Genomic DNA, 108755 nt, shown 5'->3' on the forward strand with positions numbered 1-108755 from the left:
CCCGGCGCGCCGTCTGGGCGGCTGGCGCACGGCACTGTCTGCGGTGCCCGGCGCAGACAGGATGTTCCCTCGGCCCCACCCCCGCCGCCCTCCTTCCTTCCTCGAGTCGCCCAGCCGGCTGTCTGGGGCCGCCCCCGCCACGCCCGCCGCCGTGTGGTGACGGGCCAGACCTGGGGGCGCCCTGGCCGCTGGGCCGCCGCGCGGCAAGGCGGGGGTGAGAAGGCGGAGAGGGGGTAGGGCGCGGCGGGCTGCACTGTGCGCGACCCCGGCAGCTGGCCGCGCCCGAGGTCAGACTCGGCCAACAGCCCCCCACCCCCGCGGCCGCAGCTGGCCGCCTGGCCCCGCCCCGGAGGTAGCCTGCGGGTGGCTCCCCGCCGCGACCCCCGGGCTGAGCCCGCCGCGCAGACGCCCCCGCGCTGCCACCCTCCCCGTTCAGCGCTGCCACCTGCCCCCGTGCTCCCCCCGCGCTCCCTCCCCCAGCTCTCCCCCCCCCCGCCGGCGCGCAGACGTCGCGGGGCCTCTCGCCCCCGTGGGGCCTCCCGCCGCGGCCGCCCTGCCAGCTGCTGGCGATCAGCCCCGCCTGGCCGCGCTGGGGTGGCCTCACCCGGTCGCCTCCCGGGCCGCCATCGCCCGGGAGGCGGAGGTTTCAGCACCGCCGGGGCAGACCTTGCTGCCCCAGCTGCTCTCGTCCTCCATAAAGTGACCGGTTCTAATTCACTAAGCACTTTGGTTGGGGTTTTCGGGCTTTTCCTTTTTTTTTTTTTTTTTTCTTTTTTCTTTTTCTTTTTTTTTTTCCAGAGACGGTAAGAGGTGGGGGAAGATAACCACTTTCGGCTGCCACCTCGAACCGCCGGCGGGGGTGGATGAGGGGACTTCCTAGCCAACGTACCCAGGATAGCTCGAATATTCAACTCTGTGAAGCTAGCCCGTCATATTTCGAAACACCAAGAAATCCCCTTTTCTCCACCCCACCGCAGGATCAGGAACTGAAATAGCGCAGCGAGTAGCACTGCGCAGACTTAGGGAACTCAAGCTTCGGCGACGGCGGTGCTCCCCGCCCCCACTCCACCCCTCCTTTTTATTTTCTTTTTTTTTTTCTCGCCCAGTTTATTTTACCGCTTCGGGGTTACTCATGTTTGGGTCCACATTTGCAGCTATCCAATTGGGAGTACTTTTGTGCTTGAAGAATTTTCGTCCTTTTTCACCCCACAATAGGTCTAACAAATGTCACCTCTCATCACCGCCCCCGCCCCAGCTCCTGTCGGCCCCCATCTCCGTGCTCCCAGGTCATGCCCCTCTCCCACCTCCTACTCGCCCGTTTCTTGACTGCCTGTGTGAACATGAATAATTCCACAGCACTTCCCATCTGTTATTGCCATAGAGACAGAAGCTCAGCAAAGATAATGATGTTCTGTGCAGAGCCAGTGTGGGGAGAGCAGCATCTGCGAGTCTCGGGGAATAGATGTTCTAACCGCCAGGATATTCAGAAGGCTGGCTGGAAAACTGAGGCGCAAAGCCAGGACAGTCCTGAGACTGAGCGCCTGGTCACCTCGCACCTGGCTCTGGATCTAACCAGAAGAAACAAACTTAGAAACCAAGATAACTGAGGGTGTGTGTGTGTGTGTGTGTGTGTGTGTGTGTGTGTGTCTTAAGCAAGTCTGAGACTGCAATTAATGGTAAGTATTTAGTAGTCCTCTTACCAGCCATGAAAGTAATTACTTGCTAGCATGGCCAAGGCCTGAGAAACAGAATTAATTAGACAATAGATAGTCTTTTTTAGAAAAACCAAATACATTATCTCTCTGTTCTTTTGTCCTCTCCAGGAATCTGTTTTTGAGAAAAGAGTCTTTTGTGTCTGTGATTTTTATGTATAACAGTTGAGACACTAGACACAGCCATGCGGCTAGAATCAATCAAAACCAAGCTTTGGGTATTTTTTTTTACCACTATTCTTCAATTACGAAATAAAATTCACTTTGCCCTCGAATTCCCTGGGTCTTAGCCTAAAGGTAAAGGTAGGATGTGAGTGGAACTAAGCGAGGTCGGTCTGCATAGCACCGCTGCAAATGGGTAGGCTTTTTCCGAACCACACTTTTAAAGACTGTTTAAGGGTTTTCAGAATCACCGATAAGATGTATAATGTAATATAATGTAACATTAATGCTTCGGATGTAGCCTCATTGGTAAAGTGCTTGCCTGGCCTACATCAAACCTTGGGTTAAACCCTAGAACTGCATAAGCAGTCCTAGTATTCAGGAGGTAGAGGCAAGAGGATCCGAAGTCCAAAGTCATCCTCTTCTACAGAGTAAGAGGCTAGCCTGGGCTACAAGAGATGCCATCTCAAGAGAATAGTAAGAATTAAAGACACTGAAAGCAAATGACAATAATCCTTTATTCCAGAAACAGATCTTAAACAGACACAGATCTTAAACAGGCCTTAGGAAAAAATCATGGGGGTTACAGAGATGGTACATTGGTAAAGAAAGCATCCACTATAGAAGCATGAGGTCCTGCATTTCATTTCCCCAAGACCGACATAAAACCGAGTCACAGTGATGCCCACCGTAACCCCAGCACGGAAGGGAGCTGAGAAAGGCAGAGCCCCCAAGCTCACTGGCCTTCCAGCATCACTAGATCCGTAAGCTCCAGGCTCCATAGGAGAGCCTGTCTCAAAAAGTAAGGTGCGAGGCTGATAACTCATGGGAGATATCTCGTTCGTGCAAGGGACACAAATTTAATTCCTAGCGCCCACACAGGGGCTCACTGTGATCTGTAACTCCAGGTGACCTCCTGGAACACCTAATGTAAATGTGATACACATGTATATATGCAGGGGAAACTGTCCTAAAATAAAAACTAAAGTAAGGTGGAAAATCAGTAAAGAGATCACATGGTGGAGGCAACTCTTAGAGCGTTTAATCAGGGCTGGCTTACAGTTTCAGGGGCTTAGTCTAATATCATTATGGCAGGAAGCATGATAGCAGGCATGGTGACGAAGAGATAGCTGAAAGCTACATCCTGATCTTCAGGCAAAGAGAGAAATATTGGGCTTCACATTGGCTTTTGAAATATCAAAGCCCACTCCGTGACGCCCTTCCTCAAACAAGGCTACAACTGCTCCAACAAGGCCACACCTTCTTCGCCTCTATCTGGAGCTCTGAGCAAGAGCACTGTGAGAGCATGCCAGTGTTTTAAGAATCCCAAATGGTAGAGTGGGACCAGTGTTTGGTCCTCTCACTGGGACTAGATACCTTAAAATCCCTTCATTAGTAGGTGTAGCTGTCTGGGAATCGTAGAAACCAAGAATCTGCAAATGGGAAAGCAAATTCTGTCCTGCTCTTACGGCAAAAAACAGAGATTAGGGTTACAAGGGTGAGGTTGGGAAGACTGAGGAGTAAATACAAGGCTTACAGCTAGAGAGGAGATACCCAAATCAACAGGTAACAGGAAAAGACAGGGCTCTAAGCAAGTGCTGGCAGGCTGGCTGGCTCCCTCCGCTTCCAACGAAAAGAGGACAAGGAGTTGAGGTGAGGGAACCAGTGAAATTTATAGCCACATCTTGGTAACTGTGGTAAGTGTTAACTATCCACAGACCGTAGTGGGAAAAGGTCCATGATGAACTGCAATCCGGTCATGTAAGTAAGAGGAGAAAGAGGACAGTCTAATATTTTTTTTTTTTGGTTCTTTTTTTCAGAGCTGGGGACCGAACCCAGGGCCTTGCGCTTCCTAGGCAAGCGCTCTACCACTGAGCTAAATCCCCAACCCCGACAGTCTAATATTAAAGCATCTAGCAGAACCCATCAAGGTCTAGCACCAGCAACACCTGCAGCATCAGACTAGCAATTAGTCAGAACTAACAGCAATAGCTATTAAAGCAAGGCAGAGGTGGGCAGAGAGGGCTTCAGATTGTGGCCCCGCCCCTAATTGAACAGATAGAGTGAAGAATATTCAGTCATCTCCCTGGCTAGGTCAGGGGCTCAGCGTGTATTATGCTCAGAGAATCAGCCAATCCGAATAGGAATTTTTTTTTGGGGGGGGGGGGGGGATCTGGTCTCTGCCATGAGTCTTAAATTCAAAAAAGGAAGAAAGGGCCCTTAGATAAACATCTTAATGTGTCCCCTCCAGAGCTCATCTAACAAACCTTTCTTGTGTCCCCTCTGGAGCTGTTCTTGCTACCAAAGCCCTGCTTGATGTCTGACATCTTTCTTCTTTAGGCTTTTCTCTGTAATAAAAAGTGCTTTTTAAACTCACTCGCCTTAATCTCTGAATTTCATTCTTTGACTTGGGGAGTCAAGAACTCTAACCACTGACTCAAAGGAAGTTTTGTCTGACCCTGAGTGCAGAACTCTAAACCCTGAGTAATGCACACCTGAGAAAGCAAGTCTCACGGAGACTCAAGGACAGCCCTTCTCCCTGCTTCACTGTGACTCGTTCAGTAGTTTGGGGCCAAGGCTTTCCTTTGTCATCATTAGTTCATCTATTGTCACTTTTCTTGGCCTTTCAGCTGAAGTCAAGCCTGCTGATCCATCAGTGCTGTAGATGAGGAACTGAGCCCAAAGGGGCACTCACTGAAACTCCCAGAATTTCGTATTCAAGAACAAAAATTTGGATCAGGGACTCACATGGGTATTGGCAGAAACCATATTAAATAAGAGAAAAGTTTTCCCCAAAATGGAAGTGAGCTAGAGAGGAAGGAAAGGTCCTTTTAGATCATTTGCATGGCACCTCCTCCTCCAGATGCCAAGGGCTCTAGATTACCCTGAGACATATAACCAGAGGGCTGTGGTTTCCAGTTGTCTGTCGGTCTGTCATAACTCTTGATGCCTCCCTCTACCTGCACTGCCCCACCACTTTAATATCCGCCTAGTAATGTTAGTTACCAGGAATAGGAAGTTGAGAAAGGACAGGGACGTGTGACATAAATCATTTTTATAATTGGGGGGGGGGGGATTTAGCTCAGTGGTAGAGCGCTTGCCTAGCAAGTGCAAGGCCCTGGGTTCGGTCCTCAGCTCTGAAAAAAAAAATAAGAAAAGAAAGGAAAAAGAAAGTGACAGTGTACTCACATACATAAATAAATCTTTAAAAAATGAATGAATAATGGTGGGGGAAGAGAAGTAAATATTCACAACATAAACATTAATGAAGGTATATTTAAAAACATACCTTCTGCTCTTTTCCAAAAGAGAAGTCTGTTGAGGTTTGGTGTGTTGCTGTGTATTGTAATGCTAAGTTCTGTACCCAAAGTTCTAGGGGCCTACGAGTGAATTCTCACATTTACCAACTTCTGTTGTGCAAACCTTGTTCCTTAATTGAAAGCTATTGGTTACAACCAAGTACTGGAGGATTAGAGGTAGGTGGGTTTTGAGTTACCTGGTTGGAGGTGGAGAAGAGAGAGGGAGGAGTGAGGAGAGACCAGCAGGAGAAGGGGAGATGGACCATGAGCACATGGCCAGGAGAAGCAGCAATTATCTGGGGTACACCGGTGGTGAGGTACCTGCGCCGACAATTAGAAGAGTAGATTAGGGGTGACCCCCCAGTAATCATCAAAGCCAAATAAAATAAGCATAGTCTGAGTCTCATTTATTTGCAAGCTAGTCAGAGACAAGTTTAAATTGTTTCTACTACAGAAGTCAGCTGTAGCCTTGAATCCTCTTCCTCTTTCCTTGCTCCCCAAGGACAGCAGAACCCATTTGAAAGACTTGTTGGCAACAGGACATACCTGGGAGGTCCTCCATCATGGCCTTTGCCATCAACTTGATTTTCCTGTATCTTTTCCCTGATGACTTCCTTAGAAGAAAGAAGGAGGAGGGGGAGGGGAAGGAGAGGAGGGAGAGGGAGAAGAGGAGGAGGGGGGAGGGGAATGGGAGAAGGGGGAGGGGAAGGCAAGGGGAGGAGGGGGAGGATGGAGAGGAAGATAAGGAGAGAAGGAGGGGGAGGGGGAGGAAGAAGAGGGGGATGTGCTCTGCCTCCTTTGCACATCCCCCACCCTTTTCCTTGCACGATCTTCTCTCCCATATTTGTACAGTGCTGCAATCCTCAGCAGCAAGAGATTCCCTCCTGTACCTGCCCAGGCTTTCTTCCCTTCATGGCCTCTCCCTCTGACCTGCCAAGTCAGTACTGGATTAACAAGCTCCCAGTCCTTACTTTCACGCCTTAAAAACAAGCAAATGATTGAAAAGTTAACCTCCTCCCCTGGATAGTGCCACAACGTGCTTTTTACTTTTTTGTTTCCAGGTTTTAACTAGACCTTATAAAACTGTATCGGAAAGAGAAGAAAACAAAGAAGGGATAGCCAAAAAGCAAAAAAGTCTTATTAGGCATTACTTCCCATTATTTTTTTTAAAAAGAAAAATTATTTTATGCGTATAAGTGTTTTGCCTGCATGTGTATCTGTGCATGCCACGCAAGCCCAGTGCCTGGGGAAGTCAGAAGAGGGTATCAGTTCCCTGGGACTGAATTAACACATGGTTGCAAGTGGTTTTGTTGGTGCCAGGACTCAAACTCCCCTTCCTCTAGAGTGAGCAGCCAGTGCTCTTGACTACTGAGCCATTTCTCCAGCCTCCAAGTTCTCAGTTTTTAAATTGAAGGGGGAAAAAAATCTAAAAGTGGTGTCATAGTCACATTAAACATATGTCAATTATAGGAGTTGCAAAAGAGATTAAGAAATTCGGCAAGGTGTACGTGCCTGTGTGCAGGCACATATGTGTGTGCCTGTGTGTAGAAGCCTGAGGTCAGCTTATTTATTTATTTTTTGAAGCAGGGATTCTCCATTGGCCTAGAGTTCACACATCACCACACCAGTGTTTGTCGTTGTACATTCAAGTCTTTCTGTTTGTAAGGAAAGCACTTCACCGACCTAACATGTAAATCAAACACATATCCCTGACTTGTGTTATCTGAAAAAGAGGGGGAGGGGTTGGGGATTTAGCTCAGTGGTAGAGCGCTTGCCTAGCAAGCGCAAGGCCCTGGGTTCGGTCCCCAGCTCCGAAAAAAAGAACCAAAAAAAAAAAAAAAAAGAGGAGGAATCACACTGAGCCCTATGCCAGTGCCGCATCTTACCATGCCACCTGCAGGCTGGGCAACGCCTTCTAGTTAATGGAGCAGGGCTCATAGCTCAAAATGCCGCACACATTGGTTTACTCCTCACACCACGAGGAAGGTGAGGGCGAGGTTAGGTCTTCTGCTGAGCCTCATTACTCCATGCTGGTGGCAAAGCAGGAGTTAGAGCCATGGGCTCTCAACCAACAGCAGGGCCGGCTCTGTTTCTCCTCCCTGTCCTCTTGGTGAGTGTTCAAATATGTGATAAGGACTGAGTCGGATTCGGCAAAAAGGCAAACACTGAAACTCCTGGGTCGCGCTCAGGTTTCATCGCCGTGGAGAGATGTACCCTTATTGTGTATTATGTATCAGCATTGCACTTTTTTTGTTTGAGCTCCTTTTTGCATTTTTTTTCCTCCCTGTATAGCTGGATGCTCACCAGGATGTGTAGACCCTGGGTGTGAGTGCTTGTTTGAAGAACCAGGTTAATCTACTGTGATAGTTTAGTCGCGATTATTTTACAATAAAAAAAATAGATTAAAAACAGTAGATTAAAAAGTTAAAATGAAAGACAGTTTCTCACTGTGGTGCCCCAGCTGGAAGGTGAGTTGCTGTGTAGACGAGGGTGGCCTTGAAATAATCCTCCTGCCTCTAACTCCCTAAGATCTGGAGTTACTGCAGGCCACTCGGAATGCTGCTCCGATCCATGCTTTGCGGCTGTGTTCGTCGTTTTAGTCTGCCTCTTTGTGTTTCATTGCATCACCACTTGAAACTTAAGAAAGCACACACCGAAAACTGATACTCATTAACGTTTATATGGTGTGCACTCCTGCTAGGCTGTATCCTAAGCATGTTACATTTAGGAACAAATCTAACTGCCATGACAACCCCACGAAGTAGTCGCTATTATTATCCCATTTTACAGGTCAGGAAAGTGGCAGAGTTGTAATCAAGATTGTAGAGTTTGGGGGTTGGGGATTTAGCTCAGTGGTAGAGCACTTGCCTAGCAAGCGCAAGGCCCTGGGTTCGGTCGCCAGCTTGGGGGAAAAAAAAAAAAAGATTGTAGAGTTTGGTAAATTTTTACCCTTGAAGTACAAAAATGGTTGAACCTTGCTTTTCCTTCTCTTGTTTTTAAGAACTACTGGTTTATTTATTATATATATTTATATAAATATGTTTATTTATTTACTTATTATTTATAAGTACACTGTAGCTGTCTTCAGACACACCCGAAGAGGGCATCAGATCTCACTACAGTGGTCATGAGCCACCATGTAATTGCTGGGATTTGAACTCAGGACCTCTGAAAGAGCAGTCAGTGATCTTAACCACTGAGCCACCTCTCCAGCCTGACCCTTTTCAAATATGGCTTCTAGGCAAGATAAATTTGGTTATATTTTCAAAAATGATACAGGGCTGGTGAGATTACTCAGGAGATAAAGACACTTAACCATGTACACCCATTGACCTGAGTTCAATCCCTGCAACCCATGTGAAGGTCAAAGGGGGACCAGCACCACAAGGCTGGCCTCTTGACCTCTTCATGTGTGTGTGGTACATACACACACACACATACACACACACACACACACACACACACACACACACACACACACTATACATTCACATAATAACACATTAGATGAAGAGGACGTGGATCTCTATTCTCATAGCATCGCATGTCAGTTTCATTGCTATATAGATTAAAGTGAAACGTGTTTATTAGAAGGAAGTTAGTGTTCTTGGTAGTAACTTTTACTACTAGTCTCTAACCCCTCGTCAATAAGCCATTTTACCCTCACTTGTTCAGTGAGGAAACGGATGCTCTCTGCTCCTGAAGTGAGTTCTTCGTGTAGTCTGTTGCCTACAGCAGACTAATTAGTCACTGGGCAGCAGAGTCCTGCTGTAATGGAACGAAAGGTAAGCAAGCTTCTATCAAAGGAGGCTATGCAGACGGACTATATAACCTAGAGAAGGGGGACTCTAAAGGGCCAGGTCCCAAGGGTCAGAGTGAGAACGGTGGTTGCCCCCCTTGGGCTTCTCTACCCCTGCCCCTTGTTTTGTTTTGACTTGATTTTTCTTTTGTTTTTCGAGACAGGGTTTCTCTGTGTAGCAGCCCTGGCTGTCCTGTAACTCACTTTGTAGACCAGGCTGGCCTCAAACTCTCCACCTGCCTCTCTCTCTCTCTCTCTCTCTCTCTCTCTCTCTCTCTCTCTCTCTCTCGCTGGAGTTAAAGCCTTGTGCTACCATGCCCAGGTCCCAATTATTAGCCTGTCCCTTTCCCACCACCCTCTTTAGTCCCATGGCCATTCAAAACAAAACAACAACCACAGAGCTTCATACAGCTAAAGCTGACCTTGTTCTCAGTCCCAGGGAATCGTAGGAAGACTGCACACCTAAGCCACCTTAGGCCAGTGAGTACCTTGCCAGGAGAGTTGGGAATGAACACTGAGGAACGCAGCCTCGGCCTGGCTGGTGTGCTGAATGAAGGAAATAAGTCTCAAGGGCTTTCGGTGGTCAAGTTTGTTCTTGGGAGGTAGAAAGTAGTACGCTAGTTTGCCACAGACAACCACTGAGCAAGATGAGGGATAGAAACAGTAAAATCAGCATTCGTAAAGCGTAAATCTATCACGTGCCCAGGAGTGGAGCTGATTTTATGCATTTGGATGTTCCTGCTGCCTCAGACTGAATTCAAGTGACTTCCTGCTCTCTGCAGTCTGTAAAGTCCCAAGGGGCCAGCATCTGAGAAGGACCTGGAAGGCAGGGGTAATGACACAGTCCCCCCGCCCCACGTGGGTACTTTGGACCAAATGCAGGGTCTCCGGTGTGTTCAACAAGCAAGCCTACTGTGGCACTACTCCCCAACAGTGCCATTTGCTTCTGGTCACAGAAGAAACCTGTTAGCAATGACACCCAATGCCACCCAAAAACAGCTGCTTCAATTGAAATGAATGAAAGTGAAAAACCAAGTCTCTTCACCACACACCTGGAGTATTTAATGCCACACTTGGGCAAGCGGCTCTGGCTGATCAACACATAGGACACATTGTTATTCCAGGAAGTTCTATTGGATAGTGTTGGTTTGAAGATGTCTATATTTAAGAAGAAGCATGAGGGTTAACCAGAGAGCTTACAGCTAAAAGCACTTGCCGCCCTTGCAAAGGACTGAGTTTGTCTCCCAGTGCTGGTGCTGGGTAGCCCACAACCACCTGCAACTCCAACTCTAATGGCCTCTCCTGGCTTCCACGGTCACCTGCACGCATGTGCACACACAAATGCCGATATACACACATTAAAAAAAAATAGAACCTTTAAAGAAAAAAACACGAATATCCTGAAATATCCTGAATATGTTATATTCTATGCCAAAGGCAGAAGAAATGGGATACTATATTTTATTTGGTCTCCTTTTGTTTTTTTTTGTAAAGTGCGTATTTTGGAAATGCTACAGGATGACTGTGCACTTAATTGACCCAGTACCATTAGCTATGTTCCCAACTCTTAATCCATGTGGTAGCTTAGAAAAATGAATATTATAATGACCTCTCAAACACCTGGTGCAGTTCTCATCCATTGTGAGGTATTAAGAACATTACAATGTTTATGGTACTTTTGGGAGGGGGTTATTAGGCTTTTGTAATCTCCACTAGGGATGGGGTCTCCTGGGTGTGAATACTGATGGCTTTGTAAGAAGAGAAGGAGAAGCCAGGGGACACAAATGTATGCACTCTTGTCTCTTCCCATGTAGTTTTCTGAGTTGCCTAAGAACTCTGCCATTGTCTTAGTTAGGCTTCTACTGCTGTGAACAGACACTATGACCAAGGCAAATCTTATAAGGACAACATTTAATTGGGGCTGGCTTACAGGTTCAGGGGTTCAGTTCATTATCATCAAGGTGGGAACATGGCATCATCGAGGTAGGCAGGCATGGTGCAGGAGCAGCTTAGAGTTCTACATCTTCATCTGAAGGCTGCTAGCAGAATACTGGCTTCCAGGCATCTAGGATAGGGTCTTAAAGCCCACACCTACTCCAACAAGGCCACACCTACTCCAACAGAGCCACTACTCCTAACAATGCCACTCCCTGGGCGGAGCATATATAAACCATTACAGCCATCATGAAGACCATCTCAACTAGATGCCCTTGACTGGAACTAAGAGCCAAAATAGATAAGTCCACTCCCCTCTGTTTCTCCTCCTTCTGGCCTAGAATTTGCCATGGGGATCAGGTTGGTCTCAAGCCTGCTGCAGTACCCTTACCCCTGCTCCAGAGGGCTAGATTTAAGTGTGTGCTATTTTGTTCAACTGAAACCCCCTTTTTTTAAAAATGATGTATCCAACCCGTGGTGTTGTGTTGTTAGTAACAGGGAATATGTTAAAAGATATGGCTCTCCAAGAAGTATCAGTAAAACTAGGAAAAAGAGAGAGGAAGCAGGAGAAAAAAAGGGGAGGAAATCAGAGAAGAAGGGTATGGGGGCGGTAAAGTCACTTTTTTATGTGTGTACCACCGTGCGCAGGTGTGAGATTAACTTTGGGCATAGCTCCTCAGGGGCCAAGCATCTTGGTTTTGACACAGGGTTCCATATGTATCTGAAACTTGCTGTGTGGGCTAGCCTAGCTGGGCAGGGGCCCTAGTGATCACCTCTCCCTCCCTCCCTCCCTCCCAGTACTGGGATTACAAGTGAGTAGTACCATGCCCATCTTTTTTATATGAGTTCTAAGGTTTGAACTCTGATCCTAAGGCCTCTCTCCTGGGCCCTGCAAAAATCACTTTGAAGAAAGAAGATGATAATGGGGTTGGGGACTTAGCTCAGTGGTAGAGCACTTGCCTAGCAAGCGCAAGGCCCTGGGTTCGGTCCTCAGCTCCAAAAAAGAAAGAAAAAGAAAGAAAGAAAGAAAGAAAGAAAGAAAGAAAGAAAGAAGATGATTTTCTTTTCTCAGTGAAATCTTACTCCTTTGCTTTAACACATTCACAAGATGAGTGAACTGTTCAGAAGGCTTAAGTCAGTCAGCAAAATCAGGAGTGTCATCTCACTCGTGGAAATTTATGAACCAGGCCCAATCTCCTCAGAAAGCAAATATTTAACTTCCCTTTCCTAACTTCTTGACCACAAAGTAGGCTCTGATTGTAATGGGGCTTCCCAAACCTCTAGTGTGCGGGGAGATTCCGTGTTAATGGCCGTAACTGCTTCTCTGATTCTGTGGTGAGTCTTGTGTAGTCGTGATGCTTCTTTTGAATTTGGTTAATGTGAACCTGGTCACAGACCAGATCCAATCTTGTTTGTTGACAGAGTTGAGTGTCAGAACCTAACAGGCAATGAGCCAGGTCCCAATAAACTCATAGAATGCTGGTTTTGTCAACCCCTGGACCTGTCTCTCAGGGACATACCCTCAAATCAATGCTTCCTAATGTGCTAGAGGGGGAAACTGGAGATTCTAGATGTATTCTGGAAGATCCTAAAAGAATTTAAGAGGAAGGGACTAGAAACGGAAAACTACCAGATCCACGGGCTAAGTAAAACGGGTGGCCGCCGTGGACATGCCCGTTATTCCAGCTACTCAGAGGGCTGAGGCTGGGGGTTTGCTGAGGCCAGAAAGTTGTGGCCAACTGGGATAACATAGGTAACAGAGGTGGAGGAGAAAGACAAGAAGGAGGAGAAGGAAGAGAGAAAGATGAAAGGAAGGAAGGAGAGAGAGAGAGAGAAAGAGAGAGAGAGAGAGAGAGAGAGAGAGCGCCAATGTATTACAGTCAATGTTTAAATTTGTGTGTGCTTACACATGTGTGCATGTTTGAGGACAACCTCAGGAGCCACCCACCTTGAATTTCTGAGGCAGATTTCTCAGTGGCTTTGTACTCCCCCAAGTAGTCAGTGAGCCTCAAGGACTGTCCTCGCCTCCCCAGAGCTGGGGTTGCCAGCCCAGGTCAGCACAACCTACTACTTACTTTAACCTGGAGTCTGGAGGTAGGACGCAAGTCCTCATGCTTCCAAGGCAAGTACTTCACTGACTGAGCCAACTTGGTGCCCCTTTTAAATATTTTGAGACAAAGTCTCACTATGTTGCCTGGGTAGCCCACAAACTCCTGAACTCAACTCTTAGAGACCTCAGCTTCCTGAGTAGCAGAGAGCACAGGTGTGCACTACCACACCCAGTGTTTAAAAGTAGAATTTAAAACTGGATGGAAAAAAAAACTATTGAGTTTCCAAACCAACATTTCTCAAAATGAGGTTTTCCAAGGACCCCCATCAAAACCCTCAGACGCCAGAAGTTCCAGATTAGAACCTCCAGAGTCAGGATGCAGGAATCTGCACATTCTGTTAGCTTCAGAGGCTCAGCACCAAGGGAAGGAACCTATAATAAAGAATATAATAAAATACGCACTGAGGAAAAAGCAGAGAAAGTTCTCGACCTGAAGTCTGATGGAAGAGGCTGCAGCACAGGACCACTCTCAGACAGGCGTCCTGGGCGGGCAAAACAGAAGTACAGAAACACTTACCTGAGGGTAGGGTGGGCTCTACAGCCGTGCTTCTGTCAAGTTGAGTTGCCTCAGTAGCATCTGCTGCACTTCTTCACAGAACCGGACAGTTAAGTAAGAAGAGGGCCTGGAATGGTCATGCTTCCCCCTGCCCTGAATGGATTCTTACCATCTTCCCAGTAGTCAAGCCGCTCTAACCTTTTCTTGGAATAGAAATGTTCTAGATACAAGAATATTTTTCCAAATATTATGAAACTTCTTTCCTAAACAAGTCCATAGAAAAACAAAGAACAATCCAGAGTGGTGGGGCACGTCTTTAATCCCAGTGGATCTTTGAGTTGGAAGCCAGCCTGGTCTACAGAGTGAGCTCCAGGACAGCCAGGAGACCCAGTCTCAAAACATCAAACAAACAAGCAAACAAAAACAAACTTAGATCCTAAGGTTTAACTACTATGTATGCAAATTGATTACCAAAGTGAAACTTTTGGTGTAGTTACAAAGTATTAACTTCGCTTATGTGACATCAGGGGTTTGATTCCCAGTACAGAAAGGAGGGCATAGGGAGAGGAGGAGGAAGGAAGGAAAGATAAAACTTCATTTTCTGCATGTTTTCTCACGTGGATAAAAGGGAATTGCCATCTTCATAGTATTTGATAAGTGGAACATGAATAGAAAATCAAGCAAACTTGGAGGGCTGGACAGACAGCACAGTGGGTAAGAGTAGCTTCCTATACACACACTGACTCTGGTCCCGCAGCGTCTGAAAAGTCACTCAACTCTCTGTATTCAGTGCTGGGGTATGGGGCAGGAGGATCCTGGGGCTTGTTGGCTACTTCCAGGTTCAGTGAGAGACCCTGCCTCAAAAGATTGGAGAGTGATGAAGCAGAACACTGATGTCCTCTTCTGACTCCTGTGTCTGCACACACGTGTGTATACACTACACATAACACACACACACACACACACACACACACACACGTAATTTAGAAAAATATGATGGTAAAAATCTAACTGAGTAGGTATCACAATTAGCATGTTTCCATAGCCTTTGTCCAATGGTCGCTCTTTTAGGACTCATCCTAACAACGTTAGTGGTGAGCAGAAACACTGGTGGACATCCCCCTGACTGCTCACTCCACTCGAGGAAACCAGCCTGGCCACAGTCCCTTGCCGAGTAAAGAATGGGAATTGAGGGGTTAGGGATTTAGCTCAGTGGTAGAGCGCTTGCCTAGGAAGCGCAAGGCCCTGGGTTCGGTCCCCAGCTCCGAAAAAAAGAACCAAAAAAAAAAAAAAAAAAAAGAATGGGAATTGAAAAGATCAGGGAAAGGGACCTGAACCCTAGGCTGGCCAGCAACCAGGGCTTAGTCTGACCCAGAAAGCCTGGCCAAAGGGTTCAGTCAGCCAACTAGACTTGCTCTTTATGACCTAATTACAGGAAATGATCTCCCCCCTCCCCTCTCCTCCCTTCTCCCCCTCCCCCATTCTTACTCTTTTCTCGCCTTTCTTTCCCTATGTGGGTGTACTTTTGAGTCTGTACTCTTGTGGGCACACATGCGAGGGTATGCACATGAAGGTCAGAGGTCAACCTCAAAATCGTTCTTTCTTCAGGAGCTGTCCACCAGCTCTCTCACTGAACCCGGATTACCCAACTAGCCTGGGCTGGCTGCCCAGGGAACCCAAAGGGATCCTACCTGTCTCCAACTCTCCAGTGGCAAGATTACAAGTTCTAACATTTTGATATCCATGCTGGGGTTTGAACTCAGTCTTGTGCTTACCCACTGAGCCATCTCCCTAGCGTGAAGCATACCTTTTATTTTTTTTAAAAAAAATAACTTGTATGTTTATTAATGTCCAAGTAAAATAGTTACTTGTAAATATGTATATCTAATATATGTTTAAAACTTACTGAGGAAGATGCTAACAGCTCTGTTATTTTATCCGCCAACCTTGCATCCATCCCTTACTAGCAATGGTGGGTGCTCAGCTTATGTTTTTGATGGACATTGTGGAAAATATGCGTGGGAAACGTGGTTCTTCTACTCATGAAGTTAATTGCACTGGATTTGTACCCTCGCTCAGCTTGGCCTTTGTAGGAAATGAATGTTGGCTCTGTACTCAAGTCAGAAGCCCAGTTTCCAATGAATAGGCTTCTTTACATAGGTAATATAGGTTTTTAAAGAAACCACATGGGCTCATTAAAACTTAATAAAAATGTGAAATTAATATTCTGAAGATCCCCAGCCGCTTCGTTGATTTTTTTTAAATAAATCTGTCTGTCAAATAAAGCTCTAGATGATGTTTTCCTCATTTGCTTCAGTCACCCTCTCTTGGAGGGACAAAAGACGACGGTCATTCAGTATTCAATATTTAAATCTCCATGTCAAAAATAGAATAAACACTGCATTGCTGTACTTTTAAGAGTGTGGAGAACTTTCTAATAAGTGTTAACATTTACTTAGCTGTAAACAGTGGTCTGCACTGAGAAACAACGCTCCCCACCCCCAGGGCCATGCATGAAATGTACACAGCAGAGATCACACCAGCCAAAGTAAATAGTAAAGAAGTGTCCGGTTCTCAACAGGCCTCTGTGACCTCACCAGCAGTGCCACACCTGCTCAGTGTCCACTGAGACCTTTTTCCTAACATGAAGTCCCTCTGCCATCACCTCTCCAAGTTTGCTGTCTTGCTTCCAGAAAAATGCCAGCCAGAGCGACTGCTACACTCAGTGTCCAGATCGCAAGCTACTAGAAACATGCAGCTGCCACCTATCAGCTGGGTCCATCTCTGGCCTTTCAGGATTGGTGGGTGCCGTGTGTGTGTGTGTGTGTGTGTGTGTGTGTGTGTGTGTGTGTGTGTGTGTGTGTGTGTGTGACTGCTGGAGCCAATGGGGGGCTGAAGTGAAATCAATATCAAATATCTTCCTCAGTCACTTCTCCAAGGTATGTTTGCTTGCTTGCTTGCTTTTCAGACAGAGCCTTACTACCAGAACTTGCTGACAGAACTCTCTCTGTAGACCAGGCTAGCCTCCAATGCATGGAGATCCTTTTGCCTCTGCCTCCTTGTAGGGTAAAAGGTCCAAACCCATTTCCAGGCTCAAAAACGTACTCAAACCCACCAATCCCTAAGCCCCAGTACCCACTAATCCCTGAGCACAAAAAACTCCTCAATCCCTGAGCCCCAAAACCTACCAGTCCCTGGACTTGGCTTAACATCTTACCAATCACCCTGGAAATCTCCACCCTAGAAAACTCCTCTCCTGAGAAACTCATGTATAAGCCCATCTCTGCCCCAGCTCCCAACTAGAGGCAGCCACTCTCTGTGCCTTTAATAATAAATCTCTAGTGTGAGGTTCATTGTGCAGTATGACTTTGTGGTATCCCTCTGCTCAACTGCCAGGAAACCTCTCCCCTCAAAGCTGTGATACTTCAATTGGGGATTCCCCCTCAGAGGTACAACACTCTTATGGGGGCAAACTGTCCCCTTAGAGCTGCGACTCTTACACTCCTGGGGCTTGAGGTGTGTTGCAGCATTTGGATTCCGCCTCACTTTTGAAGCAGAGTTGCTCACTGAATCTGGAGCTCACTGATCAGCTTGATTGATTGGCTAGCAAGTCCAGGAATCCTCCTGTCTCTGTCTCCCTAGTGTTGAGACTGTAGGCACTCACCTTGGTGCCCAGCTTTTTTACAATCTTTCTGGGGACCTGACTTTGAGGGCTTCACACTTTTGTGGCAAGAACTTTACCCACTGAACCATCTCCCCTGCCCTTGCTTTTGAAATCTTATAACACACATTTGTGGAGAAACGCTATTTGATTCATCAAGAATGCCCTGAAGAAAGGCCAGCTGGCCCTCCAGGCACAATTGTTTCCTGGCTGGAGTCTTTTCTCAGAACATCCAAGAGGTTCTTACTTAAAACCGAGAGCAAGAGAATCCGAGTCTTTGTATTCACTGTCTGGTGAGGGGCTTCCCAAGGGACTTCTGCCTATAACTCCATAGTTAGCCCCTTTCTGAGAGCTTGTGGGAATGTTTCCTTTGGTTTTTCAGTTACTTTGTTTCTGTCCTACACCTTCCTCAAAGGGTTGTCACTAAGCATATTTCTACCAAGTTCCACAGCTGTATGGTTCCCTTCTTGGATCGTCTCCCACCAACAGTTAAGTGTTCACTTCACCCAGGGAAGGTTGTATTCCCTACAAATAAAATTTCTGTTGCTCATTGTATCCACAGAGAGTAAAGAGGGAAAGGATGAAGAGGGGGAGGGGTGGGGAGGGAGGGAGGAAGGGAGAGGAAAGTCCAAGGTAGAAGAAAGGACAGCTTGAAATGCTGGTTAATGTATTATTTTGTTGGACCCTCTCACATGTAAATGGAGGACAATGTCCACCTTGTAAAGGCTAAGATGATTTTCCAGGCAGGGGTATCTCTCAAGAATGTCAAAGGAAGTCTTGTGGCATAAGGGTCTCAGAAGCAAACAAACAAAAAGTTTATTACCATTTCCGATCATGATCTCCATATCATGCAATGAGATAATCTGGTCAAAGTCACTTCAGGGTGGGGAATCATAAAGAGACTTGTAACTGGAACCAGAAAGTCTGCAGGCTCGCCGTGGCCTAGTACAACCTTCTGTTCTTTTTTTTTTTTTTTTTTTTTTGGTTCTTTTTTTTTTTTTTTTTTTCCGGAGCTGGGGACCGAACCCAGGGCCTTGCGCTTCCTAGGCAAGCGCTCTACCAGTGAGCTAAATCCCCAACCCCCCTTCTGTTCTTCATTTATGTGTGGTATCTTTGGAACTGAATTCTGTCTGTGTCCCTAAATTTAAACTGTCACAGAGAGAGACTCTGATTGGATTGGAATGTAACTTGCTATGTCAGACCATTGTTATGGTAGAGATTGGTAGACTCTGGGTCACTCTTGCCTAACTCCTTGGGATTAATAGGGTATGGGCATTGAAAATGTGGTAGTGCCCAGCTAAGGACGTGATTCAACCATAGACCATTTGCTTAACTTGTATAGAGCCCTGAATTTGACCCCCAGCTTGGCAAGAAAACATTTTTTTTTTATTATATAGACTGTAGCTGTCTTCAGACACACCAGAAGAGGGCATCAGATCCCATTACAGATGGTTGTGAGCCACCATGTGGTTGCTGGGAATTGAACTCAGGACCTCTGGAAAAGCAGTCAGTGCTCTCAACCACTGAGCCATCTCTCCAGCCCTTGAAACATTTTTTTAAAGGGGTTTCTCTGGAGGAAACAAAGGTGAGGAAGGCACTGGATATGCCCAATTACCATGAAGGAATTAAACATGGGGGAGGGGGATTCCCCAACTTGGGGTTGGGGATTTAGATCAGTGGTAGAGGGCTTGCCTAGCAAGCGCAAGGCCCTGGGTTCGGTCCCCAGCTCTGAAAAAAAGAAAAAAAAAAAGAATTCCCCAACTTTAAATTTGCATGCTACCTTGCAAGGCTATAGTTAGCTCTCCCAGCCTGATCACCTTGAGCATCTTAAGACCCTGTGTTAAAAAGGGGGGGAGAGGTATGTAACTAATATAAGTTATTTATGTAATTCTTCAGGGGCTATGGTATAAAAATTTACCAGAGCAAAAGTTAAATCTTCCCCACAACCAGGCCCTCCACAGGCTTGGCCTGGTTCCTTCACAGGCTACTCTCAATAATGTATTTGGTCTTGATAATGCAAAATTTAATGCAGTCAGCTTCTGTGCAAATCCAACACATAACTAACAATTCCTATCCGGTCAGACAGCAAAAGTCCTAATTTGTTGGTAGTGGTTCCAGGCTGCTTTCTGCTGTTTGGAATGTTTGAAAGAGTCTCATCCTCCTGGTAGATTTGAGAGATTCAGTTTGGGTTGTCAGGCTTGACGGTGAGCAAACACCCTTACCTGCTGAGCCGCCTTGCAGGCCCAGAACCGTCTTAAACGAAACAAAAACCAACCGCTCGTAGGCACGAAGAACTAAGGTTCCAGCCTCTTTCTTCCACTTTTAGTCCTTGCCCTTCGCTCCCATTCGGAAGTCAGGAAGGCCTTCTGTGACCCAGACAATCTAGATAGGCCGCCCTTTGCCTGTGTCTAAGAGATGCCCTTTGGAATCAATCAATGCGGCCGGAGGCCATCCGTCCCGACTGAGAAGCCTGCTCTCCACCAGGAGACATTTCCTGTGTTAGCTGACAACCTTAGTGTACAGATTCTTATCACTAGATCAACATAGCCAGGCTCCCCAAGGGGCGGCTTTTTTCCTGGTAGAGCGTTTCCAACCGGTTCTTACTCTCACATTGGTAAGTGTGCTAATTCTTTTTTATGCCACCTTGACTAGGAACTGGAGCGTTCTAGCAACTGTCAAAGGTGCATGTGTGCAACCGCTGTACTTCAAAAAAATATGGATTTAATTCAAGTATAATTTTATCTCTAAGTAGGGATCGTGAATCCTGCTAGAAGGCATAACCTGGGGCTGTGTTATCTCCAGCCTAGCTGTACCTGACTCTCTCTGTCCTTCTCTTTCCTTCTCTTCCTTTTCCTCTTTGTCTCTGTTCTCTTCCCCCTCATTCTTCCATTAACCCTGAATGCTTTCACATGGAGATTGTTTTTGATTTGCCCTGGCCCCACCAATCCCTGTCACTGGCCCAGGCAGACATGTTCATACCCAGCAATTAGCACAAACCATAATAGCCAACCACTCTGGATCTTCTTGGCTCTGCAGGCCTAAGGCTGAGCCTCTATCTTTGCAGGCCAACAAAGCGAACTCTCTGACAGGTCAGAGGGGCCTGAGGCTCAAGACAGCTTTCTGGTTCCGTTGTGACACTTGGGACCAGAGTGCCAGGTCACACAAGCTTCTCTGTACTCTGGGATATCCAGAGTGCAGGAAGTGTCCATGAACACATGCACAATGCCAGTGCTACCTACAGTGGTTGATAGGGACTCCGTAATATCTTCGTGTTTCTTCTCAGAGTTCAGTGTTTGAGCTGTCTCTTGAAGACTTCCTTACTCGTTCGTGTGGTTTGTGTGTTCGAATCAAACACACACACTACCTACCCACACGTTCCTTAAAGATCTTTATCTATCTACCCACCTTCTTTTCCTTACATTTTCTTTACGGGAAGAGTCACCGTTGTCCTGTAGAAGTCCCTGTATTCTGGGCTGGAGAGACGGCTCAGAGGTTAAGAGCGCTGACTGCTCTTCCAGAGGTCCTGAGTTCAATTCCCAGCAACCACATGGTGGCTCACAACCATCTGTAATGGGATCCGACGCCCTCTTCTGGTGTGTCTGGATTTACAGTGTACTCATACATAATAAATAAATGAATATATCTTAGAAGTCCCTGTGTTCTGAGCCTGGATAGCTCTGTGGGTTGCTCCTTGTGATATCAGGAGCCATTGCATCTGCCTCAGCCGTCAAGTGCTTGCCTAACACCCAAGAACTCTGGGCTCCATCCTCGGCAAGGCCGATACAGGACTTGGTGGTATACACTAATAACCCCAGCAATTGGAACATGGATGCAGTGGGGTCAGAAGCACAAGGTCATCCTTGGGTACATGTTTTTGGTGCCAGCCCGGGATCTCTTACAGTACTGTTTTCAGAAAAGGTTAGAAACTTTGTCAGATTACCTGCCATTTGAAGAGCAAGAAAATTCAACTTGAGTATGTTTACTTCCTCACTGTTACAAAAGACACACAGTGGCTCCTGCCTCCCTCTCTGTTCTGTGCTTCTGAGATTGATCAGTATGCTCAGGCGTGGTCAGGCTGAATCCATTAGAAAATGCCATCGGAGCCAGATGGTGGTGGCACATGCCTTTAATCCCAGGAGGCAAAGGCAGGCCGATCTCTGTGAGTTTGAAGAGAGTCTGGTCTGCAGAACAAGTTCCTGGATAGCCAGGGATACACAGAGAAATCCTATTTAAAAAATATAATAATAATAATAATAATAATAATAACAAGAACAACAACCATCATCATCATCATCATCATCATCATCATTGCCATCATCACCATCTCCCATTGGCTTTTCAGCTGCAGGTTCAATAGCCACTGATGGTCATAACCTGGATTCAACTGATATTTTCCCCAAGTTGGCAACATCATCTGTTCCCACTTCACCAATTAACTAGAACTCGTTTTTTCTTCTTTTTTCTCTTAATCTTTTTCTTTTATTGGATATTTTTATTTACATTTCAAATGTTATCCCCTTCCTTGGTTTCCCTCCAGAAACCGGCTATCTCCCCCTGCTTCTATGAGGCTGCTCTCCCACCTACACATCCACACCTTCCCACCTCCTCCCTCCCCCTGCGCTGACATTCCCCTACACTGGGGCATCGAGCCTTGACAGGACCAAGGGCCTCTCCTCCCATTGATACCCAACAAGGTCATCCTCTGCTACATAGGGGGTTGGAGCCATGGGTCCATTCCTGTGTACTCTTGGGATGGTGGTTGGTTGGTGGTTTAGTCCCTGGGAGCTCTGGGGTGTCTGGTTAGCTGATATTGTTGTTCTTCTTATGGGGTTGCAAACCCCTTCAGCTCCTTCAGTCCTTTCTCTTAACTCTACCTCATTCTCAGTTCAGTGGTTGGCTGCTAGCATCCACCTCTGCATTTGTCAGACTCTGACAGAGCCTCTCAGGAGAGATCCACACAAGGCTCCTGGCAGCATGCACTTCTTGGCATCTGCAATATTGACTGGGTTTGGTGGCTGTATGTATATAGGATGGATCCCCATGTGTGGCAGTCTCTGGATGGCCTTTCCTTCAGTCTCTGCTCCACACTTTGTCTCTATATTTCCTCCTGTGAGTATTTTGTTCCCCCTCCTGAGAAGGACTGAAGCATCCACACTTTGGTCTTCCTTCTTCTTGAGCTTCATGTGGTCTGTGAGTTGTATCTTGGGTATTCAGAGCTTTTGGGCTAATATCCACTTTTTTTTTTTTATTAACTTGAGTATTTCTTACTTACATTTTGAGTGTTATTCCCTTTCCCGGTTTCCGGGCAAACATCTCCCTAATCCCTCCCCCTCCCCTTCTCATCCTCCCCCCATTGCCGCCCTCCCCCCAACAATCTAGTTCACTGGGGGTTCAGTCTTAGCAGGACCCAGGGCTTCCCCTTCCACTGGTGCTCTTACTAGGATATTCATTTCTACCTATGAGGTCAGAGTCCAGGGTCAGTCCATGTATAGTCTTTAGGTAGTGGCTTAGTCCCTGGAAGCTCTGGTTGCTTGGCATTGTTGTACTTTTGGGGTCTCGAGCCCCTTCAAGCTCTTCCAGTTCTTTCTCTGATTCCTTCAACAGGGGTCCTATTCTCAGTTCAGTGGTTTGCTGCTGGCATTCGCCTCTGTATTTGCTGTATTCTGGCTGTGTCTCTCAGGAGCGATCTACATCCGGCTCCTGTCGGTCTGCACTTCTTTGCTTCATCCATCTTGTCTAATTGGATGGCTGTATATGTATGGGCCACATGTGGGGCAGGCTCTGAATGGGTGTTCCTTCTGTGTCGGTTTTAATCTTTTCCTCTCTATTCCCTGCCAAGGGTATTCTTGTTCCCCTTTTAAAGAAGGAGTGAAGCATTCACATTTGATCATCCATCTTGAGTTTCATTTGTTCTAGGCATCTAGGGTAATTCAAGCATTTGGGCAAATAGTCACTTATCAATGAGTGCATACCATGTATGTCTTTCTGTGATTGGGTTAGCTCACTCAGGATGATATTTTCCAGTTCCAAACATTTGCCTACGAATTTCATAAAGTCATTGTTTTTGATAGCTGAGTAATATTCCATTGTGTAGATGTACCACATTTTCTGTATCCATTCCTCTGTTGAAGGGCATCTGGGTTCTTTCCAGCTTCTGGCTATTATAATAATATCCACTTTTTAGTGAGCGCAAACTATATGTATTCTTTTGTGATTGGATTACCTCACTTAGGATGATATTTTCTAGTTCCATCCATTTGCCTATGAATTTCATAAAGTCGTTGTTTTTGATAGCTGAGTAATATTCCATTGTGTAGATGTACCACATTTTCTGTATCCATTCCTCTGTTGAAGGACATCTGGGTTGTTTCCAGTTTCTGCCTATTATAAATAAGGCTGCTATGAACATAGTGGAGCATGTGTCTTTGGTATATGTTGGAGCACATTTGAGTATATGCCCAGGAATGGTATCGCTCAGTCCTCAGGTAGAACTATTTTCAATTTTCTCAGGAACTGCTGAATTGATTTCAAAGTGTTTTATCAGCTTGCAATCCCACCAGCAATGGAGGGGTGTTCCTCTTTCTCCACATCCTTGCCAGCATCTGCTGTTACCTCAGTTTTTGATCTTAGCTATTCTGACTGGTGTGAGGTAGACTCTCAGGGTTGTTTTGATTTGCATTTTCTGTTGACCAAGGATGTTGAACATTTCTTTAGGTGCTTCTCAACCATTTGATATTCCTCAGCTGTGAATTCTATGATTAACTCTGTACCCCATTTTTAATAGGGTTATTTGATTCTCTGGAGTCTAACTTCCTGAGTTCTTTGGATATGTTGGATATTAGTCCTTTATTGGGTATAGGATTGGTAAAGATCTTTTCCCAATTTCTTGGTTGCCGTTTTGTCTTATTGACAGTGTCCTTTGCCTTACAGAAGCTATGCAATTTTATGAGGTCCCATTTGTCGATTCTTGATCTTAGAGCATAAGCCATTGGTGTTCTGTTCAGGAAAATTTCCCCTATGCCCATGTGTTCAAGGTTCTTCCCCACTTTCGCTTCTATTAGTTTCAGTGTATCTGGTTTTATGTGGAGGTCCTTGATCCACTTGGACTTAACCTTTTTACAAGGCAATAAGAATGGATTGATTTGCATTCTTCTACATGCTGACTGCCAGTTGAACCAGCACTATTTGTTGAAAATGCTGCCTTTTTTCCATTGGATAGTTTTAGTTCCTTTGTCAAAGATTAAGTGACAATTCTGGTGTGGGTTCATTTCTGGGTCTTCAATTCTTTTCCACTGATCTACCAGCCTGTCTCTGTACCAATACCATACAGTTTTTATCACTATTGCTCTGTAATATGGTTTGAGGTCAGGGATGGTGATTCCCCCAAAAGTTCTTTCATTGTTGAGAATAGTTTTTGCTATCCTGGCTTTTTGTTGTTGTTATTGTTGTTGTTGTTGTTGTTGTTGTTGTTGTTGTTGTTGTTGTTACTCCAAATAAATTTGCTAATTGCTCTTTCTAATTCTGTGAAGAGTTGAGTTGGAATTATAATGAAGATTGCATTGAGTCTGTAGATTGCTTTTGGCAAGATGGTCATTTTTACTATATTAATCCTGTCAATCCATGAGCATGGGAGATCTTTCCATCCGAAATCTTCTTGAATTTCTTTCTTCAGAGACTTGAAGTTCTTGTCATATAGTTCTTTCACTTGCTTGGTTAGAGTCACACTGAGGTATTTTATATTATCTGGGACTATTTTGAAGGGTGTCGTTTCCCTAATTTCTTTCTCAGCCTGTTTATCCTTTGAGTAGAGGAAGGCTACTGATTTCTTTGAGTTAATTTTATATCCAGCCACTTTGCTGAAGTTGTTTATCAGGTTTTGGAGTTCTTTGGTGGAATTTTTGGGCTCTCTTAAATATACTATCATATCATCTACAAATAGTGATATTTTGACTTCTTCCTTTTCAATTGGTAACCCTTTGACCTCCATTTGTTGTTTAATTGCTCTGGCTAGGATTTCAAGTACTATATTGAATAAGTGGGGAGAGAGTGGGCAGCCTTGTCTAGTCCCTGATTTTAGTGGGATTGCTTCAAATTTCTCTCCATTTAGTTTGATGTTGGCTATTGATTTGCTATATATTGTTTTTACTATGTTTAGGTATGGGCCTATAATTCCTGATATTTCCAAGACTTTTACCATGAAGGGGTGTTTTCTTTGAGTTTGTTTACATAGTAAATTATGTTGATGGATTTCTGTACATTGAACTATCCCGGCATCCTTAGGATGAAGCCTACTTGATCATGATGGATGATCGTTCTTGGATTTGGTTTGCGAGAATTTTATTAAGTACTTTTACATTGATATTCATAAGGTGAATTGGTCTGAAGTTCTCTTTGTTGGGTTTTTGTGTGGTTTAGGTATAAGCATAATTGTGGCTACATAGAAGGAATTGGGTAGTGTTCCTTCGTTGCTCTAAAATTATATATAAGCTTTCTTTTTACCCCGCACTAGATCCAGCACTGCAGTGCCCCAAGATATCTGGTAGATATCTTCATCTCAGTCATCAAAGCATCTCACAAACTCTGCTCAATCCCATATCACACTGCTGATGGCTTCTCTCTGAGCCTGGCAGCAATATCTCTACCCGTCCAGTTCCCAAGGCAGGCTGCCACCATGCCAGAAACACATCCAAATTCCGTGGCGGCCCAGTGTCTCCAGCCACCACAGATTCTCTTAAACTTGAATCGCAACATGAAAGAACACACAACACAATCACCTCTGATCCAATTGATAAGATGTAATTGCCCACCTAAACATACAAAGCCCTGTACACATCCATCCCTTAAGAACATTCATAACAACCTGTAAATGTGCAGAGAGGAATCTTAACATCAGCCTCCATGTTCTCTTGCCTGCTTCTTCTGCCTCCTCTAGTCTCCTCCTCTCTCTAAAACTTTTCTCCCACCCTTCCTTCCTTCTTGTCCAATGACAGGCCTCGTTCTATCTTGTACCTGCCTTACCTGTAGGACATCCTACACTCCTTCTGTTTATATTTTGTGGAATAGTTTGGACAGTATTGGTATTAGGTCTTCTATGAAGGTCTGATAGAATTCTGCACTGAACCCATCTGGTCCTGGACTTTTTTTTGGGGGGGAGGGGACTTCTAAAGACTGATTCTATAGGGGTTATGGGGGAGTTTAGATGGTTTATCTGATCCTGATTTAACTTTGGTACCTGATATCTGTCTAGAAAATTATTCATTTCCTCCAGATTTTCCAATTTTGTTGAATATAGGCTTTTGTAGGATTTTTTTTATTTTCCTCAGTTTCTGTTGTTATGTTTCCCTTTTCATTTCTTTCTTTTTTTTTTTTTTTTTTGGTTCTTTTTTTCAGAGCTGGGGACCGAACCCAGGGCCTTGCGCTTCCTAGGTAAGCGCTCTACCACTGAGCTAAATCCCCAGCCCCTCCCTTTTCATTTCTTATTTTGTTAATTTGGATACTGTCTCTGTGCCCTCTAGTTAGTCTGGCTAAGGGTTTATCTATCTTTTTGATTTTCTCAAAGAACCAGCTCCTGGTTTTGTTGATTCTTTGTATAGTGCTTTTTGCTTCTATTTGGTTGATTTCAGACCTAAGTTTGATTATTTCCTGCCTTCTACTCCTCTTGGGTGTATTTGCTTCTTTTTGTTCTAGAGCTTTTAGGTGTGCTGTCAAGCTACTAATGTATGCTCTCTCCAGTTTCTTTCTGCAGGCACTCAGAGCTATGAGTTTTCCTCTTAGTACAGCTTTCATCATGTCCCATAAGTTTGGGTACGTTGTGCCTTCATTTTCATTAAATTCTAAAGTCTTTAGTTTCTCTATTTCTTCCTTGATTAGGTTATTATTGAGTAGAGCATTGTTCAACTTCCATGTGTATGTGGACTTTCTGTCATTTTTATTGTTATTAAATACCAGCCTTAGTCCACAGTGATCTGATAGGATGCATGGAATTAATGCAATCTTCTTGTATCAGTTGCTGCTTGTTTTGTAACTGACTATATGGTCAATTTTGGAGAAGGTACCGTGAGGTGCTGAGAAGAAGGTATATCCTTTTGTTTTAGAATGAAATGTTCTATAGATATCTGTTAAATCCATTTGGTTCATAACTTCTGTTAGTTTCACTGTGTCTCTGTTTAGTTTCTGTTTCCATGATCTGCCCTTTGATGAGCAGAAATGGTGGTCTTACATGTGCTCTCAGGTGTGTCAGCACTCCTGGGGGAGCAGCTCTCTCCCAGTGGATTCTGGGTACAGAGAGCTGTGGCACAGGGTCAGCTGGAGGTGCAGATGGTAACCGGAAGGATCTAGAATTCATTTTTTTTCAAAGTATGCTTCCTTATCATCTACTGGTTGCCATAAAATATAATTGTTCCTATTTCAGGAGAGGAAGAAAGTTTGGCTTTTCCCCTTTGTTTATTGGTTTCCAAAGTCTCCGAGGATGACCAAAGCACTTTTTAATTTTTTGTTGTTGTTGATATGGGTTTTCTTTGCTTGTTTTTTTTTTTTTTTTTTTTTTTCCAGAGCTGGGGACCAAACCCAGGGCCTTGCGCTTGCTAGGCAAGCGCTCTACCACTGAGCTAAATCCCCAACCCCTCTTTGCTTGTTTTGAGCTTTTTTGTGTGTGTTTTTTGTTTTTGTGTCTGTCTGTGTGTGCCTGTGTGTGTCTGTGGTGTGTGTCTATGGTGTGTATTTGTGTGTGTCTGTGGTGTGTGTCTATGGTGTGTATTTGTGTGTGTCTGTGGTGTGTGTCTATGGTGTGTATTTGTGTGTGTCTGTGGTGTGTGTTTATGGTGTGTATCTGTGTGTGACTATGGTGTGTGTCTGTAGTGTGTGTCTATGGTGTGTGTATCTGTAGTGTGTATGTAACAATTAAGCAGGAATGTTTGCCCTTCTATCATGTGGATTCTGGGGACCATGCCAGTGATCCCAGCTGCTTGGGAGGGTGTGCCAGTCTGTCTGGTTTATATAATGAGACCCGGTCCACAGAGGGAAAGGGAGCTGGTGAGAGAGGGATGGAAGATGAGGAAGGGTGGGAGAGATGGAAGGAAAAAGGGAGGAAGAAACATGAAAGAAAGGAAGCAGGAAGGAAGTCCTGTCACCCGGGGGACCCAGCTTTTCTCCTCAGGCTCTGGTCACTTTTTCCTCAGCCCCTCCCCATCTTACCTTCATCCATGGAGATCCAGGTCCCCATCTACCTGGAGAGACTCAGAACAAACCTATCTCTGAAATTTCAGAGACCCAGAACTCACATCATTTTACTACAAGAAAGTGAGGGAAAGCAAACGGTACTGTGGGCTTACCCTTGCCCTTGTCCCACATGGCCACTTCTTGATCCTCTGCAGGGCTGTGTTTACAGAGGTGAGAGTGGCTTCCCTGTGCAGTCCTTGCTCATTGCCACAGCCAAGTGCCACGGAGGGAACTCTAGGGACTCCAGTCCTCTCATCCGGTTACTTCTGTAAAGTTTGGCTTCTGCTGTACCTGACTGATCTATATGCTGTCACACTTAATTTTTTTTAAGTTTATTTATTTATTGAGGAGCATGCCACACACACAAATGGTAGTCAGATGACAACTTGTGAGAGTCGGTTCTCTCCTTTCAGTCTGAGGGTGTCTGACATGGAACTCAGGTCATCGGCCTGGAGCTTGGTGCTTAACCTGCTGGGCAACCTACAAGTCTCTTACAGTCGTTACTAAGTTGTAAGTGCTTCTCCAGGTACAATCACTGAATCACAGAAACAGAGTGTGACAAACAGGGTGTTGGCCTCCTCCAGAGTCATTTCTAAGGGAGCAGTCTCCAAGGTGGTCTGTATACACCCCAGGGGTACACATGAAGATTCTGGAGAGGGTAGGGAGAGAGGAGGCCTAGTTGTGTATTTTCTTTCATTCTTGTTCTTGATTCCAGGTTTTCTGATTACGTAAGATATATTTCCAAACATAAAATCATGTAGCAGTGAGTGTGTTTTCAGACTTTTTGAAGATCAGAGATATTTGAGGGCAGTACGTGTCAACAAACACATGGGCTATCACCTGAGCTGCATGTGCATGTAACTTTAAACCTTCCATAGGCACACGTGCACAGCACTGTGCATGCTAAGCAAGCCCTTTACCGAGTGAGCTGCAACTCCATCCGAAAGTTGCAAAATGTAAATTACATGGAGAGTAGTGTGTTTAAATCCTTTTCATTTGTTACTTTTGTTTTGATGAGGGTGCGTTTGCTTGCGCGTACCCTGAGGTTGGCAGGTAATCTCAGATGACATCCCTTTGAAGAGATCCACCTTGGGCTTTGAGATAGGATCCCTGTTTGTCCAGAGCCTATTAGGCTAAACTGGCTGGCTAGCCCCAGGGATCTGCCTGCCTCTGTCTCCCCAGAGCCGGGTTTACAGGTGACAATGCCCTGGGGATTGGACTGGGTTCTTGTGCTTGCATGGTAGCACTTTACTAAGGAAACTATCCCCCATCATCCTATTTTATTTCCTTTTAACGACAGGGCTTTGATTCTTCGTGAAAACCAGCATCAGACAAACGTGGCCAGTACTTTATTTCTTTGCTACCAAAAAAACCCTAAAAGTTGATGAACATGAAGTGTGAAAATATGAACATTGTACCTTAAACTGGTGTTTATTGGGTAGCTAATGGCTAAGTGCAGAATCTTCTGAGCGACGTCTGTTGCCTCGTTTAGAAGCTACAGGACTCAGTTTACTGACCACCGTGTGTCAGCAGCACTCTATTAAGAACACTTCTAAAGAAAGGTCCAAGGAAGTCTGTGCAGTCAGAACCGGGGAGGTCACTTTGTCCTCATCTATGCCCTGGCCTCCTAGAAGAACAATCAATCAATCAATCAATTGATTGATAAAGATTATCCTTGGACTTCTTTTTTTTTGGGGGTTCTTTTTTTCGGAGCTGGGGACCGAACCCAGGGCCTTGCGCTTCCTAGGCAAGCGCTCTACCACTGAGCTAAATCCCCAACCCCTATCCTTGGACTTCTTACCTTCTCTTAAGTCTCACCTGTGCCTTGTCTGGTTTCCCAGCACGGCACTTTCCTACTTGGTCTTCTCTGCATGATGAAGTCCATCTGTAGTCGATTAATTAAACCCTGTATTGATTTTACATCCTCTGGGACTCCTTGAAGCCTCTAATACGAGTTAGTAGAACATTTCCCCCTTGCAAATGTGATACCTGGAATCATTCCGGTCCTCTGAGTTATCTCCATGCAGGCGACAGCACCCACCCACACAAACACACACCGTGACATAAAATAGAAAGTTAGGACTTTCCCCAAAGACCTCAGCGCAAGAAGAGAGAACGGCGCCTTAGGCCACGCTGCCTTAACCACGCACCGTTTGCGCGCCCTGGCTGTCTTGCTTGTAGAGTTTCATTTTTGCAACTTGCTAAGTAACTCGAAGAAGAATCGTTGCTCTTAATTACTTAGTGTTTATAAAGGCACCACGCAGAACTCTGTGCAGTGTCCGGCTAAGTGCGGACACTGTCTCTGTTCTTTATCTAGTTGCATCAGTACGTCACAAATCCTGAAATATCAGAGTTGGAGGAAAACTTTCGTGTCCCCCCTACTGGGCTAGACTGCTGACACACATGTTCTTGAGGATGAAGAGTACCGCTTTCTAACCCGGAAGAGTGGTTTTCTAACCAGATGAGGCAGGAAGTGAAAACGGTGCATCCCTTGGGAGGGTGTTATGTTTAAGGCTGGTCCTTACCCTTCCCAAAACACAGCAAACGGAATCTAGCTGATCTTCCTGTTGTGGTTTGTGTTTCTGCATGATGGATGGGTAGTGGGGTACAGCATAGCGACATTTCCGATGTGTCTGAGAAGGGGGAAAAGAGGTTCATTTTAAATTATAGTATGTTCAATTACATGTTGAATAATGCTTCACCAAGAAACATTTTAAATCCCAGTTTCATTTGCTTCTGCTAGCATGCTCACCAAGATTGGATTTATTAAATTTTCCAATGTGTAAAGAATTGTGTTATGCATCCTTAATAAGGGGTCTGATTTCAGTAGACTGTCTTTACAAATGTATGTGTTAAGCCTGGCTTTTTAAGAAGCCTTTTTATCCTTCCTTATTCTCCTATTTTCTAATAAAATTTCTAAACTAGGTTGACATTTAAAAAAAATAAGAAAACTGATTGAAATGAAGCAGAAAACACTCAGATTTTTTTTTTTTTTGGTTCTTTTTTTCGGAGCTGGGGACCGAACCCAGGGCCTTGCGCTTCCTAGGTAAGCGCTCTACCACTGAGCTAAATCCCCAGCCCCACTCAGATTTTTTTATTATTATTATTTTACTTACCAACGAAGATCTATGAAAAATGTGAATTTGGTATATATTTATTTTTTCAACAAATAAAAATGTTAAATTTAAGCCCAAAAACCACTTGATATTTCTTGTCAATATCACAAAATGGCCCTTATCTGCAAAAAAAAAAAAAAAAAAAAAAAAAAGGAAAAAGAAAAAAGAAAAAAAAAGTACGGTGATGTGGTGTTACTTTGACCCATCCATATCTTGTTCTAAGACTGATAGCAAATTGTACTTCATCTTTTTTAACTACTTTTCAATGTAAGGAAATTCTCGTTTTATTTTGATAATCAAGATTCCTGTCCCAGCAGGATCCTCAGTCGATGTAGATTTACATAATTCATCTTCGGTTGCTTTTCTATAATGAGCGCAGCTGTCTCCAGGGAGCCACAGCCTTGTGGGCAGGTAGCTATGGGTACAGCATGCAAGCTCGACTCAAACATTTCCTTTTAAACCATTCTATTGGTTTTTCCTCTCATTTCAAATGGCTCAGGTTCTCTGAAGAGGAATTTTTTTTCTTTCCTAACAGGTTTCTCCTTACCAACTTAGGGTTTCTTCTCCAGGTCCTGTTTTCCAGGTGACATGAGGAATTTCTTTGACGGATCAAGGTTTAGGACGTATTTATGACGTGTCTCCTTAAAGCTTCCGTGTTTTAAGCGAGACAGGTTCTCGTTGTATGTGAGAGTTCAGAGCCTAAGGATCTGACCAAGTGCGCATGCTTGCCTAAGGTGTCCGAGGCTCTGGGTTCCAGCCCAGGACCAAATAAACAGGGTGTGGTAACGTGTACCTATAATCCCAGCACTTTGAACGTGGAGGCAGGAAGATCTAAAGTCCAAGGTCATCTTCAGCTAAGACTCAAGGAATTTATGGCCAACCTGGGCTACTCGAGACCTCATCTCAGAATATCAACAACAACAAAGAAGTGTAGTGATAATGCTATTAAAAAGCCCTGAACTGGGGTTGGGGATTTAGCTCAGTGGTAGAGCACTTGCCTAGCAAGCGCAAGGCCCTGGGTTCCTTCCTCAGCTCCCGGGGGGGGGGGGGGGGGTAGGTTGGGGGGTGAGGGGGGTGGGGGGCAGGGGACGGGGTGGGGTGGGGGGCAGGGGACGGGGGGGTGTGGCAACCAACCAAAAACCCTGAACAGAGCAACAAGGGCTGGGGTGGAGCTCAGTTACTGAGAACTTGCCTAGCACATAGAAGGTTCTGGGTTCCATACCCAGCCCAAAGGATCTTCATAATAGGACAGTAAATATCTCGCTTTCTCTTTTTCTTCTATACCTAGTACATAAGTCTGGTATTATATTTAAAAGAAAAGAAAAAACAAGGCAGGCTTGATGGTGCAACCCTTTGATCCCAGCACACAGGAGGCAGAGGCAGAAAGATACCTGCAAATTCAAGAACAGCCTGGTTTACACACCAAGATCCAGGACAGCCAGAGGTACATAGTGAGACCCTATTTCAAAATAAATGAATAAATTAAATGAAAGAAAAACAAAATGTTTTTGTACTCTTAATACACAGTTAATACAGTACTCAACACAGATGTGTCTCCTCTGGGCACCAACGCGTGTGGTCCTTGCCAGTAAGTAGCCAGCCCGTGGGCATCGATAAGTCCTGGCCAGTATGTAGCCAGCCCTTGCTTCACGCCCCTCCTTGCCCCCTTACCCTTTATTCCGTCCCCAGTTCACACAGGATAAGGGCTCAGTCTAATAAGTTTGTTCCCACTTCAGACACCAGTAGCAAACTCCAGGTTGTGGACCAGGCTTCTGATAGACCGGCTACAAACTGGGTGTTCCCACTGGTTGACTAGGATCAGTGATATGTTATCATTAAGAACTCAGGCTGACACTTGTGCTTCCTCCTGTATCAGCAGGGACATTATCGGTGCCAGGGATGTGGCTCCGTTGGCAGAATGCGTGTTTAGCGCACACAAAAGCTTTTGTCTCATCCGCAGCTCTGCAGAACACCAGGCATAGAGGTACAGTAACCTCAGTAACCCCTGACGTAGAGGCAGGGGGATATGAAGTTTGAGTTTTTTTTATGGCTACATATGAGTTTGAGGCAAGTCTGGAATATCTGAAACCATGTGTCAACTCGATACATAGAAAAATAAATACGTAGGAAAGAATGGGCATTGCAAGGAGTACAGGTAAACAGCCGTGAGAGCATGGGAAGGCGGGCGGTCTGGGGCATATGGCTGATGACCCTCCTAGGCACCTTCACATGCTCAGCTCCTCAGATGGTCTTTGAGCCATTGGATTTTCTTGGAGGCTCCATTACTTAAGCAGGATTGATTTACTCTGGGCCACTGGCGATCAACTGAAGGGCAAGCTGAAGGCCCAGCCCCTGGACATGCTGCAGGAGTCCGAGCCAGGACAGATGTGATGGCTTGAATGCTTGGCCCAGAGAGTGGCACTATTTGGAGGTGTGGCCTTGTTGGAGCAGGTGTGATACTGTGGCTTTAAGACCCTCCTCCTAGCTGTCTGCCAGTCAGTATTCTGCTAGCAGCCTTCAGGTGAAGACGTGGAACTCTCAGCTCCGCCTGCAACGTGCCTGTCTGGATGCTGCCATGTTCCTGCCTTGAGGATAACGGACTGAACCTCTGAACCTGTAAGCCAGCCCCAATTAAATGCTGTCCTTTATAAGACTTGCTGTGGTCATGGTGTCTGTTCACAGCAGTAAAACCCTAAGACAATGGATCATAGAAGGGTTGTTCAAAATGAACAGAAACTGGTTCCTCATATTTCCCAAGGTCCAGACTTCCAAGATCCAAGGTGGCCTAGGCAGGGGTGGGGTGTGTGTGTGTGTGGGGGTGTTCTTGTTTAATGGTTACAGGGCTTACCGGATGGGGAGAGCTGGAGTTTGCATCCCCAGATTCTGAAAGAATCCCAGGTGCCAAGGAGACCTGCTTGTAATTCTAGCTTCAGAAGGCAGAGATGAAAGATCCCACAAGCAAGGTGGCCAGCAAGACTAAGCCGTATCTCGAAGCTCTGGGTTTGATTGAGAGGCCCTGCCTCAAAGAATAAGGTAAGAGAATGTGATAGTTTGCATATGCTTGGCTCAGGGAGTGGCACTATTGGAAGGTATGGTCTGGTTGGAGTAGGTGTGTCACTGTGGGGGGTGGGCTTTAAGACCCTCATGGGGGGAGGGAGTGGGGGTGAGGTATGAAATGTGGAACTCTGGGGGGAGGGGAAGGTGGACTGGGAGGGGAATAAAATCTGGAGTGTAAAAGTAAATAAATTAAAAAAAAAAAAGACCCTCACCCTAGCTGCCAGGAAGCCAGTATTCTGCTAGCAGCCTTCAGATGAAGATGTAGAACTCTCGGCTCTCAACCATGCCTACCTGGATGCTGCCATACCCCCACCTTGATGATAATGGACTGAACCCCTGAACCTGTAAGCCAGCCCCAAGACTTGCCGTGGTCATGGTGTCTGTTCACAGCAGTACAACCTTAACAAAGAGTAAAGAATAAAACTGATTCCTGACACCAAGCTCAGGTCTCCATTTGCATGCACACATATGTCACCATTCACTTGCGTGCTACACACAAGCAACAAGCATGCATGCACGTATACACACACACACACACACACACACACACACACACACACACACACACACGACAAAAGGCTTAGGGAATGTTACTCAATGGCAGAGAGCTTCCCCAGTTTATACAGGCCCTGTGTTCATTCCTTAGCATCCTAAAAGTTAAAACTAATCAAAGTCAAATCAAACCCCAGACAGGAAGAAGAAGGTCAGATGGTGGTAAGAGAAATGGGAGACATTCTACGGATGCTCTAAAGAGACAGTCCTGAGTATGGAAAGAACAACCGTTCAGACTGAGCGCTGCGGTCAAAGGACAGATATGTGAGCCAAGAGTCAAGGAGGCCAGTGGAGGCTGAAGAGGACACCTGGAAATGGTTGGTGGATCCTGAGTAGCAGGAGGAGACTTCAGTCCAGGATGTAGTGCTGTGCTCACTGGGGCAGGCAAGGGAGGAGCTGCAGAAGGAAGCCAAACTGGGGTAAGGCAGAGAATAACAAGCAAGAGGGAGTCTGGTCTCTCCTTCCACTCCTTAGATCCAGGATCAACTAAAGGTGGTAGGAGTGAGTGGTAGCAACCTTTTACTTGATAAGCCAGTCATCTTGCTGTGCCCTTGTTTCTCTTGTCACTGGAAGACTCAGAAGATCGTTGACCATGTAGCTGGTGTTAGATACGGCAGTGGGCTCCATTCTCCTGTTTCTGTGCCCCTGGCAGCTGTCCAGTACACTCTTCAGTACCTGTGTATCTTCCTGCGGCTTATGAGGAAATAAAGAAAACAGGACAACGGGAAGGGACAAACAGAAGTAACTTCTGCCAAGTCAAAATGCTTCTCTTGGTTTTTGGTTTGTTTTGGCTTTTCCAAACAGAATTTCTCTGTGTAGCCCTGAACTCACTCTGTAGACCAAGCTGGCCTCAAACTCAGAGATCTGTCTGCCTTTGCCTCCTCAGTGCTGGGGTTAAAGGTGTGTGTCACCACTGCCTGGCATATTTCTCCCTGTGTAAAAGGAGGCAGCAAGAATCATGCAAGTGTGGATTTAAATTGTAAATACAGCCATGGCTCGAGCTAGCACAAGACACACGTCCCAGTGATGCAAGGTGGTTTTAAAGAAATTTATGGGGTGACCAAAATTTCTTTTAAAAATCACAAATAAAACTAGGGCAATCCCATGATTCCTCCCTCCTTTTCAAGCTGACAGTTTACCCTACCTGCCCTGGAAGCAGAGCTGTGCGTTGTGGGAGATTAGACATGTTTGTAATGCCAGAACTTCAGGAGACTGAGACAGTACAATCACAAGCTCAGGGCTGGACAGGGTGCTAGGCTAGACCCTGAGAAGAAAGAAGAGGTGGGTAGGGAGAGAACAGAAAGTGTAGGCCATGGGTGGGGGCGTTCAGTGTGGAGGGGGTGGGTTCTGAACTGGATGCTGAGACTCTTTAATACAGCTCCTCATGTTGTGACTCCCAATCATAAAATTAGCTTCATCGCTACTTCATAACTGCAATTGCTTGCTACTGTAATGTAAGCATTGGTGATTTTTTGATGGCCTTCGGTGACCCTGGTGAAAGGGTCATTCCCCAAAGGGGGAACTGCTGGTCTAGGCTATCTTAGACAGCATCCCTGTGAGAACCGTAAGTCCTGGGTTAACACTCTGCCATTTGCTTTGCTTCTAGAAACAAAAGATCCTGAACCAATGTGCAGAGCTTCCTTTCCAATGCCACCCCAGCCCTGGAGTAGAGACCAGGCAAATACTCTTCTGGCTCTGTGAACACTGGCCTGGAAGAACGACAGCCCCGCCCCCCCCCCCCATGGCAATGTCTTTAGTGGGCTGTTGGCAGAGACCAAGGCTCTGCTTTTGAGACTAACCGTTGGAGGAAACGGGTGCCTGCTGGGTCAACATCTCCTCTCTGAGCAGAAATGAAGTCTGGGGTCTGAGACCAAGAGCAGGAGGCCTGGTTTACTTCCAGAAGTCGTCTCAAGAAGTCACAGGAGGGTGGAGGCCAGAGAGATGGTTCAGTGGTTAAGAGCACTGGCTGTGGGCTGGGGATTTAGCTCAGTGGTAGAGCGCTTACCTAGGAAGCGCAAGGCCCTGGGTTCGGTCCCCAGCTCCGAAAAAAAGAACAAAAAAAAAAAAAAAAAAAAAAAAAAAGAGCACTGGCTGCCATTCTAAAGGACCTGGGTTCAATCCTAGCACCCATATGGAAGCCCAACCCTTGTCTGTAACCTCAGTCCCTAGGATGGTCCGACGCCCTCTATAGGGACTGCACAGAAAGCCAGGCACCAGGCAGGCTAAGTACCCAAACACATAAAGTAAAACAAGAATTTAAAAATTAAAAAAAAATATATATATATATTTCAAAAGAAGCCACACAGGCGGGAGGGAGGAGGATTTATGTGCAACTTCCAAGAGCCGGTATTCCCGAGATGTTCTACCCACATCGGGTTCAGTCTGAGTGGCCTTGCAGACTTCTAAGAACTGCACCCACTGCTGACGGAGGAAACACCTGCCGCTGCGGGGTTTCAAGTGCACTGATCTGGTTAATATACCACAGGCAATCTCGATCCTGAAATAGCTCTGCTCCAATATTCATATTATAAAAGAAAACAGAAACTAATCGTCCCTAACATGTCACAGCACAAGGCAAAACAGGAAGCTACCAAGAAGTGAGAATCAGGCTGCCCTTCAGCCAGGGGCTCCTTCCCCTTGGTTTCCCCTTTACCTGGGTCACCTCGGCTTGGCTGGTGATGCATTTGCCTCAGTGCTGCGGAATGCCACAGAAACCCACAATGACTCACTTTCCGGGCAGAGGCAGGTCTAGCCTAGGTCAGCACTTAGTGTGTGGGTGAAGGAAGGCCTTCTCTTTGTGCAGCGTTTCCCCAAGCATTATCAAATTATCCAAACCGTCTGGGTGGTCCGTCAAGGCTGCAGCTTCCGCAAGTTCAGCCCAGCTGGAGCAGTGAAGGCTTTCTGTGCTGAGCTCTGTTCCTGGCAGAAGCACAAGACGTGGGCTCTCTTCCCATGATGTATTTGGTGGGAATATGACACAGGAGGCTCAAACGACTTCAAGATCAGGTGTGGGACAAGACAGGCAGATCTGAGGCCATGCAGCTCCAAAAGAAGGACTGAGGTTGGAGCAACCCACAGGAATAGGCATCAGGAGTAAATGGGCTGGAGAGACGGCTCAGTGGTTAAGAGCACTGGCTGCTCTTCCAGAGGTCCCGAGTTCAAATCGCCACAACCACATGGTGACTCACAACCATCTGTAATGGGATCTGATGCCCTCTTCTGGTGTGTCTGAAGACAGCTACAGTGTACTTATAGATAACAAATAAATAAAACTTAAAAAATGAAAGAGTAAACAGGGCAAGAGTTTAAGACTGTGGTCCGATTGTGTGTTGCACTCTTGAAGAGGAAGACAAAATGGTCCATAGCGAACCTGATGTTCTTTTGAGAGCTACTGGGCATAGCTAGAGCCACATTGACCCCTGAGTCAGTTACAGCTTTCTGCTTCTCCATGTGTACAAGGAGAATAACAGGACATGTCAATGCCTGAGATGCTACAGCGCCCAGCGAAGACTCAGTAGTCCTGCGGCGAGGGATACTTGTCAGCATCTTTAAGGCTAAATGAAAAGTGTGTAAACTGTGTAAGAAGTCATTCAGCACCGCAAATTCTCTCAGAGGGTGACTAGGATCTGGCCTGCTTAGGACTTGGATGGAAAGACGTTATTCAGAATGGAATGAAATGCAAGGCACAGTGTTGTAATGACGAGGGCAAAGTAATTCTACAGAAAGCAAACCTAATAGGGGTAGAGATTTCTTCCTGAGGAGCATTTCAAATGGCACTTTGATTTAAAATATTCATTTTTAATATATCTCAGCATCCTGGTCATTAGTGTAGCTCCCAGGGCTCATAGCTGGGTAAGACTGTTGATGCTTCCCAACCCCATTAACCTACAAAACACCTTCCATTACTGTGAGAGCTAGCCACAGGGAGGAAGCTTCCCAGTCAGTACCAACTCCATGTCGTCATGTCCTGTGACCAAAGTGTAATGTCTTCAGCAATAGGGTCTCACCTTTACTGTTGAGTTCTGGTGGGCAACCAATACCAGTTGTAAGAGCTGGGGGAGAGGGGTCTCTAGGACACTGTTAAACAACAACTCAAAGAGCTATGGCCATCCCTGGCATTGAGTTTTTCATTCGGCAGCCGTGATTTCTGGGAGGAGCAATATCCCGTGTAGGGTAATTCAGCTTCCCTTCTGTAACTACGTCCTTAGTCGTCCCTCCCACCCTTCTGCCCACCCCTCACCACTCCTATGTGAATCCCCGTGTGGAGTCTTCAGATTGGTGTCTTTAACTTGGAGTAGTTTAGAATGCAGGGTCCTGGAAAGAGGTACTGGTGGGGAGGGAGAGGAACGATCACGGGGGTGGGGGACTAGTAACAGAACACAGGTGATATGACAGGGGTAACAGGATAATGGGGAGGGGGGTTTAGGTGGAAGTGGGATAAAAATTCTCCTTATTTTTTTTTAAAGATTTATTTATTTATTATATGTAAGCACACTGTAGCTGTCTTCAGACACACCAGAAGAGGGCATCGGATCTCTTTACAGATGGTTGTGAGCCACCATGTGGTTGCTGGGAATTGAACTCATGACCTCTGGAAGAGCAGTCGGGGGCTCTTAACCACTGAGCCATCTCTCCAGCCCAAAATTCTCCTTATTATTCTTGGTTGCAGAGGGCCATCTTCTCTGTGCCTGGTTCACACTGGTTTTGAACAGTTGTTTAGAATGCTTACAGACAGCTAACACATGCGGGGTCCAGGTCAGCAGTCATCATCTATTGTAACATTTCTACTTGGGTGGCCCCGACGTGAGGCATGATATCCTTTGGGAAAGTCTTGCCTGTTTAGCATCTCTGAAAATCAAATATAAGCAAAAATTCCAGGCCTTGATAATAAAATACACGTGCTACCCTCTATTTTTAAAGGACAAAACCCTTTTATACTTTCAAGGATCCTCTGTAAGGGAACACGTGGTTCGTAGTTTTTCACTGACTCCTCACAGTGTGTGTCCGCAGCACAACAAACCTAAAGCTTTGTGACGAGAAACCCTTGAGAGAGGAGGAGTGCTGCTGTGTGCAGCGACTTGCAGCTCCTTTTGCAATCAGCCATTCTGGCCAACGAAGTAAGTTACCGCTTTAAGAGAAGCCGCAGAAATAATCAACAGGGTTAGGAAGAAAAGTATCATTTCTTGGCAGCTGCTTTAAGCCGTTCGCCTCCAGCCTCCACATCAGCATCTCACACTTAACAACTATTAACACAGCCATTGGCACGGCAGCCCAGTCAGCAAGTCACCAGGCAAGCAAGCCTGGTGGTTAGAGTTCTAGCCCTAAACGCTCAGTGAAGCAGGGAACCATCTCCTGCAGGTTGTCCTCTGGCTGCTGCACGTGTACCATGGAATGCTCATGCCCACACCCATGCTCACGCCCACACCCATGCCAACATGCCATCATGATTAAATGAAACTTTAAAACCCCAGTTGACGCTTCTGAAATCCTGTGGGATTTTTTTTCTTTAAGTTTTTACTTTTATTTTTACGTATATGACTGCTTTATGTATGTCCACCCCATGAATGCCAGGCGTGTAGGTGAGACGAGGGTATCAGTTCTCCTGGAAATGGGGCTGTGAACGGCCATGAGCCACCATGAGGGTGCCGGGAACTGAACCCAGGTCCTCTGTAAGAGCAATGAGTGCTCTTGATCATCTCTCCAGCTCAAACCTCATTGTTCCTCTTAGGCTGTTTGGTTGTTTTGGGGTTTTTTTTTTTACACCTATCAGTCCCAGGGATTCAAACTAGAGCCTCATGCAACCTATGGCCCTAGTTAAAATCATGTTTGCAAGGGACAATCTAAATGTCTTAATTATAGATTAAATCAATAAAGGACACCGCTTTAATGTCCTGTAACATTTGATACAGAAATAACTAAATTCCTGTGCATATTAATAACCATGTCAGCTTTAATTTTACTTGTATTTATTTCTATTTATTTGAGACAGGCTCTCCTTTAATGCAGACCGGGATTAGAGGTACCTGTCATGGCTGCCTCTGCTTTTAGTCTCACTATCAACTAGAAGTATTCTTCACAGGAGAAATGTGGCCTAATTAAACCCTCACATATATTTCCTCACTGCCTGACACAAAGGAGGTTCTCAGTCGCAGTCCATAAACATAGAAGTTACAGTACCTACAGAGGGAAAGAATCCTACTTAAGCCAAACTCCCAAATAACGCAGCTTTCACTCTGAAGAACAATTTGAATAATATGTTGACTTGATTAAAATCGAGACACAGGGGTTGGGGATTTACCTCAGTGGTAGAGCGCTTGCCTAGCAAGCGCAAGGCCCTGGGTTCGGTCCCCAGCTCCGAAAAAAAGAAAAAAGAAAAAATCGAGACACAGATGAACCCCAATAAAATCTTGAACTTCTTGGTCACTGGGTGCTTGCTGGTAAGACTGCTTCTGCAGGATATCTCTGACCATCCTTAGGCAAGAGACTGACCCCTGGTGGTGAAGCATAGCATCATCACTCAGCCAACCAAGACCAAAATTGTCAGCCCCACTTCCGATCTCCCACAAGCGCAAACCACACTGCGAGCTAGGGAGAGACCATTTTAACCCAGGAAATCTACATAAGCACATGCGTATGCTTTTTTTTTTTTTTAATTCTAAGCCAACTTTTTCTGAAATACAGTTGTTCATAATATCAAACAGAAATTTCCTTAAAATTGCACTTTTCCAACTCCTGTAGAACTATGGTGCCTCCACTCGGCTTGCACCGCCACAGTGGAGTTCCGATTTACACACCCGCCCCTCCCTCCGCATACACACACACCAGAACCCCGGGAACCCTGCTGCTGCTGCTGCTGCTGCTGCTGCTGCTGCTGCTGCTGAGAAAAAAGTTCTCACTCTCCCCTCCCTACACAGTGCAACACGGAACCTGCTGAGAGCCGAGGGATCTTCCACCTTTCTGCTCAGCGCAGCCGTGCCAGCAACTCTCTCCGTAAATGTATCTGCTCTCTACTCTCCATCTTGGCTGAGAAGCTTCTTTTTCCTACTGGGCAGCAGTTAATGTGAACTCCAAATCCATCATGCTAAGAATAAACAATAGGTGTGCTCAGCCATACGAATTTGACATCTATCCCGAGGATGAGCAAACACCTTAGAAGAGGACGTAAAGCCAGGGGATGGGGAGGAGAGCTGCGAAACGCTGTCTTTTGAACGTGACCGGGCTATTGTACCCATGCGCCCGGCTGCTGTGGTTGCCTGCCTGTACGAGTTGCACAAAATGAAGCCAAATTCCAAAATGAATTGAAGGCGCGGGTGGGGAGGTAGGGGGTTGGGGACGGACTAAAGGACTCACTCCTAGGGGAGGAGTTACTGGCAGCTGAGGGAAGTGGGGGCGGGGCGGGCGTGTCATCTTTCTTAAGGAGACTACGGGTAGGTTGCTCTGTGCTCCTGTGGAAGGCTCCGCAGCGTGCGCACATGGGCAGCTCTGATTGGCTGTGAGTTATGAAGACAAAACAACTGTCTGCTTCGAGGAGGGGGAGGGTCTAGAGCTGAAATGAAGAATGTTGGGTGGATGACCAAATACATTGTATACATGCACGAAATTCTCAAATAAAAACATATTTCAGAATCTTCCAATCAACGCTTGAATTATACTCTTAAGCTTAAAATAAGGAAAGTTTAGAAAAACATCAAGGCTGACATACTGTTTCTCAGCCCTTGCCTTGTATGTATGAAGCTGTGGGCCCAATCCTTAACAAAAACCAAAACCAAACCAAACAGTAAAACGGAGCCAAACCAGCCACAAATACAGATCCTTCGGTTCACGGAAACATCTGTGCTAAGTAAAACCTCAGTGATGAGAAAAATTGCTCACATTTTCTAGGATACAGCTCAGAATTAAGAAGCAAGCCCTGGTTTCGAGCCCCCTCCGACTCTGACTCTGGCTTTCCACCCTCCCTCCTTCCCTCTCTCTTTCTGTATTGAGTCCATTAAAATGTAAAGTTAAGGAGCTGGGGAAAATAGCCGTACAGCTATGCCTGAGTTTGATAAACATGCAGGGCAGGTGGTATGTGTCTGTGATCCCAGCTCGGGGAGATGGAGACAGGATGATCTTTGGGACTCACTGGCCAACTAGACCAGGCTACTCTAGTTTAACAACAAAAATAACAAACAAAAGATGGACCACTTGAGGCCGCCTGAGGCCCATGTACCCACAAGCACACCCAAAATTCCAAAGTTATGTTTCTGTAATATACATTTTATTCCTAAGTGTTAATATAAAGTCAGAAAACTACTCACAAACAGAAAGTTCTTATAACATTTTTCTTTAAAAACATATTTGTTATATATGAGTGCACTGTAGCTGTCTTCAGATGCAACCAGAAGAGGGCATCGGATCCCATTACAGATGGTTGTGAGCCACCATGTGGTTGCTAGGGTTTGAACTCAGGACCTCTGGAAGAGCAGCCAGTGCTCCTAACCATTGAGCCATCTCTCCACCCATAAAAATTTTCAAATTGTTATTTATCAGGAGACAGTGCTGTTGCACTTGTGTGGCAGTCAAAGGACAACTTTCAGGAGTGGCTTCTCTATTTCTACCACGTGGGTCCCAGGGACCCCATTTATGTTGTCAGGACTGCTGACAAGGGCCTGCACTACTGAACCATCTCGCCCCCAACTTTCTTTCAAGACAAGCTTTGATCATGTTAATCTGGAATTCTCAGTACAGCCAAGGAGGATCTTGAACTCCTGATCCTCTGGTCCCCCATGTTAGGAGGTGGGATTTTGTGTTTGCCACCATACCCAACTGGTGTTAAGAGTTAAATCTAGCCCTGTGGTCCTAGCCATGCCTCCCTTATTTATTTTAAACCACATTACAGAACACTCTGCAAATAAAATACACCGTATGCTGAAACTAACTAGACCCAGCCCATGCCGCTGTAATGAACGTCTGTATTTGGAATAGCCATTTGGAACAGAAACAGTGGCGCTTTGAGCTGGATTTTGTTCGCTATCGAGTCTATTTTTATTCACGTACCCACCATCAAACATGAAAGAAACCCAGGGCAAAAGTGGAACTAGAAAAACAAGATTTCTATGCTTGCGTAACTCATCTTCATTACCTTCATCCCCTACGCCTTAACCTGTTCTCTTTCTACATGCCAGTCTCTACCAGAGACGCACTGTTTGCATCTGTGCACGGCATATTGGCTGGATTCCGCCTGAGGGAGAAGATGCCGTTCTTTTCTGAGATTGTGACTTCATTGCCTATCCATTCTCCGATAAATTTTGTGATTGCATGTTTCGTTAGAGCTGAATTGAATTTACCACTACCCCCAAGTTTTCATTATCATCTGTCGGTGGATGAATAGGTTGACTGATTCCAACCATGGGGTGCAAACCCCTAAAGTAGGGTATCGTGTTCTCTGGGTTGTATGCCCAGGACTGAAATAGTGGGGTCGCATGCTAATTCTATTACTTATTTGAGCAACCACAGAGCTGATCTCTGTAATGGCTAAGTGGCTTTGCACCTCCACTCACAGTGAATAAAGGTTCCCTTATCTAAACCTCCTCTCTACACTTGTAACAGCCATGCTGACTGGGATAAGTAGTTTTAATTTGCATTTCCCTGAGAGCTAGGGACATCGAACACTTCCCAAAATGGTTACTGGCCATTTGTTCCTTTTTCCAAAGACTACTGGCCAATTCGTCTGCCCATTTGTTGACTGGCAGCTTTATTATCTTTTCACAGGGAAAAACAGAAACCATGGCACTCAACTACTTCAAGGACGCTGTTAAATTTCCAGAAGCTCCTTCTCACATTTCCATTCCTACTGACAGGCTAGCCTGTGAGTGTAATGAGCTAACAAACTCTCAAGTTCAGTGGTTGCACCTGATAGTTTTCAATTCCCCACACTCTGGAAAACACCATACCAAACATCTCTTCATTAAATATACATTTATTTTCTCCAGTACTAAAAGCAACTGGAGTGAATGCATGCGAGTCTCAACAGGGCCTGGCCTTCCACGAGACGTTGTCCCTGTCACATTTCATCCCCAAATCTCATTCTGAGCTGCAAAAAACCAAAAAAACTGGTCCAGACAGAAGCATCTGACAGCTTGCTCTCAACTGCACTGGTGGAAGCCAAATGCCATTTCTCAGTGCAAACTGCAAAGCCAATCTTAGTGTGGGAGAGAACAGCCTTGCCTTGACCTCCCCCCCCCCCCCCCCCCCCGGAGCTGAGGACCAAACCCAGGGCCTTGCGCTTGCCAAGCGCTCTACCACTGAGCTAAATCCCCAACCCCATGCCCTGACCTTTCTATGGATATTCAAAATACAGGAAACTTGTGGAACCTACTCTAAGTTTGAAAGTGCCAGTCATAAATCGTCATAAAAACTCATCTCTTCATTAAGACATGACAGCGGCATGGCCCCACTGTGTGTTTTTACTGCATTTCCTTGGTTGAGTCAAACACTGCCAGCTTGTCAGCTGCCTCTCCTGGGTGTAAATGGCAGAGGTCAGCTTTATCACCTGTATTTAGCATGATACACAATACACTGCAGTAGATTTGTGGCTGACTGCTGGGACTAAAGAAATGGACTCATTTGATTCCTCTTTCCTAGAGTAGATCTAGGAAAGATTCCAGCTCTACTCAGGGCTTATTGTTGTTCAGAAACAAACTGCCAATGCTTCAAGGGCTGGAGACCTCTTTTACCTTTGGGGGAAGGAAGCTGGCTGTCCCAGGGACTCAATGATTTATATGCAAAATCCCCCTAAAACTCCAGGGTCCTTTCGACTGCCCGGAAATCTCACTAATGCTCAGATAGCTAAACTGATGCTGTGGAACTGCCTGGACGGCTCCTCACTGGCCCCACCTATAACTGTTCCGAGCAAGGGTGAAATCTGGGTAAATATAGGGAAGGGGTTTCCTATACAGTTCCCTGCTCTGCCCAGAGAGGCACTGAGGATGCAATGCCCAGGGGAGAAGGGGAAGCCATGGTGAAGACTGTATTTGTGGGATACCAGCTACTACCCAGAGAAGAAGCTCCAGCCTTTCAGAACACAATAAATCAACATGAGGCCTAACACAGGAACGACCTGCTCTGAAAGACTGAATAAACTTCAGTTTGATGCACAGTACAATGTTCTACGTTTAGCTGATTTCTTGTTTTTCACATGAAAAGACCCAAAGAGGAATAGGTTAAAATGTACTAGAATCTTTAGTCATCAGCACTAAAACATTGTCTGAGTTACAGAAATTCTGTAACGAATGCTGACAGTCTTGCTCTGGAACTTTTTTTTTTAAAGTTGAAAATGGTCCACTCCTCATAGGTATTAAACATTTTATTTTAAGATCTTAATGTAAAAAAATTATACAAATACAGTTACATTATAGTGAACAAGGCAGTGTTCTACATGACAAAAATCAAAACAAGTTTCTAAGGTGAGTACCGACAACAAGAACACAGGACTAGATATCCATCCAGCTACACGTGATAACCGATCCAACCACGAGCTTATGCAAGGTAAGTAATTTCTATGACACCAAGTGCCAATCACTGCCCGTCCACACTGCATTCCCCTGGCAGGATTCTGAGAACATTTCCATAACATACAGATTTGGCATGGCTCGGAAGGACAGAAAACAAGAACGGAACTAAAATCATTGTAATAATTCTGTATAAAGCATACATAGTACGTTGTCTTATTAGTTATCAACAACAACAGAAAGATTTAAAAACAAAGACCACCTTAATTATGGTGAGAACCTCATCATAGAAAAATGTTCATCATTTGTACGGTATTGGCAGAAACGGATAAGTTTTGTTGGGGATGAGGGCAGGGAAGACATATAACTTGAATTTATTCATCTAAATTTGTTGATAAATGCATGATAATTTACTGATTTCCCCTTCTTAAAATGTTTTATCACAAAAAACACAGACTCACACTCCAGTAAGAAATATGGCCACAAGATAAAGAATACCTTGACGAAAATGCTTCTCACGATGAAATATCAAGTCCCAGAAGACTCCCAGGCAGGCTCGGCACTGCACTTTAACAAGGCTCAGTCTGAAGTGCCCCAAGGGAGAAGCCCCACTTAGGTCATAGATATCTCAGAACTCCCCACAAGCTTAGGACGTGAACACTGCCTTTTGATTTAAGAATGTTCTAGATCTCAGGGAAACCCGCGCTTCTTAAACATGAAGTGTGCACAAACATCTGCCTCTAGGTGTGCATTCACTGCACTCCCTTGTCTGCTCCCTCACAGTTATGTCCTGCAGGGAGGGCCTCGTGCGTGCCACGGGTGCCAGCCTGTGGGAGCTGGTCTGTCCTTCCTCTCAGCTTGTGGGTTCCAGGCATCAGGTCATCAGGTGCTGAGCTGCCTCGACCGACTGATGGTCCCTGGTTGGCTTTCCTCAGTGGAGGTTTTCACGGCTCCCAGTCTTTCATTATTTAAGAAAATGCACGACCCAACTTGACACAACTTACACTTGTAATGAAATGTGGCATCCTCAGAGATGTCTTCAATGACTACGTGTTTGAAGCCTTATAAGCTCAACACCGTACAGCATTCATGAAACTAAGTCTACTGATTTGACAATGGTAGCTTGTTTAGGTGACCATTTTAAAGTCCTTTATATAAAAATATTTAAAATAAACAGCAGAATGGTGCTTAAAATGGTGCTTCTTTAAATAAAAGATTGCTAAATACTACTGTTAATAAAAATATTGTGGAGAACTGAAGACTCTGCCCTGAATGGACTGTACTGTATCACACTTGTTACCTAGACACAAAAACTCAGGAAGAGCCCGAACTGGGATGTGTTACACAGCTATCAAGTCACCAGTACTGGTCTGTACTGGATGTGTCACACAGCTATCAAGTCACCAGTACTGGTCTTGAGCTTCACTGCAGACTCCACGAAAAGCTCTCAAAGTACAGATAATGTACTCTGGGGAAGGAATCACAAGTAGTTAAGACATTCTACTTAGCAGATAAATTATTTTCCCATATACTAAATAATAAAAATATATTCACTCCGCCTCCCCTGAAGACATGGAATGCTTTTCTAAGTAGGGTAAGAAGCGAGAGCCTCCTCATTATTTACATCAAATCTTAACCACCAGCTACAGGACTCATTCTCCAGAAGAGACAGAATACTACCATTGTTCTTTCTGCAGCTACGGTACACTCCTCCTTTCTCCTTTACCTGAGCAGCTGCCTATTCCCATGCAGCCTGGGTCTCTGCACGTCAGGTATCATTATGCTAGTATTCACGGAAGAGGCAAGCTCAGAAGCTAACCCCTTATTGTAAAAAAAAAGAAAAAGAAAAATTAAAAACACAAAATAAATCACTGTGTTAGTTTTTGAAACACAGATAATAACTTAGAACCCAATTCTTAATAAAACAAGTCAATTGTGTATCAATTTGATAACTGCTTCTTTAAATTACCCAAAGTAATGAGAAGATTTATAGGAGGATTCAAACTGAGGGAACTCAGAAACCAGTAACACTAGCAGATATATTTAGCATGGCCCTCCACTCTACAATTAAGCCTTCCATGCCTTAACCCAAAGTGACAACTGTGGGAGACTGATGATGTCATCCCACTGAGTGTCACAACGCAGCAGAGGCTTTCTTTGACAAGCTAGGCTGTTTCCTTTACACAAAGACACTGTCCTTTCTCATTAGGAGCCTCTGGAGAGCAAGCATAACTGGAGTTTGACATGACTGTCAGGAAACTAGTTTCTGTTTTTTTAGCTCTGCTTAGCTATATGATTCCTATAGTCGCTAACAGGATATTGAGAGAGATTTCTGTAGGGACAACATAAAATGCTAACTGTGACCGGGCTAACGGTTGATCCATGCACTAAATGGCAGTAAGCAGAATCAGACACACTCTTCTGCAGACATCAAGAGAGGGTTGATATACTCGAAACCTTCAAATTCAGACTGATCAATCTTCCTCACGATGTCACTGTTGAAAGACAAACACAAACATTCATCATAATCAGATGTCTTCACCCTTTAAACAATGAAATACAACCAAAAAAGAAAAAATAGTGCTAACTGACATTAACTCCGGAAAGACAAGTTCTTAGATTAATCAAGTTATTAGAATTAAATTGGTTCCAGAAGAAGCAGGGGGAAAAAAGCCTCACAGGAAGACTAAGAACCCCACAAGCAACCTTATCACCAAGATGTCCCAGAGTCACCAAGATGTCCCAGAATCAGATTGGGATTTTTTTTTTTTTCCTTTTCTTTTTTTTCGGAGCTGGGGACCGAACCCAGGGCCTTGCACTTGCTAGGCAAGCGCTCTACCACTGAGCTAAATCCCCAACCCCCAGACTGGGATTTTTAAAAGGCAGAAATGATCACAATGTCAGTTATTTTAAGTTCTAACCTGAATAACTCTCTTGATTAAGGTAAAGTGGGGTCTAAATTAACATCTGGTTTGGTAATCACCTCAAGAGCCAGGCAGATGGTGAAGAGAAGGAAGCTAGGCAAATGAGAAAGCCCTAGTGTAAGTCCACTGAGACGGGAGCAAGGAGACCCTGAGTCACAGAGAGGGGAGGCTGGCACTGTGCTGCACTGCTCATCTAGTTTAAACACAGTAGGGCTGAACTATCAAACACTCCAGTACCCAAACGAAGGAGACATATGCTGAGCAGAATTACAGATGGCACAGCTCCCTCCTTACAGGAAAGCCCTAAGAGAAAGCAGCACACATACGTATGGATACAAGTACATCTGTGGACACAAACGTGTGGAGGCTGGAGGTCGACATCAGGGGTCTTCCTCGATCACTCTCCACCGTACTTTTGGGTAACGAGCGTCACAGGCACGTGCCATCACGTGTGGCTTTGCTATGGGTGCATATGCTGGCATGGCATCCCCCAAAGCCCACGGTCTGCCAAATCTCATACAGCGGGAGCTAAGCACACCTATGAAGGGAGGGTGACGTCTAGCTGCAGAAATCAAGGAAACCAGCATTCATTATACAAGTGGAATTTGAAAGACTGGTAGAAATGCAAGAAAATCATCAAAGAGCTCAGGAACAGAAGGGCCCTAAGCGGTAGGTGATACTGGGAGGAACGCCATGGTTAGGTTTAAAACTCTAGTGCTGTTTCCATGAAGGTATTTCACTGCCGCTAATCAAAGATCTAGCTGCATTTCTGGTATGTCTGAAATAAATGCAATCATTTCAATTGATAAAACCGTTAGAGGAGAATAGACACAGACAGAGAGTGGCACCCGCTGTCAGGGAATGGGAAATGACAGGCTGCTCCAAACACCTTGGTCTCTTAGTGATATGGCTGAGAGTCTGGCAGAACAGTGCTGGCTGGGGTGGTGCTGGGGTGAGTGGGTTTAAAATGCCAGGCAAGAGGACAGCTGTTACCCGGAAGGTTTTTGATTTAGGGCTGAAGAACTGGAGCAGTCCTTTGTGAAGTATACCGTCTAGGATGTATACTTCCTAGGAGCACAGTAAAGGATGAAGCAATCAGCTGGCAGGCACTTTACTTTTGGTTTGATTTGCATGAGTCTGGATCTAGGGTTAATTCGACAGGATACGAAAAGGATCCAATAGTTAAATGAAAACCACACAAAGCTGCCCCCCCCACCCCCTATCAGCAGTGGGCACTGTAGAGTCTGAGGAATGAGAGACATCAACAAGTACAGACTGACTCTGTGACAGGAGTAGATGGCGGGACAACAGGCAGACATGAGGTGTCACAAGCACAGAAAAAGAGTCAAAGGTTACTACTACTTTGGTTCTTAGACTCCAGTTATCTGAGGGGTTTATCTGACAAACAGGGAGATGCTAAACAGATGGAAAGGCTCAGGAAAGCTGTGGAGGGGTGGTGGGAAGCTTCAGAAACCGTTATCTTGCACTAACTTCTTCACAGCACCTTAGGAGGTAGAGACAGTGAGAAGGAAGAGGCTGGGAGAAGTCATACGATTCTACAGAAGGGTGCAGAGCTGGTTAGAGTGACATGGATTTGAGCATCTCTCTTCTGATGAACTCCCTGTTCTTTCTAACACACAGCTCTGTGAGGAATGACTGCTATAGCTCTCCTATAGACAAAGCTTTGTGTGAAACCAGACTATTTTGACCATGAACGTCTAGCACTTAGCCATGCCTTTTGCTTTATCTGTCGACTTAGTAATCCCCTAAACAGCTAGTATCTCCATACAGGGCCTCCTGAATCTCTGCGGTACAAACTGAGTATTGCAAACAGAGGGTTGGCAGGTTCTGAGCCCAGGGCATCCTGGTGTCACACAAAGGGGAAAAGATGACAGGCAGTTTTTACAGAGATGAAACTGGCACTGCTCAGGATGTCAAACCTTCCACAGACGTCAGGGAGAAGAGGACTAGCCAAACAATGTTCTGAAACTTAGAAATTAAGAAATCAGCCTGACCTGCCAAAGCTTAAAAAGCAAACATCTGTGGTAAGAATACAGAAGGCAGTCAATGCTCACTGCCCTGACAAGAGTCTGGTAGACACCGCCTATCCCTCTATTACTAAGAACATCAGTAACCATTTCTTTACATGTCTGAAGATGAAAAGAAATAACAAAAAAGGGATACCTCAAAGAAGGGGTAACATTCTGTGGAAAAGCAAAACTAAGCAAGCTTTTAGGTAGGGGAAGTGTTGGAAAAAAATTCCAGAGGTGAAGCAATGAGATAGCTGGCAAGGGAGAAGGCAGACGCAGACCAGGGCTGTGTGGTCTTCCCTCCCAGAAGGCAAAATAAGGCCCAGAGTAGTAAGGCCCAGTCCTGAGAGTCCTGGGACACAAAGGTGCCTGAGGTCATCTGAAAGGGAGCAAGCTACATCAGAGAGGTCTCGATTCTTGCAGTTAAAATCAAGGACTGATTACATTAAATCCATTGAGAGAAGGCTTCCAACCCTGAGACCATAAGGGACAGCTTTGAAGGATGCCAGGACTAAGATCTGAGCAAAGTGAATGCTGGGGAGCAAAGCCCCTAAGGATAAGAGAATGTATCTTTGGGGGGAGGGAGGGAGGGAGGGAGGGAGGGAGGGAGGGAGGGAGGAAGTGAACGAGTCAAAATAATCTCAAATCTCTCTAAACTATATTTTTAAAAGATGTGACACAGACATCATTCCAGCCCTGCTGGCTAGACTAGAAACTTGCTGTTTCTTCCAAGGAACACCCAGACACTCAGAGAGATGGCCTCATTAAAATGGAGTAGTGCAGCCCACAGGCCTTGGTCGGTCGGCCGGGGTGTGAGCTCTGACACCTGCATGACGCTTGCTCTCTCCCTGAGATGGTTCGTCTGTAAGGTGAGGATGACAACACCCACTTGACGAGGCTGTTGTGGGAACTGGGAGGACACATCCAAAGTCAGTAGACATAATCACTGCTAGAGAGACTTTAGCAGGTAATGGATGCTGATGCCCAGCAATGTAATAATTACACATACATCACAGAATATTTCCATAAACAGTTAAGTATCTTTACGGTAGGAGAGTTCAGAAGAAGCTTGGAAACGTGTTTAGCGTGTGGAATCACTTACTCATCATCTGGAGTGAGCTGGACTGGTTCGTTGGTAAACTGGGAGTCAAAGTTATCCAAACCAAATTCTCCAGAAATGTTTGGTTTAAAGGGCGGAACCACTTGCTTCTGCTCCATCTATAAAGACATGACAGTTGAGGTCTGCACACAGGAACTGCACCTCACACTTCCCTTTTCTCTTCCTCGTCTCACCAGGTACGCTGCTGTGCAAGGCCGGCAGCCACCGCCACATCTTATAAAGGGGAACACTGCTATGGGCCCCGAGAATATCCCCACCTCCTCCGGTACACTAACTACTATTCTGTTTCTAAAGCTTTTTATAAGTGCTACACAGTAGTTTCCAGTTACTTAAGCTATAATTTATTCTTAGTTTTTCAATAACATATTAACATAATAAAAATTGGCCTTTGATTACACGAAAACCCAGGCTAGGAAAATAAAATTTACATACCATGTCCCAATCCACATTACGGAAGAATGGGTGTCCTTGGATGTCAGCAAATCCAGTTTGAGGGTGACAACCCAATCGTTCCTTTGGGTCCTATGGCAGAAGCAGTGTTTCAAGAACTAGGCAGGTATAATTCCTGTTTTATGATGGCTTCATTTGTCTAGCTATTTCTAGAAAGCATGCCCCAGACTCGGGTGAGCAATTAGAGGTCACAGCAGGTAAGGCTTCCTCCTGGCTCTTTATCAGCTCGCCCTGTCAGTACGAAGAGAACCTACAGCAGCCATGGTGGGGCACAGTACCCACAATCTCAGAACTCAAGGTAAGCCTAGGTTACAGAAGGCCCTGTCTGTAAAATGGTGGAGTGCTTCATCACTCTTTGCTAAAGGAGGAATGTGGAAATAAGAGCAGCGTTTAGTTATTTCTTTCTGTGGGTCAGAGTTTAGTAATTAAACGCAGAAACCTCTGAACGTTCCCACACACTTATGTTCAGCCATTGTTCCAGCCTCCGAAGCACAAACCTTAATTTGTCTGAGACAGTGACACAGCAATTGTCTGATCGCTGACTCATAAAGCCTTGGCTTTCGTTCCCACTAGAAATTACAATGCTTCCTTTTTGATAAAAGGCATTTTATTTTATACATTGGCATCTCTCAACTTCACTTTTCATACTACGAAACATAAGCCTCCAGTTTAAATATTTGCTGTTGTAAAATATCTGCAAATCTGCCTTTCCAAAATGACTGAAACGATAAGATTCAGTACATTTTTAGCTCTTATGTGGCTTGAATCTTTTACATTTTTTCTTTAAATCCCAAGATATTTAAGGCATCCTAGCAGGGTCAGCGAGATGCTCAGTGGTTAAGAGCACAGCAGAGGACTCAGGTTGGATCCCTAACACCCACGGCCGCTCACAGCCATCTCTACTCCAGGTCCAGGAGATGCGACGCCCTCTTCCACCTTCCTTGGGCACCAGGGATGCATGTGCTACAGATTGCATTCTGGCAAAACACCCGCACACGTAAGATAAAGACACAGCCATCTAAACTAGGTGCAATCTTCCAATTTTATAAAATTCATCCTCTGTGCCCACAGTGGTAAATTTTCTACCTTCATTTATTTGGAATAAATTTTATTCATCCCAAATTCACAATCTTAGAACCTAAATGCTGCTGGCTTACCAACTGCCACAAGCAATTGAATGATGCTTATATTTTTAAGATGTCATTTCATTTCTTCTGAATTTTATCTAAATATAGAATTCTTACTATGAAATGGATAGAAAACATTCTTGGCCACATGGTGAGAGAAGGGCTTTATAGATAATGACAGAAACACAGCTGAAAATGGCACCATAACGAATTACAGACTCCACTTCCCTCCGCTGGGGAGAGCGAGCGTGTGGACCATTCACATTCACACGCAGTGTCAGCTGGGGGTAAATAACTGACATTGGCCAAGGACAATCGGTCAGCATTTACTCTGGTCTCTGGTTCTGAAACACAAGTCCAGTTCTAACTGAAAAGCACACATCGCTCTCTGAAGCACTGCAGCATCTGAGCCTCCACCCGCAGGCTCTCTCCTCTTCTCTCAGGAGGGGGCGCAGGAGAGCTCGCAGGCAGCTCCTACCTTGTTGAGGAAACTCTTCAGCACACTTGCTGCTTTCACAGACAGGGAGCGCGGTATGCGAATCTGCTTCTCCAAAATGACTGAAAAGAACCACAGGGTCACAGGGTCACTTTGGTTTTGTGTGGCTTCATCACGTCTTCCTCTAGATCCCAAGGTATTTAAGGCATCCTCGCAGAATGCACACATCCACATAACTGAAGCACTCCATGCATTTTCCCTGGCTCTCCTCAGAGCGGCCCCTTGCCTGAGTATTGTACTTATTATTTACAAGCATGTTTTATTTTTACCACCTTAGTGTGCCTCAGTTTCCTCCTCCGTAAAAAGAAATACAAACAATGCCTGCTTCACAGGGTTTATGAGGCATAAAAGTTAACACTGTAAAGCACCTGCATATATATGTAACACAGAACTGTACTGGAAAATGTGAAATTACTCTGCAAAGCTCCTGTCCACTTCACCCCACGAGCAGTCCTGAGGACCTGCCACTACTCCAAACCTTGTCAGCACCAGGCAGTTACTCTCAATCTCAATCTCTGTCAAGTGCACAGGCACGAAACGACAGCTCATTAACACTTAGTGTGTATTCTCTTTCCATAATCTTAATGGCGCTTTGGTTCCTTATTATATGGAATACTTCCTTGTATTCTGTGAGGGTCTGAATTACTAAGTGCAGAATTCTGTGGCCGCTGCATACTTTATGGGAGGGTCCTGTGCTTGGCCTCCTCCCTCTGTTCTGTTGACTCTCAGCACTCCTCACCGTGACACCCTCTTCCTGAGCCTTTAACACCTCTCTGATCTCTCTGATCACATCCACACTCCAGTCTTCCTGAACCCGGGCACTGGGTCTGGGGCTCATGTGCAAAGATTAGTCTCTCTAATAGATGCCTCCGGTCACTCCAGTAGATCCGTGTCTATATGTAAGACAGACATGCTTAGATGCTTGTTATGAGCTGAGGAGGGGAGGAAACTACAAAGGAAGCTACAGGCTAGAAATTACTCTGGCTCTTACTGAGAACAGTAATTTGAGAGCCCTTACTTTGCTCTAGATTTCCACAAAGTACTGTAATTACCTTGGAACAGATAATCCTCTGTGTTTTGGTCAGGATTGTCAGAGCTCCCAACGATATCAAATGGAGACCTTCCCGCCATCATCTCAAACATGAGTACTCCAAGAGCCCACCAGTCAACGCTGAAGCCTTTAGAGAGAAGTTTAAAATGATAAATCTTCTCTGCGCGCGTGAAAATCCAGCAAGCAGAAATTTATTTTATCATGAGATGGAAATATAAACATAATGGAAAAGCTAATTCTAATTAGATTATAAATAACACGGTAGGCACTAAAAACTACAGAAATACTTGGTCCAGCCAACACTAAGGAGATATCTATACGATCCTCCTTCCAAGCACAGCGGTCACTGGAGAGAAGGGGGAGGACCGAAAAAACCAGAGGTGGAGGAGGAACACAAGCAACAAGTCTCCAGACATGTGGAGCAGTCGTACATATGAGTTCACAACAATGGGGACAGCATGCACAAGCCCGGTAAACAAGTCGGACCAAACCCCAGCACGGTAAGCGGACAGGAGGAGCTACGGCAGGTTAAGTGATAGCTACAGGAGAGGAGTGTTTCTCTAAAGGAGCTGTTCCTTACAGCTGACCATGCTCCCGTGGGTCCACAGACCCAGGACCATAAGCACGGACGAGCTGGGCAAAAGGGAAGAGGAGGCAAAGCTGGATGAGTGGAAGTCGGGGCAGGGGATCTGGGAGAACAGGAAATATGATCAAAATATATTGTAACGCAGCTTCAAACAACTAATAAAACTAGTAAAAATAAATGTAAAGAAAATTAACGGAAGCCAGGGGTAGTGGGGTATACTTTAAATCTCAGCACTAAGGAGGCAGAGACAGGAGGATCTAGTTCAAGGCCAACCTGGTTTACAGAGCAAGTTCCAGGACATCCAGGATTATGTAGAGACATCCTAACTCTATGGAAAGAAAGAAGGAAGGGAGGGAGGGAGGGAGGGAGGGAGGGAGGGAGGGAGGGAAGGTAGGTAGGTATTTCTAGCCTTTAGGACCGTCTAGAACACTAAGGGAAATAACCCAGGAATCTGAGCGATCTCCTGGAAGTCTGTGATAGTGGATTCATACAGCTGATGCGTTAAGAGCCTTCCTACCTGGGCACTTCCTTGGCTTTTGTGACCGAAGCGTATAGCTTAAGCTTTTCTGTATATTTCTTCCTGTCTTTGTTAACACTACGTACCTCAGAAGGTTTGTGGGGGAGCTTAGAGTGAATTGTTTACAACAGTTCTTGCCACTGCTTGTCAGTGTTTGTCACTAGTAAAGTATTTAAATGTAACTCTCCCAAATGCTGAACCTTTTTTGGGCTCAATTTCAGAATTTGAGGGTTTTCACGTAGATTAACAGAACGAAGAAAAGTTTATATATTAATGAATATTAAGATGATATAGTATATTATGTTATAGTTGGCACCAATTATAGTAATAGCTAAAATATCACCTATTAATTATTACCATAGTCTTCTCCTCTTAAGATCTCAGGAGCAATGTAATTGGGAGTCCCACAGAAGGTGCTGGTTGTATCTCCGGGCCGTAATCCTTCCTTTCATGGGGGAAAAAGGGAAGGAGAAGGGGAAAGATCAGAGGCAAAACTACATTTACTGCTTCCACTTCATGTGTGTAAACTCAGCGTGTATAATAGGTTAACCCTGAACAGCATCACTAGGACAGTGATTATTACTAAATATCTTATTCACACTAGATGTTGCTGAAGTCAATTCAATTAAGATAAAACTGCCTTTAAAATAACATTTATTAAACTTTACTACAAAAATAGAGATTGTGTGACTCCAGTGAATATCTCATGGCTGTGAGACTGCACTGCTGTGCTTCTGGCCATTTTTCCTGTGGAGCGTGTCTTCTGCTTTGCTGTTTAATAATCGTAGGAAGGTGAACTATGAAGGCACAATGCACAAAAAAGCTAAGTAGAGAAGATTCCCAATAATAAATGGAGCAGCCAACAAGAGCTGTAGCAAATATAAGTTTCTGTACACCTGATAACATATTTTCTAAAAAAGAGTAAAAAATGGAGAACACATTAGGAAATTTTCATGGTCTCTGATTATGAGACTTTAATATTCAGAAAAGATCAGTAACTAATAAACAGGGAAATTTTAGATTAAAAAGCATGGTAGTCCATATGTAATCCCAGCACTTGGAAGACTGAGGCAGAATTGTTAATTCAGGGTCACCCTCAGATACAAACCAAGATTTTGTTTCAAAGGGATAAAACCAAGCCAAACAGAAACACCAACCAAAACAAAGACAAAGTAAAACCATGACAACCACCAAATGTGCCACATATACCCATATCGCAGTATAAATATGGCCATATATGTTTGGGGGACACAGGAAGGACAGAAAGTCATAAAAGAAAGGCTCCTTCCTGTGCTGGGGGGATGGCTCGGTGGGTAAACTCTTGTGGTCTAGCCCAGATTGGCCTTGAATTCATGACCACCTTCTCCCCACAAAGGTGCCTCTGCCTCTCACGCTACCCATAATTTTAACCAATATTCAGATACTGACTCAAAAAAACAAAACAAAACAAAACACAAAACCCCAAAACCAACCACTGTTGTAATTTGCAGATTACTCCGCATACTTTCATTTGCTCTTAGACCTTGTAAGAATCTATTATTATTGTGATTAGTTTTAAAACCAGAGAGAAAACACTATAGGAAAAACCATGGCAGAGCAAAAAGGTATCCTGAATATAAACGAAGCATGCAGGGGACCCAGTGACTAACTCTTCACTATTAAATAAATAAACTCTTCACAAATAAAATTCACATAGGGAATGATTTAAGGTGCATCATAGGAAAAATGGTCTTGAGTTTTATACACTGCATGACGACTTTACTGTTAAAACCTCGATAACATTTCGGTGTTTATGGTACTCCTCCTGATGGATGGGGACAGAGTGCACATCATACACTTGTGGATGCTTTGTTAGGGCAAGGTTAATAAGTGGAATAGGTCTCTGAACGCTTTGTGGGGAAAGATCAGACCTCTAAATAAACACCGTTGCCAAAGGAATAAATCACCACTGAAAAGACATATTCTGAGATAAAGTAAAATGCTTACTTGATTTTTACAATATTGTATGTAAGAGATTTGACATTTCAATATAAAAATACTCCTAGGAAAAATTTAAAAGTAGGTTCAGGTCTAGCAAATGGTAAACTTGGACAGTGATATGCAAATACTGTTAACAGAATGGGACTGTAAGATTTATTTCCAAATTCTCTTCAAAAGTATAACAAAAAAAAAAGTTACAACTAATTTAAAAAAAAAAGTAACCCATAAAACACAGGTCACAGAAGACATGGAGTTCTGCAAATGGCCGGGTGGCCAGGGAATATACACACTTGTCTTCAGACTAGAATTCGAAGACATCCTGAACAAGGCAGTGGTCTTTCCCGTCTGGAGGTTCTCTCACCTTACACATGCCGTAGTCAGTGAGTTTGATGTGTCCTTCAGAGTCCAGCAGTACATTGTCCAACTTCAAATCTCTATAAATTATCCCTCGCTCATGAAGATAATTTAGTGCTAGACTGATTTCTGCTGAGTAAAACCTTAAATTGAAAAAAATACGGCTTTGCTATGAATAATAACCACCTGAAAAACCCTAAATATATAATAAACACAAACAAAAGATTATAAAAGATCTACTATAATTTATTATGTAACTTAACCACCTCATGACTTAGAATGAATAAACTATAACAAGATAATTTATGTTAACTTGTTTTTAACGTCAACATAAAAGGTCAGGGAGCCCTGAGAAAAAAATCCAACTCAAACAAAACACTTACCTGGCATGTTCTTCAGGAAGTTTTCTTTGCCGCTGCATATGAAACATGAGATCCCCTCCATTCACATATTCTATGACAAAAAACAGCCTGCAACAGTCGCAAGAGTCACATGTCACAGTGAGTCGTCGCACAGGTTTTGGCCATTTCCCACAGCAACAGCAACAGCATAAAGGCCTTTTACCTTATCGGACACAAGCGACCCAGTGTGACCCAACTTCTACACCGATTCCCCTCTAGAGTGGTGCCAGTGCAGTCCAGAGCTACTCACGCTGGTGCAATCTTATGAACTGGTTAGTCATGTTTAAATGTCACTCCAGGTAAAGAGACATTATGTCTTAAGATGAGAATACCGAGGATATTTAAAGGGCTGGCTAGCTACTGCTGTTTCTGAAGAGCCCTTCTCTCTCCCTTTGTCTTCCTTGTATGTCTGAGTGACAGGTGTTAAATTGGTATCACTGACTACAGCAGGAAATTATAAGTAGTCCTCCTACTTCAAGAATTATGGAACAGATTCTTCTTATAGAACATGCCAAAAAGTTGGAAGCCCAGAGACCCTTGTCATCCTTTCACCTTACCTGCTTTCTGTCTGGAAGCAGGAATGCAGACCAACAAGGAAAGGGTGATTGGACGCCTGCTCAAACACATGCTTTTCTGTCTGTACCCAATCAATATCCTATTTAAAATATCAAAGACACCTACGTCAGATGAAATGAGCAAAACCAGTAATAGCTCGTTCTTAGCAAGTCAATAATCATAAATGTTAACTAAACAGACCAAAAACCACTCAACAGATCAAAACCACTCCAAGAAAAACAAAAAAACCCACTCATTGTCACAAAACAACTCTTACACAAAGAGAAAATACCATTAACAAAATGTCCAGTATTATGAGATAGTCTAGAAAACAAGGAAAGCTCAGTACTTCCTTTGATAATAATAGCTTTGACTTAAAGCATCTGCTTAGAAAAGTAGATCAAAATAACCCACAAACACTGAAATAACATGATTTGTGTGTGTGTGCACCTGTACGCATGCCTGTGCATGTGTGTACATGTATGTGTGGCACTCTGAATTACACCTGTGTGTGTGTGTGTGTGCGCGCGCGTGTGTATGTGTATATGTGCATACTCTGCATTACTACACTCGGAGCCTCGTGCATGTGAAGTCTGTCTAGCTTACCTCATCGTCATTGACGAGCTCTTTCTTCACAACCTTCATTGCATAAATGCGATCTGTCTTTTTTAATCGAACCAGCAGTACTTTGGCGTAACTTCCTCTCCCTATAACTCGAAGCAAATCGAAATCCTGGAGACCTAAGCTTGATGACGCCTTCCCACTCTCCCTGGTGTTCATTGCCTGTGGAGAGCATTTACAGCAGCAACATCTCAATATTTTTTATTTCTAACCGTTATCTAATGATAATGATTTTAAAGCATTTTCTTAACATAAAATATTTTAAGTTCTTAACTCTTTTCTTATATATATATATTCTAAAACATTCCATCTTTAAGAGACACCATGAGCCTGTGAGTAAAGAAACTGTAAGGACCAAGTTGAAATCTGTGGGCTGTTAGGACCTGACCAATTTTAAGTTAAGCACCATAGAGATACATGAATGTAAGGGACGTTGACTGTCATGACTGCAGAACAGAGGTAGCACTGATAAAGAAATAAAACACGTGGACAGGATAACACTGTAGTTTTGTAGATCTCTGGTTTTCCAAATGGAATTTAAGTTAAAATAGATGAAGAGTCTGCTAGGATCTGGTAGAACCTACATGAGTGAAATCTAAGCTGCTGAGAGGACACACACTCCAGGGTCTACGAGATGCTACAGGCAGCAAAGAGACATGAAGCAACATGTGGGCCCAGGACAGAGGTCTCAGGCTTTATTATTAGGGCTTTCTTCCTTTGTCTGATTCATTTAGCTATGAACAAAACAAGGAAGGTTTGGCTACAGTGGCAGAGTGGCCTACAATGTTAACAACCCTGGCAATGTAAAAGTAAACATGTGGTCTTAGAAAGAAGGAAAAAGAAAGGAAGGAAGGAAAAGGAAAATAAAAAAAAAAGAAAAGAGGGAAGGAGGGAGGGAGGGAGGGAGGGAGGGAAGTGGGGAGGAATAAAAAGCAGAGTGGAGATATGTGTGCAGCTGGCTGGGCAAGGTGCTGCACATCTGTAATCCCACATCTGGGAGGTGGAGTGAGAAGGATCAGGAGACTGAGCCATCTTCAGATATGCATGGAGCTCCAGGCCAGCCTGGGCTACATAAGAACTTGTCCCAAAAAAAAAAAAACAAAAACCCAGAAGAAAACAAACAGAAAGCAACTGACTATATTAGAAAAGAGAATGTAATTGTCATATTAAAAATTTGGGATCAACAAATTTACTTCACAACTGTGCTGGAGTAAAGCAAGTGGGTAGACCGATTAAGCAGTATGTGCTCAGAATGAATTTAACTGGGCAGTGCATAATGCTTTGCTACAATATTCTGTCCATAATTTCCATAATAAAAAGTTGGAGTTAAACAAGAGAAGCCCAAAATAACAAGACCCATCAAACACTAGAAAGAGATAAGAAAAAAGGTAAGGAATAATCTTCCATGGCCGGAAATACACACCTTGGAAAAGCAGAGCCTTAAGTAACCACTAGAAATGGCTAAGAAGGTTGCCTCCCTGCCAATAGGTAACAAATGACTTCTTCACCAAACGCTTTTCTAAAACTGGTTCCTGTTTTAAATAATTTCTGTCTCAGAAATAAACAGACTGGGCTGGAGGAGCAGCTCAGCATTATGAACTCACTGCCCTTGCAGGGGATCGGAGCTCAGCGCCCACAGGCAACTCAGAGCAGCCTGACTGCCCCTCTCTAACTGATCGGACACACCTCTGCTCCTGGCATCCATGACTGCCCGCACATACATGGCATTTTCTTACACAGATACACATAAAAGTACACATTAAAACCCAGAACACTGCCTAGTAGGAAAGAAAACAAAAAGCAGGCGGCCTTAGAGCAGTGGAATCAATAGTGTCTGGCACACAGGCCTTGCAACCTAATTTGGACCCCAGGAGCCAGTTCCAAGTGGACTGAGAGTAGCTACTCCACAAAACTGTCCTTTGACCTCCACAAGCACAGAGCAGCATGCCTACCCACCCCTGCACACCTACACAGATACTAGTGAACACATTTAATCATTTATACTTAAAATACACAATCAAGCCACAAAATGCAAGAGTCTACAATATGTTTCAAATAATATTATCAATTACTAAATGCTATGCATATTATATATATTGTAATTTTGTTTACGCTATCTTAAAGTGAATATAAAATTTCAGTTTATTTCATAATTAAAATTATTTCATTAAAAACTTAAATCGAAATAAAACTGTACAATCATCAGACACATTCCTTATATTTACCATTATGATGTAATACCTAAGCAAGTCAAAGTGTTATATTCTTAAAGATTATACCTTTTGAAAAAGCTAAAGACTTTGTATATAGTAAGACAAATTATCTTACCTCCTTTTCTTCACCAACTTGGTCCAAACTCTCATGACTTGAAGGATTATATGGAATTACTGAAAATTCAAACCCAAATATTAAAAAAAGAAAAATAACAATGACGAATTTTACTTAAAATTTTTCTTTTGCTGGCTTTTCTTAGCTTTTACATGTGAGTTGGTTAATTAAAGTTTAATATTTGTCCTAAATTATATATTAAGAGTTGTGGCCCAGGCAATGGTGGTTCACTCCATTAATCCCAGTACTTGGAGAGGCAGAGGCAGGTAGATCTGAGTTCCAGACCAGCCTGGTCTATGGAGCAAGTTCCAGGCCAGCCCCAAAGGCAGAGAGGAAGTCCCACTTGGCGGCCAGCTCCTGCCCTTCCTCTTTATGATTAACTTGTTCTGTGCATGTAACTACAAGTCCTATGTAAACGCTTTCATACCCTAAGACAGATGGTGGGCCTATGGTTTTCAGTTCTTGTCTCCAGTTTAAAAGCACCTGACTATCAGAGATGAAGAACTGACAAAGCTGGGCTCTACTCCTCAAGGCTGCTGGTACTGGGGAGTAACAAGGCCTTAGCTCAGCTCAGACTTTTCAAGTTTCTTTTATGACCAATGGATGGACCCATCTGCCCTTCCAGAAAGATTGTTTTAGCTTCAGAATTTCCCAAGTACACGCTTAAGATTTCGTTCCTGTTTCACACTAACCTCATCTCACACAGTCAGTCTGCTGCGCTGTACCTCCTTATTTCCAGAATAAAGATTTGAATAAGTCCAAGATGCATCAACACTCACCATGGCTCCAAACACCTTTGTACTTTCTCACTAGGAAAAACAAACTAGGCTTGCTGAAGTTAAAGGATTCTCAAAAGAATGTATTTGAACTGGGAAAGCCAACTGTTAGTTTACACAGTTGGTTTTTCAAGTGCTAAATATGCATATTAAAATATTGTGACAAATTTTACCATCACAAAGTTTCTTAGGTATGTTAGGCTTTTAAATGTAGACTTAAAAAAAGTTACCACTGGGGTTGGGGATTTAGCTCAGTGGTAGAGCGCTTGCCTAGCAAGCACAAACAAGGCCCTGGGTTCGGTCCCCAGCTCTGAAAAAAAGAAAAAAGAAAAAAAAAAATGTTACCACACAACAGTGGAAAGGAGGCTCCTGGAGGCAGAAGGGCTTAAGATAGGGGAAATGCAGGAGAAAACAGCAGATTATAATGAAATCTAACATTCTGTATGCTAATTCAAAAGAAGAAGAAAGAATGAGCCAGGGGGTGCTAGTACACACCTTTGGTCCCAGCACTTGGGAGGCAGAGGCAGGTCTTAAGCCAGCCTGGTCTACAAAGTGAGTTCGAGGACAGCCAGCGCTACACAGAGAAACCCTGTCACAAAAAATGAAAGAATGAAAGAAAAGAACAAAAGAAAGAAGAAAGAAAGGAAGAAAGGAAGAGAGGAGAGAGGGAGGGAAACAGAGGAAGGAAGGAAGGAAGGAAGGAAGGAAGGAAGGAAGGAAGGAAGGAAAGAAGGAAGGAAGGAAGGAGGGAATGAAGGAAGGAAGTCGCCCTACTATGAGAAAGGACCCTTTAAGAAAGCGCCCACAGTCTGTCTGCTACTTGCACTCACCTGTCTGTGTGTGGTCTGGGTGCATGGATGACTGGTCCATTGGCATCATGGGTTCCTACAAACATTTCCAAAGACAGTAACTTAGAAGATTTTTTTTCTTAAGTTCCCAAAACTTCTATAAATCCAGAAATGACAGTATGTCAATGATATGTCGCATACTAAGACGTAAATGTGAATTACCTTATTGTTATAATAGTTAACTGTATAAAGTCATACAATCCTATGAAAAAAAGGTCAACTGAAAACAAAACTGAACTATATACTGTGATTCCCCTTTCTAAATTTTCCTTTTTCTCTCTGAGGTGCATTTTAAACCTTTAGGAGGAAGGTTTTAGAATAGCTATAATCCAGAGGTTGACTTTAAGATTCTGTAAACCTCTTAAATATATAAGCAATATTTTATAGGTTTCCTATTTTTCTGTATATTCTCACAAATATCAATGGGCCAGAAAACAAGAACAAATATCTCTGGGACAGGGACTCAACCAAGTCCCTGCCAGCACCCTAGGCAATAAGGCTTGACCAGCCCAGCTGTCCCCAGTCCTAAGGTGCAGGATTAGGAAGCTTCAGGAACACGCCAACTAGAGGCAGAGCATCAGACATGACTTCTAGCTTTAGGATGCCTTAGTGCCAACCATGCGTTCGGTACCCCGACATCTCATACCCTCGCTCACTCTGGACACCTCCTTCCTTCCACACCTGTGCACACCAACTAAGACTATTCAGAAAACAGAGTTTCATTTTTGTTGCTGTGATAAAATATACTGACAAACGCAGCTCAGCTGAGAAAGGTGACAATGAAGTTCAGTCTGCTGTCCACCATTGAGGAGAAAGTCAAAGGAAGGCACTAAGTGGCTAGCGACACGACAGTCACTGTGCAAAGCAGAAGAGGAATGAACGCAGGCGGGCCTGCGGCCTTCTTCTCGTATGCACCCAGGCCCGCTGCTTGGTGGGTCGTCCTGCTTCAATTACCAGGCAAACAACTCGTCACCTAAAACTCCATCTACACAGATCCTCACTGAGACTTCCAGGTAGTTCTACTTTGTGTCAATTGACAGCTAGTAACCAGAACAAACAGAAAGTGGGTAAATTATGTTCACAATTTTTAGTATTTCTTTTCTTCCCTAACCTGGAGCTCCCCCAAACTATAAATACATTCTTAAAACATGAAAAAATTAGCCAAATGATCCTCACAAAAATGAGCCACCCATAATAATGACCTATTTTTACAAACAGGCTGGTTGTCCACTTGAAACTGGGAAGACGGAACCTCTGATAAAGAGCTGCCTCCATCAGCGTGGACATTACCTGCGCAGGTTCTTCAGGAGAGCCACCCCGCTGTACGCGGCACTCTCCTGGCCAAGTGGGCCTGGCTGTGTAAGAAAGGAGGCTGAGCACCCACACAGAGGGGGCGGCGAAGAGCTTGGCTCTATAGTTGCTGAGTTCTTACTCCTGCCTGGCTTCCCTTACTGATGGACTGTTGCCTGTTAGCGCAGGCCGAGCAAGTCCTCTCCCCCCAAAAGCATCTGCTAGTCATGGTGTTTAGCACAACAGAAAGGTTCCAAGAACAAGGTTCTATGATAAACATGGGATAATCATTTGACTGGACAATATAAAACACACCCTGATTTTTCTAAAATGTATACCTTTTTAAAAAAGATTTATTTACTTATTTTATGTACAGATGAGTACACTGTAGCTGTCTTCAGACATGCCACAAGAGGGCATCGGATCCCATTGCAGATGGTTGTGAGCCACCATGTGGTTGTTGAGAACTGAACTCAGGACCTCTGGAAGAACAGTCAGTGCTCTTAACCACTGAGCCATCTCTCCAGCCCAAATGTGTATCTTTTAATCTAGTAACTCTACTACTGGACCTTTAAGGAATTAAATTTATTTGCCAGAAGTTCACTGTAATTTTGTTTATAGGAAAACCTAGAAAACGATCCAAATGTTGTCATAAGAACAGAATAAACAATGTATGGCCAAGATATATACTATTATGCTAAAAATGCTAAGGCTGTAGACAGTTCCAAGACTTGCTTGGCTTCCTTAGGTGGAATGTAGAGGATTCCTGCACACTGTATTTTCTGAGATGTAGTTCTATAATACCTTCCTGTCTCAGCCTGGTTAAATGAAGCACATGGCACACATATATAACAAACAAAGCCCCAAGCCTTACCGGTGGCAAAGAATGCCGCCCACACTCAATTGTGACAAGCTTGTGGCACTTCTTATGAACCAGCAGTTTGCAGTTGATGCATTTATATCCTTGTCGTCCAAGTCCCCAGATCCTGTCTGTGCAGATGGCACAGTGGGCACGCTGCAAAGAGTAAATTCAAGATTATTTTATCACAGCCAGGCGTGCTGGCCCTCACCTTCAATCCCAGGACTCAGGAGGTGGAGGCAGGTGGATCACTGGGAGTTCCAGGCCAGCCAGGGTTACATAACCTGTCTCCCAGTTATTTCCTAACAGTTTCCTCATTCTGCCTTTGATCCCAGCATTCATGAGGCAGAGGCATACAGAACTCAAGGCCAGCCTGGTCTACACAGTGATCCCAGGATGGTCAGGGCTATAGATTGAGACTCTGTCTCAAGAAAAGCCAAACAAATAAACCTAAGATATTAAAAATAAGTGGCTTTTCTTCTCTAACTAAATGTCTCTCATCATTACATTAGTTGTCAGCCTATGGCAAAAATCAGACAAAACAAAATTTTTTCATGCGTAATTTTTCTTCAAAGACTTGAAGAAGACGAGTGAAAAATAAGCAAGATTGTGGGTTTCAAAGAGATAGTGAACACACAATCACGCTGCTTCCCAATGTCACACTCAAGAAATTCTCATCGTCACAGAAATGTCGCAGTAATGAACAGAGAAAGCGTGGCTAATAAAGCCTGCAGCCTTGCAGACTGCAGAGGGCAAAGCGAGTCCTGTTCTCCTGACAGCTTGGTACCCAAAGCCATGGGCAGTGAGAGTGGGGGCTCCCAGGCATTCACTGCGTTGGCACTGATGAGTTTAGGACACGATGTTCATTGTGGAAATGAAATCTACAATGAATGGCTATCAGAGATGTTCGCCAGGCTCCCAGCACTGAGGGACACAGGAACGACTGCCAGAGTTCTAGGCTGGCTCCAGTGCTATACTAAGTATCAGGCCAACTGCAGCAACAGAGTAAAGGACCTGTATTGGAAAAGGGCTGGGGTGGGGTGGTTCTAACACAGGCCGTGTCAGCCGACTGCTTGCTCTCAAGCCCCAGTTTTGCACTTACTGGCTGAAACTCCTAAGGCAAGACTCAACCTCATTTTTCTCTTCTGTAAACTGGGAGTACATAGCACCTCTATCGCAGGGTTGTTTCGAGGATTCAGTGAATCAATACAGGTAAAGCCCTCAGGAAACGGACTGATACAGAGTAGGAGCTGGGCAAGTGCCGGACTACCACTGTTCTGAACAGTGAAAGTAAAGGCTTACATGATAAACTTTGATCATTTCTGCCTGTTTTGAATGTATTTAAACATGGTTTTCTTGTAAGTTTAAAAACCTACTTTTTTTCAGACTCATTTGACAATAAGGAGCGGACATTAGGAGTTTAATCTAAGACTAATGACATTCATTCACAGAACTTAAAAAGGTCCTGAGTGCAGCAGAGTGAAGCACCGTGCTGGGCACTGAGAGGAAGTGCTATGAAAACTGGAGGCCCTGCCACAGGACTGGCGAGAAAGGCCCTGCTGCTTACTGCTGTTAAAAGGGCTATCAAGACCTAATAACAAACTACCTTTCCCTCATAGAAAGGAAAAAACAAAAATAGACATCTCAGAATATTAGAATCCAACAAAGTAAGTTTACCCTGTTAAAGCGTTTGGCTTGAAAAGTGTGGCCATTTGCACAATACAGCTTTCTCCACCTGCGCGCCCCTCTGCGGTAAATGGACTCTGAGGAGAGATTGAAAGTTTAAAAAGAACATGTTTGAATAAAAGCCACTTAAGCAACTCTGGGTTCTCCATGATGCTTATTGCTGGGAAAAATACAGTAACACAACTAGAAACTGAAACTGGAAAACGGGTCCGCTAAAGGACTGCATGGGACAAGCGCCAGGGCTCCGACGCTGCAGGAGTGGTACTGCTTTCATAGAGACTCCCTTCTGAGGACACTGGACTCACGGGCAAGCTGGAGGAGGAAGTGGCTGCTCGCATCTTCACCTGATTTTACAGCTACTGCTCTTCTGTCCAACCACCTTCTCAACACATAAGTACCAGGAAAGGCCAACAAAAGCCCCCTTTCCCCTCAGAAAAGTAAGATCTCAGGGCATCCACTCTAGCCATCCACAATGACAATGTAACTGCTGTCTTAGAAAATTAATTTCAGTATCACTCTAGCTGTTTCAAATGTGCCTTTCAAAGCGGCTGCTTTTCTAGTCAAGAGTAAGTGTCTCAGTCCAGGCACTGCCCGTGGACTCTCGCCTGTCTCCACATAACCAAAGCCCTCGCTCCACTCCCTTTTCTTCACACCTTAGACAGTGCGTTTAAGTTCCACATCCAGGTTTGATCACAGTCTCCCTTCGTGATCACAGTCAGTGCTAAATACTTTTGCCACAAATAATACAGAGATATCTTTAAAGGGAAGAGGGGCTAGAGAAATATCTCTGCTGTTAAGTGCTCCTCAGGCAGAGGACCTGAGTCTGCTTCCTAGACCCGAGACAAAAGCAGTTCACAACTGTCTGTAACTCCAGTTACGGCACGCAGAGAGGGAGATTGCGGATCTAATGCTCTCAAATTCTCAGACATTGATCTATACACACACACACACACACACACACACACACACACACACACACACACACTTAAAAATAAAATATATCCTAAAAATACAAATAATAAGATAGTTATATTTTTCTTATGGTATTACATCAAAGCGCCACACCAATGTCAGAATGTTAGAGCCCACTACAGATAATTATCTTTACAAGTAGTGAGGTACATTTTACTTCATGTGAGTTATTAGTAAGTGATATTTTACGTAACTTCATCTACAACAAACTTTTATCCTTTTGGTTCATTTCTGGTACCATACTAGGTGTTGAACCCAAGACCTCACATGTGTTAAGTAACCATTCTACCTCTGAGCCACACCTAGCCCACTCCTAAGGTTTTATATGAATGGCATTATTCCTGTTTCTTTTTTTTTTTTTTTTTTTTTTTTTTTTTGGGAGCTGGGGACCAAACCCAGGGCCTTGCGCTTGTTAGGCAAGTGCTCTACCACTGAGCTAAATCCCCAACCCCTGTTTATTTTTTATGTGCATTAGTGTTTTATCTGGATGTGTATAAGTATACCTAATGTGCATGCCTAGTACTCTGGAGGCGAGGAAAGGAAATTGGGTCCCCTGGAACTGGAGTTACAAATAGCTGTCATCCATCACGTGGGTCCTCTGGAAGAGCAATGTGGGCTCTTAAGCTGAGGCAGGTCTCATTCCTAAGCACATAGGCAGATCTACTCCATCTGCAGTCTGGCTCTCCAGCACTAGGACGTGTACTGCCTACCAGACACTGTGGACACAGTAGTGTGCACAGTGAGATTCCTCAGTGGTAGGTAAGAGTAGGAATGTTTCTAAACGACTCACAGCAGATGCAGCACTGAATTCCCTACTTCACGTTAGAGTAGAACGTCCCAGCTACAATGCTCTTAGAACTCTTTTGTCTCGTTGCAGAGCTGGGGGAGAAAGTCTTGAACTAGAGGCCTTGTGCAAAGCTGCTAACACTCAACACGCTTTTGCAAAAACCAACACTTCCTACCGCGAGCCAGCACATGTTAGCTCACCACACACACTACGAACTAGCTTATATACCCCAATTAAACATTTTACTGCTGTCTAAGAATTTAAATGACCAAGAGACCTCAGTCATAGTTATCAATTTTCCTCTATACTTTAGTCTAATATTTATTTTGTTGGGGAAAAGGTGATACTGGACCTCCACCACTAAATTTTAAAAGGTAAATAACACTCAAAATGTATATAAGAAATACTCAAGTTAATAAAATAAAAAAAAATTTTAAAAGGTAGAAGAAGGGTGAAGTATAGTGGAAGGTCTAGGAACTGTACTTTACATGGGAAGTATGCCATGAACCTAAAATGGACTGAAATGGACATGGAACTCAGAGAGGATAGGCTACAAGGTCAAATCTTTCACCACTCTGGCTCTAGGCACAGAAGACAGCCACTGTGTCCAGCAGCTCTGTAAAGACGCCAATGTGGCTTTTACTCTCCTTCCACTAGAACCAGCAGGATTCAACACTGATTCAAAGCACTTCCTAGCTTTCCTTCTGTAGTCGTGGATGTGTGCTGAAACCATAATAACAATACACAAGCATTCCTAACAGTGTGGTGTCTCCAGTCCACTTTCTCACATGATGTAGTAAGCATAGGCAGTGACGGAGTGTTTGCTGAGTGAGTTCGAGGTGTCGAATGCAAGCACATGTGCACACGCAACAGGCACGTGGAAAACGCTAAGTACTGTTATCTGGACAAGTGATATGCAGGCATGTTTTTTTTCAAAGATGTTTCAACATTCCACAGATTTGAAAACATCCCAAATTTAAAATCATGAAGCCACATGCCCTCATATACGCACAACAGACCGTTATGTAATATATAGCTAGGCGCGTTCCATTTGTCAAAAGGATAGCTTAGGCAGTTGTAATATATTCTAAAGCAGAGTGAAGGAACAGAATAAATCAAACAAACTAAAAGTTCTATTTCTTAAGTCAGGTGTGGAAGTACACGCCTAACACTTAGGAGGCAGAGGCAGGCAGATCTCAGAGTTGGAGGCCAGCCTGGTCTTAGAGAGTTTCAAGACAGCCAGAAACCTTGTCCCAAAAAACAAAACAAAAGAAAACAAAATCGTTTTATTTTTTTCACTGTGAGTAACTCTCCAAGTATACAGAGCACTAAAATACTCACTGTCTTCCCCTGGGCAAGGCATTCCAGGACGCTCTGGTACACACGGGAACACTGAAAGAAAGTAAACGAATTAATTAACAGCATATTTACAAAATACTCACTATATGGAATTAAAATTAAGGCAAATTCAAAGTGCTCTGAGACACCGGTGGCAGAATTTTAGCATATGGCCAATATTAGTGTCTTTTTTTTTTTTTTTTTGGTTCTTTTTTTCGGAGCTGGGGACCGATCCCAGGGCCTTGCACTTCCTAGGCAAGCGCTCTACCACTGAGCTAAATCCCCAACCCCCCAACATTAGTGTCTTAAGGCTCCCACTTTTACCAAGTCTATATAAAGTACGTGTCTGTGAAAATAAGTGTGTCTATAGGTAACACATTAGAAGCTTGAATTACTAACTCTAGTCCCTTGTGAATAGTCACTTTTTAAATTCTGGTCCATAAGAAACTATTACTTGTAAATCTTCATTGTAGAGGATTTAATATATACAACACACAACAAAGCAGTAAGTGACGGAACCAGAGTGTTTAAAGATGTGCACTCAATCAGAGAATGAATTTGTACCAGGAATAGTGCAACCCCAAACATAAGTGTATATTCCAGGCTGGAAATTTATCAACACAGCAAATAAACCACTTCATTAGGAATAGCATCTTGTTAGCGAACATTCTCTGTGGTGAACTAAGGGCCACAACTGAGGAGAGTACCCAGAAGAGAATGGGTTATCAGTTCTACACTGCGCAGCAAGCACTCTACAGCTGAGGTAAAGCTCAGTCCCCTTTGTTTCAGATGTGGTCTCACTGCGTAGCTCAGGCTGTGGGACATCTTGGCTCCTCCTGTCTCTGCCTCCCAAGCTGTAAGACAACAGGGAGGTGCTACCTGCCTGCATAACTGATCATTTCTCTCAGCATTCTACGATTTTACACTAGAAAAGGGTAGCCACTCCCTGCACCCCAAATAGACTTCTAAAGCTGCGCAGGAATGTCTAAGTTGTGAAACAATGGGAGATTGCACTTTTTTTATCCTAAAAGACTACATATAGATATATATTCCTGCTAGAGTAAAGCATAATCATTTTACCTGCACTAATACAGGAATAAGAATCTGAAGGACAATCACATAGGGATGAGGGCACACACTAGAACTTTGGGAGTCAAGTGACATGATCTTACCGTGGATCAGGAGTTCAGAATCCTTGTTCAACTCATACAGCCTGAAAGCCTCTTCCAACTCCAACTGAGAAGACACTGTGCACGGGTCTCCTAACAACACAGAGTAAAGCTCAGTCTTCAAACTCTAAGTGCCGTAACAGTAAGCAAATTCTATAGATAGCAACTGAGGGAGCATGGACAAGGACAGATGCTTAGACACTGGCCTAGGCATCCCTTCCCTCTGTGCTAGAGGATTTCACAGCCACTTCTAGCTGCACAAGAGGGCACATAGGACTCAGACACACAATTTTCTACACACACACACACACACACACACACACACACACACAGAGAGAGAGAGAGAGAGAGAGAGAGAGAGAGAGAGAGAGAGAGAGAGAGAGATGGATAGAGGAAGGGAGGGAGAGAGGGAGGGAGGGGTACTCAGCCACTTTCAGACAGGCCTGGTTCACTCACGTTTCCCCAGTAATGTGGATGGAGCCCAGGACCAGGCCTGGCGTGCACTCCAACACTGAGTGCACAGAGCCAGCCCCAACCCTGTTGTATTCTAGATGTGCATAGGATCTCAGTAACTTACTCAGGCTGTTCTGGAACTCGTTCTATAGCTGGGCTGGCTTTAGACACACAATCCTCCTGCCTCAGTCTACCAAGTGCTGGTATTACAAGCTAATACCACCAGACCTGGCTGCTAGTTTCTTTAAAAAGGGAGTTAAGGCAGTTCCACTGCCACACTAATGGATGGGTAGGGTTTCCAGGTGAGAGGCCTGAGTTTGCCAGAGTCAGGCTGACTCCATGACTAGGCTGCAAACTGGGAGTTTGGGAGACTAGGCCTAAGTTTGTGTTTCCCAGAAATGAGAACTCAGATCCAGGAACCTGTGGTCAGCCGGCCACAGCCACAGGCAGCCAATCTGAGGACACCTTGTCATTTGGCCTAAAGAAAGAATAGGTAGCTAGAATGAGTAAGTGACCACCCTGGGAAGTTTCCAGAGCCTAACCAATGTAGAATCAGTCAGAGCCCTAGAGACAGAGCTGACCAATCAAGGTAAAAGGGCACATACTGTTCCCTGGAATTCCCCTGACCATAAAAGCTGGGCCTGAGAGCCCACTGGGTGTCTCTATTCCCGAAGGGGGAGACCCCTGCATGCAGGAAATTCAGTTGAAAAAACGCTCTTTGCTTTTGTATACTATTTGAGTCTGGGTATCATTCTTCGGCCATTCTGGGACCCTAACACAGGCAGTGACTATCATAGATTTTCTTTCCCATTACAACCTTGGTCAATTAAGTCACAAGAAAGAAACCACTACAGTACTCTGGACTAAGAATAGTCCAGCTGAGCTACTAAACATTTCTTTTAGATTTACTTGATAAATGTTTTGCTCGCACATCTGTCTGTGGACTATGTGTGTGCCTATGACAGGTCAGAAGAAGGCATAGATCCCCTGGAACAGGAGTTCCAGACAGTTGTGAGCTACCTTGTGGGATTGGGACTTGAACCTTTGCAAAAAAGAGCCACAGGTGCTCTTCACTGCTCACCCACCTCTCCATCCCCGAATTTGTTTCTTCTTCTTTCCTTAAACAAAGCATCTTGTTTTCTCTGATAACTGCATAGGTATAAACAATGCATCCTGATGGCGTGTACTCCAACCACCACCACACCCCCACACTCCTCCGAAGCACCCCACAAGCCCTTCTCCCCCTCATGGCATCTGACTGATCTCACTGACTCGATCGCATGTATGTGATCACAGCTGCAAAGGCCACGACACAGCCCAAAGCCAGCATTCCACAGCACTCCCCGCCTTCCGCATCTCTTACACTCTTTGCACCCCTGTTCTGAGATGCCCTCCTCTGACCTGTTCCCTGAGTCTTTGGTGGAAAGGATGTCCTGCTTAGGGCTGGACCCCAGCTCGAGCTACTTTTAGATGTAAGTGGTTAACTTCAGTCGCACACACAGGGAGGAGGAAGACACACTTCTCTCAGTTAACCAGCCAAAGTGCAGAGTCATCCCTGGTCGAGAGGTGCATTCCTCAGTGAACAAGTCACTTAGAGCAAAGTTGGGGCCTGACCCGGATCCTCCCCTCTGCTACTCTACAGCTCATTCCTGCAGTTATGCGACACATTCCTGCATGCTAGGAGCTACTGACTCTGTCTAATCTTCAATCACACCATGCACACAACCCAGCTTACTACTTGAGAGGAACTGTGAGATCATTTCCTATCTACATGGTCTCAAAGAAAACAGTGTCTGTTCTCTTCTCCAACTCAGCTGCCGAATCCTCACTCCCTCTTCTGTGCACATTTATAACATAAGCTCTGATAAGTCACAGAGCTGTGAAAGTAAGTTTTCAAATCAGTAAATTATAAGGCAGGGTTGCACAGAAATAGATAACCAAACCAGAAACTGGCACAAAAGGAGGAAGACTTGTAGAAGATGGCAGTCACGGACTGCTTGTGAAGGACAGAGGACAGAGAAAACGGTTTGGACAATGGACAAAATGAGGGAACGAGGCAGCAGCCCCTCACTTAAGGGAACACAGCAAACAGAGAACACACCTACAGAACCAGTGGCCGCAAATACAAAGATCAGAAGACTGGGTAGGAGGTTCAAAGTAGCAAATGGATCTTTTTCTAAAATAATTTATGTTTACTTTATGTTCACTGGTGTGCAGCCTCCTTGAATGTGTATATGTGAAAGTGTCAGATACCCTGGAACTGGAGCTACAGACGATGTGAGATGCCATGAAGGTGCAGGGAACTGAACCTGGGTCCTCTGTAAGGACGGTCGGTGACCTCAACTGATGAGCCATCTCTCTAGCCCCCAAATGGTTTCTTTCAACAACCTATATAGATGTGGACACAGAGAAATGTTAAAATGGAATCATTTTTTTAAAACTTGGTTTTCAAAAAGTGTCTAGAAGAACATTTCCCTGCCAAATCTTACATGCCTCTCTCTTCCATTTCCACCTATAAGTCAAAAAAATAAGAAACACACTAAGGCCACAAATCAATGCATGGAGTTCCTAGTAAACACCAAAACTTAAAGAAATGAATATGAAGGGCTAGGTCTGTGCGTTTACAGTGCAGGCTATTGATTGCCCTAGGGTTGGAGGTCCAGGCAGTCATAAACTGCCCCATATAGGCCCTGAACTTGGTACAAGCTGAATCCACTATTATCTATGAGCCATCCCCCACCCCCACACCAGGACCTTAAGTAACCAGAAGAGTCCCCCAAACCTCAGGCACCAGTAGACCTTGTCTAGAAGAGATTGATGTGGGTCTGGCTTTTATCTAGTGTAACAAATATAACTTGATACATAGGTCTACAGTGTGCAAAATCAAGTCTTACAACTTTCAACTATGGGAGAGAAACCAGGCAAGTTACTGAACTACAAAACATTACCTAGGAAGAGAGAAGGATGAATCAGAAGCAACAATGTTAAGAGTCATGGGAACCACGCCCAGAGAGCAGCAGTGAGCCTTCCTGAGGGAATGACAACATATACCACTATAGTTCTGAATCAGCACCTTCCCCTCTTTGTGAGTAGGAGTAGCTGCTATACTTCTACTGTCTCTAGTTTATTATTCCGTCAGCATTTCACAGGTTCTCAGAAATAGCAGAGAGGCAGTCAGGAACCTAAACCATAGTCGGGAAGACACAGGATCGGATGATCATCTTTGGACTGTGAACCTAATGTCATAATGGGTTAGGCTCTGGGTGGTTTGTGAGAGTATATGCCCTTCTGTATAATCCTAAGGAAGCAGGAAGGTGAGTTAGTCATATTAACTTACTCATGCATAGACACTACATACATTCAATCTCTTTTGTTTTTTTTTGGACTGCATGCCTGAGTGACAAATGTGACCTTTTTTGACCGTATGTTTGATGCATGTAAGTCATCATAAAACAAAAATGGCCAGGAAAGCTATTTTCAAAGCTAACTCTATTAACAAATTCTAAATGTCTAGAATAAAACTCAAATACATTTGAGTATTTGCTCACTGCAGTTAATTTTGAGGTAATTAAATAATTAATAAAATCTGAATATTAACCAGTAGCCTTGTTCTTGTTTTCAATACACCCCTGTTTTTTGTTTGTTTTTACCTATAAAAGGAAGCAAATAATGTTAAATATGAAAGATCCAACTGTGTGTAACCTGACAAGATGCAGAAACAAAACTTAGGTCACAGTTCATTATATTTAAATCCACTTTCCTCTCCCTGGCCCCCTTGGGTCCATGGCCATATCATAAGGCAAATGCATTTAACCCAACTTCAAAGGTCCCCAAAGTCTTTCAGTCTCAACCTTGTTTAAAAGCTGAAAGTCTCTTCTGAGACTCAAGTCAACCTCCTAACTGAAACCCTCTGGAAAAAAAAAAATCAACAAATTTGCATATTTCTAATACACAATAGCACAGAATATATATTATCATTCAAAAGGGAATAATCAAGGCATAGAGAGGAACCACTAGACCAAAACACAGCAGGGCAAAAAGCCTTGAATGGGTCAGCCCTTCTAGCTTTGTTGCCTACAAGATACTCTTGGGCTGGTTCCACTCCCTGTGTGCATTTCTCCTGGCAGACATCCCATGGCTCAGGCACTTCTCACATCAAGGGGTCTCTAACAATCCAGTCACTTTTACAACCTCACACAATGGCATCTTGTGGCTTCCATGCAGGAACACCCCTGCCATGGTGGCCTCAAAGGTTCTCCTTAACCGTGGAGAAGATTCCATAACCCTTTCCTCAGGTATTTTTCATTACTCTAAAGCTGGAACCACAAGGACAACAGTGAAGTCCACTTGCCGCACCCCCGCCCCCCGAATCATATTTGCAGAAACACTCCTTTCTTATAGCTTTTTTTTCCCCCCCGGAGCTGGGGACCGAACCCAGGGCCTCACTGAGCAGAAAAGAGCAGAAAATTCCTCAGATCTTTCTTTTCGGTAGAAAGCTTAACTGGGTGGGGTCTTGCTCTGACCCCTGGTACCAGGGAAGATGAGGCCTCTTCTTAATCCAATCCCCTTTCAGCACACGCCTTGGCCTGAACATTTCCTCTTGCTTTTCTCTTCACACAGTAGTTTTGTATCTCTCTTGCCCCACTTGCTATTTTTCACTATAGACCTGCACAAAAGCAGTTACTAATAACCACATGACAGCCGATATTAGGTCGGGCTACAATCTCATCCTCCAAGAAGTTTTCTTTTCAAGTTAGCCCCAGGTAAATTCTTAAAACTACAGAAGAGGCCACATTCTTTGCCAAAATAGGCACAGGAATAGTCTAGCCCAGTTGTTAATATTGCTTCCCTCTGGGGTTGGAAAGATGGCTCAGTGGTTAAGTGCACTGACTGCTCATCCAGAGGTCCTGAGTTCAAATCCCAGCAACCACATGGTGGCTCACAATCATCTGTAATGAGATCTGATGCCCTCTTCTGGTTTGTCTGAAGACAGCTACAGTGTACTTATATATAATAAATAAATAAATCTTAAAAAAAAAAAATACTGCTTCCCTCTGGACCGTTTTGAGTTGGGTCTACACAGTTCACAATGCTCTGAGCACTACTGTCTTCCAAGCTCCTACTAGGATGGCCTATTTAACCCTGCCTACGGCATTCAAATGTAACTTTTCTAGTGCAAAATTCCAAAGTCTCTTACAATTCTTCACAAAACAGGTCAAGTTTGTCCCAGAACCAGCCCCATTCTGGGAGGACCTAGGCTCTATGTCCAGTAACCACATAGTGGCTGAAAACTTTAACTCCAGTTCCATGGGACTAAAAACCTTCTTCTGGCTTGCTCGACACGGTATGCACATAGAGATACAGGTAAGCAAGACATCTATATACATTAAAAACACACACATACAAAACAAAGAAAAGGCAACATACTGCACCTTGGAATCATACATACTTTCAGCTTAAAATAACTTTAAAACTATACAGAGAACTAAAATAAAATAAGATACTCACATCCATCATTCCCTGCTCTGTGCAAGAATGAATGCAGTGATGGTTACAGAATACTGTGCACCTTTGCTACTGTGGCTTACTAGCTCACTCACATCACCAAAGAAGCAGGGTGGGGGTGGGGTTATCACTCCAAGTTCCAGGTCAGTCAGGACCACATAACAAGACTTGCTTTTACTAAACAAACGAACAAGCCAACTTAGGGGCTGGCAAGATGGCTCAGCAGTTAAAAGCACTCACGATTGCTCTTACACAGGTTTAGCCCCCCTGACAGAACTGGTTACAGATGGTTGTGATCTACCATGTAGGTGCTGTCATTTGATTAGACTTAAAAAGTGCTAACTATGGGGTTTACATCTCTCAGGACCTTCTTCTGTGGTTATCAATTTCTAATATCCCCATAACTTAGTGGGGATGTTGCTAAAACAGACTGAGTGAGTAGATGGGTAGGAACTGAGTATCTCTGAAAAGTCCCACATTCCCAACAATGGGTAACAAGGCCCCAGCCAAGTTCACAGCTCACCACAGTCTACTTCAGCTTCATGGATGAGTTCATGGTCTACTCTCAAGGTTCTTCATATGGTCTGCACCTTTTTCTTTTTTAGACAGGGTCTTACTGTGGCGTTCTGGCTGTCCTGGAACTTGCTCTGTAGATCAGGCTGGCCTCAAACTCACAGAGCTTGGCCCCACTTTTGGAGTGCTGGAATCAATGTGTATGCACCATGCCTGGGCCACCAGTGCCTTTCCATCTTGCTCTTTAGTCTGTATAGTTTTCTCTTTATGTTCACCACCTCAAAAACTTTACTCTTTGTTGACAGGGTTAGGTCATTTCAGGCAGACATGGATGCTGCTTCCTTCATTACCTGGGGCCTGAGTTTTTGCATTCTAGAACTCACACATCTGGTACACACACGATGGCCAATCTCAGTTGTCATGTAGCCAATGCCGGCTACATCTGGAATAAACAAAACCCCAAGCAGCTGGTACAGCTGTGTGGGATTTTTCTTGACTGATCATCTGAGGTGGGAAGGCCAAGCTTACATCTAGAAGATGCTCCCACGTCTTCTGGTGGCAGCCAACATGAAAGAACATACAAGTAGGAAGCGTTTGCTTTTTTGCCTACCTGCCTTCATTCTTGTTAGCAAATTCGCCTACCGTGCTGCTGAGGCATTCCTTCGCTAGCACTAGAATCTTCAGGATTCTAACTACATTGAAGACCAGCAGCTCTCTAAGAATTCTCCAGGACTCAAGAACCAGATTGGCACTGCTCAGACACCCAGTTCTATGGACTCAGCAACTAGCAGATCCTAGGCTTTCTGCCATTGCTGGACTACCCAGTCCACAGCCCGTGAGCCACTCTAACAAACTCCTTTTGCATGTGTGTATATACCAAAATTAAAATACCAGTGAATTTATAATATGAAATGAACTGAAAAGAAAAACAGTGGACTGTGAGAAGCCTTCAGTCGATGTCTCCACACTGAGGAGGCCACCCATTCCATCATTGTTAGTCCTGGTCCTTAAAGGAACACGGACAAGCGTACACGCCCAGTTGTGATGAGCTTCTGGAGTGTGGGTACAGGCACTGTCTATCCTCAGACAGCTCATAGTGCTTTGTGAGTACATGTCACTAGGTGATATCATTAAGGCTCTGACATCACCCTAAAAGAACACAGTCACTAGGACTGGTCTACAATTCAGTCAAGAACAGGAAAACTCTTATATTAAAATGTCACATTGATAAAATATTCACCCTAACTGCCCAGGGCTGGGGGGTGGGGTGGGGTTAGTTTTGCTTCATTTTGAAGAGGTGAAAATAAAAGATTATATGCTCTGATTTAAATTTTCTATCTTAATATATGTGCATGGCATTAAGTTTGTGCCTCACCCCTCCTTCTTGAATTTCCTAGAAGTCTTGCTTTATCTTAAAGCACTTGTTCACGAGCACCCGCCCCTCTCCCACCCGGCCCAGTCACTCACCTTCCTCATCTATCCATTTCATGGTGAATGGCTGCTCATTGTCAAAAGAACACATATCTCGAACCTCACTGCAAAGTCCTTCAAAGGAGATGGAAGGCTCGAAGTGTGTTATCATAATATCCCTGAAAAAGAAAGTGTTTTATGTTTAAAGCCATACTGATCTCACGTGACTAAATGCCTGATGTGACAGACTAGCTGCATGAACAACGTTAATGAAATAAAGTTGCAGCATGAAATAAGCTGGAGACAAAATCAACGGGTTCATGAGGAGCCCTAACTCCATGTCCTCACTGAGGAAGCTGCCTTCACTGCTCTCTCTCCTCTGGGAGGACTTGCAACCCACAACCACTCCCTGCAAGCATTTGCCTTGTACTCCTCCAAAATCTGTTTCAATCCCCATCCCAGGTTTTCCCGCCCTCAATCTACCATTCATCTAAGACACTGTCCTCCTGTACCCTGGCTCCAGCAATCTGTCACTCACTCCTTGTAGAGCATAGTTCCACATCTCTTTTCTCACTTTTGGCTTTCTCCCAAAGAACTAGTTTTCCAAAAATTGCTTTAAAGTAGCTTCCTTTAGTATAAATTGTCCTCCCCAAACACAGGAATACGTTTTTTTTTTTTTTTTCCGGGGCTGGGGATAGAACCCAGGACCTTGCGCTTCCTAGGCAAGCATTCTACCACTGAGCCAAATCCCCAACCCCAGGAATACATTTTTATTAATGGGCATGATAATAGAGAATATAAAATAGTAAGTAATACATATCGATGCACACTTCCTTTGACTTAGCATTAGATGAACAAACTAAATACATCCAATAAGCAGATATTCAGTGTAACCTCTACTGCTGTTCAGTGTTTTCTAGTAGATGCCTGGTGTTCCGTCTAAGCTACCCTGCAAAGGCTGTCAGAGCTCTAACCTCTACACAGAATCCACTTTTACACAGCACTCCACTGCTGGACTATCAGAATCAACATAATTTATGCCCTTCCTGTTGTAAACCCACATGCTTCTATCATGCAGAGTAAGCATTAATGTCCCTAGGCCGGTGGGACGGTTTTCTATCTAGTGGATGTGATAACATCTGGAATCACCAGGGAAGAGTGGCAATGAGCGAGTCCAGCTTAGGCTGGTCTGTGGATATGCCTGTGTGACATTTTCTTTTAAGTTAATAGAGATGCAAGAAATCGAGGTGGGAATATTCACCCTCCACATGCCCCCCTCTACAATGAACTGTACCTGAAACAGTGAGCTAAAATAAGCCCCTTCTCCTCTAGATTGCTTTTATTGGGGTGTTTGACCACAGCAACTGGGAAGAAAACTAGAACATCGGGGTGTACAGGCTCCTCACGAACTGTCCCAGGCCTACTTCTTCAGTGGCAGACAAACATGTGCTTGTATTTTACCCTCTGTCCCAACTGGAACACAATGAAACTTGGGGAAAGTGAAGGCAGAGACTGGGTTCTTTCATTATACTCCTAGAGGTCAATGCAGTTCCTAGCACAGAATGATACTTTACTGTCAAAACACAGCTCTCACAGCAAAATAGGTAAGAGATGCTTATTCTGGAGCTAAATATGAGTGCCATGCCCAGGGTCAGAGATTCAAGTTACCCCAAATTCCATGTTCCAACATGGGAACATTTTTGTCAAGTTCTCATAGTAAAAGAAGAAAGAAAATCTTCAATGTAATGCACGTTTCAAATACAGCAGAGGACCATCAAAGAAGGAGTTTATAACAAAATGGGGAAACCCCTTCTCTCGGCCTCAGATGCCAGCTGAGGACATTCTTAGCCTCCCGGATGATCAAAGTTAGTTAGTGGTCATCAAGTTAATATGTTCCAAAATGTTTTGCTTGCTAGACACAGGATGTGAGGTCAGACAAAGAAATGGACAAGGAATTGTTGTATAGGGAGCTAAAAAGAGCCCAAGATAAAGTGTTATTAGGCTCAATGCTCCAACCTCTCCACCATTGGAGGCTTCATCAGTTAACAGAGGCTTGCAGAAGGCGAGGTGGAAGGTACTGTTCTTTCCAGGAACTCTCTCTCACACAATAGGTAAGTGTTCACGGTGAAAGGAAGGAAATGGCAACAAAAAGGAACCATGAAAACAGACTTGGGTAGTCGAGATACAGAACACAAAGGGCCTTTTTTATTAAGAAAAAAGTTAGAGGCCTGCTGTTGCCTCCAAGGAACCACAGAGAGCCACGTGTCATCTGCCAAAAGAAGCTATAGCTCGGTCTTCAGGAGCACAGAGGGGAAGCAGAGAGCCGAGGAGACACAGGAACGGGATGGCCACTCTGTGGACTCCATGACCGTCTCTCACCACGACCTTCCTAACAATACGCTTGCTTCTTGGCACTCCAGGTAGTAGTCTAAACACTCTTGTCCTTTTCTTTTTACTCACAAAACACTATTTTTATTAAAATATTTTAAATATATTTTGATCATGTTTCCCCTCCCCCACGTCCGTCCCACCTAATTTCATGTTCTTTCCGTTTCCCATCCATGCCCCCCTCAAACAACATGAAAAAACGAAACCAGTAAGACAAAACACCAAAACCAAGCTGCACACAGATAATCATGGAGTCCATCTTATTCCTCCAGCTATCGTAAGCATGGGGCCGGCCTGGAGTGTGGTTGGTCTGCTGATAATCCACTGGAGAAACTAATTTCCCTTTCCCAGTTGTCAGCTGCAAACAGCTTCTCAGTTACGGCTGGGACTGTGCATCCACTCCCCATCTCAGTGTTGAGATTTTTGTCTAGTGTAACCCTGGGGTGCAGGTCTTAGGCATGCTACCACAGTCTCAGTATCTGTGTGGCTGTGTCTGAAAAAAAGAATGTCCTTGGATTCATCCACCACCTCTGGAAGGGGTCTGATAAAGACATTTTGGAAGGGTACGCTCCAAAGCCTCCTCTTCTCTGCATTTTGACACAAAACCATCTCAGTGATATTGTTATGGTATTCTCCTCCTCCTCCTCCTCCTCCTCCCCTTCCTCCTCCTCCTCCTCCTCCTCCCTTCCTCCCCGTACCACCTCTGAAATTTAGTTCAGATTCTGTATTTACTCTTTATCTCCATATGCATGTCTCCTGTGGTTATAACTATGATATTTAAGACTCTAGATCTTGAGGGGTGGTTATGGTGCACACTTTTAACTCTGGCACTCGGGAGGAGGCAGATGGATCCCTGTGAGTTTGAGGCCATCCTGGTCTACAGAGTGAATTTGAGGATAGCCTGAGTTACACAGAGAAACCCTGTCTCAGAAGAGATGGATGGATGGATGGATGGATGGATGGATGGATGGATGGATGGATGGATAGATCTGGATCTCATTCTAACTTCTTTTTTTCAACTTGATCATACCACCAAATACAAATAATCTACTATAGACTCTAGTCTACTCACAACCTCACAGACCTAAGGTCTTGATTACACAAGTCTACTCCTGACAGTCCCTCAAATTAAGGCTCAGTTTACGCAGAAAGAGAGAAGTACCACCAACATCACATTCCATTCAGTTTGCCACACACAGTGTCTTCTAATTCTAAACCTCTTTTTTATTCTATTAATTAATTAGTATATCAATAACACATCTACAAGTTATAAACAACTAAAAGCTAAATTTCTTAGACATGTAAATACATTCATATTACTATTAACACAACAGGGGCTCAAGATTGTTGTACTATAGAAATGCAGAAAGAAGTTTCTATAGAAAGTCATTTTCCATCAAATACAATTTTGACAAGGAAATCTTTTTATTATTATTATAAACATTCATAGAATTGCTTCATTTTTTTATAATAGGGTCTCAAAATGTAGCTCTGCCTGCCTGGAACTTACTATGTAAAACAGGCTGGCTTAGAGATGTGCCTGCTTGCCTCCTGGGTGCTTGGTGTGTCCCACTATATCCTATGTCCAGCTTTATAGGACAATGTGTCACAAGTATTTAAGCAGTCATATCTTATTCAAACTTTATAATTGTCTATGTAAACATTATATCTCACCTGACAGAATTTAAAAGGCAAACCACAGGGCCATAACAGTGTTCTTGACAATAGCAAAGAATTCAAATCTAAAGGATCCTGAGAGTCTGTGCTGGCCCGCTGTCTCCTCAGCCACCAGCAGATGCCCCCACAGCAATGGAGGACGGAGGATTTGAGCGCTGCTGGTGCTTCCATCCAACCATCTCCTGTTATCAGCCCCTTCAAAGATCTGACTCCTTGACTGCAGACACGCAGACCAACCCCCATTCTTGGAGCAGCCTTATGGAATATGAAGGCCCTAGATCCAACTCAGAAGACCTCTCCAGGGCCAACTCATCCTGGAAAGGTCCTGGAGAATGCTGGGATTTCAGTTCAGGGCAGCTTGATTTTTTTTCTACCCATGCCTGCTCTGACTTGACTGTATGTCCCCTCCAAAATTCATAGTGGAACTTAATCTCCAATGTGGTGGTTGTAAGAAGAGAGAACGTGCTAGGTGTGGTGTTGAATGCTTTTCATCCCACTCAGAACTCTGTGAGTTCAATACTAGCCTAATCTATATAGTAAGTTCCAAGCAAGCCAGAGCTACATAGTGAGACCTAGTCAAAATGAAAAGAACAGAAAAGGAAGAGAAGGGGTTGGGGATTTAGCTCAGTGGTAGAGCGCTTGCCCAGGAAGCGCAAGGCCCTGGGTTCAGTCCCCAGCTCCGAAAAAAAAAGTACCAAAAAAAAAAAAAAAAGAAAGAAAAAGAAAAAAAAAGAAAAGGAAGAGAAGTGCCTTCAGGAAAAGTGATTAGGATACAGTTTGATTAAGTTTTGTTCAGTCCTCATGAATTAGTTAGTGCCTTTAAAAGGCTGGAGGCAACTACTGTGGGCCCTGTTGTGCCCTCTGTGCCTACCACTAATGTGAGGACATCACCTTCACTGGAAAAAAGAGAAAAACAGTGCTATCCTGGACAGAGAAATAAGAGCTTTAACTAGACAGCAAATCTGTTTGTGCCATACCTTCCGGCTTCTGAACTGAGACATTACTGTCCTGTGTAGGTTATGCTTTCTGTAGCACAGACAGACTCTCAAAGCCTCCTTCCTTCACCCTTCTCCAGAACTGCCCATCATAGGAGCACTCCTCATCCATGCTCATACCCTGAGCTATGTCTTTCCACAGCAGATGCCAGGCAATGTTCAGTTCTCTCTGACTTAATAAACTCTACACACGCGATACTCACAAACAACAAGAATGAGTTTATTACGTCTCTCTGTCTGGAGATAGAAGTCCAAGGTGAAAGCACCTTAGCTTTATTGTCTGGTCAGCTCCAACTTCTGTTTCAAAGACTTGCAGTTTCTCGTTGTGTGACAGGCCTAACCGCGTCACTTCACACAGGTATTAATCCCATTCACGAGAGCCAATGCAACTTCCAATAGATCCCTCACCTTCTAAGGCCTTTTGTGTCAATTTCAACAATAAATTCTAGGGGGGTGTGGAAACAAATATTCAGACCACTATAGTATATAAAAGATTTATATTTATATTTTTCAACAAAAAGTGTAATTGACACAGCTCTGTTTTTAAGAGCCTGGCTAGTGAACAATTCTGGGTTTAAACCTTAGTTTTGGGCATGAAGAGATGGCTCAGTGGTTAGGAACACTTGTTGCTCTTCCAGAGGACTCAGGTTGGTTTCCCAGGACTCAAAACTGCCGGTAAGTAATTCTAGGCAATCTGATGCCTCTGGTCTCTTCATGGGCACAGATAAACTCATTAGGCATGTACACATACATAAATAATCAAATAAATATTAGGGCTCAGAGAGCGGTCAGCAGTGAGCACTTGCTGCTCTTGCAAAGGACTTGGGTTCAGTTCTCAGCAACCACGTGATCATCTCTAACTCTAGTTCCAGGTGAATCTGATGTCTTCTTTGACCTCCAGGCATTCACACAGTACATATACATACACACACACACACACATACATACATACACACACACAGGCAAATATACTTTTACACATATAAAATAATCTAAGTGTTTTAAATAAATCTTTTAAAAAATAATTTAGTCCATTTAAATACATGATGCTAATCTTTATGCTTAAGGTAAAATAAATCACACACACACACACACACACACACACACACACACACACACACACACACACACAGTTTCTAGTGTCTTCTCTAACTAAACATACTATCCAGGAGGACAGGCATCTTGTCCTATATTACCAACACCCAAAGCAATGTCTGCCTGCAGCAGATCCCCAGTGAATGTATGCTGAGCAAACAGGCCTCCATAGTGACCGAATAGAACACAGTAAGTAGTCACTGTAAGCAGGTAAGACCCTGACATGCAAACCCAGGATACTATGTTTAAGTCTAAACTCTATTATTTTCCATATTGCTGTGTGACCTGAAGTGAGTTATCTGCCTTCCTTGTGCCTTGTCTCATCCATAAAATGGGATAATACCTCAGATGCTGTTATAGATTTAATAGATTAAATTAATGAATATTTTTCATTGTTTATTGTGCTGGGCTTTGAACCCAGGGTCTCAAACATGTTGAACAAGCACTCTGTCACTCAGGTATAAATTTCGACCTATAATTAATATGTTAGTAGTTAAAATAGTACTAAGATATAATACACTATGTATGTATTTAATTTTAATTACAGATTCATACAGTACTTTAAACAGAGGTGAAATGTCATTAGAAAAAGTGCCGCATCTTCAGAAAGGTAAAACAGGAATGCACCTACTTAAGTTAGTAGAATGCAAACGTATTTATTCCCCACTTTCTCCTTCAGAGCCCACCTGTGTGACAGAAATAGGAGACAATAATTAGCAAGGTTGCAGTAAACTAAAAAGCATCAGCATTAGACCCGAGTATGAGACAGGTCTGATGACTCATGGCAGCCGGAACTCATTTAACCCAGATTTAGACCAGGCCAACCCATCCAGGTAAGAAGAATCAGAGAGGCTTCACTGACACAGAAGTACTCCTTCCTCTCAGTAAGTCCAACACACTCAGAACTCAGAACACAATTGTTCAATATACTTTAAAAATCATGTTAAAAAAACCCAAGCTGGCTTGAATTCCTGACCCACCTGCCTTAGCCTGCAGTGAAAGGTTACAGGTGGGGATAACCACAGTCTTACATACTTTCTGTGTAATATTTAAAAAGCCTAAGTACGCATTTCCTTAAGAGACTAAATGAAGGCTGTGGTTTATCAACTATCATTCCTTAAGTTCCGGGAACTAAAACATTTAAGGAATGTTTGTGTAAACACTGCTCCGCTTGGGAAAGCACCATGTTTACAACACTCCACAATTACCAGATCACGATTACAATAACCAAGCTAAAAATAAGCCAAGGATGAAGACACTGCATACAGAAGGTGGAAAACAAATTATACACACGCGATTTGTCTGTCTCTACTCTGTCATTAGCATAAATTATTTTATTGTTGGCCAACAGATCAGTGTTTTACTGCAAAGAATCCCTAAATGGCAAATTTAGGCATAGTTTGACTTAATTTTTAAAGGAAAATAGGGGGGGACATCGTTAACTGTGTTAGTGGGCATCAGAAGACTAACTGGTCAGGAGCTCGACAAACTATTTTGTAAACTCTACAGTCTGAAGCTTTCCTGGGGGCTGATTTTAAAGAAAATGTAAGAAGAAGCAACATGGAGTTCTGCAACCTAAACATAAACTTTTCTTCTGAAATAGAAGTTACTTAGAAAATGTTTTATTTGAACTTATCAATAATAATTGGCCTCACAGGATTGCCCACAGAGGTAAAACCATTGGATAAAAGGGTCAGAGGTAGGGAAGAGTCACATAATCTCAAGTTAGTAATTATTTTAAGTCATTGATGCCTTCTAAGTAAGACAACAGAGTAGGGCTGGGGAGATGGCTCAGATAAAGACCCAAGTTCAAATCTCCAGAAAGCAGGCTTCCTAAAGCAGGTTATGGTAACCTATATCAAGACTGGAAATGGGAGAAACCTTGGAAGCTGGCAGGATCCAGGAGTACACAGGAGTGATAAAGAGACTCTGTCTCTCTAAGTGTGGCAATGCACCACTTTAATCCCAGCACTTGGGACAGAGGAAGATGGATCTCTTGTCAGTTCAAGACCAGCATGGGGGCACCTGTCACCAATGAAGTTGAAATTTAATACTAACACCCAATGCTGTCCAAAGGAGCATTGTAGCATATACCCACTTATATGCAACCGCACACAGATTAAAAAATAGTAAGAGTCTGGCAGAAAAGCTCAGGAGTTAAAAGTACTTGCTGCTCTTGCAGAAGACCCAGAGCCGCTCTTTAGCACCCATATGGTGGAGGCTCATGGCCAACCAAAATTCCAGCTCCAGGACATCTAATGATGCCCTTTTCTGACCTCTGTAGGCAGAAGGCACGCATGTGGTGTGCTTCCATAATACATGCAGGCAAAATATACATACAAAGTAAAATTAAATAAATCTTTAAAGCAAACAAACAAAACAGACAAACTAAAAGCTGCCTTCGTAGGACGTGACTAAGAAGAATCAGTAGGAAAAAAGACTGTTCAACAGTAGAAAAGGCTCTTCAAACATTCAAATAGTGACAGAATAGCAGAAAGGTATGGAAGTTAGTGCCACCCTTAACAGGAAGCGAGGAAACAGAAGCCCCATTCAGAAAACACTGGCTGTTTGCCCACAGGCTTCACTCACAAGCCTCAAATGCACTTGCAGGTTTTGGTGAAACAGGTAAGACTATGGCAGACAGGTTGGCTGTGGAAAGAAATCCCACTTCTCACTCTAGAGTTTGCGTGATTTAGAGGGCAGAGGCAAGATGCTACATTAAGAGGGAATTTGCTGATTGAAGCTCAGTTACCATGGTGATCTAGACCAGAGAACTGGGAACAACCACAGTCAGAAAGCCTGGGTTTAACCTGTTACAACTCAGGACTCATTAGTGGAAAGCGAGTGTGTGTAACTGTCCCGATTCAGATAAGTAGACTTCAGAGCAAAGTTAAAGATAAACAAGGCCACTACATATTAATAAAAGGACTACCTCATCAAAAGGATAAAACAAGGTTGGTGTGTAGTTGAGTTGGTAGTGTTTAATTAACACGCACTAAACCTTGAGTGGAGAGCTGGCTCTGCCCTAAGAGCATTTGCTGCTCTTTCAGAGGAGCAGATTTCAGTTCTCAACAGCCATACCAGGTGACTCACAGATCTAGAGGATCTGACACTACCCTGTTCTAGCCTCCCTTGGGACAACAGGCACACATGTGGTGTGTGTGTACATACAAAGGAGGCAAAATACTCATACACATAAAACTTAAAAACATACTTTTCAAAGCCCTAGATGTAGTACCCATACCACACAAACCAAGGCAAGGTGGGTGAGGTAGAGACAGGAAGGTCAGAGTCAAGGTCACCTTCAGCTTCAGCAGGTTTCCAGATCACCCTGGGATACCTGAAACTGGGTTTAGATGGATGCATGGATGGCTGTATGGGTGGCTGGCTGTATGGGTGGCTGGCTGTATGGATGGATGGCTGTATGGGTGGATGGCTGTATGGGTGGCTGGCTGTATGGGTGGCTGGCTGTATGGGTGGCTGGCTGTATGGGTGGCTGGCTGTATGGGTGGCTGGCTGTATGGGTGGCTGGCTGTATGGATGGATGGCTGTATGGGTGGATGGCTGTATGGGTGGCTGGCTGTATGGGTGGCTGGCTGTATGGATGGATGGCTGTATGGGTGGATGGCTGTATGGGTGGCTGGCTGTATGGGTGGCTGGCTGTATGGGTGGCTGGCTGTATGGGTGGCTAGCTGTATGGGTGGCTGGCTGTATGGGTGGCTGGCTGTATGGGTGGCTGGCTGTATGGATGGATGGCTGTACGGGTGGATGGCTGTATGGGTGGATGGCTGTATGGGTGGATGGCTGTATGGGTGGATGGCTGTATGGGTGGATGGCTGTATGGATGGATGGACAGGTGTAAAAATTGTAGCCACATATGCACTAAATACCAGAGTTCCCAACTTTATAAATAATACTGTTGGGTGTGAAAGGTCCCAGAAGTCTTGATATAATAATAGACTTCATTACTCCAATGGCATCTTTAGAGAGCTCATCCAAATTAAAAATCACCAATACACTTCAATTAAACTAGACTGCAAAACAAATGGCCTTCACAGATGTATAGACTAACCCATCAAACAGAAAACATTCTCAGAAATGGACTACGACCTAGACCACCAGCAAGTGTTTGGGTTTTTTTTTTTTTTTTTTCATATCATAGTGAAATAAAGTAGAAATCAGTAGCAAGAGAAACTACAAAAAGTACTCAATTATTTGAAAACTGAACAATATACTCTTGTATGACCAGTGAGATACTGAGGAAATCTAGGTGATGTTAAAAATTACTAGAATCAAATAAAAATAAAAGCAATGATTTACCAGAACATCCAGGAAAGACATAAGAAAGTCTATAGCTATGAATACTTACATTAAAAATTAGAACTATCTGCTAGACAATGGTGGTGCACACCTTTGATCCGAGCACTCAGGAGGCAAAGGCAGGCAGATCTCTGTGAGTTCAAGGCCAGCCAGATCTACTGTTCCAGGACAGTCAGAGCTACAGAAAGAACTGTCTCAACAAAAACCAAACCAAGGGGTTGGGGATTTGGCTCAGTGGTAGAGCGCTTGCCTAGCAAGCGCAAGGCCCTGGGTTCGGTCCCCAGCTCCGAAAAAAAGAATAGGAAAAAAAAAAAAAAACCAAACCAAACAAACAAATGAAAAATCAGAGCAATCAGAAAAAATAAATAAGACTGACAACAAATCAACCAAGTCTCAAATTAATAAAACTGAGATAAAACAGGGCAATGTTAAAAAAAAAAAAAAAACAGCTTTCCTAGAAATCTAGATAAAGGATGGAAAACCTACAAGAAATGGATAACTAGGCACACATGACCTATCAAAATTAAATCAAGGAGATACAAACAGATTAAGCAACCAGACTGAAGCAGTAATAAACATTCTCCAGCAAAGAAAAGCTCAGGAGTGGGTGGACTCCCTGCTCAGTTCTATCAAACCTCGGAGCCGGCTCCCTCCATGCTCTCAGAACCTGCTCACATCTGGAAACATTTGGCCCGCTACCATACTCACTCACGCTAGGAGGCTGGTCGTGTAGTACCACCCTGACAAGTGCGCCACAGTGCAACAGTGAAGACTGTAAACCACTTTCCTTGATGAACACACATAAGAATTCCCAACAAAACAGCTGTATACTAAATCTAAGGACACATTAAGATCAGATGCTGTGAATCTGGTTTAATCCCAAGGATGCAATGTTGGTTCAGCACACCCAAACTATTAACTAATACAACACATAAGTCACACGATCACTTCAATAGATGCGGAAAAAGGCCCTCAACAAAGTTCAACACACCTTGATGATACAAGGCCTGAGGAAACTAGGAGTAAAAGAAACGAATCCTAACATAATAAGCCTGTAAATGGGGTCTGTGAAGATGGCTCAGTGGTGTCTGCTCGCAAGTAAGAGGACCTGAAATTTAGTACCCAGCCCCACGTTAACAAAACAAAACAAAAGCCTGCTAATGACAGTAAACACCTGTCACTCAACCATCATGGAGAAGAGGACCAAGTACCGACAGGAAGTCCACGGGTCTGCTGCTCTACCACTCTACCAAAATGACATGCTTCTAGGTTAAGTAAGACCCTGTCTCAAAAATGAGGTGGCGAGCAATCAAGAAAGCTACTTGACCTCATCCGAACCATATACATATGCATAGGTGAACATACTCTCACATATACACATTTACACACATACACACTCACACACACACACACACACACGAATAAGAAACGAATGAATGAAAGGGGGCTGTGTATTACAAATCACCCAATATTATACTAAATGGGGAAAAACTGAGAGCATTTCCGCTAAAATTAAGAACAACATATATGCTCTTATTTCTATTCAGTAGTATTCGATCTTTAAGCTAGAGCTGTAATGATAACTTTAATATAAATGCATGCAATAAGTTAATACAGCGGCTGTTTTTCTTTATCCTAGCTAGTTCCCCAATAACGGCACTGATTTATTTTCAATGACCAATATTTATTTTCAAATTAAAAGCCCAATAACTAGGTATTATGATTCTATTATAATCTTCTAATCTAATCTGGCTACCTCCCAGCCAAAATCTTCAGGATACTGGCATTTTTGTATTGGTCTGTTCCTTTGAGCTTCAGGTGTGTTCTGCCTTGATGTCTCCCTGGACCCCTTCTTCATGGTGACATCCCTCTTCCTCTCTTTCTCTCCCACCTCCCTTGGCTAGCAGAAGTCCTGCCCTATTCTCTTTATTGCATAGTTATTGGCTTTTTTAGCTTTTATTGACAAGGCAGAGAATGATGAGAATTGTTTACACAAAGTAGAGACAGGGGATTCTTGATATGAGCATTACAATGGTGTGTCCAGACTGCAGCAAGGCATGAGGGCAGAGAAATCAGCATTTGAGAATGCAATGCTAAACTTTACACAGTGCACAATAACATTATACCTACATAGAAGCCATAACAGAAAAAAGTGACCCAACCAGGAGTCAAAATCCTATCAATTATAGCATTTCCACAACAAAATAGCAGAAATTTAACTACAAACCACAAAATCAGCTGTTTTTCTACATATCAGAAATAAATCAGGAGGGGGATCCCATTCTCAGTATCTTCTAAGTGAGTAAACAAATAAATAATCCTAATAGTAATTTTAGGCAAGGACGTGAAAGCCTTCTACAGTCAACACTGAAGGTGGCCTGAGAAGATGGGAAGCCTCCCATCCTCACAGACCTGCAGAATTAATAACTGGAAATGACTGCATCACCAAGAATAATCTCCAGATCCAACAGAATTCCATCAACTTCCAGTTACACTTCTTCACACAACTAGAATCCACAGTCCTGAAATCCATGCTTGCTCAGCAAGTAAAGGGGCGTGCTGCAAAGCCTAAGTCTAAAGAATTACACGACAGGGAGAACTAACTCCTGAGAGCAGTCCTCCACCTGCACACACCCACAACAGCATGTGTGCCCCGCTCCCACACACACACCAAGAATTGATAGGCAGGGATACATGAAATAAAACCCTTCTCCTTAACAACGGAAACAATCACCAGAGTAGAGACGCAACCCACAGAATGGAAAACAACAGCCTTTGCTGACAACACATCGGACAGGACAGGAGATTAATATCTAGAATATATGAGGATAAACAAGAATTAAACTTCAAAAAAACCAGCCCATCAAGAAAAGGGCTAATGGGGGCTGGAGAGATGGCTCAGAGGTTAAGAGCACTGTCTGCTCTACCAGAGGTCCTGAGTTCAATTCCCAGCAACCACATGGTGGCTCACAACCATCTATAATCAGGTCTGGTGCCCTCTTCTGGCCTGCAGGCATACATGCAGGCAGAAAAGCTGTATGATGTATGCATAATAAATAAATGTTTAAAAAAAAGAAAAGAAAAGGGCTAATGATCTGAACAAAGTTCTCAGAAGAAATCAAGATGACCAGTAAGCACATAGAAAATGCACAGCATGCTTAGCCATCAAGGAAAATGCAAATTAAAGCTGCTTTGAGATCCCAGTCACCCTAGTCAGCAATGCCACCATCAAGAAACAAGCAACAGGGCTAGAGAGATAGCTCAGTGATTATGAGCACTTATTGAGCTTACAGAGTTCCTGGGATCCCATCAAAGTACCCACATGGTGGCTCGCAACTAACCTAACTAACTAACTAACTAACTAACTCATCTTCCAGTTATCTGACCTCTTCTGACCTCTATGGGCCCATACAGGCAAGACACTCACACACATAAAATAAAAATAAATAATTTACATATTTATATATAAATAATAAATATGCCACACCCAGAACTTGGGAGGTGGAGCCAGGCAGTGTCAAGGTTAACCTGGTCGACAGAACCCTGTCTCAAAAACAACAATGATTTAATTAAAAAAAAAAATCATGATTCAGTAGGCTTCATTCCAGGGGTGCAGGGATGGTTCAATATACAGAAATCCATCAATGCGTTTCACTATATAAACAAACTCAAAGAAAAAAAACACATGATCATTTCATTAGATGCTGAGAAAGCATTTGACAAAATTCAACACCCCTTCATGGTAAAAGTCTTGGAAAGATCAGGAATTCAAGGCCCATACATAAACATAGTAAAAGCCTTATACAGCAAACCAGTAGTCAACATCAAACTAAATGGAGAGAAACGAGAAGCAATCCCACTAAAATCAGGGACTAGACAAGGCTGCCCACTCTCTCCCTACTTATTCAATATAGTTCTTGAAGTTCTAGCCAGAGCAATCAGACAACAAAAGGAGATCAAAGGGATAAAGATTGGAAAGGAAGATCAAAATATCACTATTTGCAGACGATATGATTGTATACCTAAGTGACCCCAAAAATTCTACCAGAGAACTCCTAAACTTGATGAACTTCAACAAAGTGGCTGGGTATAAAATTAACGCATACAAATTAGTAGCCTTCCTCTACTCAAAGGATAAACAGGTAAGAAAGAAATTAGGGAAATGACACCCTTCACAATAGTTACAAATAATATAAAATACCTTAGTGTGACTCTAACCAAACAAGTGAAAGATCTTCAAGTCTCTGAAGAAATCGAAAAAGATCTCAGAAGATGGAAAGATCTCCCAAGCTCATGATTGGCAGGACCAATATAGTAAAAATGGCCATCTTGCCCAAAGCAATCTACAGATCCAATGCAATCCCCATCAAAATTACAACTCAACTCTTCACAGGGTTAAAAAGAGCAATCTGCAAATTCATTTGGAATAACAAAAAATCCGGATATCGGGGCTGGGGATTTAGCTCAGTGGTAGAGCGCTTACCTAGGAAGCGCAAGGCCCTGGGTTCAGTCCCCAGCTCCGAAAAAAAGAACCAAAAAAAAAAAATCCGGATATCGAAAACTATTCTTAACGATAAAAGAACTTCTGGGTAAATCACCATCCGTGACCTCAAGTTGTATTACAGAGCAATAGTGATAAAAGCTGTATGGTGTTGGTACACAGACAGGCAGGTAGATCAATGGAATAGAATTGAAGACCCAAAAAGGAACCCACATAACTATAGTCACTTGATCTTTGACACAGGAGCTAAAATCATCCAATGGAAAAGAGACAGCATTTTCAACAAATGGTGGTCAGCATGTAGAAGAATGCAGATCGATCCATTCTTATCACTTTGTACAAAGCTCAAGTCCAAGTAGATCAAGGATCTCCACATAAAACCAGACACACTGAAACTAATAGAAGAAAAAGTGGGGAAGAGCCTCAAACATATGGCACTGGGGAAAATTACCTGAACAAAACACCAATGACTTATGCTCTAAGATCAAGAATTGACAAATGGGACCTCATAAAATTGCAAAGTTTCTGTAAGGCAAAGGACACTGTCATTAGGACAAAATGGCAACCAACAGACTGGGGAAATATCTTTACCAATCCTACATCTGATAGAGGGCTAATATACAAAGAACTCAAGAAGTTAGACTCCAGAGAGCCAAATAACCCTATTGAAAAATTAGGTACAGAGCTAACCCTGGAATTCTCAACTGAGGAATACTGAATGGCTGAGAAGCACCTAAAGAAATGTTCAACATCCTTAGTCATCAGGGAAATGTAAATCAAAACATCCCTGAGATTCTACCTCATACCAGTCAGAATAGCTAAGATCAAAAAACTCATGTGACAGGACATGCTGACAAGGATGTGGAGAAAGAGGAACACTTCTCCATTGTTGGTGGGAGTGCACGCTGGTATAACCACTCTGGAAATTAGTCTGAAAGTTCCTTGGATAATTGGACATAGTACTACCTGAGGACACAGCTACACCATTCCTGGGCATATACCCAAAATGTGTTCCACCGTACATGCTCCACTATGCTCTCAGCAGCCTTATTTATAATAGTCAGAAGCTGGAAACAACCCAGATGTCCTTCAACAGAGGAATGAATACAGAAAATGTGGTACATCTACACAGTGGAATATTTATTACTCAGCTATTAAAAACAATGACTTCATGAAATTTATAGGCAAATGGATGGAACTAGAAAATATCCTGAGTGAGGTAATCCACTCACAGAAGAACACACATTAGCCCAAAAGCTCAGAATACCCAAGATACAATTCACAGACCATATGAAGCTCAAGAAGGAAGACCAAAGTGTGGATGCTTCAGTCCTTCTTAGAAGGGGGAACAAAATACTCACAGGAGGAAATATGGAGACAAAGTGTGGAGCAGGGACTGAAGGAAAGGCCATCCAGAGACTGCCCCACTTGGGGATCCATCCTATATACAGTCACCAAACCCAGACACTATTGTGGATGCCAAGAAGTGTTTGTTGACAGGAACCTGATATAGTGGTCTCCTGAGTGGTAGAGCTTGGCAAATACAGAGGCAGATGCTCCCAGTTAAACCACTGGACTGAGAACGAGGTCCCCAATGGAGGAGTTAGAGAAAGGACTGAAGGAGCTGAAGGGATTTGCAACTCCATAAGAAGAACAACAATATCAACCAACCAGAACCCCTCAGAGCTCCCAGGGACTAAACCATAATCCCATGAGTACACAGGGATGAACCTATGGCTCCATCTGCATAGATAGCAGAGGATGACATTGTCGGGCATCGATGATGGGAGGAGAGGTTTTTGATCCTGTCAAGGCTCGATGCCCAGTGTAGGGGAATGTCATGATGGGGAGGTGGGAGGGAGTGGATGGGTAGGTGGGGGAGCACCCTCATAGAAACAGGGAGATAACAGATTTCTGGAGGGGAAACCAGGAAAGGTGATAACATTTGAAATGTAAATAAAAATATCCAATTAAAATAAAGAAAAAGAAAAGCAACAACTGCTGTCAGAGTGTGGGGGAAAATGAAGCCTTGTATACTACTGGTAAGACCGTCAGGTGGTGTGCTTCAACAGGCATCAATGTGTATGTTCCTCAAAAACTCAAGAGGAAAGTAGGGTCTGATCTAGCTCTATCACACCTGAGCACATACCTACAGGTCTAGATCAGCACACCACAGAAACAGCAGCACACACATGTTCACTAGCATACTACTTGTAAAGGTTTTGAACCAGAAGAAGAAAGGCAGAGAGAGGGGGAAGCAGCCAAACGTCCACTCTCTTTGTCACTGTTCTACTGCTTTCAAAAGACACCATGGCCAAGGCAACTCTTATGAGGAAAAGGACTTAATAGGGGCTGGCTTACAGGTTCAGAGGTTTAGTGCATTATCAGCATGGTGAGCAACATGGAGGCAGGCAGGCAGACATGGTATAGAAGGAGCTAAGAATTCTCTAACTGGATCCACAGGTAGCAGGAAAAGAGACACTAGGCCTGGCTTGTGCTTTTGAAACCCCAAAGCCTACCTCCAGTGACACACTTCCTCCAATAAGGCCACCTGTAGTGATGGGTTTGGGCTACACGACTCTGTGTGAGCAACCACCCTAGACCTTCCCCTGGTGCTACCCAAGGCCCAATTGGGTAAGTGGCCACTTACCTGAATTCTTACATGGCTCATTGGCTCTCTCTCCTGCAGCTCTAAACCTCACCGGTCACACCACATGATGGCAATCCTCTTTTTTCTCTCCAGTTGTGTCCTAGCCCGTGCAACTCTAAGAGTCCCACCCCATGCCCAGCCATTGGCCACTGGCATCTTTATTGATCAATCAAAAGCCAATTTTGGACAAGGACCTTCAGGGTTTGGACACACGGATTCCCGATTGAATCAAAGCATTAGAACCAATATCCAACACACACTTCCTAATCCTTCTCCGGTAGTGCCACTCCCTAATGGCAGTGTATTTTTTAAGCCTGTGGTGGTTTGAATAGATAAGGCTCCCATAGAGTCATGTAATTGAGTGCTTGGCCCATAGGGAGTGGCACTATTAGAAGGTGTGGTCTTGTTAGAGGACCTGTACAACTGTGGAGGCGAGCTTTGAGGTTATATATGGTTCAGCTATACCCAGTGGGGCTCACAGTCCCCTTGTGCTGCCTGCTGATCGAGATGTAGAACTCTCAGCTCCTCTAGCACCATGTCTGCCTGCACGTTTCCATGCTTCCCACCATGATGATGAAAATGCACTAAACCTCTGAAACTAAGTCAGCTCCAATTAAATGTTTTCCTTTATAAGAGTTGCCTTGGTCATGATGTCTCAGAAGTTGGTACCAGGAGCTGGAGAACTGTGTGACAGGCCTGACCGTGCCTTTTTTTTTTTTTTTTTTTTCTTTTTTTCGGAGCTGGGGACCGAACCCAGGGCCTTGCGCTTGCTAGGCAAGCGCTCTACCACTGAGCTAAATCCCCAAGCCCCCCCCCTTTTTTTTAAATAAAGATTTACTTATTTTATATATGTGAGTACACTCTCAATGTCTTCAGACACACCAGAAGAGGGCATAAGATCCCTTTACAGACGGTTGTGAGCCACCATGTGGTTGCTGGGATTTGAACTCAGGACCTCAGGAAGAGTAGTCTGTGCTTTTAACCTCTAAGTCATTTCTCCAGCCCCCTGACCATGCTTTTGTTAGGAGGAATACGTACTTTGGATTAGGAACGTGGCACTCCCTAAAGACAGTGCATTTGAGCCTATAGAGGCCACTTCTATTCCAACCACCACATCCAGTAACAGGCGAATGGATAAAGAAAGCATGGGACATGCACATAATGGAACTTTACTCAGCCATAAAGAAAAAGGAAGTCATAACATCTGCAGGGAATAGACAGAACTAGAAATCACTACACTGAGGGAAAGAAGTCAGACTCTGACAAGTACCTCATAGTTTCTCCCATACGAAGAATTTACTTTCTAACCTATATAGTCTGTGGGGTGGGGTGTGTCATATTAGTCGAGATCGATGAGAAGCAAGGCAGTGACTTTCGGAGGGGAACCAGCCGGAAGGAGAAGAAGAATGGCAGAGGGTAGGAGGGACACCAATGAGGAAGATCAAAGGCAGCATTTGTATGAAATTGCCATAACAGAGCCACTCTGTTAAATCTTAATTTTAAAAATTAAGCAAAGGAGTCTGGAGCGAAGGCTCAGTGGGTAAAAGCACCAGCTGCTCTTCCAGAGGACCAGGATTCAGTTCCCAGCACCCACATGACCATCTGTAACTCCAGTTCTGGGGCATCCAACAGACTCTGGCTCCCACAGGCACCAGACATGAACATGGTACAAATACTTACATGTAGGCATACATCTTACACAGAAAATAAAGATAAACCCATCTTAAAAAGAAATAAAAATTAAGTAAAAACTCACAAAGCAATTTCCATTTCCATAAAACAGAGAATGAACATAAAAGCACATAAAAGGGAAAGGAGTTCTCAACATCATGCTCAACTCTGTGTCAGTGCCTTCCAAACTTCAATCTTGTCTCTGACATGGACATCACAATCACCTCCCTGAGCACTGCTGTGACTATTAAAAGCAGTGAGTACAGCGGCCTTGCAATCCTTCAAAGGTGTAGGTAACATGATGTGTTTAAAGTAGCTGGTGAAAGTTCTCAGTAGCAATCATAGTTCATTAGGATAAGGGCATTACTATAACCCAACACAGTCTACAAAACCCCAGCAAGACTGTCAGTCAGAGACGTCATTATCCTATAAACTCCAGGAAGGTTAACCAAGAAGTGGTTAATAAATGACAATTCAGTTTAAGCATACAAAAACTGATAGCAGGCCAGGCCGAGTGGTGCACCTCTCTAACTCCAGCACTCAGGAGGCAGATGTAGGTAGGCAGATCTCTGTGAGTTTGAGGCCAGCACTAAGACCCTGTCTTTAAAACTACAGAACAGAACAGAAAGCTGGTGACATAAAGCCAGGCACAACAGCATGCCCTGCAGTTCCAGCTGCTTACGGAGGTGAGGGAAGAAAGCTACAGGCGGCTAGGAGGGCCAAGCAGTCAAGGCAACACAGCACAACTGTAACTGAAAGAAGAAAGGATACAGTAACTGTGAGAAAGTAAGTCTGAACAGCAATGCCCCCCACAGGATGGCTGCCAGAATGGTTAGTACACAGCAGGAGGCACCATTTTGAACATTTCTGGGAACACTGGACGGTGAGGCCTACCCAGAGGAAGCAGGTCACTGAGGAAGAGGATCTGTGGCACTTTATCTATGGCCACTCCCAGCCTTGCTCTCTGCTAGGATGCGAGCAGCTACCCTCAGTCTTCTGCCTCCATGATGTTTCACTCAAGTGTGGGGCCAAGAAACCATGAGCTGCACCCTCCGAGACCAGGAGCCTAAACAGTGTATCCCTAGAGCTGCTTTTGTTAGACATTTTGGCCACAGTGATACAAATAACAGGAAACAAAAGTTCCCATTTGTAAAAGCAAGAAATTCTTGGTGAAATGCACAATATCTAACCAAAACAAAAAACCCTGGGAACAGAAGATTAAATAAATGAGACTTCCCACAGTACATCAAAACTATACACTGTAATAATGAAATTGTGGCATGTACTAAACAGATCTCTCTCCAAACAATGGCACGGAATGGACAGTTATCTGTATACATTAAGAGAAATGCAGTGTGTAAAAGTTATTTCAAACAAATAGAGAAAGGAAGACCTCTTTTTAAAAATATTAGTAGAATTTTAAAACATAAGTTATATCAGAAAACTACTAATGACTATACCTCAAAATATAATATTGAGAAGATGATTATTTAAAACTCTGCACAGTACAGAACTGTAGGCTACTTGTGAATGAGAAACTTATTCACCTAAGGCAACAAACCAAGGAGCCACATATACAGAAAAAAGGGCAGATTTAATTACACAAATCTTAAAATCCTCAGGTAAACAGTAGACTGAGAAATGCCTGCCAATTTTAATAGACAAAATGTCAATGTTTCATCAACAAATTTAAAGGGGAAATAGCTAAGCTGGTGAAATGACTGCCTGGCATGCGTGAGATCCTGGGTTAGTGCACCAGCACAGCATAAAATCAAGGCCTGGTGGGTGGCTCTCTGATACCCAGTATGTTACATGTCAGTGTCAGCATTTGACATGGACCCTGTGTAAGAAAAGAAGGGGTAGAGGGAGGGAAGAGGGGAGAAAAGGGGGGAGGGAAAGAGGGAAGGAGAGAAAACACAGACGAAGAATGTGACCAAATACCTTATAACCCCAAGCACTCAGGCATCACAGCCAGGAGGATGGAGAGCCCAAGGCCAGCCTAGGTTATGAGTGAGTTCGAGGCCAGTTCACCACCCAGAGACCAGCAAGGAGGGGAGGGGTAGGGGGGAAGGGAAGGCCCTCTCCTTCTGCGGAGAGTTTCTAAGCGGCCCGCTGCCTTCCGCTGCTTCTTCAGCCCTTCAGTGTGCATGTGCGCATCTCAGGCCTCACCAGTTCCTCAGTGCCGACAAGTTGCTGATCTCAGCATTACAAATTCAAGATTTCTGAGGGTGCTTTTCTCTTTGGTCTGGCTATGGGCCAGCTATCCCTTGGAGCTGGCTGCCACTCTACCCGCCCACCCCCACCCCTTGAGGGTCTGTGGTCCATTCTGTCCTCTAAATGACTAACCAAGGATGAGCTTGAGAAGTCCTGGCCCTCCTGCTTCTTCCACCTGCGTACTGGGATTCCAGGCAGGCAGCACCACACTTGATTTAATGTGGTGTTTGGACTGAACCCAGGGCTTTGTGCACACCAGGCGAGACCTGCACCAGCGGAACTACACTCAACTCCAACAACAGAAAGCACACAACTGAACTAATTTTGCAATACTTTAAAAAACAAGACCTGACAGGACTTGTTCACTGTAAGGGGAAAAAATACAAACAGCTCTACATTCCAAATATGCAGAGTCAATCCTGGGCCATGGACATAGCTCAGCAGCAGAGCGGGATCCCTTGCACTGCCAAAAACCAATTATTGTTCACAGAAGGAATTCTCTGGGCTGCGATCACTGTTCAACAACAATGGCTTATAACTTGCTTTTTACCAGCTTTCTGCCAAATCCCTGTACACATGCGATGTAAAGATATGAGTGGTCCAGTCATTACCTGGTTAAATCCTATCCCGCAAGTACCTTTATACAAGGATTAGCACACAATGGCTACCTATCACCAACCAAAAAAACCTGTTTCTCTTCCTCCAACCCAAGAGCACTTTAAGGGCTGAAAAGGGCTACAGACTCATGAGTTCCCATGTTGGGGAAAAGAGGGTGCAGGCCACACTCAAACCAGAAACTAGAAAATCCTTCTACTTTTAAAACCAGAAAAAAGTCAAATTGCACACCTCTTATATCTAGGAGGGTATACACTTTCCGTAAAAACAAAACATATGGGGGTTGGGGATTTAGCTCAGTGGTAGAGCGCTTGCCTAGGAAGTGCAAGGCCCTGGGTTCGGTCCCCAGCTCCGAAAAAAAAAAAAGAACCAAAAAAAAAAAAAAAAAAAAAAAACATATTTAAAGGAGAGGATAATTGATTCACTGAGAATATTCGAAGATTCATCCTTCCCTGGGAAGAAATACAGTGAGGAGGAGGAAGGGTAAAGTTCAGAATAGTGTTCTTTCGAAAGAGCAAATGAAAAGAAACTTCTCTTTGTGGGGTTGTTTTTGTCGCTGAGATTAAAAACCTCATGTAGCCCAGGCTGGTTCCAAACTCACACTTCTGACCTAGCTATTTCCACCTCCTGAGTGGGGGGATTCCAGTGCCCCACGCACCAGGTTTATGCAGTGCTGGAGATGAAGCCTGGGTGCTCGCGCACTGTAAGCAAGCTCTCCTCCAGCTATGTCCCCAGGCTAACACACCTTTTCCAACTCAAGCCCTCTGTCATTTCAGTGTAAGGGAAAGGGAATCTGCTTAGGAATCATGTACGGGATTTGTTAGCCAACATATTTACTAGCTATCCTTGCTAGTGACTCACTGTAGTCCCATCAATGCTAATAAGCAGCTGGCTGTAAAATAACTACCAGTTTAGATTACTGTTAATAAACATATAATCTTAATGTCTAACTCAGAAAAAAGAAAATGGCACGGTTGAGAGTGCTGAGATGGTCCTCAGAGGAGGCTTGGAAAAAAAGGAGTATTAAGATGCTTTCATTGATCACTAAGGACATGGGGTTCTGTGTGCCTTTCTTTGGTAAAATTTCCTAGACTTCAAAAGATAATATTAGTTAAAGTGCCTTGAGAAATTTTTAGACAAAAAAAATCATATATCCATATTCTCATTTTCTTTATTTTAATAATCAGAGCGATAAATAACTAAAATCCATATGGAATACCTGCATTTCTAGAGTCCAACATACTAATTTCCTTCCAAAGAAATTTTGGAAATGATTTACATGGTATGCCTGTTTACACTTGTCAAACTAATAAAATATGGGAAAAATGAAAAAGCATTAATTCCTCAGTCTTTCACCAAGTCACTGGAGGCTAAGTACAGTAAGTAAAAAACTAAAAACAACCCCTGAAAAACCAAAATTTAAGACACACAGAATTCAGGAGACAGGAGGTACTATACACCTTAATGTTCATCTTTCAGTGGAAGCAATCGATAAATGCTATCTAAAGATGATCCCTCAAAAAACAGAAATGAGGGCTGGAGAGACGGCTCAGCGGTTAAGAGCACTGACTGCTCCTTCAGAGGTCCTGAGTTCAATTCCCAGCAACCACATGGTGACTCACAACCATGTATAAGGGGATCTGATGCCCTCCTCTGGTGTGTCTGAAGACAGCTACAGAAACATTAATGCAACTTTCTAGAGACTTATTTGTGTGTGTGCACGTGTGACGTGTGGGTGTGAAGTGGCCAGAAGAGGGTATTGCGTCCTGGAACTAGAGTTGCAGGAAGTTGTGAGCCACCTAACACAGGTTCTTCAAACACAATTTGGATACTTTGGAAGAGCAGCAAGTGCTCTTAATGGCAGAGCCATCTCTCCAGCTTCATAAACACAACCTTTAAAACAATAAATGCAACCTGCAGAAGAACCACACGTTAACCACTAACAGTAGAGCCTGTGGAGACCGGAGGGCGAGAAGCCACACTCTTACACCTGTACACAATATGCACTTTCTTACCATGTGCATGGATTTATACTGAACTCGTTTGTAGACCTGTCAACTAGACAGCTTCTTAAAAATCCACTGTATTTTCTCCTCTACACCTAAAAAGCCACAGGCTGTTAACTTTGCAAAATGGAACCTTCTCCAAACAATGTTCCTAAACCCGTGGATCTAGATCCCTTTGGGGGGGTCCAACAGGAGTAGCCTAAGAGCATCTGAAAACACAGATACTTACATTACAATTCATGACAGTAGCAAAATTACAGTTATAAGGTAGCAACAAAAATAACGTTGGGTCACCACAACATGAGGAACGGTATTAAACAGTTGCAGCATTGAGAACCACTGCTCTAAAATAAGTAAGTATCGCTCAAATTATCAGAAAGTTGTGTGTCTGTCCTTGGAAGTGGGGCTGTGGCTCTTTCAATCCTGCAAAGTTTGTTCATGGCTGACCATGAACCAAAATGGCTAAAGTAGCTATTATGGCAACTACCAACTGTAAAGAAAAAAAAATTCAAAGAAAAAAATTGTAATGCGTTTGTTTGCAGAGACTATTTTAAAGTCAAACCCTCTTTTTTTTCCTTTTTGTTTTGAGTAAAAAGAACATTGACTACTGCAAATTCTACAAAGTAGTCCCAAATCAGTCAATGTCTGAGGCTGGAAGATAACACGCAAACCGAGGTAAGGCCTTACATGTACACATTAAGACATGTGGAACTCCAGTTCTCTTGAAAGGAAAACAAGAAAGACATGTGAAGGTCTGCTATCTTCGCTGATCCCCTCAGGAATGTGAAAGCACGCACAGCTCTTTTAACCTTGCAGTACTCGGAGGCTCTTAAAAGCAATTTATGGGGCTGGGGATTTAGCTCAGTGGTAGAGCGCTTACCTAGGAAGCGCAAGGCCCTGGGTTCGGTCCCCAGCTCCGAAAAAAAGAACCAAAAAAAAAAAAAAAGCAATTTATTTCTGCCTAGACAAGTAGTGAGGTCTTCTGTTAATCCCCACTCTCCAGCCTTTATGCTAACACTAGTCTTTCACCTCAGCAGAGATCCTAAATTATCTCAAACCACAAACTGAATTCAAAGGAGAGGTAGAACTTTATGACAAGTCATACTAGAAAATGAGTTGGCTGTAACCTCAGAACTGGATTACTTTTGGCAGAGACATTAGTTTAAACGTTTGGTAATCAAGTGGGGTAAAGATCGTTTCTAGAATTTAAAGCCTTGGCTTCTCACCTTTCGATATCTCGCCCTAACTTCCAAAATGTGGGTCAGCACACTTGCCCTGTAATTCTGACCACTACTAAGGGGCCAGTGCACATCCTTTTAAAAAGTATCGAGTTTGGTACTAACTCTAACACATATATCAGCTCTCTGACCATAGTCCAGACTTGAACTCTCCCACGGCGAAGGATAGATATAAACCTGATTTATGAAACAGAGGCTTCAGGCCTGTCTGTAATGAAAGGAGCCAGCTAACGAAGCAGTCCAGGCTTGCGAACCCATAGTGGTGAGCGAACAGAGGCTTCCCTGGAAATCCACCCTGTCCCGAAACAGTAGCAAATTTCTCCGTCAGCTGATTTGTCCTCCCCTCCGGTTGCACCCACTCTCCTCTGCCGACTCCTGGGCGACCTACACTCATTCGTCCCGGGTGCCACCAACCGCGCCCTTCGCCGCCCCCACGATCGCTCAGGCCCCTGACCACCGACACTCACCCGCGGTAGTAGGCTTTCACCCGGACCTGGTGGGAATGGTCCCCGCCGCCGCCGCACGCGACCGTGTGAGACATGGTGCTGCTGTCCCTCTGGGTCGGCATCTCCTCACTCCCCCGCCTCTCCGCTGGAGGCTGAGGGGATCCGGGCAGCGCCGGGCGCCGCGAGGGTCTCGGCCTCCCGAGCCTGTCGGGAAGCCGTGGCCGCCCGCCTCCCGGACCAACACGCCTAACCCGCCAGAGCGAGCGAAGGGTCGCTTCGCCGCCACAGCCCGAGCCCCGGCGCTCCTCCCTCCGCTCTGCACAACACGCCTCCCGCCACGGCCCCTCCCACCACGTTCGCTCCTAGGGCTGCATTCCGCGGCAGGGCGGGCTCAGGAGCCTCCGAGTCCCGGCGCTCTCATCCTCATGGGGGCGGAAAGGCTAGCAGAGGGAACGAGATCCACTGGCCTACCATCAGTCGGTCTGAAATGGTGACATCCTTGGCTATTCATCCTAACAGTTATAAAACGCGCACTTTAAACGGAAAGTTTTCTGCAAAAAAGACCGACAGGGAACCCACGCTCAAAGTTGTTTCCCCTATTCTTCTATTTGGTCTCATCCCAGTCAACCCGCCACGCTTCCGGGATGTATTTGCTGCGCGGGATTCTGGGATTTGGAGTCCCGGTGGGATTCTGGGATTTGTTCCTTAGGTACAGGGTGCCGCGTTTTCTGTCTTGCGCTTCCCGGGACTTGTAGGCATAGAAGTCCTGAGAACAGCTTGAGTATCTGAGGGCACTGGAAACATGGCTTCGTCAAGACATAGACTCTGTTTCCAGTTAAATTCTCCATGTCAGCTTCATCGATCATTGAAATTAAACAGTGCCCTATTGGGGGAACAAGATTTGATTACCTGCCCAGCAAATTCTTTTATGGAGAGAATTTAATAACATAGGTAGCAAAACGTTAATGAGTGCAACGAAAGAAGAAACTCAATTGGGAGATACCACAGAAGAGAGACTTTTTCAAGACACCCCCCCCCCCCATACCCAGGCTTCTCTGTATATTGCCATTCTACAGAACAAAGTGTCCAGTGTAAACTGGTTTATTAGTTCATTAGCATTTATTTTACTTACACTAGCTAGTCGAGAATGAAAAATAATCCGTCCTTGTAACTTACTTTCAGACTTCCTTGGATCTTGGCTGTGTCGCTTAACTTACTCTACCCTTAAGTTAGTAGCTCGAACCCAGCCCCAGGTCAGTCTAGATAGCAACCTGTGCACTGAGTTGTAATAAGCAACAATACAGCTTTCTTGTTGTTTGCTTTTGGTTGGTGAGAGATTTTCTTTGTGCAACTGTCCTGGAATTCATTCTGTAGATCAGGCTGGACTCGAACTCAGAGATTCGCCTGCCTCTGCCTCCTGAATCCTGGGAATAAGAGTATGCGTCATCACTACCCAGCGGCTTTCTTTATAATCATAAATTAGATTTGGTTGCTTGCCTCATCAGAGCTAATATATACGACACTTAGCCTGGTATAGCTTCATCCAACATCCACAACTTTGGAATATATGAAAATTCCCACTAAATAACATACCTTTCAATTTTAACAATTAGAGGCTGCTTCATCATGTTAAATATGGATTGATTGCTATCAACTGTAATATCAAAAATAAGATGGCCATTTTTAAAATAAGTATGTATGAGCACCACACATGTGCCTAGTTCCTGCAGAGGCCAGAAGAGGGCGCCAGATCCCCTGGAACTGGAGTTTCAGAAGGTTGTGAGTTGTGGTTCAGGGCTGGGAATCAAACTCAGCATCCCAGGAGCAACAGCCAATGGCTTTAACTACTGAACCATCTCTCCAGTCTGAAATGGTCAATTTTAATTGCATTATTGAAACGTTTTATGCCTTGTGACAAGTTTAGAAGTATATAAAGCTCTAGAAAAGCTGGCATATAAGGAACAGATATTTATAAAGAAAAAAAAGGTTATTCACAGAAAATTCTTTTTTAAAAAAATTATTCTTATTCTTACAACTTTTGGAAAAATCTGTCATTATTGGCTTCATAATATGGCTTTAAAGGTGTCACCTGAGAATTTTTTAACTACTTACTGTGTTAGCTATATGAATCTATAACTATAATTTGTATAAACAGCACCACACACACACCAAAAAAAAATCCCTTTTC

At 44.1% G+C, this 108755-nt stretch overlaps 1 protein-coding gene and 1 long non-coding RNA gene across 13 annotated transcripts; one reads left to right on the forward strand and one right to left on the reverse strand.

Annotated features, from left to right (window-relative positions):
* The first annotated feature begins 18835 nt into the window (after positions 1 to 18835).
* On the forward strand, positions 18836 to 38413 carry LOC102547718 (uncharacterized). 12 transcript variants are annotated; one of them, XR_010064215.1, is made up of 6 exons: positions 18837 to 19788; positions 32871 to 32951; positions 33035 to 34123; positions 34435 to 34540; positions 34782 to 34908; positions 35254 to 38413. It is a non-coding gene; the product is annotated as an uncharacterized LOC102547718 (long non-coding RNA). The 12 variants fall into 12 exon arrangements; XR_010064212.1 differs by lacking the exon at positions 18837 to 19788 and having other exon boundaries at positions 32612 to 32951; positions 33035 to 33095; positions 33384 to 34123; XR_010064217.1 differs by lacking the exon at positions 18837 to 19788 and having other exon boundaries at positions 32612 to 32951; positions 33035 to 33095; positions 33387 to 34123.
* Positions 38414 to 46443: 8030 nt separating this feature from the next.
* Positions 46444 to 106830, reverse strand: Prkci (protein kinase C, iota). The gene is made up of 18 exons (NM_032059.1): positions 106589 to 106830; positions 80809 to 80930; positions 72874 to 72963; positions 71705 to 71755; positions 68596 to 68681; positions 66934 to 67074; positions 64752 to 64806; positions 63146 to 63204; positions 60803 to 60979; positions 60199 to 60296; positions 59624 to 59710; positions 59248 to 59383; positions 57264 to 57351; positions 55805 to 55930; positions 54735 to 54814; positions 53112 to 53201; positions 52662 to 52777; positions 46444 to 49100 (listed from the first exon to the last, which is right to left on the reverse strand). Exons 1-18 carry the CDS (start codon positions 106687 to 106689, stop codon positions 49013 to 49015), a joined length of 1791 nt encoding a protein of 596 aa, NP_114448.1. The 5' UTR covers positions 106690 to 106830; the 3' UTR covers positions 46444 to 49012.
* Positions 106831 to 108755: the final 1925 nt, after the last annotated feature.

Source organism: Rattus norvegicus, chromosome 2 (genome assembly GCF_036323735.1).
Source record: "Rattus norvegicus strain BN/NHsdMcwi chromosome 2, GRCr8, whole genome shotgun sequence".
NCBI lineage: Eukaryota > Metazoa > Chordata > Mammalia > Rodentia > Muridae > Rattus > Rattus norvegicus.

Coding starts and splice junctions, on each gene's coding strand:
- Prkci (NM_032059.1), bottom strand. CDS start 106,689: ATGCCGACCCAGAGGGACAGCAGCACCATGTCTCACACGGTCGCGTGC. Junction 68,682..71,704: donor GCCTTGCCCAGGGGAAGACA/GTGAGTATTTTA, acceptor ATCTCTCCTCAG/AGTCCATTTACCGCAGAGGG. Junction 63,205..64,751: donor CCCAGACCACACACAGACAG/GTGAGTGCAAGT, acceptor TTGAATTTTCAG/TAATTCCATATAATCCTTCA.